We start from the raw sequence: 144,179 nt of genomic DNA, 5'->3' as shown, positions 1-144,179 counted from the left end.
AAATATGTTTTCGAGATTAATCTAAATAGCATTAATTCGAAGAGTAAACAGACCCCATTGTTGCACCCTTCCCAACAGTTTTCAGACATTCCTCTGCCGGATTGAACTACTTCGGCTCGAATATATACGGGAAAGATTTGCCACTGCGAGGGTTGAAAGAAATCCACTTCCGAACACTAATGATTTTAAATTGGAATGATATGCAACTTTTAATCCGATCGAGAAAAAAACGATAACACAGTAAAAGGTGTCGTTCTGAGTTACAGTTCAGTGGCATAAGTTGACAGCTTTGTGCATTTGACAGTCGCTTGGTGAAATTTCAATTAAATGTGGTAGCGTGCTGACAGTGGCGAGTATTTCACATTTTCGTAATTTTTATAAACTGTGTATTCTGTAGAATGGTATGGTTGTCCAATTGTTGTGTTTTTTAAAGTATTGATCAAACGGATTGAAGATTTCTAGAATGGCTTCTCACCATATTATGTCACTCGACAGCTACAGATCTATTTTTCTATATGTTTTCTAATTTGCTTATATCAAGCTCCATCGCATTCGAATGATTGTAGGTATTTACAGGATTGTGCTTGTGGCGTACACGAGAAGCGCATTCACAATCTATTATATCTCATCTACGTAATTTGAATGAGGTTGAAATTGATTGTGCGGCCCTTATTTATAGATTCTACAAAATTTGTTATGTTGCTTAAAAATCATCCAATTTTTAGCCAGTAGATATCAAAAATCAGTGGTCCAGGTGGGAGAAATGGTATCAATTTGAGCATACGACAACTTTTTGTTAATGTTCAAAGTGTCAATGTATTTCGTAATGCTCGAAATTAATTGCAATGTAGGGGATGGGGTAAAACGCACCCCCTAAGGAAATAGGATCATAACTAAGCTATAGAACATTAATTGGGAGAATTTAATTATTGATATCGCGTAGCCAACATTTTCCTCTGTAATCAAAATCAAATCGCTTTGCAAAATATTCAAAAACATGAAAATAATTCAATTTTTCAAAATCATTAAAAATCACCTTTTGAAAAATAAGTGGGGCAAAACGCACCTGTGCGGGGGCAAAATGCACCACAACAACGGGGCATAATGCACTACGACAACGGGGTAGAATGCACCGCAACAACGGGGCATAATGCTCGGCGAACAAGTAAGTGGTTTTGTTTTCTAACGAGATTTCACAAAAGTGTGCCATTAAATAGCCTTAGGTTATGCAATTGGTAGGTCTTCAGAACGATTTTTCTGTTTTCGATTAAAAACCAGCAAAATCAGAAAAGAGGGCATTTTGCCCCCGATGGAGCAGGGATATGTATTTAACAAAAAGTGAATTATTTAGTAGATTTTTCATATGCAGTGTGACAAAATAATGAACAACGGTATAAATAGAACTGGAATGCTCTAATATAATAGTAAAACAGTATTTAAAAGAGCTGAAAATCCTTGTTACACGAGCCACAATAATTACATGAGAAGAGCACGTTATTGTTTTCTGTTTATTTCTCGAGCTGCTATTTATCTACAATTATCAAACTTTGACAGTGTATGTTTACTATGGCGGTCTTCCGACTGGTGTTACCGTTTTCTAGAAACTTTCAGCTGTTTTCGATATAATCTAGAGGTGCATTTTGCCCCGGGGGTGCGTTTTACCCCATCTTCCCCTATTTATTCTGTCTGGTGTGTTTGTTCTCGTGTGTCATCGCCAATTGAATTCACTTTCACCATTCCTGCCTGTCTCTTTTGATGTATGAGGGACTACACTTTCCATTAATTCTGCAGTGTTTCACCGATGAGAATGCAACGCAATAGTTTTTCCTTGACGCAGCACAGCCCTTCATAAATGTGCGCAAAAACAACACCTTGTCCAGTCATGTGTAAAGCCAAACTGACATCCCATGCCACCCAAGTAGAAAATTAATTTAAGATTGTTATAGTTATCGATGTTACTCCCGTTGCAGTGTTGTCATTACCATCAAACCGCCATCGTCGGTCGTCGGGGGATCAGCGCCGACCCGGTGGTGTCCAATTTCATTGAGTTACGAGCCGAGGTCTGCTTGGTATAGCATGTAATTCTGTCGCCACTAGTTCACAGCTACCTAGATATATGTCGCTGCTAGTATATGTCAACCGCTAGCCTGCTAGATCCAGCAGGGCTTCCACTCTTCAGTGTTCAATGAGAGAACAGTCATTTAATGGAAGCAGTTTATTTTATTTTTTCCTGCAAATGTATAGCTCATTACCGACCGGTGTGCGCACCGGTTCTCAAATTTCTGAATATTCCCATTGAGTTTGCTGGTTGCGAAAAAAGTGACCGATGACAGTACCGCAGAGACTCTCATAGCAGGAAAAGTGCAACGCCACTCCAAACTAAATCCGTTTCGCCACACAGGCATACACAGATGAATGTTGTACCCTTTGGTGATTGGGGTGATGCTTTTTTCGGTATTTAATAGAATGATTGATTGCCAATAACGGACACCCGCACGTTTTTTATCGGCAATTGTGTTCCATGTTGCAGATGACCGTAGTAACTTATATTCTCTACTGTAAATCTGTTAAAAGGGCTGGTATGAGCAGAATGAGTCGATTAGATGGATAATGACGGAGAAATGACTTTGGTAAACAACTCAGTGACGTTGTTATATGGCATGTATAGATTCCCACGAGGATAACTATTGTTAAAAGCATTTGCAATTTTGCTTGTTTAGGAAAAAAGTTCGATAAAAAGCACCCGCTCGCACACACCGTATGGTCTGCAACGTTGCCAGATATACCGATTTATCGGTATTTATACCGATTTTTATACTTAATACCGATATACCGATAAAGCCTCTAAAAATACCGATTTTTTATCTTTTATACCGATAAATACCGATTTTAAATTTTAATGATATATGGTTAATTGGATGTTAGAGTGTATCTTTCTGAACCCCACACTACTTTTAAAGTAAACGGCAAGTTACGGCTGGTAGCCAAGAACAAAGTTTCATTAGCCTAACGATCGCCAGCATCTAGTTTAACGCGCTTAGCCGCCTCTTCGTTCACTGGGACCTCTCAGCTTTTGAGCGCCCCCGGTAAACGAAAAATCGACTAGGCGGGTTTAAATAGATGCTGGCGAGCGGTAGGCTATTGAAATTTTGTTTTAGGCTACTCGCCGTAACTAGCCGTCTCTTGTCGAATTAGTGTAGAATAACTAGTTTTTGCCTTTTTCATTTAGTTCGCTTTTTTCTTCCAATGCACCTGTAGAATAAAGTGCCATTTTCAAAAATACAAAATGCCTCGATACCGGAAGATTAAGAGCAGTGCACAAAGTGAAAACATTCAAAAGTATTTCAATCGAGCTCGTAAGTAGTATAGAGTATAGTAGTGTAAAGGCTCCAAATAATTCCAATTTGTTTTCGGCAGGTCACCCAAGTCAGGAAACATTTCAAAAATTTGAGGAGGATGGAGAAGTTGCCACTGAAACAATGGCGCCTGAAGAGAAAAACACCTTTCCTATTAAGCCATCGATTCCCTCCAATTCTAGTAAGTTGTATTGTGAACTTTTAAATAAATAGGCATAAAAATTCAAATTCGATGCATTCTCTCAGATTCAGAAAACCATATTTCATTCGCTCTTGAAGAAGAAAGTGAAACCTCTTCGCAGGACTCTTCGTCTTCATTAGGTAAATATATTCTACTATGTATTATGTTTATTTACTTATAATGGAATTGTATTTTAAAAAAACATCCTAATTATAAACTCTTCAGAACAAATAATGACCTAATGATTAAAAGTTTAGAATATTCTTATGTATATTTTAGTGAAACGATATTTTTATAACCATTTACATTCAGGTTTGAAGAAAATCGAACCTATAAAGAAAAAACTGAAAAAATCAATTCAGCGATATTCAACGGACTGGGAGAAAAAGTTGAAATGGGTTACCGAAAGCCCGAAAGGTAATCTCTATGCGTACTGCACAGTTTGCGAACAAAGCGTCAAGAGCACAGGTGGTTTGACGGATTTGGAAAGGCACGGAGGGACTACTAAACATATTTCGAATAGCAAGAATAGTAAAATTATCAGTAGCACTCATGCCATGACTAGTTTTTTGTCGCAAGAGGACGGATCCACCGAAGCGGAGCTTCGGCTTTGTGCGTGGGGAGTACAACATAACGTTCCTATGAGCACGATTGAGAGCTTTGCCAAAGTTGCCAAAGACATTTTCAAAGACTCAAAGACAGCACAGAAAGTGAAACTTGGTCGGACTAAAATCACCGCGATTCAAACTAATGTTTTCGGTAAATGCCAAACAGAAGAGCTTATTGAGTTAATGAAAGTTAACAAATGGAGTTTACTCGTCGATGAGTCGACAGACCTCACAGGTAAAAAATCTTTGGCGATGGTAATTCGGACATATAAATGGGATGGTGTATTAGTCCTTCGCGATTATTTTTACAAAATTGCCACGGTGACGGAAACGACTGCTACTGCTCTACACAAACTGATAATTTCAAAGTTTGATGAAGATGATGTGCCTTACAAAAACAATTTGATAGGACTCGGTACAGATGGTGCCAATGTTATGATGGGTCAGCATCATAGTTGGAACCTGTGTACATTTTTCGCGACATGTCAAGCCACCCGTACATTCACGCTCTGCTGAAAATGTCTCATGTCTCAAACAGGTTAGCTTCCAAGCCTCGATGGTTGGTCTCGTGACATGTCATGGAATTTAAATGCGTCATCGGTCTTGAGACTGGTCATGAGGATAATTTACCTGTCGCACGTAAGGCGATACCAATCACACAGTTTACGAACCTGTACAAAGATGAACATTTTGTTATGGTTTGCTTGTTTGACCTGTATCTTATTCTTGATCGTTTAAGTACCGTGCAGTGGCAGATAAACGGAATGGTAGAAGCTATATAAATTGAATTATTTTGAACTTTTTCAACTTTTTGATAGTAAATGGAGTTAAAAATCAATAGTTTTAGACATTTTAAACGCACACTGGGAAGTAAATGCGTCAAAATTGAAAAATTTTCAACTTTTCACAGATCAATATTTTTTTGTTATTGCGAGTTACGAGGTTTTGAAAATCAATAGTTTTAGAATTTTTGAACGCACACTGGGAGGTAAATGCGTCAAAATTGAAAAGTTTTCATCTCTTCACAGATAAATATTGTTTGTTATTGCGAGTTAAGAGGTATTGAAAATCAATAGTTTTAGAATTTTTGAACGCACACTGGGAAAGTAAATGCGTCAAAATCGAAAAATTTTCAACTTTTCACAGATAAATATTGTTTGTTATTGCGAGTTACGAGGATTTGAAAATCAATAGTTTTAGACATTTTAAACGCACACTTGAAAGTAAATGCGTCATAATGGAAAAAAATCTACTTTCACACATTTTTTTTTGTTATTGCTAGTTACGTGAAGTTGAAAAACGATAATTTTGGACTTTTTAGACACACATTAGTAAGTAAATTTTTTCAACTTTTTGCTAATTTTTTTTTGTTTTTTGAGTTACAGTAAGATTCCGTTTTGGCACGTTCCGTTGTTGGCATGCTCCCATTTTGGCACACGCCGATTTTGGTAACAAATGGGTTCCGTTTTTGTCAACATTCTTGTTGTACATAATAAATCTTTTAAAAATGTGCAATAGATATTTTTTGTATCAATTGACATTGCATTTGACTTTATTTCCAAACATGGGAGTCATATTAATCCTCAAAAGCCCAAATCATTTTTTTTAATTTTGTTAAAATTGTCTTACAGTTTCAATACTTTACTGTGATAATTTTGTGATGTTTTTCGCAATGTTGTTTTAAAAAAGCGTTATGCATTTAAAGGTTAAGGTGAAGATATGCGGAAGCCACGTTGCTAGGCACCGACTCGCTTGTTTACATTAGGAAAAACTGAAATTTGAAGTGAAAATTCAAATGCACAAATGAGAGTTTCCGAACATTTTCCTTTGGTCATCTGCACATTGGCAGAAAATTTTAAGTTTTGTTAGTAAACGATTAAAGTTTCACGAGTGTTTTTGCAGTGGTGTGTGAAAAAAGTGCATTTGAAAAAGTGCAATGAAAACGAGAAGTGTTTCGAAAAGAAACCCCAAGTGAAGAGGGGCGATATTTTCGCACAAAATAGGAGCTCCAGATGGCATTCCGTCAAAAACTCGGATTGATTGTATAGGAAAATATTCTAGCTTCCTTAAGTAGCAATTTCGTGGCACACCAGCAAGGTTAGTGTGTTGAAAAACGTATTTTTATATTTGCTCATGTCAGATACATGGTTAGGCAGGGGAGAGGGGTGTGTGTGGCGCAGCAGCTATGTTGTGGCTCGCATGTATAATGTCCTTAACTATGTTTTACACTATATGTGTCGTATTTAATGATAACAATAAGTATAGAAATGTTTTGTTTATGTATAATACAAGTGGTAGCAGTGTAACTAGTGTTAGACGGAATCAATTTTTATAGTCGAATGCAGATGAATGCGCTACACCGCATAATACAACTTCACTACAAAACTTGGCACTAAATTTGCAGTACATATCGAAAGCCCGTATTTAGGAATACAAAACTGATAGCTCCCAAATAGTTTACGATGTCTTTTTGAAAATGCATTTTCAGATATAGTGCACTTTATATTCGTAAATGTTGATTTTGCAAACCTCCCTAGGTGCCAAAATTTTCGGGTAAAAAGAAATAATAAATTAACACCAAACATGAATTCAGCGACGTAAAATTACCCCAATGTGAAGTTTTTATCAAATTCAGATCCCTTTTGAGGTTTTGACCGACTTTTTTATGGAAGGTGATCACTGTGCGAAGACTGAATTTGATAAACATATGAATAAAATTGAATTTTCTTATTTTTTCCTTTCATCTAATTCCATTTCACACATGGTTAAAAATCCTTGAAACATTTTTGAAGTCGTAAATTGAAAATCCAAACTTTAAAAATAAGGTTCAATTTTGACACGGTTCCGGTTTTGGCAACAGCAAAAAATAAAATTGTTGCCAAAAACGGAATCCTGCTGTACTAGGATATGAAAATCACTAGTTTCGTACATTTTAAACGCACATGGGGAAGTAAATGCGTCAAAATCGCAAAATTCACTTTTTACAGATGAATGTTGCTTGTTTTTCCGAGTTATTAGGACTTGAAAATCAAAAGTTTTGGACATTTGAAATGCTCAACGGGAAGTAATTTTGACAAAATGGAAATTTAAAAATGCGTTTAAAATTAGAGGTGTGCCGGGCCGCGCCGACGGTTGCAGATAAAAATAGTAAACAAGTCGTAATAACAAACAATGTTTATCTGCGAAAAGTTGAAAATTTTTCGTTTTCGATGCATTTACTTCCCAATGTGCGTTTAAAATGTCTAAAACTATTGATTTTCAACACCTCGTAACTCGCAATAACAAACAATGCTTATCTGTGAAAAGTTGAATTTTTTTCGATTTGGACGCATTTACTTCCCAGTGTGCGTTTAAAATGTCTAAAACTATTGATTTTCAAGATCTCTTAACTCGCAATAGCAAACAATGTTTATCTGTGAAAAGTTGATTTTTTTCGATTTTAACGCATTTACTTCCCAGTGTGCGTTTAAAATGTCTAAAACTATTGATTTTCAACATCTCTTAACTCGCAATAACAAACAATGTTTATCTGTGAAAAGTTGATTTTTTTTCGATTTTAACGCATTTACTTCCCAGTGTGCGTTTAAAATGTCTAAAACTATTGATTTTCAACACCTCTAAACCGCAATAACAAACAATGTTTATCTGTGAAAAGTTGAAAATTTTTCGATTTTGACGCAGTTACTTCCCAGTGTGCGTTTAAAATGTCAAAAACTATTGATTTTAAACACCTCTTAACTCGCAATAACAAGCAATGTTTATCTGTGAAAAGTTCAAATTTTTTCGATTTTGACGCATTTACTTCCCAATGTGCGTTTAAAATGTCTAAAACTATTGATTTTCAACACCTCTTAACTCGCAATAACAAACAATGTTTATTTGTGAAAAGTTCAATTTTTTTCGATTTTGACGCATTTACTTCCCAGTGTGCGTTTAAAATGTCTAAAACTATTGATTTTCAACACCTCTTAACTCGTAATAACAAACAATGTTTATCTTAACTCGTAATAACAAACAATGTTTATCTGTGAAAAGATGAATTTTTTTTCGATTTTGACGCATTTACTTCCCAGTGTGCGTTTAAAATGTCTAAAACTATTGATTTTCAACACCTCTTAACTCGCAATAACAAACAATGTTTATTTGTGAAAAGTTCAAATTTTTTCGATTTTGACGCATTTACTTCCCAGTGTACGTTTAAAATGTCTAAAACTATTGATTTTCAACACCTCTTAAGTCGCAATAACAAACAATGTTTATCTGTGAAAAGTTGATTTTTTTTCGATTTTGACGCATTTACTTCCTAATGTGCGTTTAAAATGTCTAAAACTATTGATTTTCAACACCTCTTAACTCGCAATAACATGCAATGTTTATCTGTGAAAAGTTCAATTTTTTTTCGATTTTGACGCATTTACTTCCCAGTGTGCGTTTAAAATGTCTAAAACTATTGATTTTCAACACCTCTAAACCGCAATAACAAACAATATTTATTTGTGAAATGTTGAAAGAAATACAATTATCTCATTTTCTATATTTCCGCCAAAGTACGGTATCCAATATTTTACCCTTTTTCAATACCGGTTCATTGTCGACATGTCACATAACAAGCAAACCTGTTTTTCTATTGTCGCGACCGTTCGCAAACGAACATACATGTCACAGTTCAGTAAATGTACAGCCGCTTGACAAACCAGTTTTGTTTTGAAACATGTACAAATTTTATGACATGTCACGGGGAAAATGTATCGTGTCATAGTACACGCGCTTGTGTCACATGTCGCAAGAATCCGCAACTTGTACATGTCACGAGCAAACATGCGACCAGTCACCAGATGACTGGTCATAACCATGACATTTTCCAACTATGGTCAGCATCATTCTGTTGGATCGTTATTTCGGCAAGATTGTCCAGATATATTTCTCATGAAATGTATTTGCCACTCATTTGCGCTTTGTTCGTCGTATGCATGCAAAAACATTCCAAGTGAGGTGGAGCAACTTTGCCGCGATGTTTACAATTTTTTAAAATATGGAGGGCAACGACAAGCAAGGTTCAACGATCTGCAATGTCTGCTGGAACTGCAACCGTTAAAAATGCTTCATCCTTCAGCAACACGTTGGCTCTCACTGGAGGCAGTAGTTTTACGAATGGTAAATAGGTACGATGTACTGTTAACATACTTTAATTTTATCGACGATCGGGCCGACAAATCTACCCGCGAAAAACAGGCAGCTATTCGCAAGGTGTTAGTAAACCCACTCACGAAAACATATCTTCTCTTTCTGAGTTATATTCTGCCAGCGATAAACAAATTAAACAGATTGTTTCAATCCGAAACACCCGAGCTCTGTAGGCTTCATACTGAAGTTTCCCAGCTATACCGATCCATTTTGGATAATTTTTTAAATGCTGATTACATGCTATCATGCAAAGACCCGGGAAAAGTTATATTTGAGCAACGCAACTACAAGGAATTGGATGCCTTATACATTGGCACAGCAGCAAAATCGCACCTTGAGGGAATAAAATCGAATAATCTAATCCAACGCAATGATGTAACACAGTTTTTAACTAACATAATGAACTATTATATTTCACTTGCGAATCAAATTCAGATCCGCATTCATTTTGAAGAACCGGTGCTTGTTAACATGATCATTATTGACCCCAAAAATGTAATTGAGCGAGTCCATGAATCTATTTTGCCACTAATCAACGCATTCCCAAATTTAGTGACAAGTGAAACCATCCAAGAAATGGATTCAGAATTCCGTGAAGTTCGGAATGTCGATTTTCGAAAGTATACAGAAGAGGAGCGTAGAAGTAGTAGTGCATTTTGGTCGAAGGTTCTGTCTGCTCAGCGAACGAATGGAGAATTTTCGTTCCCGCATTTGCGGAAATTTATTGCGGAGTTGTTAATACTACCTCATTCGTCGGCCAGCGTAGAACGTTTATTTTCTCAATACAATTTGAATAAAACGAAAATGAGAAATCGTCTGTCTTCTGATGCAATGCAAGGAATACTTGCAACCAAAGACTACGTCAAAACTCATATGGACGTACATGGAAAGCTAGTACTAACCGGATTTGTTAAAAAGAATTTCAATAGCCACATGTATAACGTGAAATGTAAGTAATACAATGTAATAATAAGATGTTCAAATAATTAATTAAATATCTTTCAGACTAATCGCTTGCATACAAAATATCAGAGCTTCAAATTTGCTGTAAATTTACATATTTTTAAAAATAAATATTTATCATTATCCCGTAAATATAATCTTCATATTTGCATTATACCGATAAATACCGATTTTTTATTTAAAGTTATACCGATATAATATAAAATCATCTGACAACCCTGATGGTCTGTTCGAAATACATTTCAACTAGTCCTATCTTCTGTCTACAATTGATAATCATGAAAACTTGATTTCAAGATGTTTACAACGTAAAAAATATAAAGTTAGCTCCTATCGAGTCACTGTGTGTGTGTTTTTAAAGGGCATTAAGATTTTTTCAAGAAAACCCTGAGACGGGAAAAAATGTACAAAAACCCAAATGTCTTAGGGAACGGGTTTGGGCTACCATCACCCGACCCGCTAAAAACCACCGCTCTTGCCCAGAACCTGATTTCTCCCCGGGACTACCTTACGGCATTACTTCGGGAAGGGGTTTTTTGTGCATACCACTCACTCCAATTCAACTACTTAGTAGTTAGTTTCTTCAGTAGGGTTACTCCACTCCTCGACGATTTCTGCATGGCAGTCGGAAGGCAGGCTGTGAGTCGAAACTTAGTGCTCCTCCCCTATGAAGATAATCTGGGCGGTAAACTTCAGATTGTCTAATTCACCGAGAGCTTGGGCTCCCTCAGCACCACGACTCGGCTCCCTTGGGCTAGTTAGCACCGCAACTGTCTTTTCGTACAATTCAGTGCCATTTACTTGTTGAGCTCCCGATTTGTTCGCGAACTACTCGGTCTAGTCCGCGACGGTGGACCTAGCCTACTCCGAGGGAGAATTCCATACACACACTCCGGGCAAAGGGATGACGAAGCATGTCCAAACCGATACAAGTACTTCCGGAAACATCCGTACCCGGACAAAAACTGCGTCAAATGGAACTTCATCTTTCCATGCTTCCTATGCACCCAAGCCGACACATTTGGGATGAGTCGGTGGGTCCACCTTCCTTTCTCCGCGTTGTCCCACTCCTGCTGCCATTTAGCCAACGAGTCCGCTTGGAGCAGTCTCCTTGCGTTACGTGCATTTCTCCGCTGGTATCATTCCACGTCCTCCGCCAGGGTGATGCAGATGGGGATCATCCCGGCGATAACGCATACTGCCTCCGACGCTATTGTTCTGTAGGTACTCGCGACTCGTACGGCCATCAGCTTTACACGGTTTCGCTTGGTTTTCAGCGCAGCACCCCAGGCAGGAACCCCATATCAAGGTATCGATGACGAAACAGTAGATAGCAGACGTCTCGTGCTGCTTCTCGGGCCGCCGACGTTTGGCATGATTCTCGCTATTGCGTTCTTTGCCTTCACCGACTTTTCGCAGGCGTAGTCGACCTACAACACATCCGTATATTTGCAACTTGACACCGTTCATCCAGCTGTCGATCGCATCGTCATGTCGCCCGCGAAACGCGCAATTTTCACTTTCCCGGACAGCCGCAGTGTTAAGACCCCATCATACATCCCTTTGCAAATAGTTGGACTGAGAATGGAGTCCTGAGGAACGCCCGCTGTGACTCGCTTTGAGTTCTACCCTTCGTTCGTCTCGTACAGCAGTACTCTACTCTGGAAGTAGCTTTTCAAGATCTGGCTCATTCTTCTGTGCAGCGCAGCAGTATTGGCGAGGCTGGATGGCCCGGTGACTTCCCTGACTTTAACAGTAACACCAGCTTCCGTAACATCCACTTTTCTGGGAAATTTCCGTCATCTAAACACTTCTGCAGTAGCATCCTGAACATGTCCGGATATGCCAGGATCGCAGCTTTCAGCGCCACGTTTGGTATTCCATCCGGATCGAGGGCTTTTATTTTATTTTAGTCGCATCGACGCTTCTTTGAGCTCGTCTTTAGTCGCTTGCCACTAGGCTGTCTGCTTCTTCTTCTTCTTCTTCTTCTTCTTCTTCTTCTTCTTCTTCTTCGCAATACGGTGTTGGTAGCCAGCTAGTTAGATCGTGCTTCCGGAAGAGACCCTCAACGATTATCTTTAGCTTACCCGGGGCATATTTCAGCTGGTGTCGACGGGCCATCATCTTCGTCATGACGGCTCAGTACGCATCCCCCAGGGATTGACGTCTACTCAGCACAGCTCCTTATGGCGGTCCTAGCTTCCTAAAACGTCGCTTGTGCTCCTCTCTCACTCTCCGATCATGCTCTCTGAGCCCGCCTTCTGGCTCTGAGACAAGCAGCATGTAACGTAATGAGCTATTCATTTAACCAGTAAGCTGAACGCCGTCTACTGCATTGTTCTAGTTTATGCGGCATTGTAGCGTCACAAGGCGTCACAATCCTTCTTGTTAGATCAGCCACATTAACGTACTTAATTCGGTAGTTGGTCGAAGTGACTCAACAGAGAGGTTTTTGTTAAAGACTTTCGTCTTCCATCTTAGCTTGCGGGTCATCCTCCTCCGTGCTGCAGCAGAGTTCCATATGCCGATGCGGTAGCGAATCGCCTGGTGGCCACTATGGGGATACTTCTTCCAGTCCATGTTCGCCGTCAGTCAAGGACTACAGAATGTGGCGGAATTTCTCTCGGTACCGATGTCCGTTTCGTAAAACAAAAAGCTCCCAGTTTTGTCACGATACCAAGAGCCATTTAGCTCCCCGATTCTCCGCGATTTACTCGTTGAAGTCCTCGGTGGTAGACCTAGCCTCCTCAACGAGCCGAACGGTAGGTGTCGAGGTCTGCCGCTAATTTTCACTACAAGAAAATATTTTCTCAAGATAACTTTTGCAAATAAAACTTTGACAATTCCATTTTTATATTTTGGCATATTTTTGTTGATCATATTGAATTTTTTCAAATTTCTTCAAAATATTTGGGGGGGTGGGTTGACGACGAGGGGTTCTATTCGTCGGCTTAGCCCGGTATCCCGTGTAAGTATTCGACGGTCAGACACTGTAGGGCTTTCCGGGTTCACAGGGATTTTAACACAAAAACCACGGATTCAGGGTATAAACCACGGGGTCCTGCGAACACAATGGGGGATATCAAAATGGCGGATTGGCTTTGGAGGACGGTCGAGGATTCATATTGTTTAATTTAGGGGACGGTCAATTACCTGGAAGTCTGGATTCTTCGGCTAACTATCCTCTTCCTTATTACTGCTTTTCTACGCACTTCACTCTTTTTTAATCTTCTACACAGCTTCACTTATCTTTACTTCGATTTTACTTTTACTCTTCTCGTTTGATTTGATTTGACTTTCCTCTTCGATAGTTACCGGCAATTGAACTCCGGTTTTGGCGGTTATTGACCTCATACCCTTGACCGTTGACTCTTTGGTCCGCCAATGAATTCCGCCCAACTCATGTATTATCGCCACCCCCAATGACCGCCTGTTTGCTGAATCCGGCACCTGGTGGTGGGTGACGGAAATTATGGCGAGCTTTCCTGGCTGCGTTCTGGCCTTCTGGCGGTGTTCAACTTTTAGACACTCCACAGATCCTTTCTTGACATACACAGATTTAATGAACGTAAACTAAACACGACAATCTCACAAATCTTAGACAGAAACAAATACACTGGTTACAGATGACTGCAAAGAGACTGCATTTTAATCAACTTAATGCACCGTTTTTGTGCTAGCGACACATCACACTATTTACTTCAATGCAAATAAAAACTTTGAAATATTTACCTGTCTCATTCGCGAATCGCATTCTCCCTTTGTCGCTCTCTGTTTCAGGGACTTAAAAGTACATGTGACCTTGTCTCACTTTTATATTTCGAATTGCGCGGTATTACGTATTCTGTACAAAAATCTTTTTCATGGGAATATGTGACCCAAAAAAAAAACAACTTTAAATTCCAAAACAAATTGAACGTTCCAGGTTCCTGATGAATAATTAGGGTCCACCAATAAAGTAAAAACACCAGATAATCACAACCGACGCCGCCAAGAAAAGAAGAACGAAAAGGCGAAAACAAAAAGGAATGGAAACCCTAGAAAGTCCATTGTATATTAATTAGCTATTTTTCAGATAATATGATTTTTAAAAACAATTCATAACTTTCTGATACAATGGTTCTCAAATTCGTACATTCGGTTTACTCATTTACTTTATTCAAACATGGTTTTAAATTTAATTTTAAATAGTAATTTTTTCAGTTTCTTCATTTCACGGATTTCATTCGTTTGTTTATTTGACTCATTTTGAGACATTTTAAGTATAAGATCATTGCATTTTAATTGTTTATTTCATTCAGCATTCTTTTATTTATTTTGTTCATTTGGGTTCATTTTATCTATTTTATTCGATTCATTCTTTGGATTAACTCTGATCAGTTTATTTTTTTTGTGCATTTTATTCATACCATTCATTTAACTTATTTTATTCGCTGTTTTCATTCTATGCATTCTATTCGTTTTTTCAGCTCATATATGTTATTCAGTTTCTCTATTTTATTAATCTATTTTTTTGTCTATTCATTTATGAAAATTATTTATTTGACATAATTTATCTTTTTCTATTAATTTGTATCTTTGTAACATCGCTTGATTTTTCATTTTATTAGATTAATTTTATTCTGATCATTTCTTCTTATTTTTATTCATTTTATAGATTCCATTCGTTTTGTTTATTTGATTAGTTTGTTTTATTTATTGATTTTATTCAATTCATTTATTTTAAATTTCGTTGATTTTATTCATTTCACTCATTTTATTCATGTTTTCCATTTCATTCATTTGATGTATTGTATTCAATGGAGTCATTAAATTATTTCGATCCATTTGATTACCTTAATCCATTCGATTCATTTGATTCGTTTGACTCATTTGATTCATTTTTTTAATTTTATTTATTTCATGATCATTCCATTTATTTATTTTATTCAATTTGTTAGTTTAAGCCATTTAAATTGATTCTTTCAATTTTTAAATATTGCCTAATTTTCCATTTAATGAGCTAATCTAATTTGATTTATGTATTTCATTGCTTTGATATTTATTTATTTATTAACAGATTAAGGCCGAAGTGGCCTGTGCCGTATACAAAAGATTCCTCCATTCCACTCGGTCCATGGCCGCGCGTCGCCAGCCACGCAGTCTGCGAAGGGTCCGCAAATCGTCTTCCACCTGGTCGATCCATCGTGCTCGCTGCGCGCCACGTCTTCTTGTACCGGTCGGATTGCAATTGAGAACCGTTTTCACCGGGCTATTGTCTGACATTCTGGCTACGTGCCCGGCCCACCGTAGTCGTCGGATTTTCGCGGTATGGCAGATGGGCGGCTCCCCCAACAGCTGATGCAACTCATGGTTCATTCGCCGTCTCCATGTACCGTCTTCCATCTGCACTCCACCGTAGATGGTACGCAGCACTTTCCGTTCGAAGACACCAAGTGCGCGTTGGTCCTCCACGAGCATGGTCCAGGTCTCGTGCCCGTAGAGAACTACCGGTCTAATCAGCGTCTTGTAGATGGTCAACTTCGTACGACGGCGAACTCTGTTCGACCGAAGTGTCTTGCGGAGGCCAAAGTAAGCACGATTTCCTGTTACGATGCGTCTACGAATCTCTCTGCTGGTATCATTGTCGGCGGTCACCAGTGAGCCCAAGTACACGAACTCTTCAACCACCTCGATTTCGTCGCCACCGATGCAAACTCGAAGCTGGCAGTTCTCATTTTCTTCTCGTGAACCTCTTCCTATCATGTACTTTGTCTTCGACGTGTTGATGGCAAGTCCGACGCGCTTGGCTTCTCTTTCTCTTTCTCTTCTCAAAGTTTCGTGCAATAATATCAACGTCATCGGCGAAGCCAAGTAGCTGAACGGACTTTGTGAAAATCGTACCACTCGTGTCGATCCCTGCTCTTCTTATTACACCTTCCAGCGCGATGTTGAATAACAGACACGAGAGACCATCACCTTGCCGTAACCCTCTGCGTGATTCGAAGGGACTCGAGAGCGTCCCTGAGACACGTACTACGCACATCACCCGATCCATCGTCGCCTTCACTAATCGCGTCAGTTTGTCCGGGAATCCGTACTCGTGCATAATCTGCCATAGCTGATCTCGATCGATAGTGTCGTATGCGGCTTTGAAGTCGATGAACAAATGATGTGTGGGCACATTGTACTCGCGGCATTTCTGCAGTACTTGACGAAGGGCGAACATCTGGTCCGTGGTAGATCGTTCGCTCTTGAAACCCGCCTGGTACTGCCCCACGAACTCTCTTGCAATTGGTGATAGTCGACGGCATAGTATTTGGGAGAGTACCTTGTAGGCGGCGTTCAGCAGGGTGATTGCTCGGTAATTACAGCAATCCAGCTTGTCGCCCATTTTGTAGATAGGACACACGACACCTTCAATCCACTCCTCCGGTAAAATCTCCTCCTCTCAAATCTTGGTAATCACCCAGTGCAATGCTTTAGCCAGTGGCTCGCCACCGTGTTTTAGTAGTTCGCTTGGTATTTGGTCAACCCCAGCGGCTTTATTATTTTTGAGCCGGCTAATCTCCTCCTGGATTTCTTGGAGATCCGGAGCCGGTAGTGTAATGTCTTCCGCGCGTGCTCCCAGGTGCGTTACCGTGCCATCCTCGTCGTCTGCTGCATCGCCGTTCAGGTGTTCTTCGTAGTGCTGCCGCCACCTCTGGATCACCTCACACTGGTCCGTGAGAAGATTCCCGTTTGTATCTCTGCACATGTCGGCCTGTGGTACGTGGCCCCTGCGCGAGCGGTTCAACTTCTCGTAGAATTTCCGTATGTCTTTAGCGCGGTACAGCTGCTCCATCGCTTCGCGATCTCGGTCTTCCTGCTGGCGCCTTTTGGTTGCTTTGATATATAATAATCATTTTATTCATTTTATGAATTTGAAAACCTTTATTTTTCATTTTTCGCTTTTTTTTTAATTCGTTCCTTTTATTGATTGTCTATAATTTATTCAGCTTATTCGAGGTTTCATTCGTGCAGGACTAGAAACTGTTGGGTGGCTACTACGCATGAGTTCTGTAAACTAATAAATGAGCCTAGAGTGATACGTATAAGAAATGTCTCATCTCACTGCTGGGAGGAATAAGTTGTTTTTCGAACATAGGTAGCTGTTTCGTGCGGTTCTATTGTTTATAATATAATCGCGTTTACTGATTTTACCTACTCAAATTTTTGAATAATTGGATATTCTAAGAATAAGGTTTTTTTTTCTAAAATGGTAGCGTGCGTATACTTGGATTATATATGTATTGGGAAATCAAATTATTGTTGATTCGTGGTATCAAATATTACAGCTTGCAAGTAAGATTGACAAAGAAAAAATCAACCGTTTCGTGCATGCTGCTTTGGCCGTATCAACTACTAATATATCTTGATCTTTTCCTAAGTCTAATCCTGCGATTCTCGTGGGGATGCAGCCGTGGATTTAGAATCAACGAGTGTCAGTCGTGCCAGGGTAGTCATTGAACATTTTACAAAAATATAGAAGCAGTGGAACATGTATTGTAATATCGAATTTCTTCTCCCAGGAATGAGAGTATATTTTCACTTTTTCAGAACTCCAAGATACCGCCTTGTGCCTTATCACTTAAAAGAACAGATTAAGAAAATACGAAATGCTACGACGGGCGGTTACGCTAATACTTCACACCAATAGGGTAAAGTGCTAATTTTGGCTTTATTAGGACAATTGACATCAACATGTTTCGTGTTTGAGTTCAATGAAAACTCGAACAGAGTGCTCTAATCATCACACTATCATTCGAGCCAATGAGTAAAGATGGTGGATGCTGCTCTAACCAACGGCTTCAAATGGGTAGAGTGATAATAGAAATACGACGAAAATAGGCTCATTACCCCATCTGAAACTACAACTTTTACCATATCACCTCTTGAATGAGCCATTGAATAATAGAATCCGAGAACGCACTACTAAGATATGCATTAAGCTTTTGTGCTGTAAATACAGTATGCGCCACAAAAATGCGACATATTTGCTGTATGGAAGTTTGGTCGAATTTGTATGTCGGGAAAGCTGTAGATTCCTTTTCTGCGTATGTGATGTAAAATCATAATTTATCGTTGGAATAATCTAATCAAGATATGTCCAAATAAACTTTTTATAGTATAAAATACCGTTATTTTTAATTCAGTATTGATTCTAGTTATAAACATTATTATATTTTCATAGCGCATACTCTATCATACCACCAGCTGAAAATCTGGCCGTTCATCGCACGATTTAGCCATTTAATTTCCGATCATAAATCACGGTACAACCGAAACGCCACAGCACGCAGTGACAGTCGACAACTATAGTTCCAATAACCCTTTTTTCCGGATACGCAGTCACACCCAGCATCAATTGTTACACATGACTTGCATTGCGACTCGTCATTGTTCTGGCCGAAGGTGTTTAGGGAACATTTTTATTAATTCAATTTACGGTCCTGGCTTTTTGTCACGTACCTATCCATGTGGGTACGTTGTACATTTGTCACTATTTTAATGGATTTGGGGCGTTACCGTGAAATGGACACAAATGCTACTGGGAAAGGGTCAAACATAAAAATATGCTAATTTTGACAGTTACAGTTTGTTTGCTTTTCAATGTTTGGGAGAAGGTACAATTGTACTCAAAGTCATCCCCGTCCTGTCCATCAGGTCTGTTCGACTTTGTACTGAGTAGACGCCCACTTTTCGGGGAACTACATGTTGTCCCGATGTCCTTGTGCTCTGTTCGAATTTCGAACCGGATTCAAACAGCAGTTTTCGATTCAGCTCAAGCAGAAATGTTTTATAAAAGGCTTTAGCTTAGGGACAGCTATTAATAACTAAGGGAAATATTTATGGAACTAATTCTGCACTGTAATTGAAACTGTTATTGGATTGACTGAAATAAAAATAAACAACCGAGAGTTGTATTGATAGAGGTTTAGATCGCAGGTAGAGCTGGTAGCTGGTGACACAAAAGGAAGGTTGTTTGTCCTGAAAAACGGGGGCGGAGATGTCCTTTTCTGACAAGGGAAGAAGCAGAAAACAAATAAATTTCAGGTTTTCGTTACCTGTGCTCACCGGGGTACCTCGACTTATTATGACATCGTAAAATATCGTAGATGTGATATTTGAGAAAGTGCGATTCTTTTGAACTATTTTTTATGACATTCGGCATTCATTGGTTTCGAAAATCCAGAAAATCTGTTCGATAAATAGTGTAAATGATCCATTGTTTGTTTTTCCTCCTTCGCAGTGCAAGCTATCCGTTGTTGGATTTTCCCGTATACATCGGTTGTTTCCTTTGGAAAGGAATACCTAGTTGAACAATTGAGTCGTATGCGTTCTAGGAAGTAGCAAATGGATGCGATGAGTTGAACGAAAAATGGTGTTAAAGATTTCTGTTAGATAAAACAGTGATATATTACGTCCTGGAAACGAACGGATCCTGGTAATGATGGGTGCTTATTTGAAGATTCTTTCATATTCGGTGTGATACATCAATTTGAAATCGATTCATAACCTTCTCCTCCTCCACGCGCAGAGTTGCCCCTATTTTTCAAAGAAAATCTGGCAGTTCAAATAAAAGTGTCTGACAAAAACTGTCACTCGACAACGACCTCAAGTTCATCAAAATTTGACATACATTTTGAATATTATTCGATTTTTGTTTAGGAAAATATGAGCCACATTTCCAAAATTTGTAAATTTAGTAGAATCAGAGGTTTGTCCTTTTGCTGGTGGCTTAAAAAACTAGCTGTGCCAGATAAATCTGGCATAATGGTATTCCCTCTAGAGTGTAACGTAGAATTCTGAATATCTGGAAAAATCTGGCAAAATTTAAAAGATCTGGCAAAATGTCTTGCTTGAACGAATGTCTGTTCAGTTGGGAAAAATCTGGAAAATTCCAGATAAATCTGGAACAGTGGCAACGCTGGCCACGCGTGTGGGTATCGAATATATGAATATAATGTGCTTTCAAAGCACAACATACTCCACAAATATGAATGAAAATCGGTTTCTAAACACAACATATCCAAGAACATCGCATTAGACAGCATGTTAGAGGAAAATAATGCTTAGTTTCTGGAATATTTCTCAAATCGCTTGAACGTTTCACAGCGTTATGAGCTTATTTTAACTCAATTAGGCCCTCACCAATATTTAAAAAAATATATGTTCTGGCACAATTTTATATTGGAGAAGGTGCGGTGGAAATATTTTTTTATTAAAACAACTAACGACATTCCAATGTTTTGTAAAAAATTAGTTTGACCGCCATCATTTTCCTTTGATCGTTCTCGTGAACGTTTATGCAAGGAGATTTCAAATGGTGGGATTGCGCTGGTTGATTTAGCGAAGCAATTCTTGCAAAACATTATTCAATCAATAAAAAGTTCATATAAAAGTTTAAGCAGCTTCCAAGTTCCATTAAAGCTTAAGCAGCTTCAAAGTTCGCTAAGAACTTTATGTGACCTTGGGAAAGTGTATTTTTACGTATAATATGTACTTTTGATTACCTGGCTACTTTTCGTTCCGTCGCAGCGGCACACGGATCAAGACACTTTGCTCATAAAACATGAAAACCGGTCAAACATTTTAGTTTTTGGAGTAGTGGAAAACAGTCTGGAATGGTTCCAAAGGCGCTCTACAAATGTATGGTTTTCGTTCATGTGTTATCTATGTCTGCTGGAATAATTTTATCTATTACGTATTTCATATACAGCAGCCTGGAGAACGTACATTCTGCGTGTGCTATGTGTAATTCTTTCGAGCTCTGGTGAAAACGGAGACGATGGCCGATCACTTATGCTTGGAGACTTATAGATTTGCTTGCTTGGGTCATGATGATCATTTGGCTCTGTTTAATGCAGATCTTCAAAAGACTTGTATTTTTCCGCATCTGACTGCGGAGGTGGTAGCCACATATCTTGCTGGTCAAAATAGATAGCGAACTAAAGGACACGGCATTCAAAGTGTCTACTTGGGCGACTGGAGTACTCGTACGGATAGATTTCGCTAATCGGATATCGGGATGCACCGCGGCTTGTATTATGGAAGCCAACGTTCACCAGTCGTCCCGATCCTGTGTGCGAGAGTAGATGAAGGGTCTTCCAAACTTCCTACTGCGGCAAGTATCCATACTTTCTGAATAATTTTGGCGCCGAAATATTACCCTATTCCAGTTCTTCGTTAATTGCATCATATCAGCACCAGGTGCCGTTCTTCCTGCGAACCGCAGCTGTTTACGTGAGGCATCTAGTCAAGTTGCATTGCATACATCCCACGTAATCTCGTCTCTTCGATCACCGGGACGCACACTTGCCGTCAGCCGTGAGGAAGCCCTCAGTCCCCCCACCACAGTCGAGCCCTTCCTTCCAGCGACCCGCAGCCGTTCCGGTCCTGTGGTGGAAATGGGATTTCCGCAAACCTACCTCAGGCAAGTACAATGCATCTGTGAGCTCTTCCTTGCCTCAAATTTCTTCAATTTCTAGCCTTGCTCAACGACGGGATAAGCTGCTGCTTTACTTCCAAAATGTTGGTGGTATAAATTCAATTGTTAAGCACCTTGCAGTCTCCGATAAGTATTTTAACATCATCGTCTTCGTCGAAACAGGGATGAACGATGACACGCTTTCTAGTCAGGTGTTCGATGCTGGATACGAGGTGTTTCACTGTGACTGGAGCCCTAGCAATAGGCGAAAATCTACTGGAGGTGGCGTATTAGTAGCAGTTAATACCTGCTTGAAAGCAATAATTGTCGGGAACATTTCTAGGGTTTGTCTAAAGCAGGTCTGGACGATTTTCGAGCTTGTCGACCGTAAGTTGTACTTGTGTGCGTCGTATGTTCCACCCGACCGTTCTCGTGATATCAAATATATTGAAGCACACTGCAGTCCAGTTTGTACTATCCACGGAGATGTTAACACTGCTGATGAGATCGTGGTACTAGGAGATTTTAATCTTCCAAGCACCTCATGGAAATCTTCCCGCAACTTTCTTTATCCGGATTCGGACCATTCTGTTCTCCATCCAGGCACAGTGAGGCTACTTGACAACTTTAGCTCTGCCACGTTACGACAAATCAATTCTATTGCCAATGAGAATAGCCGCTATCTCGATCTTTGTTTTGCCAGCGACCAGGTTTCCGCCACATCGATAGTGATGGCTCCCTCTTCTCTAGTAAAACCAGTGGCACATCATCCTGCCATTGATTGCCACGATTGACAGCTCTGTAGTGCATGATTTCGATATATCACCGCTTTCCGTCTCCTACAATTTCCTTAAAGCTAACCATCGCAGTTCCACCATTGATTGGGAAAATATTTTGGATGTTGAAACCGCAGTTCAAACTTTTTTCAACATTCTGGTATAGGCACGATCCATAAATGACGTAGCATTTTTTGAGTGATTTTTAATACCCCCCTCCCCATCGTAGCATTTCGTCACAAACCTCTAAATACCTCCCTGGTAATTACGTAGCTTGACGGTAATTCTCCCCCCCTTGTCACCGCATTTTTTTTTAAATATAAAAAAACGATGTTAGTTATTCCCCTTTAAAAAGCTACGTAGCATGACATGACCCCCTACCCCCTGTCGTCACACATCATCACAAAATACAAAACTCCCCCCTCCCCCATATAATGCTACGTCATTTATGGATGATCCCATACGTTATTGACAGGCACAACCCGGCCTTCCATGGCAAACAAGTACGCTGCGATGGCTGAAGTCTATCAAGAGAGCTGCCCTGCGGAGGTTTACCAAGCATCGCACAGTATCACTCAGAGACTACAGTGATAGACATTCGTTTAGTCAAGCGCCTTAAATTTAAAAAAATATTCGACAAACATATCTAACGCATGTTTTAATCGTGCTGTTTTTAGTCGTAGTGGTAGTGTACTTGAACCGCTTGCATGACAAGGAAACGAGACGCACGCACACACACAACGATCCGGTAGCGGCGGATGTAAACATTGAATCAGCGTTTTGGCCCTAGACATTCGTTTAGCCGAGGTGCGAAAAAAAATTAATTTTGTGAAGAAATCGAGCGGTTTTCAAATATATTTTGAAACGTTTCGACTGAATAACGTATAGTCGGCAAGGTTCGTCAATAATGCGGTATTTAATCATGATTGATTATTGATAAATAGAATAGTTTCAGGAATGGCGAAGGGAACCCGACTGACGGAGGAAGAATGACGTATTATTAAGTTGTTCAAAGAGGAAGGACATTAATGTCTCAATCTCAAAATTAGTCGATCTGTGAAAGTAATACGTAATTGCATCAAAAAGGATCCAAAGATGGGATTAAACATCCTACCAAAGGGCGCACCAAAGTTTCTTTGAGGCTGAAAGGCTAAATCAGGCAGAAAGCCAAGCAAAATCGACTGTCCTGCTCCCAGATAAAACAAAAGCTGGATGTTCCAGTAACTCCTCGGCATATTGCTCGGATTTTAAACGAATCGCCGGATATTTAATGGAAGAAATTGCAAGGAAAGCCCAAACTTAACCTCACCCATAAGCAAAGCAGTAGTGTTGTTTTTTTTTCTGACGAGAAATAATTTAATTTGGACGGACCGAATTGTTACAGTTGCTACTGGCACCATTTGAAGCAAACCAGCGTCGTGCGATCGAAGCGAAACTTTGCAGGTGGAAGTTTGATGGTATGGGGTGGCTTTTCCCACAGACTAACAGACCTAACACTCGAAAACAATCCTTTGCCTGCTTTAACGGTCATTTTAAATATATTTTTAATTGGAACTGGCCGCATTTGAAATTATGGCGCCACTGACATATGCGCAAGTGTACGGGAGATAGACATCTAATGAAAAACTGTTCCTGTGCCTGAGGGATAACCTTTTTGCAAATGAGTGGTTGGGACCGTGTATAAAAGGTGGAGCTAGTGTTCTAGTAAAATTCGAGGATCGATATTTTTTAAGGAATTTCGTCATAGTGTTATGTCTGTTAGTCTGTGCTTTTCCTACAATACCAAGCTTCCCATTTGTTTTATCTCCACCCGGAGGAATTCCGGAATATATCTGGGGCTATTAGAAGATGTTTTCATCGGCCATATTGAGAACGATGCGAATAAGGACATCGTTTTCCAGCAAGGTAATGCATCTATTCACGTGTCAAAGTAATCCATGGCTTGGTTTACTGAGAAAAACATCCCGTTGGACTGGCCAACTTGCAGTCGTGATTGCAATCCCATAGAAAACCTGTGGAGAATCTTGGCTAGAATGGTTTATGCGACGTCAGTTTGAGAGCATTTTCAGTCTAAAAACAGCAATTCCAGAGTGTTGAGTCAAAATCGATATGGTAAAACTGCAAAAGCTTTCGAACTCAATGCCAAACTGAATTTTTGAAGTAATCCGAAACGATGTCGGCCATACTAAATATTAGCCATCTATTGTCTTCGAAATCTCTTGGTTATTTAGTCGACTGAATGGTGAAATTTTACATTCGGCTAAACGAAAGTCTGCCCCTTTTTCATGTTTTTATAATTTTTGTTGCCTTGACGCGAAATAATGTTAAATAATTATGACAAATATGTCAAAAATTAAAAGATTTACCATATAATTCCAAAAAAAGAAATCTAAGTTGTGTTTTTTTTCGAAATAATTAGAAAAATGGGGATCGGCTAAATGAATGTCTACCACTGTATTAAGTCAGTCTGAACCGTGCGTACAAACGGCTCGTCAACACTGTTTCTATCGATATTAGCAAAATATTCAAGTAATATCAAGTCGCATTCTAAACGTTTCTGGAAATATGTAAACGAGCAGCGCAAGGAATCTGGACTGCCGTCAATGGGAGCACAGCTACCACATCACGAGACATATGTGCATCTTTTTTCGTAAAAATTCGCGAATGTGTTCATAGATGAGGCATTAACTATTGAGCAAATCGAACTCGCTGCTAGCAGAGCTCCACTTGTGGGCTAAACTCTGGGTGCTATCGATGTCAATGCAACGATGATTATCGGAGCTTCTTCTCGCCTTAAGTCATCATTCAATCCGGAACCCGACGGGTTCCTCTTCGCTATTCTGAAAAGTTACATACAAGTTTTGGTCTTTAGAGCAACTATTGCTAGAGGTATTTTTCCATCTTGCTGGAAATAAGCGAACATGTTCCCAGTCCATAAAAAGGGCAATAAGCGAGACATCAATAATTGAAATAACTTCCTAACCTAACCTGCTATCTTTCTTTTTTCCTTTTTTTCCTGTTTACTTCACATCCTTGCTCTCACTTGAGTACTATGGCTCTAAGTTTCATAACATTCCCTACCCAGTAATCTCTAGCTAATTGAATGTCGTTAAAACGTAAAAAAGAAAATGTGACTAACATAGTCGAAATAAAAAAGGAAAAAAAGAAAAAGAAACTGATGGCTAATCTGCTATGTTTAACATCCTACATAACAGAGAGTATGGAATGTCGCGCTCAAACTGACGTCGTTTACACCGATTTATCTGCCGCTTTTGATAATTATCAAATAAGATAAAACACGATATCAAAATACCAAAAATGGAAAGATTTTAAATAAATGATTTGCAGTGGTTGGGATCCTACCTCACAGACCGAGAGATAACGATTGTCATAGGAGATTGCCAGGCTATATATTCACTTCTACATCAGGAATACCTCAAAGAAGACACTTGGGACCGTTGATGTTTCCGATATACTTCAATGATGTACATTAGACTCCACGATTGTCAATCGCGGATGATCTCACGATTTTTCGCCTAATTCGTTCAATTGAAGATTGCGGATTTCTCCAATAGCAGCTTCATGTTTTTTCTGACTGGTATAACACGAACCGAATGTATGTAAACCCGAACAAGTGCTCGGTAATATCATTTTCACGGAAAAAGGATTCGATCTACTTAAACTACCGTCTACTAGAAACAGAAATCGAACGCGTTAGTCACGTGAAGGACCTGGGAGTGATTCTGGATTCTTAACTTACGTTTAATCAACACGTCTCCTATGCAGTTGGCATCATTGGGGCTTTAGTATGCCTGTTCGTGTATAAAACTAATAAAGAATAAACCTATGGCTGCGGAAATACCTTTCTCAATTTTGAGATAATACCATAGATGAGTAACATGCAAGATGAAAAATTGTATTGACATATTGTATTGAAAAATTATGTAGGCCAATGTCCCGAACAGTGGTCAGACATTGGTCAGAAATCGCACGATTATTCAGATTTTCATTACTCAGTCTCTGAGTAACTACGGTTTTTATTCGTTGAGTTATATTATACGAGCATGCAAGTGTTCATTTTTGACAAATCGCATGTACTGTTTACATCAGATATCTGCTACGCCGCCATGGTTTTTAAGCTAAGATCTAAAACGTCATGTTAAGGTAGATATACAATCAACAGAATCGATTCCATCTGACGCGACTTTGCGATGTTTTATTATCGGTGAATCATAGTGTACAAAAAATAATACTTTCCTTCAATTCATTGTCCAAAACTTTAGCTCGATGACAAACATCCAAAGATCGAGTCATGCCTTATCGTTTCTATCTAGTGCAGATCGAGGTTGCAGCAAAACGAGCAGAACAATTTGAACTGTCAGTGGGGCCCATAATTTGTGTGCCCGCTGAAATGTTTGCTCATGTCAGTTCAATACAGACGAAATAGGGGTGTCATATACGTGGTGAACTGGGACTTAGAAAACTTATTTGCGGTTTGTTTCGAGGGAATATAGTAATCCCCAAAAATTTTCTAACTACATGTAAGCACTACTAGTGAACTGTCAAGAAATAACCTAATAACAAACTGTTCGGTACAGTTTAACGAAATTTCTGTGAAAGATATAATGTTTACCGGAAAATCAATCATTTATGATGTTTATCGAAGCTTTCCGTCAATGAAATTACCAAACAGTAAAATCGAATCTAAGTGTGTAAGCACTATTTAGGTTTCTTATGTGAACGTAGCAGTAGCAGATATTTAAAGAAGGTAAATTAATTTTTTTAAATTTTTATTCGATTGAAATTATTTAACTTATTATTGCACACCAATTTTAGCCGAATATATATTGTCATTACCTCGTACGCCTGGTTTGAATCCAAGAGATGCGAAATAGGGCATCAATAAATTATTCTGCAATAATTGGCACATTAGCCTATATAGTCAGTAGTACAAGCAGTGACTCAGAAGAAAAAATCATACGTGCCCAATTGCCCGTCTTCAGCCTACACCTAAAGGTGACAAACCGTGACGTTTGACGTGTGCGTGCACTCGGGACAGTCCCACGTACCTTATTTGCACATCTAATCATCATTCTGGAGAATCACTTGAAGACGAAGGCCGCCGCTTGCGTTCGCAATTTCAAATCGATGATTTTATAACGTTCTAGTCGCTTTCACTCGTTGATGCAAATGATCTCGAGCACGTGTCGTCCACCGGTCCACCCCTTCCCTTCCATATTCTAGGTCGTCACGCTAGGCAAACGACCGCTAGCGCATCAACCAGTGCTCGAGCTCGTACATGATCTCTAGACGTCATTATTGGAAGTGTCATTTAGTCTGTAAGCAGAATACCTTGCACAATATTGAAATTTACCCTCTGCATTCGCCTGTACGCTGCCTACATCTCATTCCTCTTCCGGCAGCACGCTTCAATCACGCAACGTACCGGAGGGTGTTCAGCATGGATTGAAATAATAATAAACATTCCTTTTGTGTGCTACTGCCCCTCGTGAACTGGATGTTTAGCTTGAATCTCAAAGTTCAAATTTGTTCCGAAACGAGCCGGAACCATTAGCAGCCTTTTTGTTGCTTTGAATCAACCATGCATGCCGGAGAGGCTAGCGGGACTCAAATCGGGTCGGAATGCTGTTGTTGTTGAGTTTCGTAAGTCCGGCGACGTGCCTCTGAATGAGTATCGGGGACTTCGGAGCGAAGAGTTCAAATATTTCTTTTTAATTTGAATTTTCCGACAAATTTTACAGCTAGGAATGCGGGTGGGTAAAAGTGAGTCTGCTCTGCGAAGCGCCTAGGGGGTGCAATAAATCCCTTTAATTGCAGCTAATACAAAGTAAATAAACATACATTTCTTTCCAGGAATTCATCCCTTGACTGAATAAACGAAAGATGGGGATAGAATATGAAGAAACCTCCTTTTGCAGGTAAGTAGCAAAGTAACGCCGAAAGGTGAAACAGTATCAATGTACCTGTGTTCGATTAGTTCACCGGCAATCCCTAGTCGAACACATGATGCAACACGAGGGATACGTATTCTGTATGGATTAACTCACACGCAGGGAGATAATCCCTACCAACCGGATTAAACTAAAAATTCTTGTAGCCTGAATGGATGAACGGATGCATGATTGTATTCATTAAATTCAGATCATCTGCGTATTGATTGTGACAATGTTACTCGAGCGTTAAATTTTTCACTTGCACGTGTAGATTTCTGACAGTATCCGGTGCTAGCCAGGACGTGGGAAATCGCCTGTGGAAGTAACCTGAGATTAGCAAGTAATTTAAACTTCCTAAATCAGAATCGGAACATGCACTCATATTGCCAAGTGGACAGATTGCACGTGTGGTATTTGAATGGTTGACTGTCTAATAGAAAGATTTACATGACAGCCATTTAATAATTCAAATCAGACATGTCATATTGGGTGTGTTGTTTAGCGATGGTTTATTGAAGTTATTTGTCATTTCTCTCAACAGAATGCTCTTTGATGATGCAATGTAACTATATTTAAGTACAGATCCAGTATGTGTTATATTTCTCCTTAGTGGACAATTTTGGTAAAAACTATTCTTTCTCCATTAAGGGAAAAAATTGTTTAAAAACATCTTTGCACGTGCAAAGCACAAAACCTATAACTATATTAGTTTTCATTTGCGTTTCGATTTCATCTCATCAGAATCCGACACTAACTTAGTGACAGGACTATGCTAGCGCCTGTTTCATATTTTTATTTTGGAATTTTTGTTGCTAACGTCCTTTTATTTTTATAATCGTAAATGTCAAAAATTAAACGACGAACAATATTGTTACAAAGAGAAAGTCTACGAGGCAGCCTTTGAGCAAACGTGCCATTTTTCACACCGCTAGATTTTGCCTTAGTAAAGGAAAAGTTAGATAAAAACTATTATTTCTCCACTAAGGAGAAAATAGTTTCAAACCATCTTCGCGCGTTAAGAGCACAAAACCTGTAACTAAATTAGTTATTGAATTTGCGTCTCATCAGAATCCGTCAATAACTTAGTGACAAGACTAAGCTAGTGCCGGATTGCTTAAGTGACCATAAGCATTAAACCATTGCACAAATAAAAAGCCGATATAATGCTATTATAATTCTGTGGTTTTATTCATTATGCAACTCATCTTGAAAATTATATTCGGCATATTTCATTTCATTCGAATATATGCAATACAGCCTAGGCGGCAAAAGCAGCGCACTTACCGTGAAGGATGAGGCCAGGTGCCTCGGTTCGTAACTTACTAATCGCGATTGCGCTACTGCTGGGCAGTTGCATTTCAGATGATATGAGATTCCCTAGTCGGATTCACAAAGATAACAATTAAAAAAGATTCTAGTTTCTTAGCACGGTTGTTCTAGAAACGCCTTTGTTTGGCGCCACGTTTGTAGATTTCTCCAATAATTGCGGTACTCAGACGAAGCCTAGTACCGTGTTTTTCTCTTGTCCAACTGATCGAAATTGTCAGGGCAGGCTCAGGACCAACGAAGTCAGTCGCTTCACCTGGCCTGACCAATTCGTCAGCCCATTCATTTCCAATAATACCGGAATGTCCGGGCGCCCAGACAAGATAGATAGTGTTGACAATGCTTAGTTCTTCGATTTGGGTTCGGCACGCGATCACTATGCTAAAGGCAGCCTCACTATCGGAGCAGAAATTTATAACTTTTCCGGACAAGCTCTGTTGAAAGGCTGATTGTACACCGCACATAATCGCGAATATTTCTGCTTGGAATACAGTACAGTATCTACCTAGCGAGAGGGGTTGTTCTAATCTCATTTCACGACTGTAGACATCAGCACCTGCACGTCCCTCCATCAGAGAACCGTCAGTGTAACAGACCACTTGCGTTTGTTGTTGTCTCTCCATAGAGTCCTCCCGAGAGGGAATCTTCACATGCAATATGCTATAAGAAAAACTACATGCGAATGTAATATCGCTGGGAGCAAGAATATCTTCAGTCCATGTAACCATTTGTGACCACAGTCGTGTATAACTGATAGCGAGATCAAGAAATATACGGTCGTTAAAAGGTTATTCGCAAACAAAGAGCTATAACTTTTAAATTATTTGAGATAGAGACTTGGCGTTTTCAGCAAAGTTGTTCGTAATAGTAAGTTCTACTACTATTGTTGCACGAGTCCTCATTATATTTGCCTAAATGAAATTTTAAACTAAGTCTCACTTTTAGGATCTAATCAATGAAAATGTAGAATGAAAAAGGTGCTTTTACGTCCCTAAGTTCTCCGAAGATATCATTGACCAAAGCCACCCAAAATTAAATAGTTTTTGTGTTCATAAATAAACGTAGGTTTTTGCCAGAGACGCACTGTGAACCATTCCCTGTCCCGCAATACTCTAATCTCAAAATCCTCAACTCGTTAGAAAGGTGTTGTTATGACTTTGGTTGTCACTTATGTCTGTCAATTTTGACAAATAATATCACAAACAAATACAAGAAAAACGTGTTTTTTGGCATTTCATTATCAATACCTGGAAAACCAAACTTCATAACCTGAAACAATTTAATAGCGTTTTATCCGGATGATAACCTTTCTAGCTCTATAGCAGCGAGTCTGTGCCGCTTCAGCTACGATTTAATCGAAGATTTTAGCATAAAGTAGCCCAACCGGCATATTAGGATCGACACCAGTAAAATCCTAAATACGGCATGCTAGTCATGGCGAACGGATATGACACGGATGACGAATTAGGCGGCGTCTTTGAGCTAACAGTCGTACTGTTCTGCTCCCTGAGCAAGGAAGGGTGACATCGACTTGAAACAGCGAGAGGGAAAACGGTGCGACTACCTGCATCCGGTACGTTTGAAGCTTGCCACCAGACCCGGTGGTCGTAGATTCAGCTGTAACATTCCTGATTACCGCCGATCCGGCTCTGGGCTCAATCTCCATGAATCCAGGATGAAGGATTGTGTTCAACCCTCGAAGGAGGAAAAAAGTGCCGCCGGTAGCTGCAGCAAGTACCAACAGCGGTATGGTACAGAATGATCCACAAGGAAACCCATGAGAGATGTAATTCCTGAATCGAGTGTTCACTCCGAGATCAAGAAGCGACACTACCTAGAATGAAGTGAGCGGTCGAACTTGATGAAGATGAGAAAAACGGTCAACAAGCTCTATAAGTTCGTGAGGGACATGCACAATGCGCACACCAAGTTAAAACAGCTAGTGGCGAGCATTAAATCGGACGTAACAACTGCTAAACGTAAGCAGAAAACGGTCTTGATGAGAGCTGAATCAGCCGAAAAAGCTCTGATGGAAGCTGTTGAAGGAAGCCGCTGATCACGCAACGGCTGTAACTGAAAAGACATCGAAGAATCACTACAAAAGTCGCCAGGAGAAAAGCCAGCAGCCGAAGCACAGAAAACGTCGGTAGAAGGAAGAAAGAAGAAGGGAGACGTAAAAAAGCAATACCCTGATCAACTTAAGCTGAGCTGAAGGAGTTACAACGAGATGCACTCAGAATGGCGATATGGTCTTCGACCTGCAAAAGGATTCTTCCTTAAAAAAGTACAACCTACCGCAAGCTCGTTACAAAATTTTTAGGCAATGAAGCAAACGTGAGAGCCTTGTCGCAGGGAGCCGTAGTCGAATGCAAAGATCTACACGAGACCACAACCGAAAAATTTAGAGGTGCACTGATCGAGTAGTGCAACCGAGATATACCAGCAACGACCCAAATTAGGAAGTCGTATGGATGCACTCAAACAGCGGCGATTCGACTACCGGTGGATGTTGCCAACAAGCTGGCGGAGACAGGCAAGTTGGATGGTCAGTGTGCTCGCTGAGAGTCGCTCCGCGAGTTACCCGGCAGACGGAGAGGTTCTTCAGGTGCTTGAACTTCGGACATCCGGCGAGAAACTACAAAGGACCGCTGAAGTCTGCATCGTATAGACAATGCGGAGGAAAGGGGCACGTTGCTAGAGACTGCACGAAGCAACCAAGTTGTACGATCTGCATACCGGAGGATGGAAACGATTACACGACGGGCGGCCTAAAATGCCCTGCATATGAAAAGGCAAAGGCAGGCCAACAATGATAGAGATAACCTAGCGTAATCTCAATCATTGTGACATTATACAACAATTGTTGAACGAAGTGTGACGTTGCAATTATTGCAGAGCCCTATCGTGTTCCTCTCGATAACAGTAGTTGGGTGTAGATAGTGCAGGGGTGGCAATCCAAGCGATGGGCGGATTTCCTGTGGAAGAGGTGATGAACAGCACACACGAAGACTTCGTGATCGCCAATATCAACAGTGTATTCATATGTAGCTGTTAAGCACTTCCAAGGCTGACATCAGTCCAGTAGTACAAAGGTCGGTTGTTATAGGAAGATACAAGCTAACTAACGCAAGAGGTTGCAGCTTGTTGCAAACCCTGGCGACGCTGAATGTTAGGCAGTACAACGAAGATTCTGCTAGCCCATTTCATAAGGGCGGTCGTGAATTCATCATTGACATTAGATTCTGCAGTCGGTCGCTGACGGCTAACATAAATTGTCGAGTTAGTAAGCAATACACACATTGCGACCACCAGGCGATCCACTACACCACTGGTCGGCGGAACTGTACTATAAAGCTGAAAGTGAGCTGGCGAGCGGAAGTGGAAATTAGAAGACTTCCACTTCGCGACCAATCTGAATGTCAAAGAGCTGTCGGAAACAATATCGAGGGAATATTACGTAACAATGCAGAGGAAAATGAAACCGAGAAACTGCTGGCGTCCAGCGTATTTGTAGAACGAATGGCATAGCACCCACCGTATTGCCTGCCTTAAAGCCATAAGACGCGTTCAGAGAGCAAGATGAACTGAATAACCCTAAACTTAAAACCTCTGTAAACGAAATAGAAAAGTAGTAAGAGAGTGAGACTGAGATAGTCAGAGAAGAGCATAAGGTCGCATTCCGGGTAGTAGTGAGCAAGTTCACCTGCTGCAAGCAGCTGTGCAAGGGTTTAACGATTCCAGTTGAAAGCTACGCTGACTAAGGGTTTCTTCTCGAAGCACGTCCCAACCACATAGTACGTGGATGCAAACGGTGGAAATGTTGGTGACAATCGGTCTCCGACGACAAGCTGCTTAACCTTCCGGAGGTCGCGCAAATAGCTCACTGAACGAGCAGCCACTGGTGCCTCAAGACGACTTCGCTAGATTTTCAAAGCGGCGTGCACTCAGTACACTAACACGAGTGACTGAAGGTTAAGGTGGCCAAAGGGCTGAAAGTGAACAAAGCTCCCGGTCCGGACGATATACCCCACGTAGCACTGAAGACCGCGATCCTGACGTTTCCGGGCATGTTCATGATTGCGCTACAGAAATGCCTGGACGAAGGCTACTTCCCAGATAGATGGAAGATTAAGAAAATGGGTTGCTGCCAAAACCAGGCGAACCATCAGGAGATCCAGCATCGCGTCGACCTATGTGCCTGCTGGATACTCCTGGTCATTGCGAGCTCCGAGAAAGCATTGAAGTAAACAAGAAAGGCTAATAGCCACTGCACCGCAGGAACTATCGACATGAAGAACGTGCGTCCGCTTGGTGATTATCTCCGTGATGCTGCACAGAATGCGTCTACCTGACTATTCGTGCAAGGTTCTGAAAAGATACTTTTAGAACTGAATACTGGTCAATGAAACGAACATGGGGCAGAGTTCGACTAGGGTAACAACCGGAGTACCTCAGGACTCTACTCAGGCCAACGCGGTGGGATATAATGTACAACGAAGTGGTCACACTTAAACTGTCTAGGGGAGCTGAGATCATCGGCATTGAAGATTAGGTTGTGCTGACGAGATTCGGCGACGCGGAGATATTGGCAACAGTAACAGTAAGCGGCCCTTACACGTTCAATATTTTTGTGAATACTACAGAGTATTGACAAAAGTATTGTACGTGTAATGGAAAAAAGTTGTATTGACAATAAGCATTTCAAATGGGATTGACGTATTGATGCAATATCGTTAATACTGTGTATTGACAAAATATTGAACGTGTAAGGGCCGCTGTAGACAGCGTTGAAACCTGAATGGCTGATGTCGAGTTGCGGCCAGCAACCATAAAAAATCCTGCATGTCGTGATAAGGGTCGGTAATACAACCAATGAGTGTGCTGAAGTACCTGAACGTGGTGGTCGACGATTGATTAAATTACAACAGCCGTGTCGACTATGTACATATATGAGATGACAGCGAGGGCAACTTACATATTGGCAAGGATCATGTCGAACGTCGGATGAGCAACATGCAGCACGAGACGTCTCCTGGCGAATTTCTCAACCTCATCACTGAGTTAGGGTGTTCCAGCCTGGTCTGCTGCACTGAACTCAAAACGGAACCGGACGAGGTGACAAGCCCATTTCGCCTAATTGCTGTTCGTGTCGTAAGCGCCTACAGAACTATATCGTCGGAGGCTGTATGCATCATTGTCGGAACAATCCCCTGCGTCTGCATCACACTGGCTGAGGATGTGGAATGCTACCAGTGAAGGAATACACGAAAAGCAAGGAGAGTTGTCAGAGCAGACTCATGAGCTAAGAAGCAGCAACAGTGGGACGACGCGAAGAGAGAAAACTGGACCCACCGACTCATCCTAAACGTGGCGGCATGGGCGTATAGGAAGTGTGGAGAGTTGTACTTCCATTTGACGCAGTTTGCCTCCGAGCACGAATCCTTCCGGAAGCACCTGCATCGGATACCACAGAAAAATCACATCTACATCGGCTTGGACATGCATCGTCATCCCCTTTGCCCGGAGTGCCCCGAGAGATGCCAAAATAGGTGGTCTTCGATTGTCCTAGATTCGAAGAAGTTCGAAGCCCGGCTATCATCGACAATATCGTCGGATGTAGTGACGCGTATACTCTCCCAGGGCGAAGGGGTCAACAAAGCAGCACCGCCGCCTAGAAAGCCGCCGTGAAACAACAAATCGAACTCTCCGTTTGGAGTAGACTAGATCCACCGTTGGGGACCAGTTGAGTAGTACGTGACGTAGCACCTGGTTAAGTTCATCGTGGCGCCAGCATACCGCACGCCAAACTATACCGGAAGCGTCGAACCGATCTCGGCAACCTACCGGGTGCCTTCTATTCATCATGGAATGCAGCATTGGCAGGTATTATTCTCCTCAACTTGATCAATCTCAAGCTTGAAATCAAAAAATATATCATGTATCGCGATGAAGGAATTGAGAGACAGAAAATATCAAAATGAAATTGAGCGGAGAGAATGTGGAGTAGACTGCAATTTTAATTGATGATTTAACGTTGATAACAAATATGCCAACATTTTCCGTCAGACGTAAATTCGCCTAACATTTCTCTAACCACCAGCTAGTTTTTCAAAAGACAAACCGATGTTTGACAAGCATAGCTTCATCTTGAGCACTATTGAAAGATCCGTAAAATTGACAAGTTGGCAGAAAAATCGAATTAATCCAATTTTTTTCCCATTGATTGAAAATTTGAAAACTGAAGATGATTTAGCATACTGCCTGGTAGTGTATGCGCCAGAACTTCAGTAATTGAAAATCTGTTAACAGTTTGTAGCTCCTACTTGGCAGCAATTCGATTATATTAAATTCAATCATAGAACAGACACCAAGTGTTATTGAGAGCCCGAAAGTGATGTTCTGTTCCGATATGCAGCAAACAAGCAAGGGTCACACAGAAGAACAATCACCCCTTTTTGCTGTGATCTTCTGCCAGCACATAAAATAACTGGGCCACAACAGGGGTGGACCGACGGCTATTGTAGTTTTTTTGTTCCGCCGAGAGGTGCACACACGTATCAAACTATTATGCTTGGTAGCACTAACGATATAATAAGCGAGCCCTGAAAGAGTTAATCTGACATGGTACGATGACGGGTGTAATAAATGGGTTGAATGAGGAACAAGAAAAAAGGACTGGCGACAGCCTGATTCACGATTTATTAGATAAGTGTTTTCACGCTGGAAGCGGAAAAAATAGGCTCACGGCATGTTGCAGCACAAGTTGGAAGATCATGATGATGAGTCTGTTCGTTCGGTGGTTATTACCGAGATAATATTTAATAAATTCGACACACCCGACGCGCATTCTTTGAACTTGGTTGGGTCCGGAATGATACGGAAGGATTCATCGGTACAGAGTGGTAACAGTTGTCAGGATGACAAATTGGGGGTGGAGTTGGCGAGGTACGTTTCGAATGCCCTAGTGCAATCCTCTTCCTCCAACGCTAAGAATAAACGAAAATTAAAAATAACACCGTTACATAATAGAAAATTGTTGGACAAATGTCAAATTGGATAGGTATTCGAAGGCATTTCTTTTCTTGTCTATTCGTTTGACATTTTACTCGAGTTTTATAATTATCATAACAAAAAGCTATAAATTTTATTGACGAATCTACTTAAAACCTAACAGGTCTGCCGCCGGAATATGACTGGAGAAATAATCATGATTTTTGGTTGGTACTCTGAGATTCCGTGATTTAATAATAAAATAGTGTAAAAAATACTCACTTACTTTAAATTGAGTTGTATAAAAAAATATGACTGCGAACTGATTGCTAAAACTGAAAGTAGGATTGCCAAACTAAACTGTTAACAATATCGAAACAAAATGTTATGCGAAATGTCACATAATTTGTGCCGTAAGTCGAATAATATATACATATGTATAACACATGGTATACAGGCTGCCTCGATCTGCTATTTATACCAATTTCTAATTAGTCATGCTGGTTTTAAAAATTTGACTTCCATATTAACTGCAAGCCCTACGATAGTCGCTTGTATTATAATAATGATAAATAGCAATCGGATAATTATGGTCACCATAGATAGTGGCTCGATAGAATTAAAAGAGTTTAAATGTTGAAGTTTTTTTCCGTGTGTTAAAACATACACATATTTTCCATATAATGAACCCTCTAGGAAGCATCTAAATCACACATTTTGCACTTTTTCTCCGGCATTTAGCTTATCGCCTCCACATTCCGGTTGCCCCGGTACCGACCCCTACTCCAATACCGGAACTATTCCGGCGCATCTGTTCGAATTCGTCCTGTGTTGTCCGTTGGTAGCTTCTTTGCTTATCCTCGAAATCCCTCAGGCGCTGGTTGTAACGATCAAGTTGCTCTCGCAAAATAGCATCCTCCTGGGCAGCTCTTTTCTCATCCAGCTCCAAACAACCGATTCCATCGAGCCGTTCCATATCGAGCCAGCCACGGAACCGAACGCAAACACCGTTCATAATAAAGTGGGATTTGATGTGAACCTGTGGATTAAAAAAGAATCAGCTGTTAGTAGTGTACCTTTCTCAGACAGCAACACTTAATCTAGCCGACGTAGTCGTGCTCATTCAAATTCCCAAGAAAGGGATCAAATTCGGAAGCCCTTCACTTTAATAGCTATCTGTTTGACATTCTCGAAACATTTGTCATTCAGTCCTCGAACTAAGTTGTCGCGAGCTGCTCTTTCCCCTTTGAACGCATTGAAAAACGATCAGCCGTGTGTACTTTTGTCATAACAGCGATTTACGTACAGCAACCCAGGAATTCCACCCCGCCAACCTTCCGCAGTTGGCGTGGGTCGGCTGTCAACTACGTAACGTATGTAGATCCCTGGGACCTCCACGGAAGCTAGCATAAAGTATATTCCATCACCCTCAACACTGATCTCGTGCCGTGCACGAGTTCGTTTCTATTTTCATGTTCCGCACGCAGCGCGTCACAGCAGCCCATCGAGTGACGCGACAACAGCGGACGCTGCTGTACTGATTGTAAATTGACCCAATTAGGGTGTAGTGAGCGTTGGAAATAACTCTGTCGGTTCTCTTGGCAGAGTGGAACAGCGGACGACCTTCGTCAAACCACTCTCTTCTGTCCCGTCGAACGGAGGAATGTGACCCGCCGACTCGGTAATTTGATACTTTTCAGCATCACTTGACTTGCCTTCGCCCTCGGTTGTTTGTTATGATCTTTTAACATGATCCCATGTTAAAGTTCTCGCCGTCCTGTCGAAAAAGCGCGTCAGTTGCAAACAAAGTCTGCAGGGCTCTGCTTAGCTTGTTGTGTGCTTAGAGAGCCGAGGTCCAACATCGAAGATCAAGTGGTTCGCAGTTATACTTGAACGGATGGTTGGGCAGACCAATTAGAGGCACGCGATCGCATCGGGAGGGAAGTGCAACCTTCCTGATGCTCTTTCCAATTGTTTCCTGTAACGAACGCATTGCATTCATTCATGTCAGCTGGTCGTGCAGATATTCTCAAGTGAGCCAAGCGCATCAAACAAATTGGCGAAGGCGGGTACGTAAGACACGATGCCGCAAATGTATATAGCCGCTGTTCGGCAACCTATTCCTTAGAAGGAGAAACAGCAGGAGGAAGCTGTCACAGACGCATCATCACTTCTGCCGTTTTTCCTTCTGAGTGCAATCATACTGAATGCGAGGCGAGTTCCGAGTTCCATCTGAATGAAAAGTTTAATTGCAGTGCCAAACAAGCTTTATACTAACATGTCATTTGGTGTTATTGTTTGATGCTAAATGAGTGGAACTGAAGTGGACCCCTTTTGAATTTGCTCCCGTCTGAACGGTTCCTTTGTTCCGGGCGTAATCGTTGGCTAATGGGAACGTAAACGGTTGGGACGGGTGCATGGCTTCGTTGCCGAAGGTGGCAAGGTTGAAAACGGGTCAAATCAGCTGTAATTTTCCGTGTTGAAGTAATGATTTGTAAATAGAGTTCGGATGGTTTAAATAAAAGGTTAAAAATATGTTGAGATGCAGTTCTATTATATGAAACTGTTTGCTCAATTTTGTAAATACTGCCAGAGTTGCCAAATGGTGGCAGGCTTGTTTGAACTTGAAGAAGGTCAAATCTCAAATCATGTCCAACTGCTTATCCCTACGGTTTGCAGTGCAACTGCCAAAGTGCCAAATAATGCTTTCCATTCATTTTCAACTTCATTGGCTGTGCGAATACCTCTTCACTACACAGTTGTCAAGAAGAAACTTTTTACTACAACTTACTAAGGGGGTCCCCTACCCCACGATGCCTGAAATTGAGCTCTTTTTAGGGAATAAATTGGAAAGTATCTTCTGAATAGAATTTGAATTTTTATATTTTATTTTGAAGCTACATATTTTGATTTTTAAATTTTAATTTTGAAGGCCAGAAAAAAACATTGGCGACCTTGAAACTAGAGGTGTGCGCCGACGTAAAATGTTGTTAACGGCGGCTTTGGTGTGATTTGGGCTGGCGGCGGCGACGTATCACCGTGACGCCGTCCACAAAAATCATCGGCGGCGCAATACGGCGTGGATTTTTTTTATGATTTGAATGGGAAGTAGAAACGACTTCTTGCTCAATCATCTTACTATGTTGGCTATTGTGTCTGCGTTTTTCTAAACTAAGCCAAATATTGATGTGGTAGCGGTATCATCAGCTTTCAGTATAACATAGAAAGAAAAGTTTTGTAATTTTACGTTTTGCAAGATGCATAAAAGAGCGTCCCAATTCATATAAATTTATATTAAATTAATGTAAAAATGTGAGTTGTCCGCTTTTCCCGAGTTCATTCAGTCTGAGTTTTACACCAAAAGAATCACAATACTGTCGTGATTCGCTGGTTGGACATTTTTTAACTGGACCACTTTTCAGTTGGACCTCCGCTAGTTGGACCATTGTCCAACTAAAAAGCATCTGAGCGCCAAAATCCCATGTCAAAATTACTTACTTACTCAATCCGACAGTATTTAAAGATGTGAACAGATGCATTTACATAGAGTTACCAAATGGACAATTTAAGGACAACTCCGAAACAAATCTATTCGGAATTGGAGCCTGAATCAGTTGTCACTTGAGCCAAAATTCTGACAAAGTCGGGATTCTGGCTTATTTTCCAGCAGTTGAACTGGGACGTTGAATCTTGATCGAGACAAATTGGAATGGTGTAGTGCCAATATTGAACGAAGATAACAACTTTGGCCAAACCGCATATCGAGTTATCCAAAAAATTTTGGCTACTACTGAGTAAAAGAACTTTTGGTTGGAATGAGTCACAGAGAGTATGCATTAACAAAAACAATCGCTGGAAGTATTTGAAATGAACAATTAAAAGTGATTCTCTTGGAATAAAGTTGATCTGAATAATTTAATACAGGGTGATTCATCATGAAGTTTTTTTGATCTCGCAAAAATTAGAAAAATGGAGTAAATCGCGAAATGTTTATTTGTCAATCGAAAGAACATTTTGCCATTAATTGGGTCATTAAGCTATATATAGTTTTCCGTACCATTCGATAAATTTTACAACATTATTTGAAAAAAAAATTCGTTGTAATACTTAAAAACGATTTTTTTGTTTTTTTTTAAATAAATCGCATGTAAACTTGGCAACCATACATAGGAAAACTGCGGTTGTTTACATCTGGCCTATCAAGACAACACCCAAAATGAAAAAAACTATATGCATTGTATGGTGTTTATGTCAAATAAAAATAACCCTGTGGGAAAACCGGGAAAACATGCATTAATTGTTTCCTGCTTTGAAATTATAGTAAATTAAGAGAAACCATCAAAATAAAAGTTTGTTTACAAACCTTATTCGCCCTTTTGAAAATTTTATATGGAAATATTTCTTTGAGATAAAATGACCTGGTCTTTAGTCTACTTTCTATTCTGCCTGAGTCAAACCTACAATCGAGTGAAGTGAAGGACAACTACCAGCCTCTTCATCTAGTGTGCATCATCTCCAGAACAAAGGAAACGTAATTATTCCTGTCATTATGAGTAAAGTTGATGTAGGATCGCTACTCCGACCCTAAGTCGCGATCGTTGATTTTGAATTGTGTTCTATACGAATGATTTTTCGTGAAGCGGAATATTTGCTGAAGCTAACAATGGATCTTTTGGTAGTCGCCTATCTTCAGTATCATCATCTGCGCAATGCAGTACTGATCTCATTCAACATGTAGAAAACGCGTAGTAGTGACAGGGATTAAGATTCCATTGTATAGGAAAAATGACAACTGAGAGGTAAGGGGACATGACCACGTACCTCTCCTAAGCTAATTGCAAAATGCATATCGCAATGCGGAGAAGTAGAATCTGTTATACCTGATACTTGGAGAAACTTTTTGAAAACTCAATCGGCCCACCCCTTAGTCGATTCCTAGTCTCACCAGGAGTGCTTGCACCAAATTTGAAGTAAATCGGACATGTCTAGCTACCGGACCAACGTGCCTGAAGTTAGCATACAATTTTTCGACAATTTACATGGAGAAAACCCACTAGCTCGTATTTTCGCCGCTAGGTGGCACTGTATGCATCGTATTATCACTGCAAATAAAATAAGAAAGATAATTTAATTGTCTACACTTTGCTGAAGACTGCTAGTGAATCCGGCTTTGTTAAAAGAAGTTATTAAACTTTTAACGAAGTGATGTCACGTTTTCTCCATGTAAATTGTCGAAAAATCCCATACAAACTTCAGACACGTTGGTCCGGTAGCTAGAAATGTCCGATTTGCTTCAAATTTAGTGCAAGTCCTCCTGGTGGGACTAGGAATCGACTCAGGAATGGGCTGATAGGGGTCATTTTTTCCTGTCACTCTAATGAACAACCTTGCACAAAACAGAGGTACAGAATACCGAGGAGAATGCATCTTAGCCAATTGTCGACTCATCTACGATAAACTAATCCAAAAAGAGCTTGTGATACACAGAATATCAATATTATGGCGAAGTAATCACTATCTTTGTCGTAAGTGAGTTTGCTATAGTATCAAATGTGTGCTTCTGTTGCAGTATATCTTATACAAGCTGCATGTCGCTCCTGAAGGGTCATATCGACAAATACTTTTGATTATCCATTCTGGATTGGAGAATGATCTGCACCGTCTACCGTCTTTACGCATGAGTACACTGGGCTTGGACCAGGGGTTCCGGAATTTTGAGAGACCCGCGCTGAGAACAGATATAAATCCATACTAACACCGGTGTTCGAAAAAGGTACACTCGAATATTTGTAACACTTCACTGCGTTGCTTAAAACGGCTAAATATTGCTTAAAGTTTATCCTGGTATTGTTTATCAATATCTCAATGCCTCATATCGAAGAATCGTTAGCAGAGCAAATCGGTATCGCACAATGATTCGTATTCCATGTTATCAAACCTTCAAAGAGCATCGGACAACCAATCGGAATGATACTACGAGCAGAAAACACTTCACAGCAAGGTCAGGTTTCAAGCTCAAGCTGCAATTTATTTTGAGCAAAACCAATTATGCTTTTGGTACAACAAGTATACAAAGTTCGGAAGGAACCGAACCGTAGTGACAAAAAGAACAAGATGGCCAACAGATCTCTGTCTGGCAAGCGTTCTGCAGATGTGGCTAAATGATTCAGGTTTTTATCACGTAAAATAGTACCGTCATAAGCCCTAAAACATTAAAAACCAATTAAAATTGATATAAAATTACCAAGATGTTCAGGTCTAAGGCCACATTTAAGCCACATTATCACAATAAACCCTTGTTACCTTTCTCATACGGTAATGGTTATGCAATAGCTCCAAACATCAACATTTTAACCGAGGCCCGAAAGACCGAATCTCAGTTTGATCGGAAAATATCTATGTGATGGCTGGACCGATTTGTATAAACTTAGTCTCAAATGAAAGGTACAACCTTCCCATCGGTTGCTATAAAATTATTTGTCAATCCGAAGATTTCGGAGTTACGTGTTGAAGAATGCGGCCATACAGCAATTTTCCATATAAACTGGTACCACCATGATATCAAAACGATACAAAAATTATTAAAAATGTATGCAAAATAACTTGGATTTGGCAGCCTACAGCGGTTCTGGATTCCATATAAGCAGGAACTGAAAAATGTTCAAATGGGGGTCTACAGGAAAATTTTAAAATCGAATTTTTTTTTTTCGATACCAAATGTCTTTAAAATACATGAAACGGAGTGTGTATCTTCGTCGCGAGCGGTTTACTCTCGTAGAGCTCCCTTCGAGTCGGTTAATTTTCATCATTTTCGGCACAGATTGCTGCCTCCCGGTTATCTAAAGTGTGAATAACGTTGCAATTTAACCTTTCGGAAGTCGCGCTAGTGCACTGAGTGCACGCTGCTCTGAAAATCTAGCGAAATCATCTTAGAGCAGCTGCGGCTGCTCGTTCAGTGAGCCATTTGCGCGATTTCCGGAGGGTTAACGATTATACAAAGTGAAGTGGCTTATATAAAAAGTGGCTTTCCGGTATATTGAGTGGTAACAGTTTGTGAAAATCGAATTCCGGCAAATGAAAAAAAAATCTTTTTCTCGCATTACGGGCAGGGCAGGAAATATTCGAACCGAACCTATGTTCGAATACTTTCAAAGCGCGAAGCTTTGCGTTACTGGTTCGTATTCACAAGCTTCGCATCACAATCGCTTACCATCGTAATTGCGGACATTTGGGCGATACTTTTGCATGCTCTTCGGCGAGGACAAATGAAGCTTCTTGTTCATTTCATTGATGTTCGGAAAGATATGTAAAAGCTTTTGCGTAGTTTTCGACGAACACGAGCTAAGCTCTTGGTTCGTGTGATCGATATTTTTGAAACAGTTACACGAAGCTTCGAAGCGAAGTTCGCGAACAAAGAAAAAAGATTACCTCGAAGTATTTCAGAATCGCGAACACCGAAGGATTATATCAATTTAGCATCGCGAGGGCCATCGCTAACATGTTCGCCGCACGATATTAGTTTTCTTTATTCAAATACCTACCTACTAGTTATGCAAAAAAAGTGTATTCTAGACAGAGGCCTTGTATTAAGGATGGAATAGGTGAAAAATAATTGTGACAATGTGTAGCTTATGGATGCTGGGGTTAACTGAAAAGTGACGTAACAAGTTTATTTAAGATACCCTACTGATATATTACCAGTAGGGATAAAATCAAGATTTCGTGACAGGGCGGGGATAAATTTTCAAATGAAATAAATTAGGGCTAGAAAATGAAGTTAAACACAATGTACACAACGTATTGAGTGGCTCGTTTATCTTAGTCATGTTCCTATGTCAGTTTCTTGAGGATCCAGTTATGTCAGTTTCTTGAGGATAAAGATATCGATATCCATTCAAAGGAAAAAATCGATTATCAGTTAAATAAATAACTTCATGATGTGTATGATGAATCCTAGAAATAAATAGGGAATATCAATAAACTCGACCATTCCCGATTCATATTTGGCAGTTCTGGTCGTTTTGTAAATCTTGTTTTCGACTAACAGGAAAACCATTTTGATTCAGAAGTATGTTTTAGAAGGGCGCATGTTTTTTCGTGCACTTATTTAAAAAAACGCTTTGAATCCATCTATCAGTGTGATGAGACATTTTTATAACTGTTTTCGAATATTATATCGGTTGAGAACTTTTAGAACATGATATTTCGAGAAATTTTGAAAGTGAAATTAAATCAGTTGTAAAGTTATAGAAAATAGCCTTTTAAAATGAGCGGACAATTGAATTATTACTAATACTTTATGAATACATTATCTAAGTTCTTCATTCAATGCAATATGTACGCAAAAAATTAAAAACTGGATTTCCCTTGAGAACTGGGCCAAAAAATCGAAAAAAATGTGTTGGCGATCCGAGAACTAGAACAGAAATTGTAACCCTTGGACCTCTGAAGTGCATGCGTACAAAATGCTATAGTCTAATGTTTGTTTACATTCATTTCATTTAATAATTTTCAGTTGAGCAATTCTGTCGCAAACTGCATTGTGGAGCGAGGGTCATAACTTCCTAAATTTAACTTTTCCTATTAATTTAGTACACTCTCTTTAACATAAACTACTCTAACGAATGAACGAGTGGGAGTAGGTTCGATAAATTTTGAAAGAAGCCGTTAAATCAACCACTTAAGGGATTACACCACCGCAAAATTAAAAAAAAAATCGAAATTGATCTTGATGGATTTTATTATTCCATATCAACATTTGAATAGGGCTAATAAGATTTGTGAACAAACTTTTGTTTTGCTGATTTCTCTTAATTTGTTATCATTTCAACACAGAAAACATTTGAAATCGATTCTACCAAGGGCGAAGATGTTGATTTATATGTATTTTTCATAAAATTCAACTCTGTAGTGGAAAAATGAGCGAAATAAGTTTGTTTACAAAAGTCTCATTAGCCCTTTTGAAGAATTACTATTGTATTGATCTTAAATATGGGTCTTCAAAATAATATATCAAAATATGGAATGCGACAAAAAGCGAATAGTAATGGAAAGACAGTATTCGAAAAAGTTCGAGTTTAGAACGACTTTCATTCTACTTGGAGTTATTTATTTCGCTTCTCATTTTCCGAGATTTCCCTTACATAAAGCATTTCGGCTATAACTGATTCAAAAAAAAAAAATCGGGGGGCCCTAAAGATTTCTTTCTTTTATTTTTTATTAGTAAAAGTCAAATAAGGGAAGATTACATCATGGAGAAGATAAATCAAATTTTGTCCTTTTCAGAATTGTTTGTCGATTTCCAACAAAAAAACATCACTAGAACATTGTTTGTAAGTTCTTTGCGTTTCTCCATCAGTAATTAGTTAACAATTACAATACAAACAAGTTGGAATATCCTTCTCATTATTTATCACAAAACACATGTACAGGAGTCAGGAAATAAATTTCATAAAAGTGGAACATGTAATAAGTTTGATACTTCATTTATAAAGTGAACAGATTTTGTCGAAAATGTTTGAAAATAAATATTTTGTCTCTTGTGATTAGGTAATCAACCAATAAACTTATAAAACAATATTATAAAAATCATTTGGAAGCTTTCCTCTTGGTTTGGTACAGATGCCAAGAAATTATAATTCAATTAATGACAATAATAATGGATTCAAGTATGTAAGTATTTGTTAATAAATTCACTTGGTAAATTTAAAAATAACGCTTAACACACAAATCATCGCATATTATTGATTGAATATGACTAGCCGATTTAGGAATGTTGCGCAAGATCGTTAGAAACCGCAACAAGTTGAAAACAAAGGCCAACGGACTACGCCTAACTACCCCTCAGTGGATGCAAATAACTGAAGTTGGTCTAACTGTACTCGGACGTCAGCAGTGAGATTCCATCCGAAAATTGTTCTTTTTAGGAAGAATTTGTTTTAGATAGGGAGATTATTAAGAGAGGGGTAATGGTTTTAGCGTTAAAAAACACTATTTGCAATTTTTTTAGAAATTTGGGCGAAGCGAATTGATCAAAACTTTTGTACATTATAATGTATCATTTCATCCAAAAGAGTCATTTCACCAAAAAACATTTTTTCACGCTGAAACCCTAACCCCCTTAAGCATACTTTATACATCTTCACCTAAACTCCTTGGCAGGGAAAATATACTCCGATTGAAGAAGAAAAGACGAGTTTGCAATCAATGTAGCTAGTAAACATAAAAAAGAATTTGAATTTCACTACCACTACGCTCATTCAAACTCGTGGCTCATAAATTGGTAAGGTATGCGACGCACCTAATCCCTAAATCCTAAATTATAATCTTAAAATAATCCATTTTATTTATACTCAAAATAAGATTTACAGTTTATGATTTTAAGACAGATAGTCACGTAGCGAACATGTTCGCGGTGGCCTCATTATGCTGATGCTTGAACCGATATAAAACTTTGATGTTCGCGATTCTCAAATAAACGAGGCATTCGCTTTATATGTGTTCACCGAATATCGCTTCGAAACTCTGTGGAAATGTTCCAAAAACGCAAAAACCACGAGCCAAGAGCTTGCCTCGTGTTCGACGATGTGTGCTTCTAAGGTTAATGTGAACTTTTTCGAACATTGTAAAGAGCGAACTAGATGCGAAGCTCGCTTCGTCCGAGCAGAGATAAGTTTTACCCCTAAATGTTCGCAGCGATTGTGTCAAACTCATCGATTGCATGTGGTATGCTTGAGAAGGTGCTTTGTGAAGCTTCGAACAGCAATCAATTCATTTTTCGAAATTTTCCTGCCCTGATTACGGGCCGTCGATTCCCGATGCAAGGACAATAAAAGTGCACAGAAAACATCTAGTAACACAGTGTGCATTCTAAAAAAAGTGAAAAATGGTTTTTCAGAGAAAAAAAAATTAATCGGCAATACGGCAATAAGAAAAAATGGCAAATTCGTATAATTGGCGTTTCACCAGCGACTAGCGACTACCAGGTGTCGCCCCATAATTCTTCGCCCGAAAAATAGGTGGCAAATCAACCGGTCGGTGCTCAGCTGATTTCGTCCGCGTCCGTTGTCACCTATTTTTTATTAAGTGTTTCATCGGCGGTGCCTTGGATATTCAACTGTTTTTTTTTTAACTTTCTTATTTTATTGCAAATGAGTAGAGATTTGATTTTTTTATATTCGGGATTGCAGATATTTTGTCGCATGTAGATTTTGGCTGTTCGTTGATGTGGTGGCACTGTAAGGGAACACGTATCTGCCGGTCGGCCAACTGTTCTTTGGACTGAGCAAACTAATTTCTATTTTTGTTTAGGGTTTGTTTTACCAACGGGGGAACTGATCCACAGAGCATTCAATATGCTTAGGGAAAACACATGGCCTTATTTGAGTGGAATAATGACTTCAATCATGTATGAGAATTGGCAATTCGCGAGAGGGATCGGGGACCGGTTGGTAATTACCTTCAGTTATTTCAGCACGAAGAATAAGTGTTTTGCTGTCATATTCATATTCAGCTTTCAATTCTATCTCATGCCTCCACGCGAGTCTAGGTCTATTGACGACATTTGGTCCTTAGACCGGCGACGACAGGGTGCTATCGGCCTTCAGCCGATAGTGCCAGAACGAGAGAGTGCGAACGGATCTAGCCGAGAAGACAATAAGGTAAAAATGAATAGTTGTTCGGAAGTCGGCTGACTGGTATCGATGATCGCGGGTCAATCCGTACTGAAAATTCGCCGCGTCTGTTTTAATGAATCGAATTTCAAGTTCCGTTATTGGTAACAAGCCCGTGCATCAGGTTAACGATCCTCTGTATTTCCCTTCAATGTTCGATATAATTGTTCGTATACGTGTTTGTGCGGAAAGGAACTTATTTTTGACGGTGATCGCCTCGGGTAGTGAGAGCATAAATGTTTGAACTTTTTTGATGTTGTAGAAAGACCTTGAAAGCTCATCAAACTCGGTCAACATTTCCTTCTGGTGTATATACTTGAAGAAAGCTTTGCTCAAATTAAAGTAGCAGACCGAATGCGCTGCATGTGGAAACTCGGTTTGCGTTAATGGCTAAAATAGGCTCAACACTCTTGTTTAAAACTAATCTCATTTGTTTTAAGATATGAATAACACACACTAACTTAGATGAGCTCTTACATGCAAGCATGGGGCAATTGTTCAAGCAGAAAATATTAGCCTTAAAGAACAGCTCATGAAGAAAAGAATGATGCATTTAATTATTCATTCAACGAATATACGAATATTGCTGCTTCTATATTATCTCCCTTAATATTCAGTTCAGTGATTACATTCTTAAGATGATCAAAGATAGTTCTACGGAAACTGTCTGATACGATAATTTTTTTTCGTGTGCTGTGACGTGTTACTGAATTAAAAAAGGTATCGTCACAAACTTAATATCCGTTACCTAATGCGTATTCTATCCATAATACTGCAAATTTTCATAGCTCTAAAACTTAACTACTAAGTTGAAAAAAGACACCATGCTGCCTTTAATGATTTGATAAAAATTTTCATAAGATGTTTTTCTTGAAAGAGGGCTGTTAAAAACGTACTAGATAATAATAAGATTGCCAAAACATGATCTCGGAAGCTGTACACTACAAGACGACGAAACCTATGTAATTCCACAATGTATATAACAGTTATTCAGTTGATTATATCAACTACATATCAAACTAAACTTTTGAATGCACCCTGTATAAAAATGCTTTTATTAAATTTTTCTTGCACTCAGACGAGCTAAAAATAGAAATATGTACATCCATCTTCAGCAGCCAACAAGCAACCCTCTTCTATCCCCGAGCTGCACCCATGTTTAAGATAAACACGAATGTACTTTTATTTCAACTTTTCAAAAAAAACAAACTTGAATAAAGTTTCTAAAAACTCGAAATAGCCCCACATCACGGTACTTTTCCTTCTACCATCTACGTACACACCCGGTTGTTCGTGCCAATGCTCAAGAGGTGCCGCTTAGCAGTAGGTATAATATCGATCGATGATTCACGCAACGGAATCCCCAGCCGACGGCGGTGATCTTGGACTCGCGCAAGACAATAATGGATCCTCATTAGCATTTCAGTCGGCCTGCCGAAAGCAAAAACTTGTTTTCTTGCATTATGAAATGATTCATAAATCGCTGCTTCCAAAGCTAGCATAGTACAGTGACACTATCATCAGTATGTTAAGCGTCTTAGAAGATTCGAATGCGACATCCATTCAATCGTCGCACGTACACTTTCCTAGAACGGTCACTTCCGGTCCATCCACAAATTAGCATTTTTTTAAATTTTGAATATGACGCTTTCAAAAGCATAAAATCGATTTGCTACCCCATTCAGAGAAAAAAGCCTGCTTTAATTCCTGTAACAGGACCACCAGCACCCAATCGATGGTCATATTGTCTGGCTTCCAATGCGCAAGTCTATTTTTTATGTCCTGGACCCAACATGGCTTCCCGTCGAGTGCGCAGCTATTTATACGCATAGTCGAGATTTGTGCAAAACTCATCCCAGCAGATATAACAAACAGGAATGATGTTCATCATGTGCTTCACACAAGGGGGTGCACTTCACCCCCGACTCGAACTCGAAACTATTTCAAATTTGAAAGAATGATGTCCGTCTCCTTGCATCGATTTGTCCCTTTTGAAACACATCGGAACACCCATGGGCGATAAATCATCCGAGCCTCTCGCTGTTTGTCAGTTCTTTTTTCTATTTCAGGAATTGAAAATTTCAACAGTAACTTGAACAAACAAAAAAATCCTCCCTAGCAAATCCAATTTGTTTCGCCGTTTTCAAACTCGCCCCCAATTATACGCGCCTAATTGAGTTGTCAATCTCAACGACGTACGTCATAAAATAGGGTAAAATGGGGCATTTTTTGTTTTACTAAGTGATCGTAATCCAACATGCGATTAAGCATTGTAAAACTAATTTTAACTATTATTCAGAATTACAGTGACAATTGGTCATGTAGTCTTCCTTCTCCCTTTCTAGCCAATAACACATCACACAGTAAAAGATTCCTACCTTGCCGTGCTCCTTATCGAAATCGCACTCCTTCTCCAGTCCCAGATGAGCGGGATGGTGGTGGTGGTGATGGTGCGGGTGATGGTACAGTCCATGGTTGGGGTTAAACACTAGCTGCAGGTTGATTCCGGTGGCGGCGAAGGATATTTCGGTGTGACCCTCACAGCACCCAGCCCGGAAGCGGCCGCGCCGTTCTTCGATCGGACGATCGCGGAAACCGGTGTATCGAACCTAGAATGAATAAATAAAAGATATCTATCAAATATAAGCGCCTGGTAAAACCAGTATGTGAAACCAATTATCGTGTGTGTAAGGCGAGAATTTGTGACGCCGACGGGATTCCCAAGCTTTGCATCATACGTTGTTGAGCAGTCACTAGCTGTACCGCCGTCGTTAACCATTTAACGATCAATAGATATCGAACGTGACAATATTGACAATATTTGGTTTATTCATTGTCAACATGTAGTAGTGTGCTTCATGTTCACGCCAAATTAGCATTTATTGCAATCATTAATAACTGCAGTAGGGTGTCAGTTGTTTTGCGGGTTTATTTTGCATAAGTATTTTTTCAGAATAAAATAAGAGAAGTTCTTTATTTCCAATTCTTGATTCACATGAATTTCATTATAAGCAAGTTCTTTTACTCCCGCTAGAAAATATTCAATTCACTGGCACTGGACAGTTACGCGATAACACTTCAATTTATTATAGCTCGTATGGAAATTGAGTCATTACTGTACTCATATTGTTGTTAGTTTAACGTGCTTGCGATGATCGAATTGATATTCTGGATAATTTGGAGAGTCCGGTTCGAAGTACTAAATACATGGAAAGTTTGTTTGATTTGCAACGAACATAACTTCAAAAATTCTTTGTTGACTCTTTGGGGTGTGAAGCATGACACATTTTTTTTTTCATACGTTTATTTGACACGGCATTTGCAATAGCTTTTTACGCCAGTTTCTTTTTTTTACATAGCACGTTACAAAAATCCTTAAGACTAATTTTAACTATACTAGTACTTTGTCTAAAACTAACACTGAAATCACTTTATTGTTTGCTTTTTCCCTTACATTGTTGTATTTCATACTGATCTAGTATTTTCGGGTGTATTTATTTACTTTTTTTTCTGTTATTGTCTAAATTTAAAAACTAAATATTCTAGGACCCTTTAATTGGTGAATGATTAGCCTTGGATGAGAGTATGAGGAGATGAATTTAATTAAATTTTGACAGACGCTGTTTTTAGAAAATGATAGATAAGTTCCATGTATAGAGGATCGCGATACGCCAGGATGTCTCTAACAGGAACATGGATTGGTCTTCCTCGGACTTGTAAAGAATCTACTAATTGTGATCTGGCTTCACGATATTCAGTGCAGGACCAAACAACATGCTCAATGTCATGGTAACCTTCTCCACAAGCACAATGATTACCCTCAGCGAGCCCAATACGACGGAGATGCGCATCTAAAGTATAATGATTGGACATGAGCCTAGACATCACACGGATGAAGTCCCGACTTACATCCAATCCTTTGAACCATGCCTTCGTTGATACTTTAGGGGTAATTGAGTGTAGCCATCGTCCCATATCTCCATTGTCCCAAGATGTTTGCCAACTAGCAAGTGTCCTCTGTCGAGAAGCGCTATAAAATTCATTGTAAGCGATGGGTCTTTCATATATTTCACCATCTAGTGCACCAATCTTGGCTAAATTATCAGCTTTCTCATTGCCCGCAATAGAGCAATGGGCGGGGAGCCACACTAGGGTAAATTTAAAACATTTTCTTGTCAGGTTACTCAGAGATTCTCGTATCTTCCCCAAAAAGAACGGATCGTGATTATCAATCCTCTTTGAGCGTAGAGCTGCAATTGTGCTGAGACTATCAGTGAGGATAAAGTAATGGTTCGGGGGTAAAGTATTAATTATTTGCAAACTATAGTGAACTGCTGCTAGTTCCGCTATATAAACAGAGGCGGGTTCTGCAAGTTTGAAAGAAATTGAAAAATTATTGTTGAAAATACCGAAACCAGTGGCCTCACTGATTCGTGACCCATCAGTGTAAAACATTTTAAGGCAGTCTATGTGTTGATATTTACTTGTGAATATTTTAGGGATCTCCCGCGAGCGTAGATGACCCGGAATTCCACGAATCTCTGCTTGCATGGACGTGTCGAAGAATAAAGTGGATTCAGGAATATCTAGTATATTGACGTATGTGGGAACATACCTAGCAGGCGTTATTTCTTGTGACATGTGATTGAAATACACTGTCATGAATCTGGTTTGGGGTTGAAGCTCGACAAGTCTTTCAAAATTTTCAATTACCAGTGGGTTCATAACCTCACATCGAATAAGTAAACGAGAAGAGAGATCCCAGAATCGGTCTTTTAAAGGAAGAACTCCCGCTAGTACTTCAAGACTCATCGTATGGGTCGACTGCATGCAACCTAAGGCAATTCGTAAACAGCGATACTGTATCCTTTCCAGTTTAATAATGTGAGTGTTCGCAGCTGAACGGAAACAGATGCACCCATATTCCATTACTGAAAGTATTGTTGTTTGATACAATCTTATCATGTCACTTGGATGAGAACCCCACCATGATCCAGTTATTGTTCGCAGAAAATTTATCCTTTGTTGGCATTTCGTTATTAAATACCTAATGTGGCCTCCCCATGTGCCTTTAGAATCGAACCAAATTCCAAGGTATTTAAAAGTCAGGACTTGGGCTATCGTTCTACCAACCAACTGAAGCTGAAGCTGAGCTGGATCACGCTTCCTTGAAAAAACAACCAACTCTGTTTTCTCCGTAGAGAAATCGATGCCTAACTTCAAAGCCCAACTTGATAAATTATCCAAACTATCTTGCAGTGGTTGTTGTAAATTTAAGGCTTTTGGTCCTGTAACAGAAACCACGCCATCATCTGCAAGTTGCCTTAGAGTGCATGGGCTGACAATACAATTATCAATATCATTCACGTAAAAATTGTAGAGAAGGGGGCTTAAACAAGAACCTTGTGGGAGGCCCATGTAACTTATTCTGAATGTTGCCAAATCGCCATATGAAAAATGCATGTGCTTTTCTGACAATAAGTTGTATAAATAATTATTTAATATTGGTGAAAGACCACATTGATGTAGTTTCTCTGAGAGAACATCAATGGAAACAGAGTCGAATGCTCCTTTTATGTCTAAGAACACAGACGCCATTTGTTCTTTTTTTGCGTAAGCGAGTTGGATTTCTGACGAAAGTAGCGCCAGACAATCATTCGTTCCCTTTCCCCTCCGAAAACCAAACTGGGTATCTGATAGCAAGCCGTTCGCCTCAACCCAATTGTCGAGACGTCGTAAGATAATTTTTTCCAACAATTTCCTGATGCAGGATAACATTGCAATCGGTCGATACGAGTTATGATCGGAGGCTGGTTTTCCCGGTTTTGGAATAGCGATAACTCTCACTTGTCTCCAGTCGTGCGGGACAATGTTCTGCTCAAGAAGCTTATTGAATAAATTCAACAAGCGTCTTTTTGCTAGGTCAGGCAGATTCTTCACCAAGTTGAATTTAATTCTGTCTAGTCCCGGAGCATTATTGTTGCATGAGAGGAGTGCAATTGAGAATTCCATCATTGTCAAAGGCGAATCTATGAAATCGTTACTTGTGGGAGCATCGCGAGTGATTTTCTGCGCAGGAGCAGAATCGGGACAAATTTTCTTGGCAAAATTAAATATCCAACGATTCGAAAAATCTTCGCTTTCATTAGTCACGTTTCGATTCCTCATTCTTCTGGCTGTGTTCCAAAGAGTACTCATTGATGTTTCTCTTGACAAGCCATTAACGAAGTGTCTCCAATAACTAGATTTTTTGGCACGACGTATACTGTCAAATTTGTTTTGCAAAATGAAATAATTTTCAAAGTTCTCACGTATACCCCCTTTCTGTTTCATAATTTCTTTGTAGGCAACTTGTTTAGCTTCATATGCATCAGAGCACTCTTTGTCCCACCAAGGATTAGGGGGCCGTCTATTTATTGTCATTCCAGGATTGCATTTCGTTTGGGCTTGTTCTGCTGCTTCAATAATTAAACCCGCTAGGAATTCATATTCTTCGGTAGGGGGTAGCTCTTCTGTCGAAGCAAGAGAAGTGGAAATTAATGTTTCGTATGTTTTCCAATCAATATTTCGTGTTAAGTCATAAGGAACATTGATTGAATTCGTAAGGCCTAATTCACTGTTAATTGAAACAACGATTGGCAAATGATCGCTACCGTGAGGATCAGGTACAACCTTCCACGTGCAATCTAACCGAAGTGATGTCTATCTGACGGTAAAATATGATTGTGATTACATAAAATGTGCTTATAAAAGTCTAGCTAATACCCATCGCGCGTTGCTGCGATTTTCGACGAAATAGGAGGAAAACACAATTTGTTTCAAAGCGCCATCTGGCGGGAAAATAATCTCCAACTAATAGCACACAAACACGCCCCATCACAAATAACTACTGTGTATACATTTTTACGGAAATCGGTTAAGCCGTTTGGGAATCTATAAATCATATACATACAAACTTTGACTTTTTTATATATATATATATATATATATATATATATATATATATATATATATATATATATATATATATATATATATATATATATATATATATATATATATATATATATATATATATATATATATATATATATATATATATATATATATATATATATATATATATATATATATATATATATATATATATATATATATATATATATATATATATATATATATATATATATATATATATATATATATATATATATATATATATATATATATATATATATATATATATATATATATATAGAGTATTTACAATAGCATAAATGCATAATCATTCGAATTTGACAAGCCTTTTACGCAAAACTAGATCATAATCGGATGGACTTGCGCCTCTTCCATTTGCTTTGAGGTAGGGTAATGTGGCTATTGCGGAAGTAGAGTCTATTGTGACCTTATGTCGCATCTCTTAAATCCATTTATGATTATTTCACTATAAAAGTACTCGTTAAACGCTAGGATAGGCCTAGTGTTATAATAGGCGGTTCAGAAATACGGTGGTACATATTATCGCGATTTTTTATGAATCCAGCACACGGTAAAGAATCAGCAGTGCAGCCAAACTAAAACATAGACTTGATAATATGATGTAATGCAATTTCAGGTACCAGTAATCAATTATTTCAAGTTGTTCAGCTGAATGATTTTCGATTGCCTAAATTCAATTTTCATTTGCATATAAAATTCGACTCATGACAACGCACTGCAACGCAATGTTTGATACCAAACTAGCAGGCATTGCATTTATCACTCCGGACGCATTTACTCATATGCGTCCGGATAATATTCTACGTAGACGATAAAAACTCACAATTTCACAAGTAAAGTTTATTGGCATTCACACAACTTCTTCAAATAAATACCACGGGTTATTTATCCGGATAAAATAAACCACCGGAAACGGAATGAGTATCACGGTATCCTTTTTGCGGTCGCTGCACAGAGGAGTAACTAGAACAAATTCTTGGCCAATAACCAAAAAATTTTTTTTCGATTTTTTATTTAGTAATATTTTTTTAGATACCTAAAAGCATATTGCATATTGTGGCAAAATAAAGAGTATGCTAAAAAATGCTAAATTATTTTTGCATGGATGCAAAATGGTGATATTTTAAGGGGTTTTTAATCATTTTTTATTACATATCCAGCAAAATCGCTTTCTAATGATGATGATTGTATTAAATAAGACAAACAAACGTAATTGAACACAACTATTAGTGTGTTCAATTACGTTTGTTTGTACAAATGTAATTGAACACAACTATTAGTGTAACCTCAGCTTAAAAATAACGGAAAATAGTAGTGTTTTTGTGTATTGGACCAGCTTTAGAAACACCCTTTTTAAACATTTTATTTCAGATTTGAACGATAAAAAAGTTACACTATACGGCAAGATCCGGCAAAGTTGCTGAAACAATATTACAAAACTAGATTCCGGCTATCCGAAAAACATTCTATCTCTTCCGATCTTTTCCGATCCACAAATCCCAAGCGATTTGAAAATATTGGTATTTCCACTAATTTGAGGTACGCCAAAATGCTGTAGGGCCAAATACTATGTTTGACAAAATGTATATCTATGAATATGTGCAGAGGTATCCCTTATCTTCTACCTTTTCCACTGACAAATTGTTCATGTATCGGGAAAAACAAATGTATTCACAAAGATCACCTCGAAAATACTAGTATTCGGAAGGATCTAGAAAATTGACCTCTGCACTGGTAGGTGGATAGATGCCAAATTGTCCCAAAAACTTTGACACTTTTTTTGATTTCCACGAAATTAAAATATTACCACCTTCTCCGGTGAGAAGAAAAAATCAGATAAATTTTATTGTGAAAATTATACTCACGCTATTTGTGAGTGAGTGAGAATTGCAATGCCTGGAAACTAATTATTACCACTTGTTTTAAGTGCGCCGACAATGCAACCAAATCTACCTATCAAACATGACAGTGGCGTGCAAAGTAAACATTCTTCTTTCGAAGAACATGCAAGAAAAGTATTGATGTTGATAGAAATAATATTATGGTAAATTATTTCAATGGACTATAAAAGACTCTTTCTTTATTTTATTATATTCTGTTAAAACAATGTACAATAAATTACATGTAAGAGTATTATAAATAAAGTATTATAAGCCACGAAAAAGTAACTTTTCAATTCACTCCGTACGAATTTATTGTGTAACTCGGTTGAAGTCACTCAAAGGTTACAGCAACAACTTTGGTTGTGAGAAACAAAGAAATGGTTACTTTTTATGCAGTGGTGCGTATTCCTCTGTATGTAACTCTAATAATGCACATACTCTACTTATACCTTGCAAGCGCATTTCTGGTAGCTCTTCTTCTAACAGCTGATAAAGTTCTTTCAAGTGTGTGATATTTATGCTTGTTTTGATACGGTGAAAAAAGTAGAATGATTCGTTTCACAAATTATGGGATGGCGTCTCTGATCTGGATACCAAGTTAGAATTTTTTCGGCCCAGTGGAATATAAGACATTCTGTTTCAACCAGCTTGTTTCGATGCGGTCAAATTTGTGCCACGCCAAGGAGGCGGTAATTGGATTGTTGCAGTGGGAATAGATGTACAAAATAGAACATTTATTTTCATTTACGTTGAAAATTGGGACATTTCTGCTGAATAAGTGATAGGGTGAAGGTCCTATTTTGCCATCTTTGTTCAACGCATTGAGTCAAATGGTAGCAATAATAGGGGTACTCGATTCGTGATTTCGTTGCGCTCAAACACGATAATTTCACTGTTTTCAGCGCATTTGTGTTATTATCTTGGTTCTTAAAAACGAAACAAAGCTGTTGATGCCAATTTGTACGCATTCCATTGATAGTAGGCCGAGTAATTCATGAATTATTGAGACACCCTCCTTAGTATGCTGAAAATAGGTACTTTACCCTATATAGATGCTTGGGAAACAGTGCACTGATACTTTATTCCGAGAAAGGTTATATATAACATAACTTTACTTAGAAGTTATTCAACAAATAGTGCGAACCTCGAGACCTAGAGCCAAAATAGGCCCATTACCCTATTTTATGAAGGGAAGCAAACCCTATTTTGGGTTAATTATTCTACTAATAGTAAAAAAATAATAAGTGGTGAAGGCGGACGAGAATTTCACAATGTGTACTGTGTTTTATATGTATTATCCCAGAGAGAATAGGGAGAGAGACGAATAGTGTGAAACCAAAAATACCTTATTGAGCAGATCAATCGTGCAAAGTAAATAAACGTTGCTCATACCTGAGTTGAAGGCTAGGGGCAGATATCTCTAGGAGTGTGTAACAAATTTGCATTAAATTAGAAAAAAAATGCATTTAATTTCCATTTTTGCATCAGCTTTGCACTCCGTCGCAGAAAAGTTTGTTTAACATGCTGTCCTATGCTGATCTACTTTGCTCGACATTTTGTTGAACGTAGGGCTAGTTGTTTTGTACACGCATACGAAAAATCACCCAAAATTGAGTTCTTTTGACTCAATCTCAGGGTATCCTGATAAGGCAAAATTAGGTAAACCGTGTTGAAGGTAGTTTCCCGTTAACCACGGAAAAAATCACAACTCATTGATAGGTTTTTTATACCCAACCTTGAGTTAATATACTTAAATTAAGTTGAATTTACCTAATTTTGAGTATACCCCAAACAACTCAGAAGTACCTTATTCCACGGAAGACCTCGATTGAGTCGAATCACTCATTTTGTTTTTAACAACAGTATTGTGGTTATCACTGGAGATTAGAAAGAATAGCAAAAAAACAAGATAGCGACAAGATTGCGAAACCGCCATTTTTAAGATTTAACCTCTTCAATTCCGCAATGCTACAAAAATATAATTTGAATTGATTTTTATATGAAGTGTTCGAGCGACTATTGGTCTTGAACCAAGGAAAAACTAAGGAGGATGCAAAGGAATCGAGTTAAGAATCAAAAAGGCACACTTAACAATACATTAAATGGGTACCAAAAAATAGCAACAAATAATTTCCAATTTTCGCTGAACAGGTAGTGAAGGGGTGAATAAATCCATCAACTGTCAATTCACGACCGACAGGGCCTATATATTGCTTAATGTTTGTTCTAAACTGGACGGATGGAGCTAACAGGGTATATTTTCAATTCTTTCGCTATTTTGAATTGATTCCGTCGCATGCCAATCTTCGGCGAAAAGCACAATAATAAGTGCGAATGCGACGCACATCTTAAAAGTAAGTTAAAAGAACTTATTCTTTGGGTTGTTTTTTTCCAAATAGGGTTTTGACGTCTTACACGCAACGCAAAATAGAATCAACGCAACGCAAAATATATTATGAATTTCTAATTTACATAGAAAGAAATGCATTGAATTTGCCCCTAGGTTGGAGGAGATATAGGTTGTACATCCATTAAAAAGAAACTTAAGTTTTCGTCAGAATTTAATCAAATCGTGATTCTAAGGTGCATTCTAGAGTATATGTATTAGTGAAAAACGCTTTAAAATTATTTAATCTTTTCGATTTGAAATGCACTTTATTTGCAAAACAATTTCAACGGTTATCATACGGTTTGTTTTCAACATATAATAGGAGTCATTTAAAGTGCTGCCTGTGGAAGCGGTTGCCGAAATGCTAGTATTGAAATTATCGTAAAGGGAGTGTTGCCGTTTCGACTAGATTTTCACTATTCGTCTCTCTCTCCCTGTTCTCTCCGTATTGTCCCATTGGTACTCGAAAATATCATATTTACACCTTATATACATCCGTGTATAAATTAAAACGGCATGTGAATCCACATTGTACACCAACTATATTATGCAAAATTGTGCACAAAATCAGTATACAAGGTTGTGGTGGTGTCGAATACTACGTAGTACTACGTTCATACTATAGACTTAAAACAATTTTTTAATAGTGTGAACGTAGTATACTTCTGGTTTACTATTTTCTATATTTTTATTTAATTTTCAAAGCAGGAAAAAGCCCGCTGGAGCTGTGTTTTAATCATTCAAACTTTTTCTTCAGCAGGCATAAAACATCCTTATCTTTTGCATTAACAGATTACCAACATCCAAATAATACATTTCAGCGCTTATTTCTACAATTTATACTAACTATGCTATTGTTAAAATATTACTGACACTGATAACAAAGCTAACTAGACAGAGAATTAATAAACAATCGCTACTGTATAGTGTGGCAAAATTGGGAGTATGTCAAAAATTGTTAAAGAATTTTTGCATGGATGAAAAATGGTGATACTTTAAGGGTTTTTTTTATCATTTTCATTGTGCATCCAGCAATATCGCTTTGTAGTGTTGATGACTGTATTAAATAAGACAATATTATTACAAACGTAGTTAAACACAACCGTTTGTATAACCTCAGCCTGAATTAACTGAAAATAGTAGTGTCGCTGTGCATTGCACCAACTTTAAAAAATACGTTTTCTAGACATTGTATTCCAAACTTCAATAATAAAAAGGTTACTTTATACGGTGAGATCCGGCAAAGTTGCTGAAGCAGTATTATAAAACCAGATTACAGCTGTCCGAAAAAACATTCTAACTCTTCCGATCTTGTCCGATCCACAAATTCCAAACGATTTGAAAATATTGAAATTTTTAGTAATTTGAGGTACACCGAAATGCTGTGGGGCCAAATACTATGTTTTTCAAAATGTATCTCTTTGAAAATATGCACAGGCGTCCCTTTTTTCCCCTTTTCCACTGATCAACTATTTGTGCAAATGGAAAAACAAATGTATTCACAAAGATCTCCTCCTAGTATTCGAAAGGATATAAAAAATTGACCTCTACACTGGTAGGTGGATAGATGCCAAATCGTTCCAAAAACTATTTATTGTTTATTGTTAGTCATATTAAGGCATAATAACAGAAATAGCATCAGTAAATAATTTTGGCCAGGATTCGACCCCAGTTACTCCTCTGTGCAACGATTGATGAAACGACACATCGTTGCTGTTGTGCTATCTTATGACAAGCGCCATTTTGCACATTTCGAGAAAACGATTTTTAAAGTTTGAGATTGAATATCATGAAACTTATAAATGGTAGAAACAATTCAGAGAAGACAATTGATTCTTCTACCTATTCTGTATTAATCTCTCAAATATTACGACGATCGGTTGACTATGTTGCGAGTTGTCACTAAAAATGTAAACAAAAGTCGCACTCACACGTGTCATAGGTGTGTATTGATGACAAAATGTGTATGATGTGTCATAACCGTGCATGAAAAATTTTCCATAGAAAAACTTCACCAATTATGAACTTTTATTCATATCTTTGGTTTAATTTGGTCTATAAACAATCGGTTGGATGCATTTTGAAGGAAATGAGTCAGGGAGCCTAGAAAAAATAGTTATTTTTGGTTACAGTGTTGCCAAATATGCAATATTTCCAGTTTAAAGCTAAAACTGCGTTTTTCTCCCAATGCATGTATTTTTCTTTTGAAAATTATTATGTCATTGTGTTCCTATGGCATTTTTACACATAAAAGCAACTAAAACTTCATTATAACTTCAGTCAATCCCAAGATATAATGATTCGAGGCAAAAAACTCACAATTTCTAATAACTTTTCTCGTTATATTTCAGTAACCAAGCAAAATTTCAAAATTCTGGGAACGCCATCTTGTAGAGATTCGTTAGACGAGTAATGTGGCATATCTAACTCAGTTTACCCCAAAATGGCGTTTGTCATAAGATAGCACAACAGCGACGACATGCAGGCGAATGGCTCATTACAGCCCTAATTGGTTCTGGCACAAGGAATGTGGAAGAAAGCATGATATCAAAGGGTACGACGACGAATGTCAAAATTAAAAATCTGCGGAAGAACAGAACAATCGATACGTACGTAAATCTGCGATGAATGCTGCTTTTGAAACATGTCGACGAACAGACAGGAGATCTAGGTCGATAAGCTTAAAGCGATCCTGGTAGCTCGGGAGGTTTAACAGGTCCCTCCACAGGAGACGACGAAGGGCGAAACTGACAAATTTACGTTGGATAGATTCGATGCGTTGAATATCGTTTTGATAATAAGCTGACCAGACAATAGCTGCATTTTTGAGCGTAGAGCGAACCAAGGTACAGTACAGTACTTATAAGCACTGTATATCGATGTATGTTCTTAGCGACTTGAAAAAAAATCCCAAGAGCTTCGATGTTTTGGAAATGGTGTATCCTATGTGTTTTTTTTAATTCATTTTGGAGTCCCGCAGATCTTTGACGGACAATTCCCGTTTAAGGATGGTGTGTGAAATATTTATAGTAGAGTGTTTGCGAGAGTAAGATATAACTGAGCATTTAGATGGATTCAACTCCATCCTGTTAACCTTGCACCAATTGGTGAAGATATCCAACTGAGACTTTAAGAATTCAGTATCGGTGGGTGTTTTTTTATTATATGGAATATTTAAAGTTATCAGCAAACCATAGATTCATGTTCCTAATCGATAGGTTTACGCCATTCAGGTAGAGAAAAATATGAATGGCCAATATGACTGCCTTGTGGAACTCCAAAGCTTGCAGCAAAAGGTGTCGAGGTCGTGCAGTCACCAATTTTTACAGTCATTTCACGTCCATACAGATACGGGTGGAGCCAATTAAGGAAAGAGCTGCTAAATCCAAGCTAGTCTAGCTTGGATATTGTTATCTTGTGACTGATTTTATCGAAAACTGCGGAGAAGTTAGTGTTTATGGCATCTAGCAGAATAAAAAAAAAACTTTTTAGAATCAGCAATTCATGCCTAATTCCTAAGTGCAAATAAGACACTGTCTTTTTTACTTTCTCTTTCGATTATTACGACATCATAATAGTCAGAAATTGTTATCACTGTGATGATTATTATTATTCTTCATGTTCTCAAGCTTATTTGACTAATTAAATATTATACTACGCAACACGAATAACAAGCAATCAACAATAATATGACCGGAAACATCGTAATGCATCGAGAAAAGGCAGACATAATTATTATGACAACCGTTCTTTCGGGGACCGTATAAACCTCTGGAAGCAGGGTTATGTTAGTTGGATAGAGTTAAAAGTTACATAAAATTGGATTCTTCTTTATAAACGGAACGATCTATGAAATAAGAAGACGTGTTACCATGTGCCAAATGCTTTGAGCAGGCGACTGCCAAGAATAATAGAATTGCCATCTGTTCAATCAAATCGAAAAGGCACAGTTGATAAAATATGCAACTTAAGTCGGTATTGCCGACTAGAGGGATTTTAGTAATATATAATTGAAATGAAAATTGTACACATAATTTTATTATTCAGCGTACCTATATATTATCGCCAGTGGTGCAACTGGAGCTGTAGACCTAAATTCTCGGAATGGCTCCCTGTCAGAATCACTCCCCACACTACCTAATGCCAATTGCAGCGAACCGTGATACTAATTGTAATATTGAGTGCACAGCTCAGATATGACGCTGTCAAGATTTCGTAATCTCGCGTCAAGATGTTGGCGCTTGAGACCGTGATAGTAAATTTATAAGTACCAAAAAGTTCACTTAATCACCGTCACCGGGGCGTTTTGTGTTTGCGAGTTCACCCGCATAGGTGCGTGTGGATGATCGCGAAGGTTTTGAGCGTGTGTACGTGTATGATCGCACGGGTGTTTGTATGTCGCGCGTGTAAGTGTGTATTAAATTTCACGTTTTTAAATTCGATTGTATGGACATTTGCATGTTCGCGTGGGTTCTTGGATGTTCTTGCTGACCTCAAGTCTGATGTTTAATTTTCTGTGTACGGTTCAGATGCTAGAAGATCGTGAGTTCCCAGCAATGTCGCCCTGAAATGTGATGTCCGTGTATAGGAACGTAATTTATTAGTTTTTGTGAGTAGACCAACAAGTAGCGGGCCTAGGCAGCAAGGACCAAAGGTAGCAGCTTACGGACGTGACAAATTAATGATGGCGTGGGAACGCACGTTTGCATAATCGCACTTGAGACCACGTTTATAAACCCATAAATGTTAAAACTTAGAGACAGGGCCGTTCTTATATTTGCGAGCGTAAGTTTGCGTGAATGATCGCAATTTAATTTCGCATTAGGGTTGAATTATCGTGATGGAATTTAGCGATTGTATGTTAACAGATTTGATCGCGTGGGTTTGTGTGTCGTTTATGTGTAACGTTGTGTATATAAATTTTGTATAAAGGCGATCTAAAAGGGAATCATTTCCTCCATATCACTAGATTATCCGGTCATGGCGCCCAGAGGCTTCTAATATACATGATTTTGTTTTTTTTTCTTTGAGACAAAGGCTGAAGATGTGGACCCTGACTACTCGGATGAAATGTTGGGGCTTACGGATTAATGATCCATGGAAACGCGCGTTTGGATATTCGCATTGGACACGGCAATTATAAATTCGCAATTGATAATATATTGACTTGATACCCGTAGTTTTTTTTATTTTGATTATAGAGGTTTTAACCTTATGGCCATTCGCCTCTTTTCAGGTTAGAAAAAACTCTAACACTATGTGAAGGGGGTTGGGAGTCAAACCCAGGTAAGCTGAGTACAAGGCAATCGATTTACCAACTACGCTATTGCCGCCTCTTGATACCCGTAGTGTTTTTACCTTTCTCAATAGAATTTAGCAATTGCTCTGAAAATTAGCTTGTAAGCCCAGGCCCGGAGGACCGATTGTCTTATACCATTCGATTCAGTTCTCGAGTACAACAAATGTCTGTGTGCATGTTCATCCCTGTGTGTATGTGACCAAAAATATCACTCAATTTTCTCAGAGATGGCTGAACCGATTTTCACAAACTTAGTTTCAAATGAAAGGTACTGCGTTCCCATCAGCTGCTATTGAATTTCTGATGGATCCGACTTCCAGGTCCGAGTGATGATTACGATCACGCAACAAATCCCGATTTCAACGTATACTGCGAATTATGTAAAAAGGTGATTTTTTCAGAATATGAGCACAACAGCCAAAAGTTTAAACACTGAAAGCTCTAATATGCGCATAAAAATCCTAAAATTTCGCAACTAGACCTGTACATTACAAAAAAAAAGTTTATTAATGACGTATGTAACTTGACATATATCATAGGGTATTCAAATCCGCCAGATGCCAGATTTATCTGGCACGGAGAGTTTTTACAATTTCCATACCAGAGGGAAACCTTTAATTGTGTCAAAATATTCAATAGTACATGAATAAAAAATAGACAATCAAACTAAAGAAAATACAAGTAAGTGTGATTCGAATACTCATTCGAGAGAGGTCTTTTTAAATACATCAAGTGACAAGTGCAAAATTTGGTTTGGGGACTGCCAGATTTTCTTTAAATAATGAATGGTACCACTGACTACGTCTCACGTATATGGCACCCCTATCCCATTTGTATTGAACTGCCATAAGTTAACATGTCAGCGGGCACACAAATTATGTGCCCCACTGACAGTTCAAATTGTTCTGCCCCTTTTGCTCGAAGCTCGATTTTCACTAGTCAGATAACGTACGCCACGACTCAATTTTTAGACATTTGATTAAACGCGAAAATATTGGACAGCTAATTGAAGAAATTTGTTGTTTTGGACATGTCGGTGAATAGCAAAAACTTTATACCATGGTGTACCAACAAATTAAACGAACTCGACCATCACAAAATTGTGTCGAATGATTCTGTTTATTGTGGATCGATCCTAACGCGACTCTTTACATGTTGACTTTGAAATCATAGCGGCGTAGCAGATACCCGTTACGTCTGCTACCCGTTACGTCTGCAGTTCCTTCATACCTACTGCTTATATGAGTAATGCAATCTAATAAATAATCTAATCGATATCACGAGCATGTCCCTGTCTAGTGGCAGGTTTAAAGTTTCTAGATATCAAAAGCCTTCTAGAGAATTACTAATATGTGCTTAGACAATTACGTGTTGCAATTGTTAGTTTCTTTGCGCATTATATGTCGTTGATCTAAAGTTTAGTCATATTAACATCTTGTATCTATGGGTCCATTGATCACCTTTCCATAAGAAAATAAACACTTCAAAGGTCCTAAACAAACATAAACATTAAATACTCACTTCACCATCCCGGCTAAGCTTCTTGAACAGATCATCGCTCTCAAATTTGTTCTTCTGATCCGGAACGACACGGGGCATTTTGAAGATGAATCGCGGCTTCGGCTGCTCATATAATCCAATGGTGTCAAAGGGAATCATACCCAGGGCTGCCGGATCGTTCATCATTTTTGAAGTTTTTTCCTTAATTAGAATTCCTTCGCACAAATATACTTAGATAGTAGATAACCCAGGGAGGGTTAAAGCAACTGTTCTCAAACGCCGGTGCAATCACGCGGGTCAAGTGTCAATCACACACAAACACACCCCCGCGAGTCTAGACGATTTCTAATGTAGGTACACACCTCTGTGTTATGTCACAATTCAACTTTTCAACACGACGATATTTTTTTGCGCTCAACCATCAATCGAAATTGCGAACAATTTGAAATAAACCCGTCACTAACCAGCGCTGCACGTAGACTGATGAGAAAAATGCTGCAGCACAACTTGAATCCCTCTCCACCAATAATGGGTTATATGTCTGTAGCCGGCATATACGTATATAAGAACGGGAGGGTGAGAAACTCCACCCATGCTTGTTGGTGTTTGCGTTCAGCACGATCAAGGGAAAAGCAGCGCCCGAACGAATGCATAGGTAAACTACATAACCACGCCTTTTTCGGGTGGTAAACATATACTCTTCAACTGTGTAGGTTTGAGAAATGAAGCAACTCGACACACATGATGAAATGCAAGGACATGAGTCTAATTATGAAAAGGACTATAAAGGCGATAATACTGATGAGAGGAAAAAAAATCAGTTTTAACGCTATTTAGGTAGGTATAATTGCAAAAGGCTAAGGGCATTTTTGCATACCTGTATTGAGAACGCAATGTGGTTAGGTCTAGCTCATCTTAAGACTCTTGTTCCACTGTGTAAACGTAATCTTTGAATACAGCCTGTTTAACCCATTTATGCCCATGTTGTTTACAAACAATAACGTTTTGAAACTGCTATAACTTTTAGTTAAAGCAAGATTGGCTCAAAAAACAAGTAAGGCCAAGAACTCTGATTATTACCTTTTATTTGAGCAGTAACAGTTGTAAGTTTTGGTTCTAGAACTGAAGTTGGACTATTGTAAATGTTCTAGTACAATTGCATTGAGCATTGGAAGGTGAAAATTGAGCAGCTTCTAGCACTGCGATGGAAGAACCTATCTTTATGAAAAAAAGGTTTTTTCAGGTTTCTTGACACCACTTTTTTCAAGGAAACAAATTTTACAATCCCTTATGCACTATAAAAAAGTTGGGCATGAAAAGCTTTATGTGAAACAATACCTATTGAAAATAAATCGTTTACATTTAGTATGAATAGAAACTTCTGAAGTGCCCGCCACCCGATTTTCACAAAGTGGCAAATTTTGTAATAAGTGTTTTAATTTTATTGTTTAAGTATAATGTTTGCGAAATAGGCGAGGCTATTAATGAATGTCATATTAAAAGAAACACGGTTCTTTCATTTAGTTTAGAAGATATTTACATTTATTTCGTAATAAAAACTGTTTTGAAAATATACTAGCTACCGCATATTAAAAAGCATCAGTCTTCGTAATGTTTTATGTATTTCCAACGAGATTGGTAAATATAAAGACAAATCGAGCTAGATCAGAAATTCAGAAAGAAATTAAAGTGGTTAGTGGTTATTACCTGATTAACAGTAAATAACCCTTCGATTCTGAGAATAAGTTAAAAAATGAGACCACAGATTACAGATGCTCATTTATTCATTTTTTGCCATTTTTTCCACTCTTAACCCTTAAAGGTGCAAACCAATCTTTTTTTTCTTCAAATTTCTCGAAAATTGTCTCACTGCTTTAATACGTTACTATGATAATTTTGAGATGGATTTCGCGATGTTGTTTTAAAACAGCATTGCGCATTTGAGGGTTAAACCAAATTTTCGGATTAATAGTCGTTTTCACAAATTTGCATCACCAACTTATAGGGTCTAGAGTATTTTTCTCAAAATCGAGCTAATATTTTGTCTAAAAGGAAATCGCCGTATTTATTTCAAAAAACTCTTCGCCAATCCGACACTTTTCACTATATCTCAATAAAATATAATAAGAAGAGTTGCCAGACTCATAACAAGTAGATTTCATAAGATTGGAACACTTCTCACTTCATATTCCTGCGTTATGAATGAAACGAAAAGGTTGCAATATAGTTGCCAAAGCCTTAGAAAGGGTTAAGGTTGCACAGAGAATGCGCAAAATTCGCAAACGAAAAAAGCAGTTTTTTCCACACCGTATGTCAGATCTTTATAAAAATCAATCAGCGTGTGTAGAATGTTGTTACAGTACTGCTGATTGATTTTTATGAAGATCTGACATACGGTATGGAAAAAACTGCTTTTTTCGTTTGCGATTTTTGCGCATTCTCTGTGCAACCTTAAATACACTCAGGTTTTTTTACACGGGGAATATGCACCGTGTAAAAAACACGTTAATTGCAAAATCCGTGTTAATTCTAATTCCTGAGTCCTTTTGGAAAAGTGAAAACGTCGGATCTTGAGGTTTTCTTTTGGCCCGCACTTCAACAAAATGGTTGTTTCCGTACAGTATTAACGAGTAGACGCCAAATGTCGATGCCTGGGACATCCGGCTAACGAAAATTTCATAAACCCATTAATATGGGCATTTTTGCAACAGGCTTGACGAATAGACGCCAAATATCGATATCTAAGGCCATTTGAAATACCAAGATGGTATCTTCCGGCCTAACGGAATTTTCTATAACCCAATCTGTATGCATATTTTCAAAGCGTGCCTAATAAACGCATGATAGAGATCAATGTTTAAGGCCATTTTTAGATACAAAAGGGTGACTATCGGCTTAGCGATCTTCTGTATAACTCAGACAAATCTAGAGCTGTTTTTTATTACATCATAGAAACGCTAAACGGAGAAAATCCCGTGGAAAAATTTCCTTGCAACTTTTAAAATTATTTAACAATTAAAGAACATAGAAGGATATTAATTCTACCATCATCTCTGTATTTACTTATTGCAGGATCGTATAAGCATGTTACATGTTTTTCGCGAGGATGATACGGAGACAATTGATAACTATTATATGATTACATTTTGCCGATCACTTTTGCTATTATGCTCTTTTACATATGTAGTCTTGGTAACACCCTTTGTAGATGGCACATTTTACTATGACGTTTTGACAGGCTGGCTTGCAGATGTGATATATTTCATGTGCTGTATTGTAACCGAGAGTGTAGATATGAGGTTTGGCATTGGAAAAAGATGCTAACTACAGTCGACTTGGCAAAACATTATATCTACATAATGTTAGCAAAACTTTGGTGCATTATGTGTGACATTTCGACTTGAGATTAAATTAACACGTAAAAAATTATTATATTTTTCTATTATTTGTAGATGATAAAGAGTCAATGCTTAGCTCGTTTTTGGGCATAATAAACTCAGTTTAGTTACATTTTGAAAAAAATGTATTATTATTTAATATGCAGTTACTAGAGATCTGACCCAAGATGGTTCTGATTATTTAGATAGTCCAGGTGTTTGCGTTATTTGGTATAAATATCGAGAGAAAAACAAAAAGATACATGTTTTTGTAAAAAAATGTTTTGTGAAAAATGTGCTCAGTTGGTTCGTCTGCCAGAGCTCATCGAGAAGATTTTCATGCGAGGCTCAAAATCGAATCAAAAAGCTGACAAAATCAGGGGGAAATGATAAAATCAGGTCTTCGCTCTATTATTAAGATGAATGAGATGTCCACTAAACTAGAAGTGATCATCTTGGATTAAGACTTGACATCCGATATCCATTCATTAGCGTTATTCCAAAAATTATCACATTGTTTTGATAATTGAAAATTTTACTAAACTGAAGTGGCGTGGATGTTTCCGGCTGTGGTCCACTAGGAAGTTGATAGCAGTCTATTATCTTTCTCCGGACAAAACTAACCTAGAGGCCATGTGGCGTCCGGCAGGTTGAAGTATCTCAACCAAGAATTGATCCTCTGGGTTCCTGTTCCCATGTCGGAAGAGGCGACAGAAAACAGGAGGCCTCAAGTCAAGGTGTTTCTCCGTGTCGAGGACTGAATGGATGGCAGAACGAAAATATGCCAATCGTGCACGGAGTGTCGTGGGTCTTATCCTTGCTGTGTTACGTGAATCCCTGACACAGTTGACGTTTGTTTCTTCGCGAAATCGTGGGATTCAAATGATGGTCATGTCCCTAATAGCCATTTCGGGGTTAGCTATAGTCGGCGATTATAAGCCAACGTGTTTGGTATCTTCTAGTTGTTGTACAACAAGTGCTGACAATGAAATGTGTAGTGCTGTATGGTTAGAGTAGCACATATTAATCTTCAGCATAATCGTACAGCAACTATGAATCTATACCGCCTTGTGCAGGACGGAAAAGCTTCCATAACTTTGGTTCAAGAACCGTATTAATATTTTTCGTACATTATTTGATGCTATCATAACTATTTATCTATATTACGTGCTATTATCATGGGTAATGAAAAATTCAAATTTGGATTTCTAACAAATATACGAATTCTAAAATCAATAAAATTTAAATTGGTAACTAGAGTAATCTAGAGTCTAAATATTTTAAATAAAACTGTAGGGGAGAGTGGATACGCTTGATCCCACTGTTGTTTTTTTCTCATAACTTTTCAATGAAATAAAATTTTTAATTGCATAATTCGCCATCTTGTAGTCAATTAGAATTGTAAGAGCTTTGAATAAAGTGTAAATCCGAATACAGTAAGATTCCGTTTTAGTCACGTTCCGTTTTTGGCATGCTCCAATTTTGGCACACTCCGATTTTGGCAACAAATGCGTTCCGTTTTTTGCAACATTCTACATAATAAGTCTTTAAAAAATGTGTAGTAGATATTTTTTTCGTATCAATTGACATCACATTTGAATTTATTTCCGAACATGGGAGTACACTGCATAATAAGACCAGTTCTGGAGAAAATTTTCAATAGAACCTTAGTAACATTGCGAGCCTCTCTCTTTTTCGATTATTACGACGTTACTACAAAAGTAAATTTTCAATACATATCGAAAGCCCGTATTTAGGAATACAATACTGATAGCTTCCAAATAGTTTGCTTTAGCTTAGTGATGTCTTTGGCAAATTTGTTAGATTTTTTGGCGATTTTTCAAATTAATGGAATTAAGGTGCTGCTTGTGGTTTAGGGTTAGGGTAGTATCGACTGTTTATATGTGTGAAGTTTACTTGCGCAATGCCATACAATATAGTAACACAAATAGATTGAAGCAAGTTTGCTGAATAAACAAGGCTATTTATAATGGTTAATTTGTTATGCTTTATTTTAAGATTTGAGGTAGGGTGGCTTTTGAAAAATTGTACATTAATTTCCAGAAAGAAGAGATAATAGCCCAGTAGCAAAATCAACACTACCATCCAGTGAATGTAAAACAGATGATCAATTCTGGAAAAAAAAACTGTGTTCAAACCTATGTTATTAAAATGAATATATCGTTTTTGTTTAGGATTCCGATTAGGGTCGAACTGATTTCATTGGTAAGGTTACTCGCTGGACTCATATTTGCCATTCAATTTAGTCGATACAAGGCTTTCTTCTCAGTCACTCTTTCTGAAGAACAAATAATAAATCGTGCATTAAATTAAAGTAATTTGTTCAAAGTGGCTGTACTTTTTTTCGAAACAGTTCGGAAAGATCGCTTGTAGTTCATGACTCTTGAAAATTAGTGTACTTTTCGAAATTAAATGTTTTGCCCCTTTCTGCCCCGAGGTATGAATAAAGGTGATTTTTCATATGTCTGAAGGAGACGCATGGTAATGTTTGATTACCTAGGGTTTGCAATATAATTTATAAATGTCTCTTAGCATTATCAACAATTGAAAAAATGTGTATTCTGCTAAAAATTCTCTAAACCATTTTTTTTTAAATGAATTTTCAGACATAGTGCAATTTATATTCGTAAATGTTGAATTTTCAAACCACCCTAGGTGCCAAAATTTTGAGGTAAAAAAAATTAACACCAAATATGTATTCAGCGAGGTAAAATTACCCCAATTTGCAGTTTTCATCAAATTTGGACCCCTTTTGAGGTTTTGTCAGACATTTGTATGGAATTTGATAAAAACATGAATAAAATTGAATTTTCTTATTGTTTTCTTTCATTTCATTCCATTTCACACATGATTACAAATCCTTGAAACATTTTTGATGTCGTAAATTGAAAATCCTAACTTTAAAAATAAGGTTCCATTTTTGGCACGGTTCCAGTTATGGCAACTGAAAAAAATAAAATTGTTGCCAAAAACGGAATCCTACTGTACTATGTACTGTCAGCAATATGAACAGTTTTGAAAATCATGTCAAACGAGGTTTTTGTAACAAACATGTGATAACTTTATCCCCGCCTACTAGGATTAAAGAAAAAAAGAACACTATGACCTATTGACACGAAAGTTCAGCTAACCACCTATCCTAACAAATTAATTATTAAGACTACCTTTTTAGATGCACGACACACTTTAACTACAGTAGAAAGTCTAGACAAGTATTTGCGGTAAATCAGTACTGTTTAACTGGCTTTTTCAACCTTCAATAACTTATACCACCATATATTGACGAAAAAAGACTATATTTTCATATAAAGTTATGTGTTCCCTTTCTTTCTCGCACATGCTTAGAATAAGAATTTTCAAAAAAATCTATTGGTTTTCAAAGTTAAATAACTTTATAGGGGAACCTCCAATCAATATGCAGTCTTCAACAAAGCTGTTCGTTATGAAATAAGCTTTGAGGTATGCAGAGTTACTGTGGATTTTTTTTATTGGATTTTAAGTTTTTATCTCCGTGTTTCCATATATATTACTATAGAAACTTGAAACCTTTTGTGGGTGAACTATTTAGCAAATGATCTGTGCATCCAATTACCATTTGAATTAGCAGTGTTCCGAAAAAAATCTAAATTATTGCCGGTCTAATATCCAGTGTTACATGGATCAAAGATACCTGTTGAATGAGGTGAACAAAATTTAATTTTTTTGTATGCGTTGTGAAACTTTTTATTCAATAAAACTAGGCAAAAGCCATTAAAAAAGTAATCGTACTTGAAATATTCATAAATAATTCGTTAGACGATCTCATACAACCGTTCAAAAAATTTCTGAAAGGATCTTCAAGATGGATTTAAACACATATTTTTCTAAAATATTATACAACTTTTCCAAACCAAATGTAATACATCAGATTTGTTTTTTAAACATCCAAAACGACCAAATAGTTCATTTTCTTTTTATACTGTGATAACTTTATGCGTATAGATTAGGAAATAAGGATCAAGTGTCCTCACGCTCCCCTATAAATTTATTAAAATCCATCAGTAAACTATTCAGACATAAATACAAAACTTCTACAATGGGTCGTGCATAAATGACGTAGAATTTTAGGGGTAGGGAAGCTATACCAAATTTGCGACGAAGTGTGACGAGGGGGAGGGTAGGGTTAAAAGTTGTACGGCGTAGCATTAAGTTCAAATTTGTTGTCGAGCATCGAAACCCATTGATCAGAGAAAACAATTCAATGTTTCTTCATTCCCAAGAGAAATAAATTTTAATTCACATCAGCTACTTTCCAGGTAGTACGTTTATTTATTCGCTAAATTGTAAGCTCGCTAAAAAACGAAAAGACTTTGTATTGCGAATTTAACTTGTTACACTTGTTACACCCATGATCGCAAATTTGTCCCGTTTCTATGCGATTTCCTATCTTTATGGGACAGGTTTGCGATCATGGGCAGTACATTAGTTAGCTAATCTTGCTAATGCTCTTCTGATTCAGCCAAACAAAATTTAGTAATATACATGAACGTATGCTTTATAGCAGCGGTTCTCAACTTTTTTCGTACCACCGACCCCTTAGAAATCGCTCTGGGTTGCTGCGGACCCCCACGGATAAACATCGATTTTGTATGCTGTCAATACGTTTTTTTCAGTTTGGAAACAAGAATTGAAATTTCCATCTGCGCTCGGAAAATATATTTTTCTCCGCGGACTCCCAGAAACGACTTCCAGGTTGAGAATCGATATGGAATGGGTTTATTTTGTACGCATTTTGCTGTTATAATGATAAAATCCGCAAACGGTTTTTAGGGACATATCTTTAAAAGAATTGTATTTTTTTTTTCATTCACCGGTCGCTTTGCAGCCCAAGTAGCATTTCTAGTTTTTTTTATATTATTTTCTATTTGATTATATTGTTTTGTTTCCATTACATTTCTAATTTAGTATATTGGGTGTTCAGCCACAAGTGGTGACTTTTCATCCCTATTGTTTACATGATTCAGTTAATTATTATTAAATTATAATATGCTTTCGCAGTTAAGTATTTTTTTTCAGTAGGATGTTATAAACCTACTTGTCTTCTGAATAAGGAGCTAAACAAATCTTATAAACTAACTTATAAACTATAAAGAGAGCTAATCGTTGCAATTGAAGATTGCAACGATTTTTGTCGGAAGTTGCTTATAATACTGTTCGTCATAATTTCTAATGTTTCTCTGTTTGCAATTCTGTGCAACTCATTTGTGCTAAACCAGGGAGGACGCTTCAAAATCATTTTCAGAATTTTATTCTGAATCCTTTGAAGCGTTTTCTTCCTAGTAGCACAACTTGCCCAGATTGGCACTGCATATAGCATTGCCGGTCTAAATATTTGTTTATAAATTAATAGTTTGTTCTTTAGGCAGAGCCTAGAATTCCTATTTATAAGAGGGTATAAACATTTTATATATTTGTTGCATTTTGTTTGGATTCCTTCAATGTTATCCTTAAAAGTGAGTTTGCATTTCTAGTTTTATAGCACACTGCAAGTGCATTCTAAGTTTTAAGAAGGGCTTCAAGAGTGCCATAAAACCACGGTTATTACTAGGGAGAGGAGGGAAATTGGGAATTACATTATTTACAAGGGGGTGGTTAGAATGTTGTGACCAAATGCTACGAGGGGCAGGGAGGGGTCGAAAATCGCCGAAAAAAATGCTACGTCATTTGTGTACGGCCCCCAATATAAAATTACATTTTCAGTCGCATCGCTTCCTTGAAGTGAATCCTGACTAAATACCGACCCACCACCCAATCCGTTATACTTATGGAAGTGTCACTGAGTCGGGGCCCTCCGTTAAGTAAGCACCACATTAACACTTCCTTTACAATCCCAAGTTACGGTTTAAAATGGTCGTAGTCTGCAATGGTGGCACTTAGGCCAAGATCACGCTTGGACTGGGACAATTGTAATTCCCGAACATTGTTCCTCAAGAGTCATCACTCTACAATCTACGAAGCATACCGTGCTTACGCAACGCAAAGCAATGTCTTGTTTTTGTTGCATACATGTTAGCTATAACTATAGCCGTGCCACACCTGAGAAGTGGTATCGGGAACATCTGTCATTCTGAGCTAAGAATATGAGGCCACCACCCGATCCCGATCGTAATCCATTGGATTATTCATGTTGGCGTATCATAAAAGCTTGTTTTCAAAAAAGAATACGTGGGAGACTGACTTAGTATATCAAATTAAGTTAAAATATTTTTGAAATGTTCTTTTAATGTTTTATGCCATGTAATTTTGAAAAATTTCAATGTGAGATCATTGTAATCATGTGCGCAATGCGTACGAAATGATGATGGTTTTATGCGCATTCGAGGTCTGCTTCCGAGTGAATCTTAAGATGGGCTTTTCCAACACAACCACAATAACATTGCATGTAGACTAATACGGGTCAGGTGAAAAGTGAGAGAATAAATGAACACCACTCAAGTGCAGCAAGCCTCAGAAAAACATTGACCCGTACCTGGAGAGATATGGACTCGCACTACATTATTAGAATCTATCGTGCATTCCGGAAGCGTAATAGGACTTTAAGGTTGGGCAGAGAATGGGCAAAAACCGAAAACAAAAAAAGCAGTTTTCTTCCACACCGTGTGTTAGATCTTCATAAAAATCAATCAGCAGTGCTGTAACAACATTCTACATAAGCTGATTGATTTTCTTGAAGATCTAACACACGGTGTGGAAAACAACTGTTTTTTCGTTTTCGATTTTTGCCCATTCACTGTTCAACCTTAAGCAACATATGATTTTTTTTTTAATTTTTGCATTGCTCCAAACAATATCACGCATACGGTAAGTGTCTAAATAGCTTACGGAATCAATTTCCAGAAACCAGAGCGACCAAATTGTAAAAAACAACAAGTCAAACTGATATTATAAAAAACCGTACCTGTGATTTAAGCCCGAGATAGAATCGTCCAAAAACTGAATGGGTCATATCTGCTAATGCACAAAGTGTAACATTTTGTCAATCCATTAGAAAAGTTGAAGACAGCACAAAACATATTATACAGCACGAATTGAAACGTTTCCAGAAAATAATGTAACCATCGTAAAACTATGGGACTATGTGTTCTTTTGTAGGCCCCTCAAGTTTACATGAAAACAGTTACTTCGACAAACGTAAACAACTGCTGTCTTACAAAGCATGTATAGAAGCCGCCGCGCATTAGCCTGAGTTTGGAGCAGTTCCGAAGTTGAAAACTAATTCCCTAAATTGCTCGCACAGCAGAAGAAAGAAGACAAAGCAAGAGGATCATGTCAAATGTTAAACATGATCATTGGAAACAGATGATGATTTATGTTCACTCAGGCGGATAGAAGGTGCATCTATGCAAAGCAAATGTGAAGTTTGTTGTGAAACGATTAAACTTTTTATAGCATTCTTGTCTCTGTTACGTCTACCATAGGATGATTGTTTATGATGTTTAAATATTCCCCATTAATTCTTCTCGCCTGACTCTAAATCTGTTTTTTTTCTGCTTCTTGTGTTCATTATGTGACTGCGAGAGTGCACCAGCAGCGGTGTCGGTACGATTCAACATCTGCGCCACGCCGTTGGTGGCCATTTCGCGCGCGGTACCCTTTTCCAATAACTTTTTAATCAACAAAATCATAGCTCACGACGGGAAAACACTACCGTTTACTTTGTTCCAAATGTCAAACGGTGCAGAATCCTGCTGGTAGGTTTTCCCGTCGATCAGCAGGAATTTCCCTCTGGCACAAAATTTCATGTGTACGGTACAAGCATTCACGTTTATTGAAGAACAGCTTCAGGTCCATAATTATAACTGTAACGTTTTTGGGTCCGTCATGCTACAGGTATTCACACATTTGCTGAGGCGCATCGAAGCAGAGAAATTGAGGTTACGCCCTTGTTGGGGTGAGAAAAATGCAATTTACCCGTCACGCTGCGCCGAGGCAAGCCCAAACTAGGTCTCTCGGTACTGCTTGGATGAACCAATAAACTGGTCATATCCTTAGCGAGGAGGTTGAACCAAACTGACCAGAGGGCCCAACAGATAACCACTGGGTGAACGTACGGTAGGGCTAATTGTGTTCACAACACGTTTACGTCCAATCGAGGAACCGAGCAGCGGTCATTTAACAAGGAATCGATAGTGCAAAGTATTTACGTTCTAGTTTGAAATGATGAACATTTCAGTACTTATCACAAGATATTGTTTTATGTACACTTAAAACCTACAACCCAAATTTTTATTTCTACAAAAATTCTTTAGCGAAAAACAATCGGTACGCATTCATTTTTCGGCTGAATGATATTTTTCTCCAAGTTAATATTTTTTTAACTATTTAAGTTTTTAAAATTAAGCATTTTTCAATCACTGATAACTTGGAAATTATTCGATGCATGGAACAAATATTATATAAAAAAAGTTGCATTTTCGCAGGAGCTCAGTGGAACATTTTTTGCAATATTTTTATTATTCTTTAACTTGTATTTTATTCTATTGTTAGAAACAAATTAATTTTACTTTAAGCGTCGACCGTTTATGTTAAAACCCCTTTCAATAAATCCAACCAATAAATGTTTTATACTTGAACCAAAAGGTATTTAACGAGATATTTCAGTTATAACATGCCTATCACAAGGCGTTTTAATATAAAGTAAATGGAGATCGACTCAAGCGGCTCCGATGGTTGAGTGGTAAGCGTGACCGCAACTCATTCCAGTTGGTCTGGGTTCAATCCTAACCGAGGTCGTTAAGATTTTTCTGAAGTTATTGGTCCCCGGTCCATGGGTTGATGGATCGATATCTAGTCCAGATAGTGGAGCCACCTCTCTGGCGTTGGTAATGAAGAAGTAGAATCCAACTTCTATACTAACAAATATCCCTCTTCCCGGGATACTTGTTGTGGAGTGCGCAGTAGTATATACGGCCTCTAACAAAAGCAAGTATCGGACTAACATTCCTTCCCTTTCTTTCTGCGATCTACGTTCGGACCTGGCAGGCGACATTATATTTTACCCCTTTTTCCACTTTAACCTTTCACTAAAAATAGTGATAACAAATTTTTTTTAGATGTTACAGGTCATTCCTCTAATGAAAAAGGTTTTGTTTCGAGAGATCAAAAGATGAAGTCTTTATATTGAACGCAGTTTCGAAAAATCATGTTTTTAGACGAACGTGTTTAAAGTTTTGAGAACACTTTCGTTGAATAATTCGAGGTAGGATATCATTATTTTGTAACAATTACGTGGAATTATGAGTTTTGGACATAGCTGGTTACGAATCTGAAGTCCGTTTTTCGAAATACAAAACGGCGAACCCCCGCTAAAAAAAGCCAAAATCGAGAGAATTTGAAATGGGCTGCTTTAGACCCAACAGCAACTCCCAGCGCTTTCATAGTCTTCAGCAATGACGAGCTTCCTTCATTGAACATGTCTGTCGCTATACAAGTGACACTTTCTATAGTTTGAGAAGCAGAATGCAAATGTTATAGAACCAGTCTCCACACACACCCATTGAGACGTTCATTGGAATTCTGGGTATTTCCTCCAGTACACCGCTGCAGCCCGCAAATCATCTGCGGAAAAAGCCTCCTACAACAGGTTTGATGGCAACGATCTTTTGAAGAGTATGGTCATGTTCGAATGAAGCCAGCTCGCCTTTCGCCTCCACCGCACCTGTTGACACCTTCTGGACACTTCATACGCCTCGGATCCTTATCAGTTGAACACTTGTGGAAAACAAGTTGCTCATATAGCATCCTTCATGTTCGCAGCAGAGTCGGGGTGGCTTTTGATCGCCAGTCCATAGTGTGTTGTTAAATCCACGAGAACGTCCCATGGCGACCAGGACGCCCGTTTAAAACAATATAGACAGTTATACCTTTCAAAAATGCAAAGAAAAAAATATCAAATTATTGTATGAGAACTTCCCCTTAAATTACATTGCCTTACAAAATTAGCAGAAAGCTAAACTGTACTTCTAGTAATTATATTAAATCACTCCCCCCTCTCCCAAAGTCTTAGCACAAAATTTATCCACTATGTATGTTGAACTGTATTCCTAGCTTACGACAATCCAAAATAGATTATTACACATCGGAAAAGAACTGTTGTGATGTTTAAGGTTATTTAAATTGTTCTAGAAATAGAATCATCTAGGTACGGTATAAATTAACACTCGAACACATACGAGATTCCAGCCGAACTGACGATAAAATTGTAGCTTTAACTAAATTCTCCCTATGAGGACTCTATCACAGAGATTTAGAAATCGTTACTTCCAACATACAAAAAAATAAACAGGCGAGACACCTCCCGCTGAGAAGGTCAAAAATTGCTTGCACACAAAAGACCCAGAGGAGGACCCGCCGCTGGGAATGAACAGTAGTAGCGTATGTATCTGCATTCTAGAGCTACGCGTGTAATGATGGATCAATTTATTTATTGAGTATTGAAGGGAACGTAATTTTTCCTGTCACAAATGAATTGAATGAATCCTATCGACATCGGTCCAACTGAAGTCTGGTCTTTTTGCGAATAACTTTTCGATGAGGGGTGAGCAGTGTGCTTCCCATTCTATTTACATTTTCGAAAATTGTAGACACTTATAAGGGGTCACTAACTCGAGCAAATCTACCCAAATATGTGTAAACATGGCCCTGAAAGTGGGTAATTTCAAATTTATGTTTGCACATGGAATTTAAAACTTATCAGATGTTTAGTTTTATAATACTACGCCTTAGACACAGGATAAAACTTTTAAATTGTACCTATAGTACCTTGAATAGAAAGTTTATTCGCTAAATTAACTACTTCATGCTCGAGTAGATTTTGTTTAGTTTTAAAAGCAAAACAGGACTTATTCCGCATTGAATAAGAAATACACTTCACAAAACTACAGCAAACCCAGCTTGAATCCATTTTCCCCTTTCCGATAATTTCTATCAATTCAATGTTAATCTAATTTTCTTAAAAATGTACAGTTTTCGCTTCAAAGCCTTTCAGATTCGATTAGAGGGGCCTCTGGCAGCGTTGGAATTAACAGCTTCATGCTGTGTTTGTTTTGTTACTTTCGATTACAATTGAGAGCGAAGGAGTTACAGCGTGAATTTTTTCTCTCTCTCCCGAATCGAATAATACAATTGTACATATAATAATTCACCCCTTCTAACGAAGGCCACCCGCTGGTAATATCGAGTGCGCTTGCGAGTTGTGCCGTTCCGCCAGCAGATGTCTCCCTACTATGGCAATTCCAACTGTCATTCTCTGGCCTTTTTTTACTTCCATTTTTCAATTCGACCCCATTCCCTTCATCTTCTAAAAGTTGCGATAGTTCTTGTTAGGAGGTGTCGGATTTTATTTTCTCCAAATATTTTGATGTAATCGGATCTATGATTGCTACTGAATGGATTTTTTTCGTTGCCTATGGCGGTGCTAACTGAAATTGGGTTTTGATTTTCATATAAAAAATATGGCTTTGGGCTATCCGAAGAGTCATGTGACAATAATCTGTTTAGCTCTTTGTGTGTAGTATCTATTATTATTCATATCATCAGTTATTTCTGTAATAATTGAGAATTTCGGAGAAAAAATCATAAAAAATTTAGAAACAAACGTCTTTAAAGTTATCTAGCATATTAGGACTAATGATAAAATATAATTAATTGTCATGAAGACTCAACTTAAATCAGATAAGAACTGTGTAATTCAAATCTTCTAGGATGGCTGACATACTCAGTTTCTCTTATTGAGTCTTTCGTGTAAAAACTGGGATTAAACCTCAAAGTACTTCTTCAACTGTTAATAACATGTCGGCTAGTTTCTTCTGTTCAAATAATCCAAAATACACATTGCTACTGGAACAATACATTTCCTCCGTTTAAAAATCATTCATGCTCTGTAAGCCATAACTAAAGATTCACCTTTTCTCATATTCCACCCATTCACATGCGTTAATTGAATTCCATACATCCCATACTGAATTATACGCTACACTTGCACAATATACAGGTGGAACATATCCTAAAAAAATCTACCTAACTATATTTGCATAAATTCGTCCCAATCCATCAGCCTGTTGCACTTCTAGAAAACTCAGGTAGTGCCTATCGCTCGCTTCATCTCAAATTCGACATTGTGCTTTTGTTGGCTCATACAGGAGTAAAGTCCGTCTGTAAAACATCAAACTTAACACGGACGGATCTGTTTCATCTTCGCCGACTAGACACGACGATGATCCCTGTTGCAGTACGGTTGCTATTTTCGGTGCCCGGTGCTACAGAGTGCTAGCAATAATCCGATTTAACATTTTACCCCGGTGTTGTTTTGCTTCGAACAAGTAGGTCATGGATTTGACAGATCAATCAGTATCGGACACTGCGTTGCTACAATGATGTGCGCAAGCAGGATTAGTTTGTGTTTTCGTCACGCTATTTCGGTAATGTATTCATCCGTTTATTCGGTAATTTTCGGCGTTCTCTTTTGGGGCATATAGTTTGTTCGGTGCCGCATCGAATGACCATAATAGCTAGACAGCGTGGAAACTAGCTGTGGCCTAGAGGTCTAAGAGCCCAAACAGAATATCCCGTCACTGGCCGAGCGTCAAAGCCTGGCTTGAATAATCTTTGTAACCATCTAACCGGCGCTAGCTTAGTCCTGTCACTAAGTTAGTGTCGGATTCTGATGAGACAAAGTGGAAACGCAAATTCCAGATTAATTTAGTTATTGGTTTTGTGGTCTTCACGCACAAAGATAGTTTTAAGCAAGTTTTAAACTCTCAGAATCTGGTGAGAACAGTCACGTAGAGTGAGATTTGTCGTTTCGCACAACATACCGCGCAGAATAAGAGTGCATTCAGAATTCAAAAAAATTTCTTCGAAAGTCTATTAAACATTTTTGAAGCTGTCTTTTGGCACAGTTCTAGACAACTTGCCCAGATTGTTTACGATAATCTGTCCGAGAGATTGGGATTCCACTGCCCATTTTTTGATAATGCTGTGGCTCCCGAATTTTCTCCGATCAAGGCTTCGTGGTTGTCGCAAACATGCCCCTAACACTTTTATTATATCGGCAAAGCTTGCTCCTTTTGTTTTGACGCCATTTTGATGACTACATAGTAACGCATATCGCACGAATTTACGTTGGCTTTCTTCAATCCTATGGCTCCACGTAGCTTCATAAGGATATCAAACGACGTTTGCAAATTCCAACTGTGGGCACTCCAGTGAGCAACAAAGAGCCTTGAAACACAGAGCATCCCCAAATCTGTTGAAAATTTTAAAAATAAATCCCAGAAATCGATTAGCTTTGTCGATGAGACATGAGTGCTCATTAGCCTTTCATCTAGAATGACTCCTAGATAATTCACGTGGTCAACGCATTGTAGCTGAGTTCCTGCGATGTTATAGTTGAAGGTAAGCATACTTCTCGTGCGATAATAGCTGACGAGAAAACATTTTGCAACACTAAGGACTATCATGTTTCATACAAACTAGTTATAAAAGGTATAAAATGCTGTAACTCACGGCAATCGGCTTCGTTCCGAAAAATAAGAAAAAAAAATTAGATCGTTGGCGAAAACAGTTTTCCTCCACGTCTTAGAAAGAAAACCACATCGTTCACAAACAGTGAAAAAAGCAGCGGACCTAGCGTACTATCTTGAGGAACTCCAGAGGTGCTGAAAAAGAATTCTGTAACAATATCGCCCATTTGAACAACGACTTCACGGTGTACAAGGCAGGAACGAGGCCAATGCCAGAATCTTGTAGAACACCGTAGTTTAGCAAGCTTTGTTATCAGTATCTTATGATTAACTCTATTAAAAGTCGCCGCAATATTTTTCACTAAATTTATCAGCTCTTCTGTTTTTTTTCGGTACATGAACATTATCCAGTAATATACTGACTGCTTTTTCGGCAAAATTGTACCAACGTTACCGAACCTCGTCAAAAACTTACAAAACAGGTACAGCAAATCATCTGTCAAGTCGCCATGCTGACTGACCAGTGTTTTTTAACGTTTGGATAGAACGGATTGCGGAGAGTTCGGTACCAAATTGTTTTACTGAATTGATTACCGAACGGTTTACTGTTCAAAACCCCAGCAAAATTTTACTGTACCCAGTAATTTAAATTAAGTGTGTCTGAACATTTGTTCCGTTAAAAATGACGTGAAGCTGACGGGACTCGACTCGGCCGAACTGTTGAGATGTACTGAAGTAATGTCAACAAGCAGACAACAACGCATCGTTGATGATTGATTCAAACACTTTGGATTCGACTCCTAGTGTTGCATTTGTCAACTTTCTTGTATTTCTTTCTAATCTCTTGTATTTCATTTCTAATCTCCAGAAAACGTTTGCTACTGTAGCGACAGATTACAAATATATGCAAGTGGGGTTTTTCCAGAAAGTCCGAACATATTTTCGATACAGCTGAAGGATAGCAGATATAACCATTTGTCCAGAGCAGAGTTAAAAATAATCGAAGCTCTTTTTTGACGGCTTAAAATGAACCTGATGTGACTCGCGGTGAATAGAAATATCATTCAAATATCCGTATTATTCATTCAGTTGAATATCGTACAATATATTTAATTCACTAATTACTATCTAGGAAAATGTTTTCAAATGCCGGTAAAGCATATGAAACAACAATCATCATCGCTTATATTGTGCCAGGGCCTACTTTGATACGGTCGCTTCGTGTAACAATCGGAGACGAATGAAAATCTGCATGGATGAATGGGCGGTTTGTTCGTTTGACGTTTTCAGCTGCGTCACTGAATATTAGGTTCTTTACTGACACACTAGGATAGGATCCGCCAGCTCTGTCTTCTGTTTTTGAACCAATTCTGAACCAGCTCGTGATTGGACGAAAGTGACATAGGCAAACCTTCGGCTTGGAAACTAAAAGTACAAAAGGGCTGCTTGGAAGTGTTGTCATATTGTGATATCAAACATAAAACGACGATTGTTTACCGTGTTGATTTTTTTGTTTTCTCGAGATACCGCTTTCTTTCTATAACATCCGTCTGTAATTATGAAGTGCAGGCATTATTTGGCAGACGAAATCAAACATATTATCCAGAACTGAAATTCCCGAGAGATCCGGTAGCGCGGTTATCGTGGATTCTGTTCTGTGTGCGGAGTAATGCGGAAATGCCTCTTTTCGAAATCAACAGGCTGTGTAGCGTAAGTATGAAAATATTTTGAACATCATGTAAAAATTGTCTTTGTTCCAGTACCGAGTAAATTGGAAGTACTGAGCAAACAGGGAGAAAGTTATCCCGGAAGTCGCTTCTTGTTCTTCCTTTGGTATTATCGATACAGTTGAATTTTACAGTTTTCAACTGAATCGATCATCGGTGTAAATAGGAGAGTGTATTTTCTACTGCTGTTTTCTCCGAAACAATCACATGTAAAAACCTATACATTCCTCCAAAACAAAAATTAAACCTTGCAGAAAAGTAGTTTTAGAATATTTAAAATAAATCCGAACAGAGAAAATTATTCTTGTGACAGAGGTTGCTTGACTCAGAAAGCAACTTACAAAAATGAAGAGGCGTGAAGATATTTTTCGTAATGTCCAACAACGAATATATATTATTTTGTTTTGCTGTATTCCGATGAAAAAAAACGTTATGATCGTTTAAATGCGGATATAAAGACTAAATCTTTGATTTTTCCATGAAATTGGTACATAATATAGAATATTTTAATCAGAACAAATATACGACCGAAACAAAACAAATATTTTGGCAACATTGGTCGAGTGGGGGTATGTCGTTTTCAACAGGGATTAGTAAAATATAAGAAGAAGCCAGCTGGCGGATCCTATCCTAGCTGACACAGTTAACCTCACTTTTCTTGACAGTTCGCTTGTACTGTTTACATGGACTTAGAAAAATTTGTGGACGACTAGATTCGCTCGAAGCAAATCGTAAAGAATTTTTCTAAGTCCATGTAAACAGTACAAGCGGAGTGTCAAAAATGAACACTCAGTTCATTTGTGACGTCAGCGTAAAGTATTCAATTGAAAATGAATGCGGCTGAATATGATCAATTTTCATTCAATGAATTTGAATATGTTTAACTCTGGTTCAGGGACAGTAAATATATCCAGATCTACAACACAAGCTGGAACGACACGAGAAGCATTTTCGAGTTCGATTGCGGTTGGCGAGTCAGTCGAAAAAACACTCGAGCAGAATCTAACAAACAGTGCACAGTCCGCCACAGTTGTCACAGCAACTTCGCCGTCACATCCTTGATAGAAGATCAGTTTCTTTTCGCTTCGTGTTGACAAATGACCAAAAGCGGCGTAGTTTGCTCTAATGGATACGGTTTACATAGCGTTTGTAAAGAAGCTTGATGTAACAACGATTCTCATAGTAATTTCTGTTTTGCGCGGATCATTTTCACGTTTGCGCTTAGGAGTGTTTGAAACTGTATTATGTGCTGCAATACGTTTTCAAGATGTGTTTACGTCGTCGGGCACTATATTGTCGCAATAACGCGAAGCTATTCTACGGAAATTATCATTCGAAAATAAGTCAGCACAGACGTTGTTCATCCAGAATAGATTCCGTGTGTGGGCGCTTCCAGGACGTCATGAATATCAAAATCCATCTTGACACATTATATGAAACGAATTTCCGCAGTACCCACGACATGTGATTGGTTTAGAAACATTAACCACTTTCGAGTAGTTGATACAAGCCATGCTTTTGAGTATAGAAATAACGTCTAGCGGGTATGCAATATGTGCAGGAAAATAACTCTAACGGGTATGATAACGTGCGGCAATAGAAGCGAATTTGCACGCGACTAACTCAGCTATCCATCAGAAGAGGTCGCTCGCTATTGACGAACAAATTGAGCGTGGCGTATAGGGACGTTGCGACACTAGTACGGAACCGATGCTTCTGTTTCCGATACTTTTTTGTATCGATACTTCAAGCACGATACTTTACCGATATCGATACAATGTTCCTGACATCGAAAAGAACCGAAGCAACCAGTAGGTTGAAGAATTTGATTCGGAATACTGAACGATTTTGGAATGATTTCCGAGTCAAATGCAATTACCGATTCAGACTGTTGCATTTGAGTTGGTCAAAAAATTGGAGCACCGATCGCTTTTGATGAAGAAATCCAGTAGATGATGAATGATCAATTGCCAGTAGATGATGAATGTACACATTGCCATTATTAGTTAATCCATGAGACTTTCTGATCAGCCAATTATTGTTTATCTCTTCAGACGTTAGTCGAATGGGCGCAACGTCCGACAGAATCGTTGACTCGATCCAACATCAAACGAATTGGACCAAAGTGTGTTTTTCGGACGGATTTTTCTGTTCGCAGGAGCAGAGAAAAACTCTGCTCTGCACCTGCTGAATATACTGTAACAATGTGGAATCGAATGGCGATTTCTTCAAGTATCGACACTACGACTACGACGATATCTGCCTTCGATACCAATATCGATTCTAAGTATTGATGTAATGTAATATTGCAATGTCCCTAGACGTAGTGTGCAGTGATACCGATAACACAAACAAAACTATCACTTTCACAAATCAACACAACCAGATATAATCCTACCTGAAGTCACGAAACTTCAATGTACCCGTACAACCGATTAAGAGGAAAACCAGATGAACCAAAAATAAAAGCAAAAACTATTGTAAAACACTGAAAATTTGCAAAAAAAATCAGTGATGCCAGTGTCAAGCAATAGCACGCCAGAATAGCCGATTAGTATAGTAGCAATTAACCCATTATGACCCAACTTATTTTTATTTATTTATTAATTTATTTATTTATAAAGGTTTTAACCGCAAGGGTCATTTGCCTTTTTTATAGATAATGTACATTTTAAATTATAACAGTTGAAAAAATGCGGAAAAATTATTGCGATCTTCTATCTTGGGGGCACTGCTTGCTGTTGCGGGTGATCTTCCTTGGTGGAGAAGTGTTATTGACGTTATTCCCTTTACCGTTTGCTGCTTGTTGGTTGTTCTGTCTGCCCTCTTCATCGCTCTCGTATACGTCCATATCGCTATCACTGGAATAGTTGTTTTCGTTTTCACTGATGGTTGTTATTTGATGCTTCTTCGATTTCTGGGTGACCTTGGTGTATCCGCCGTCGTTTTTGGTTATCCCTTCGCTGGATGCACTAGATGTTGGCTTAGATTTATCGATGATTATCGTTTGACCGGCTATCTGTGGTTTAGCATTGGAGGGCTGTTTGTCAGTGTGTGCTGTAGTGAATTCATTATCCATAGCAGGTTTTGCGAATGGTTTACCGTAGTGCGCCGTCTAATTGCAGAACTGGCACGTGGGCGTCTGCCCAGGATATGTGCATAGGGTTTTTTGAATGTAGGTGATCCCTTGAGCAGATTTGCATTCGAAGGTCAAGTAAGAAGGAATAGGTTGGTGCAAGTTAACCAAACATCGAATCCAGCCATCAAACGTAAGCGTGGAACCGCCTTGCCAGCAATAAAACCAAGTACGCTGGGTCAGCACACACGCGCACCGACCAACACCCGTGGGAAGACGTCACCAGCCGAAGAACACTGTCGTCAGGCGTATGCAGCTTAGGTTAGCATTCTGTTAGAAGCATAGGTGCATAATTTAATTGGAAATAAATTCATTCTAGTGTCGTACTTCGTAGTGAAAGGTTTAGTCTTTTTAAAAACTCTTATGTTCCCCATATATTGCTAACTTGCAGCTGCATTCTAACCACACGAACCCCGTTGAGAATGCCGGGGGAAAAGTTTCTCCAATTGTCATTCGTGACGGATTCCACTTCGCCGTATTTGGACATGAATTGTTTAATGTACTCGGAGCTGGTGCGCGGTGCCAGATCATATAAGCGTACATCTGTAAAAATTTTATCGATATAAACGGGGATCTTGGTTTTAATGTTGTCGTATTCAATTTCGTGTTGCATGTCATTCATCATACTAAAGAAGTCTTCTCTGGCTAGGGTCTTGAACGTTATTAGTGTTACGTTTTTTGTGTGATGTAGCTGGAGGTGTGTAACTGACGTAAAATCAAGACACATGTTCACCTTTATCAACTGTTCCAGCTCACGCACTGTAGGTCTTCTTCGAGTTTGCGTAAAATCGATCACGACAGTATTTTCCCTCAGTTGGCACACTTTGCTTTTTTGTTCGCTCATTGTGCTCACCGTGGGACAACGAGGCTTTTTCTATTACTGGCGTATAGAAGTAGCGAAGCGACGCGGGTAAAGTTCATTCGTTTGCTTTACTGTAAACAAGCGGTGTGTATTTTGCTTCTGTTCTGTGCGAGATCAGACGTTAGACTGAACTTATTTTTAAAGCGCATCAAAAATTGAGTTTTCCGTTCGGAAAAAAATATGTGATCATTTCAGTAAAATTATTTTTGTACACAACTAGTAAAAATTTCAGACTGACCGATTGATTAGTTCCTGAGATATCGGGATCGAAGCAAATACAACTCCGAGATGTTTGAGTTTTACTGTAGGTGCATCGAGTCAGTAGTTCAGCGTCTCAAACACTACGCACCGCCTACGAGTGGTCAATGGGTAGCGGTCTATGAAAAGCTTTAACTCAAGTTGTAGTATTCCGATCTTAAGGAGGGGGGGGGGGGGGGGGTAAGGGTTTCAGCGTGAAAAAAAATACTTTTTTGCGAATTTTTTTACAACTTTGCGTGAAGCGAATCGATCAAAACTTATGTACATTATAGTATATCATTTCAATAATATGTTGTAATTTTTCTATGCAAAAATATCGGCAAAGGACTCGGTGACGAAGCTTTTTGTAGAACGTCTCTAAAAAAGCTTCGTCACCGAAATTGTCAGCTCTGAAATAGGCTTTGTTTAGAAAACGAACCAAAACGCCTGGCACTATGCAAAAAAAAATTTTTGTGCGAGCGGGCACAAAACCTAACTTAAAATTAGTTTTAAGCGTTTCGCTACTTGAGTATAATATATCGAATGATCTCGAGAACATACAATTTGAACTGGTGTCTCCTGATAAAAAGCACCACAAACATTATGGCTGAAACCATTTCCAACAACTTCTTTTGGAGCTCCAGGATCATAATGGAGATAGTAGATTTCTGTGAAAATATGGGGTAGCTTACATCATGTTGACTAATCTTGATGGATGGCCATTAATTTTTTAAATCAGTAAACAACATCGACGATCAAGCTGTTTAACATATCGGTAAACATTAAAAAATATACGAAGCATGATAGAGTAAATAACAAAGAAAAAATCTTGACAATGCAAAACGGCAGGCAGGGTATAAACAATACCGCAAACAAAGAAGTCTCATGACATGCTGCGAGTAGTGCCACACGTGCATATGTAGATAGGTTATGCATCGTCTTTCTTTTAGGACGACCGCCCGTCATTGACGCAAAATAGGTACACGTACCTAATGAGGCAAGGATCACTCGTCGCCGTACACCCGCTTGTCGTCATCACCCAGCTCTCAATGACGGACACGTGTGCACTTTTTTATAAGCTTTTTATCGCTATTTGGTTATCGCTTTTTAAGGTTACCAAACTATTGGTTGACATGTAGTCGTTTTATCATTTAATTAATTTAACCGTCATAAAACTGTATGATATTTTAATTATAATTTTGATGGTTCATTAAAAAAATTTCAACTCAATTAGAACATTGTTAGAAATATTACAAAAACTATTCCGACTACCGTTTGACAAAATGAAGTAGTGAATAAATAATGTATTTGTCTGCTTAAATAGATTCATCGTTCAATAGTTAGGACTGAAACTCTTTATCAGTGCTCTTCGAGCTTAATGCTTAAGTAATTTCTAGAAGGCGGATAGCATAAGCAAGTCTTATTCGATAATACTATAAATGATAAATATCTGAAACTGCTCACAAATTGTAAAGTTTTACAACCTATGATACAATACAATATCTACAATAGCTAAGAATAAATTGTATTGCTACTATTTCTATCGAACCTTTTATGGCTATATGTATCCGCATTCTATCTTCAAACGAATGAGGGTGGTTTGTTTGGAAAAGCCAATTCCATGGGTCCAACCGTTACGGTTCAATAAAGTAGAGGGCAACTGCAATTTGGAATATCGGGTAAGAAGAACATACAAATTGCACCGAAGCAATGAGGATGGATGGACGGGTAGAAAATTGTACGCTAATTGGTAGCATATTAGGAGTCTTTTTACTAAAATGTATGTCTACCCAGCTCCTCATCTGACATTTGTTTTCAAAATTCTGTTAACACATGTTAGCCTTTGTTCTTCCCGCTGAGTTGGCAGCGAGCTGCAGTCAGTGGGAGTCCCGTAGGCCAAGAAAAACCGGCAGACCTCCTGCGTGACCGGAAACGAACGATTTATGTTTGGTATGGTTTCTCAAAGGTAGACGGCGTTTGACGAGGGAGGAACTATTTAACACGCGGCGGCGCACTGGAACACTCTAATCAAAAATCAATTTTCCGAGGGGGATTGCGGTCCTTACAGCCAGGACGATGAGAGAGAACCATAGGAACTACATGAGAAAATTGACTACACATAATTCCCTATATCAACAATCCGTGATTATCTGCGCTGTAGACAATCAATTCGACGGACAGTCGTTACAGCGATCATAATCGCAGCTGGTACCGTATGAAAGATCACAACTTCAAAGAGGAACAGACCGGCCGGCGCTCGGTTAGACAAGTTTCCGTTGTCTTCTGTGCACCGGCTGTAGAATTTTTGGAATCGGGATGAAGAAACAAATTCAATATAAATGAAGGTATCATGGTGCGCTTTTATCATATCACGTGAGCATCATCTGGTGCACCCAAAGGGAATCTTTCAGATATGTCATTTTTCCAGATTTTTGTCGATAAGTACGGGGGTCACATTATACACTAGTTCTAAAATCGTTTTGTACGTTGAGGATTGGCTGTGAACTCCATCGAAATAGAAGATCATAATTTTAAAAGCGAGATTGTAAGTGAGGGATGTGCCTAATCGAAATTCACAAAAATCGAAAACATAGCACATTTTAAAATGACTATGTTGGGTCATCAACATTGTAATTATCGTTCTATAAAATGCACCTTTTGGAGATATAAAAAAAAGTTTAAATTTGGTTTTGACCTTTTGTCAAAGATTTATGTACGATACCTCATGAGCTAAAATATAGAACATAACCCGAACTTAAATAATAAAGCTGGCCATGGTCGCCATAGTTTGAACTCATTCGACGGCGATTAAAATTTTAATAAAAACTCATTAAAATCAAATAAATTACCAAAAGCGCGCATTGTCAGATTCACCCCTTCTTCAAAGCGAAAACGAACCGTAGCGAAAGCCGGTTGTTCCGAACGAACAAAAAAATTTTACTCCAAAATGAAGCGATAAACAGAATTGTGAATGTGAATGAACACCCTCTTCAGTCCACTTGTTCCCTCTAGGTACTAACGAGAAGAGCTAGCAGATAGGGGTGGAAAACATGTGTTCGAAATTTCAAGCCACTTTAATTCCGAATAGTCATTTTTTGTCTAAATGAAAAATGAAAGATGAAAAACATTCTTTAATAATATTCAAAGCGGAACTCCTATATTGGTACCGGTACGCCGACAACTTTCATCAGGTTCAATTAGTTATGCATATTTGGAGTTAACGAGAACGGACTCGCATTTGCCCACGTGGTTGTAACATTTGGTACACTTGTTTGAGGTTGCGCACTTGTTTCTCTCACTGTTCGTGAAAGAAACAACATCTGATGCAAATAGCGGATGTATCGTGCAAGAAAAACCCGGTCCGGAACCAATGATCCGGGCGTGAGAAATTGACCTGTTGTTTAGAATAAGTAATACTTTTGTCAAACAACTTAGTGCGACGTAGCCCTAAAGGGATTGCATGCCTTGCCGGCTACAACGTTTTTGCATTAGCGCTTATTTGATTTTTAATAGAATGCCCAAACGAACTGGGGTACGTCAATGTGTTTAGAACAACGTGACATTAATTTTTAATGGCATAACTGTCAAACTAGGGCTACAGTTTTTTTACATCAAAGCTAATTCAACATCCTGTAGAAGACATTAGTAGCACGTACAGTAATGGGCTCAAGGTTGAGCTCATATACTTTGCAATTTCTTAACAGTTCGACTCCCGGTTATTACAAGTTGATTTGTTATTACAAGAAGCATTCTTTAAAAGCAATTATTAACTCGTGCCACTGGTTGTATTTAACTATGTTCATCAATTTGACAAAGGGCATGATAAAAATTGCAATTGGAACCGTTTCATTCAAAGTTGAATACTTTCAAGCAATTTAAATAAAAATTTGGTTGTTTTTATTTTCATGTGATAAATTGGTAAACACAGTTTTTTATAGTTTCGGGCGCTGTGTATTAGTGATAAAAAAAACACGAAACATTATAGTGCCGGCTCTACTGAAAATGTTCATACCGAAAGACAGTGTGGTCCATCGATCATATAAGGTCATGATTTTATTTTGTTGACTCAATTGATAGTAGGGTAGACGAGCCCTTATTCATCTCATTAGTCAGAATGTCACACTATTTTGATTGTAACTCGGCTTCCAGTGATTGGATTGCGCTTGAATAGGAATCAGCATTCTTGCTTCGTTCCTAAGAGGCAGTAATATAAAACATAGACGAGTACAACGCACAGTGGTCCAGAATGCGAATTTAGCAGGAACTTCAACTTTTAGCTAAAATTAAATGACTTAGCCTTACAACATGTTTGGCAAAGTTGTTGTACTTTGCAAGGCCCTTCTGTTTGTTTAAATCGATGCTAGGGTGGTTCTAAATTTAGTAATATTTAAAATAGAACTTTTTACCGGTTAGAGATACTTGACTACTGTCTTCGATGAAGATGTAGAGCAACAAATTTTAGACAAATTTGCTGAAGACATGCAAGCTCTAGCTTTTATACTTTCTATTGCACGAGAAATTCAAATGTAAGCTTTAGGGTGTTCCTTAAAAAAACGGTTTTATTTCTATAACTTTTGAAGTTTTTTATTTGACGCTAAAGTACCCTTTGGACAACTTGAAGATTATTTTAGTGCGCAGAATTTGCTTTAAAACACCAACTACTAAACTTTTTTCGTTTTAAAGTTATAAGAACTTTTATATAAAACATAACTTTTTCAAATATAATTATCTTCGATTCGGGCACTGAATATTAAATACCGTTGCTTTCATATAAAATAGCATGCTTTGTAGTATAGATCACCAACAAATGGCAAATACGATATTTTTTTATATCTTGCAATATTTACTCAAAAAATAGCTTATTTTTAATAAAAAAGTATAAATAACTTTCTAATGAGTGAAGCTAGAGGTTCAATATATTAAGACAAATTGTTCTTTTTCAAAATATTTGAAAGTATTTCTAAAGTGATCTTAATGAAAAATCAAAACTGCAAAAGATATACAAAGAAAACCATTTTTTAAGAAGCACCCTGAATTTTTTTGGTAAATTTCTTGTAAAATGAAAAGTACACGACATAGAGTTTCAGTGTCTTCGACAGATTTTTTAAAAATTTCATTTTCTTCAATTTTCTAGAAGACAGCAAAACTCTATCTCGAACCATTAAAATTATTTTCTGATTTTAAAAAAATTTGAGCCACCCTATCCACTATTTAAAATAATAGAAAAGCATTGCAAAGTGCAATATTTTATCATGAAAACGAAACTACTATATTGTTCACCGTAAAAGTAATTTAAACATATTACAAAGAGTCAATTTATGAAAAACCAACTTTTTAATATAACTTCAGATGTTTTTCAGAGTTTTTGAGGACGAACATTTTCTTCTAATACATCAAAACTCTAGCTTTGATTGTTCAGAAGATATAAGCACTTAATAAATCAAAAATAGATTTTCTTAAAACAATTTTGTGAAATTTAAAAAAATATCGTGTTCACCATTTTTGATCAATTATTACTCTAATCAAGCCGTGTACGCACAACACATATATTAGCTATGTATTGGTGACATGTTGTACTATGTTTGTACTATTACTGACATGATAACATACATTCTTTCATTCAGTTTACATTTTCTACCGACGATGAAGGAATTCCGTGCCGTGGTGATAAAAAAATTTTTGGCTGGTGAGCGCCCGGGCGCTATTTTCAAAAGTTTAAAGAGTGTTGGAGTAAAGCGCGATTATGTTTACCGGACCATCCAAAGGTACCGTGACACTTGCTCATTGGATGACAGAAAAAGATCCGGCCGCCCTCATTCGGTAAGGACTGGACAAGTGGTTAAAGTCGTGAAGGAACGGATTAGGCGAAAATCTCAGCGCTCTGTTCGTAAAATGGCTGCTGATCTGAATATGTCGAAATCATCGATGCACAATATTTTAAAACTCGACCTGGGACTGCAAGCTTTCAAGAAACGTAAAGTACACGGAGTTTCGGAAGCTTCCAAGGAAAAAAGACTTGAAAGAGCAAGTGCTATCCTATCACGGCACGCTGGGGAAGAATTTATATTTTCTGATGAAAAATTATTTGTCCTGCAGCAATCTCACAATGTCCAAAATGACCGATTGTGGGCTGTCACTTCCAGGAATGTGTCAGATAGTGACAGGAACATTCCTCGATTCCAAAGCGCCGGTGCAGTGATGGTTTGGGGAGCAATTTGCAAGCGTGGCAAATTTCCGCTTGTTTTCATCGACAGAGGCGTTAAAATTAACGCTGTGTATTATAAAACTGAAGTTTTAGAGAAAGTGGTAAAGCCAAATGTGCAAACAATGTTTGGAAATGACCATTATGTGTTTCAGCAGGACGGAGCGCTTTCCCACACAGCGAATGTCGTTCAGAGCTGGTGTCGGAACAATTTGAACGACTTTTTGGCGAAGGACGAATGGCCTCCCAGCTCTCCGGATCTTAATCCCTTGGCCTATTTTGTGTGGTCATACATGTTGTCGAAGATCAACGAATACAGAGTGTCCAATATAACCCAATTCAAAACCGTAATTCAACGGATTTGGGACGAAATGCCGATGGAAGCCGTGCGTGCCGCTTGTGATGGTTTTGAGAAACGTCTGAAGCTGGTGAAGAAATTAAAAGGCGGTGTCATTCCAAAACATATGCTGTAAATGATCAGTATTATATAGCATCACAGTATAAAAAATTTCAATAAAATTTGACTTACCAATACAGAATAATTTGGGTTTCATTTTGTATGAGAATTTATTGGACACGGTGTATAGTTCAAAAAGAATTATCTTTTGTTTGCCCCAAATAAGTGATATTGTTATTCCAAAAAACCTCATTTTTGGCAAAAAAGAGCTCATAACAATTCAACGGAAGTAGTTAGATATATTGTGTCATGAAACAAATTATTCGCCTTGAAACAATCTTAAAGTTATCTGAAGACTACTTTAGTTTTAAATGAATACAGCAACGGTTATTTGAATAAAACTGTATTTCTAAGAAACACCCTAAGTTCCGACTTTAAATTTGTTGTAAAATAAAAAGTATGACAGATAGAGCTTACATGTCTTCGGCAAACTTTTCCAAAATTTGTCTCTCTACAACATCGCTGAAGGTCGTTTGGCTCTAGCTAGCATGATTAAAAAGTTAATTTTTTGATCTTGGTAAAATTAGAACAGTTAGGGTTGATTTACCAAAAAGAGGGGGCTCATAAACTACGAAAACTGACTTAATATGGCTAAGTTGTTTAGTTTTAGTAAAATCTCAAAATTCCTGCTAAATTTGCATTCTGGACCAACGTACCCTTATTTATTTGGGGGTGGGCGTAGCGTATTGGTAAATCGATTGCCTTGTACGCAGCGTACCTGGTTTCGGGTCCCGACCCCGCACATAGGGTTAGAAATTATTTCTAAGCGATTTTTCTAACCCGAAGAGGCGAATGATTTTAAGGTTAAAACCTCTATAATCGAAATAAAAAAGACCCTTATTTATTCTACCGTTTGACCTAATGAGTTGAAAAGAGATAGTAGACACTGCTCTAACTAATGTATAACAAACGTCCTGTGCTGATCCACCTTGTTTGGCGTGTTGTTGAATGTGGACGATCGGATTCCCAACGTCGGATTTCCAACATCATAATCCAACCTGGAGCTCCACACTCGATAAAGATTCGGAACATTAAGAGCTATACGGCCTTTATAGATAGATAAGCTGAATTTTAAATTCCTGGGATAAAATGTAATTGAGTTATTGCTAATGAAGAATTTACCAAAAGCTACCCTAGTTACTATGTGTTGAGATGAAAATCAAAATACAATAAAACAAGGTCATTAGAAGAATTACTGCCCTGCTTACTCCGGGCAAAGAACGCCCTACAATTTACTCTATACTCGAAACGAATTATTAGTCGAAGCTGTTAAAAGTTATGTACAAACATAAGTCTTGTTCTGAAGATTTATGATGGAACAATTTCACGGGCATATACCATTGCTTCATGCATTAAATCGTCTATGAAATTCTCCGTTGAGATCACTTGAAGTTGAGCATCAATAGAAGTATACGTCAACAAGAAAGACCCATTATATAAATAGTCTCGAATAGAAAATATTTTGAATAGATGCCTCTAAATTCGATCCATTAACGTAATTTTCAAAACGTTTTCTTGACTCGAATCGAGTGTAATGGCAATATCAAGCTTCAAAGGAACACAACAGACATGTCATTTTTTGCTTCCTTTGTCCGCGTAGGTAGGGGTACCATCGAAAATGTGATACATCACCAAGGACCGCGTGCACACTTCGGCAGACAGTTGTTTGCCCAATTTCGAAAAACATCTTGATCGAGCCTTCACTCTTCAGAAGCCAGTTGGACTCTTGTACCGGTAGATTTAGCTACCTTGTATCAAATTTATTACCGGTCCATACAAAGGATCAGCGTGAAACGAGCGTTGAGGGCTCCGTAAATTAAAGTTCGTCGACAATGAGATTTGTTTTCATTTGACGGGTCGTCTCTCTCTTGGAAAGTGAACAATAACAACCATCGAAGAAGAAGCAGCAGCTCTGCAGAAGACGGCAAACGATGGTACGCCGCGTGAAAGGTAGACTCTCTGAGAAAAAGGACAGTCGGATTAGGAATTATTTTACTACTATGTTGCTGTTTTATATTGTTGCACCCTCGTCGACTTCGCCTTCGCTTTGCAGTTCAATAAACACATTTTTTTCTCCGCCTTTGGCGGAACATTTCAAGGGGGTTATAAAATTAAGGAATAAATATAGTACTCAAATAACCGATCCCAGGGCCGACAAAGACAGGAACGGAAAATCGGCTGCGTAATCTGTCGGAATTATAAAACAACAGAAGGTAGTGCCTATAGACACTCATAGTAATAGACCAGTGAAAGTACTATTATTGATCCAAACTGTCAAAATCCGGAGCCAAACGAGCATGACGTCATAGAATGCAAACATGCAGAACAAGTATTGCGATTTTATTTATAGAATGTATTTTGTGATTAACATTAGGCTTCACTTTTCATATCCGTATTAGTATTTTAATATTGTTATTTATGTTCCTAACCCCAACTGCTGTTAAAATGTATGAACTGACAGCGGTTGGGGGTTATAACCTGACTCAGTTTCGGGTTCAAGCAAAAACGCCATTAGAAAGATACTTATTGTGTTCTACCTAATTACATTAAAAGCTTTTTACTTATGTTCTTTTTCATCAACTTTGTGTTTTTGCAGAAATTGGATATTTCTATTGCTTTTTTTTATTTCTTGTTGCTCAGTATCAAACGTATAACTTCCCTTTTGATTCATATATTGAATCTCTTGAAAAATTAATTTGAAAAAAAAAACAGATGATCGAATACAGTCGAGCACGTTCGAGCTTGCACATTTTTGGGTGATGCTAGTTTAACATGCTTGTTTTTCTAGTTGCCAGTTTTGCGGTTTTTGCATCCGCGAGTCTATTACTATGAGTGTTTATAGTAGTGCCTACCATGTCATTTCTCGTATTTAGTGTATTGAGTAGCTAATCCCACCCAAAATAAGGCTGATTTCGGATGTGTACACAAAGAGAAACCGCAGTGATTTTTTATTTGTTTTATATTTTTTAAATGAGTTTTAGTGTGTACAATAGGAAATATTATCTTTGCTTCAATTTCACTTTATATAAAGTAACAGTTATTTTGAAACATGGTTCGTATGTATCCCTTTCGCTGCCGATTTTAGATATTCACTTGTTTGCAACTTTCACCATTTTAGTACTTTTAGTCGACCCCAAAGTTGCGATTAGTTTGTAGTTTCTTTTTCTCTCTTTCTCGCGATCCACAACGCATCTCCACACATTCATTCTCGCTTATCTCACTAGACTTTCGCTTGTCTTTCATTAGTTGCTTTTTTATTTTGGCTAACCTATCGTTGTTATATGGTTTTTTGTTGTCGATTAAATTTTCTTCTCAAGGCACTTTTGTCTGATACTTTAGGTTATGCTGCAGTATTATATTATAATGATGTTAGTTTTTGTTATGAATTACTTTGGAGTGAGGATCACTGCTTCGCTTACGCGGTGTTGTAGTATCTTAATCATGCATGAGTGATTGGATGATTTTAATTTGATGTGTAGGTGCATATATGTACAGGTTTTTCTCGAAGGGCAGTAACGCTGTGGAAGTCTAAAACTACTATTTTGTAAGATGTACAATGTACATGTCTGTTGATTATCAAGAGCCAATATTGTCAGTTTGAGAAATAATAAAATCCGTATATTGCACATAGTTGAACTGTATAATTTACTCATACATGACACAGGGTAGCGATATGTATTTGTAATCTCCAATCTGCATTTAGTTGGTAAAATTAAATATTTATCAAACGACTGAATGCTTACGCTGCCTTGGATAAACAAGTGAATGCAACTAATTTTTTACTTTCAAATATATTCAAGGTTGTCAATATTTCAGAGCTCAGCTCAATACACAATATACCAAAAGTCCGGTTTTTTCATCGATCGCACCTAACAGTTAACAGTTAGATGCCTTACCACTATGTTGTTTGAGTAAATCATAAGCCACTTCTTTATGCATAAAAACTGAAACCTGATTCCACTTAACTACTGTCATGTAAAATTATTCTTCATTGGATGGCGGAATGGACTAAGGATCAACAAAGCTTAATAACTATATACGGTACCGGTAGAGAACGTAAACATCTTGTGTTGCGTTTTCACATTATTCCTATTGTAAAACGGGCATTTGTCTATGCGTCTTACAGATCTGCATGTACTTCTGGTTAATTCGAACTAATAGGTTTTGTACGACTTGTGGTTAGTATGGAGGAGATGTATGTTGTTTTTAGGATTTTTACACATTGTCGGACACTGGTAACTAATTAATGATTTCGCTGTTTGATTTGACCACATACGGATAAACGATAAATGGACCCTGGCAGTTAAAAAATTAGAATACTTAAATATTTGAATAAATTGCATGAAATTAGATTTAATGGTGAAAACTTTGGTAGCATTTGAAAGAACAATCCATGACATTTACGTTTTGAAGTAGTCGCGCTCAACATTTCAATAAGATAATCTGATTACTTTATTGAAATAAGCATAGCAGAGAAACGACCACCTTCAATACTTTCACGAGATAAATTTTAGATGATTTTAAACCACCGCCAATACTCCAAGTTGTTGAATACGTCAGCCGGGGATGCGGAGAACGATGCCAAATCGAGTCATCACGAGGATACATTTGGATCGGTTATATTTGCTCCAAAATCTTATATTGATTTTCCTCGAGGTAACACAAAATCCCTGGTCTTCAGTGGAACCACAGACCTACACTCGAAGTCGCCAAAATTTTGCAAAAGTCTAACGGCCTTTCCAAAAGTTTATCAAGCTGAATCATTTCCGATTCGATTTTGAATTGCGCGCATCTACTGACACATGGGGTTGACTGTTTTAAAGACCTCATGCTCAGCCAGTGAAGATACTAGAGTGCAAACGTTTGCATTCAGCATCAGTCACAGCTGATAGACAGAGAACACATGTCAGCTCAGACTTCTATCGGGCAACCTTCACCGGATCCGTCCTACACAACTACCTCCTCTTTGACAAGGTTCGTCTACCTGTCCGTATTTGTGTTTCGCGGGTTATGAACTGCCCAAATTGCAAGCAAATTTCGGTGTGGAAAATGCGGTGGGAATCATGTGGATAATTCCTGTGGAAGGGAAGTTGAAAAGTGTCTCTATTGTGGGGGAAACTCTCTCCGGACATGTCCCGCGTACAAACAGCGCGAGGAGAATCTCAAGCGTTCCCTTCAGGGACGCTCTAAGCGATCGTTTGCAGAAATGCTAAAGACAGAACCGGTCTCTATATCTATATTAACTTATCTACTGATTAAGGCGACTGTGATGAACCCCAGGTGGGCACATCTTCTGTTGTGCTTAGAAGCAATAGGACTAAAAGGAACATTTCTTCTCATAAGTTTCGTTGCAAAAGCCAGAAGGTGTCTCTTCAAGGTCCCCCAAAAATAACTACTCGCGGAAATACTGGTGAAAACCCGAAGCAAATCGCTTGCGGTCTCAGAAACCTGAGCTCAGAAAAAGAGTTCCCAGCACTTCCTGGAACATCAAAAACCCCAACTGTTCCCATATGTCAGTCAGCGCTGGCCTAATAATTTTCTCCGAGATTGTGTACCATATTTATACAGCTTTAGGTAATTCTAACCCTCTCAAAAGCATCTTGATAAGCTTTCTCCCAGCAATAAAAAACATTTTTGATGCAGTTCACTGCAAAATGGCCCCTTCTTTCAGCGATTGTATCCTTCGATGGCTAAATCATCGAACGAGGTCACGGATCTGATCACTATTCTACAGAGGAATTGCAGAAGCATTCTCTCGAAAATCGATTCTTTAGAAAATGTAATAAATAATTTGCAATACGATGCACTGGCATGCATCCCTTCGACACCAGGTATTTAATTTGTCGCCTGGCAAACCAGAATTAAAGTCATTGCTTCCACATACATTCCTACTAGAGCCTCAGCCACGAACGGCTTTGCGATATTGCACAACTCGTCCACGCACCGAGGTTAGCTTTAGGGGATTTTAACTCTCACGGTACGGCATGAGGTTTCTTTCATGATGACAATCGATATACCTCACTCTATGCGCTTTGCGAGAACTTCAATGTGACCATTTTGAACACGGGTAAAATGACACGGATTCCTGCCCCTCCAGAGCGTCCGAGCGCGATAGACTTGTCCCTCTAATCGACATCGCTGCGGTTAGATTGCATGTGGAAGGTAGTCCCTGATCCCCAATTATTATTGCCAACGGTTCAGGGCCACCAAATACAATCAACGTTTCGTATGACCTCACATGAAATATTGATTGGAAGAGCTACTCGTCTGCGATATCCGTCAAAATCGAGTCCACGCAGTCCTCCGGAAAACGAGTACAGGATCCTGGCTGGCTTAATTTTCGATACAACAATTAAGGGTCAAGCTAAACGCGTACCAGACGCGAACTCTAGCCGGCGACCTCTCAACCCACGGTGGGACGAAAAGTATTCAGACGTGTACGCGGAGAAGTCCGCCGCGTATAGGAACTTCCGAGACGACAGGCTGCTGTTGAGTACGCGATGGTAGAAATGCGAATGAATTTGACGCAAAATTTAGTGCAGGTTCAAGATATTCTGGCCTCATATTGCGCATTTTTGCGCCGAAGTTATTATATCTATGCTTTTGAAAATACCCATATGGAGACGCCCTGTAGCTCATAAATCTCCTTACAGATTGGTTGCCTACAATATCATATTACTGTACACCAACGACCAACACCTTCAAATGGGTTTATATAGAAGTGGTCGAAAAAAAGAAATATGGAATTTCAAAACTTATAGCAGAAATGAATTCAGCGACCCAAAATTAATTAAAACCCTAATTTTTAGCCACATGGACCAATTTTCATAATTTTATCGCAACTTTGTATGAACAGGTGCCACTGTGCGGCACACAAGATCTACAACGCTGTGTCCCCCCACGACAACGCGAGAGAAACACCGTTTCCAATGGTGGAGTTCTCAATTCTCTTCTTGTAACAATAAAGCCCCGAATTCAACTTGTTGTAGAATCTGCCAGACACTGCGAAAAAGCGGTTGTTGAATTTATTTAAGAAGTTTCTTGAGGGTAACATCGTCCCTCATGACTGGAGGCAGGTGAAGGTCATCGCTATCCAAAAATCAGGTCTCCGACCACAACTCGTATCGACCGATTGAAAATTATCTTGTTTCGTCTCGATAATTGCACTGTCATGTACACAATTTGGTTTCGCAAAGGCAAAGGGACGAATAATTGTCTTGCGTTGCTCTCAACAGAAATTCAAATGGCCTATGCAGGCAGAGAGCAGATGGCATCAGTTTTCTTGGATATTAAGGGGGCTTTTGATTCAGTTTTTATCAACAATCTTTCTGAGAAGCTGCACCAGCATGGTCTTTCACCTATTTTAAACAACTTGCTAAACTTGTTGTCTGAAAAACACATGCATTTTTAGCATGGTGATCTATCGACATCACGGATGATCTACGTGGGTCTTCTCCAGGGCTCATGCCCCCCTTCTCTACAATTGTTATGTGAATGTGAATGTCTGGTCGATCCCTGAACGTTAAAGCAGCTTGCAAATGATGGTGTGGCCTCTATAACAAGTCTCAAAGCTGTCAAACTGGAGCGAATCTAGTATTGTTGTTTGCGTTTTGCTTTGGGTTGCATGCGCTCGACCTATGCGATAAGTATGGAAGAGCTGGCGGGCGTTCTTCCGCTGAAAAATCGATTTTCGTCCCTCTCATATCGATTGGCCATACGATGCGATATCTTGAACCCATTAGTAATTGCAAATTTCGAGAGGCTTGTCAAGCCCAACTCCTGGAGCCGATTTATGGCATTGTAGATTGATTACATGGCAACTGTATTCTTCGACACATCCATGAAAAATGAAATTCGTGGAATCCCGCTTCACATATGTCCGCAAGTGATCCCAAGCACCTTTCATAGCAAATTTCGAGAAGTCGACTACAACAAGTTGTTTTACACTGACGATTGTCCATTGGCTTCGGTATATTCAATAAAAACCTTACCGCCTCATTCAAACTCAATGATCCTGCTTCAGTTTACATTGTAAGATCATAATAGATTACCTTAGTTTGGGTCCCCTCGCATTATGAACACACGGTCTCTTTAGCTAAGGCGGGTGCTTTTGAAGGTGACATCCACGAGAGGCCAAACTGCTTTAATGATTTTTTTCAATATCTCTCAGGAAAGGACCGTTGAAAGTTGGCAGACATCGTGGAGTAATGGAGAGTTAAGACGGCGACCACATTTTATCATCCCGAGCGTATCAATGAAACCTTGGTTTAGAGGAATGGATGTGGGTCGGGATTTCATTCGTGTGATGTCTCGGCTCATGTCCATTCATTACACGTTAGACGCTCATCTTCAACTTTTTGGCTCGCGAATCTGTGCTTGTGGCGACGGTTATCACGATATCGAACATATTATCTGGGCATGTGCGGAATATGTTTGTGCTAGATCTCAACTTCGGGCCCGAGGAAGTACACCCAATGTCCCGGTTAAAGATGGACTAGTAAGTCGCGACCTCCTCTTTACGTCCCTCGTTCACACCTTCCTAAAAACCAACAATATACAGATTCAACTGCCTCGTTTATTTTCATAAAATTCTCAGAAGTGCCCTCTTCCACCTATATCGTACACCAACGATGGTTTGACAAGCTGACACGAAACATCTCTGTCGTAAGAGTCAACAAATACGGGACCTACAGCACAAACATCACATGCACAATTCGGTGCGTTACCGATCCACATCAGAGCCGTACTACGAAATCGTAGGCTTATTTTGAATTGTTCGATGAAATATACGAAAGTCTTTCTAATATTGACGAGCATATTTCGCACAACCGGTTAATATCGGTTTCCGTTGAAAAGTCAAGTGTTGAGTTACTATAACTATTAATATAGTAGCAAATTTTCTCTCCTGTCACAATCAGGTTTTATACGTGGAATTCCCTATTAACGCGGTTTTTCGTGAATTTTTCAATAAATACGGTTCCTGTGAGAACAAAATTTGACTTAGAAAAAATTTGGAATCAACGAAACTAAATTTTTGACGCCAATATGAAATCCAAGATGGCGGCTTCCGGTTTAACGAAATTCGCTATAAACCAATCAATATGGGTATTTTCGGAATGGTTTTGACGATTAGGTATCAAAGATCGATATTTAACGCAGTTTTAAAATCCATGATGGCGAATTCCGGTATGGCTGAATTCACTAAAACTAAATCAATATGAGTAAAAAAAATACGTTAAACATCGACCTCTAGCACCTACAAAACCATTCCGAAAATATTTATATTGATTGGGTTACAAAATTTCGTTATATCGGAAGTCGCCATATTGAATTTCAAAAAGCCGAAAAACGTCGACCTACAACACCTACTTTTCAAAACAATTACTAAAATGTATTGATTGGTTTATAGCGGTTCATTTGTTAAACTGGAAGTCAACATCTTGGATCTCAAAATGAACATCGACCCCTTCTTCGAGTACACACCAGACGCATGGGTGCGCGATGTCTGATTTCCCACGGTTCCCTTCTTGATCTCGGCATCGGATATCGGAACATGGTTCCGAAGGACATCCGCTACACGTAGCGCAACAAATTTCAAGAGTACCGACGTGGAATCAGAGCAGGCAACTTGGGCTGAGCACAATTCCCTTACTACGGTGGAGAGACAAGTGATCTCCAAGAAGCTGCCTACTTTCTGCCTAAATAACTAGAATTAATCTAGATTAGTTATATTGTTATGAGAGCATCATAAAAAACAGTTTGTTCAGCAAAGTTGTTCGTTTTGATATTTTTATATGCTCTGAAGGCATTATACTCCAAACTGTAGGTAGATGGCGCTGTATAGCAATATATGAAAAATACTCTTAAAATGGATTTTTAATTAACAAGTTTTTTTCGTTTTCTTCTTTGAAGTTGTTTGTTTTTATATGTTAGGCATATTCTGCAAAGATACCTATACTTCATAACCTATGTAGATGGCGCTTTTTGTAAAAAGAAAGCCAACGTCGACTGCGAAAGTCTCTTGTGCTCTGCGTATACATAATGGAGGTTTGGTGTCTTTGACAAAACATCTTAGATAAAATTGAGCTATATTTTGACCACTTTATCTCTGATCTAGATAAGTTTAAACTAATCCAGATCAGTTCTATCTTTTGGCAGAAGCTTCTTAGTTTAAAAAAAAAACTTTCTTCTGTAAATTTTAATATTTCATGAAAATACTTGTAACAATGAATTTTTACAATGTTTTACTGCCTTAATAATCAAATTTTCGGAAATATAAATAATAGTGAAATATGTTAAATAAAGTAGAATAATGGTAAAATTGTACCAGGGACGAGCATAGCGTAGTTGGTAAATCGATTGCTTTCTACGCAGCTCACCTGGGTTCGATTCCCAACCCCGCACATAGGGTTAGAGATGTTTCCAAGGAGATTTCTCTAACCAGAAAAGAGGCGAATGACTCTAAGGTTACCCCCTATATTAAAAAAAAGTTGTAACTAGTAACAAAGATAAAATTTAATGATATATGTTAACATATCATTAAATTGTATAATTCAAACTAGACATTTCATGTGAAAGAACACAAATTTCATTTATTTCAACTTTCAATATGCAAAAAAGTCTCGGATTGCTCCTTTTCTCTTTTCACGATTAAAAAAATCATAATCAAAGTTGTATCTTAATATTTTGTATTTCACTCGCCAGTAACTGACACCATCTTGGGACCAGTTGACCTGCGTTAAGCCAAAGCGAACTGAGCGCCATATTTTTTTCCTGATGTTTTTAATGAAAAAAATATTTTTTCGATTATTTACCATTATCATAGAAAGTCTAAGGGTACTTATTTGGCTATAGGTACTATCGATTACTATTTGAGTTCTCATAAATAAATTGATGTAGGTGTTTATAGTGCTACATTAGCTGCGATAGCGATTTTTAGGAAGGTACCTCCAAATGGCGCTTGGTCCTCTTTGGCTTAACACAGGCCAGTTAGACTTGAAATTCAAACTAATATCAAATTGACACAAGTTGGACACAGAATCCAAGCAGTTCACACAACATATAAGTATACCTAGAGCAACTGGCTGGTCCCGAATAATGTCTCGGTTAGCCATGCTCAGATGCTCTGGTTTGCGGACGAGAAAGCCTTAGTGTCTAACTGGCGCCCATTTGGTGTTAGTTTGAATGTATTGTCTAAATGACCCCAATTTGGTGTCAGTTACTGACGACTGAAACACGAAAAATTCAAAACCAACCTTTCTAAGTTGGATTTAATATTGTTTATGTAGAAAGATTTGATGATGATATATTATTTCCCATAGATGTATGCTTGTAAATACTGTGATATTTTATGTTTAGGAACATTCTGTATAAAAAAAACGAAATCTACACAGGTTGTATAATAAATATGCCTCTCAACAATATGTCAAACATATCAAAATAAACAAGTTGTTGGAGAAAGTTTTTTGCTAGAACGTGAGCTAGATCAGTTTTATCTTATTAAAAACGAAAGTTAGTAGAATAAGCCCAATCCCACTCAGAAATCTTTGCCAGACACCAAACCTCCAGAATGCATACCTGCGCGCTCATCGTATCCGACATATCTGTTTTGCAAGCATGATGAGTAAAACATTCATAAATTGTACAACTCCGGAAATAAAGAAATCAAAGTTTTACATGAAAAGGTAACAACATTCGCACAAATTCTCTGGATAAACAAAAATACAAAATCTTCCGCTCCGTCGGAAAATGAGTTGATAAGTTTATCTTTCATCCCGTTTAAGCTCGCTGTTTTGCTAACGCTCATAATACACAGTAGAAAAGAAAGGATATATATCTTTATTTCCTATTTTCTTACTAAATGAAGAGATATTTTGAGAGTTTTGCTCATTCCCACGAAGACAAGTTTAAAATTTTGTCCAAAAAAAACAAATAGTGTTTCTGTTTTTGAAGCTGGTGTCAAGCCGGCGCTAGCTTGGTCCTGGCACTAAATTAGTGTCGGATTCTGATGATATGAAGTCAAAACACAAATTCCATAACTAATTTAAGTTTTAGATAACAAATACGAACACAAACCGTAGATCGTTTCATGCTCTCAGTTCAACTCAAACTATTCCAGCATGTCCATAATTCTTACCCATCAAAATTTCGCGAGGCGCGCTACGTGCGCCTATCTGTAATTGCATTGATCATTTTCAGAGACGAAAATTTTACACATTTGTGAAAAATGTTCTCAAATTTTCAGGGTCGATATTAAAATTAGAGATCATAGTCCTCGAAACAGCGTCATCACTAACTAGCTTTGAAACAAAAATTTCAAGAATAATGTAATGTTAGTTCGATGGATACTACTTTTGATGATTGTGGAAGGTCGTAATACTGGACAAGATCAAATATTTCAACGGGATACTGCTGGTTTGATAATTTGAAAGATCAGTTCTGCTATTCATACTTGTGTTAATGGTGGTGACTTTAATGATGTTATAAATGCAATTTTTAATTTGTTAACACAATTTACAGCTACGACATGAAGCAACAAAGACGAACATCAACAGAGGCGGAACCAATACGGAAGGAAGATGATGATGGTTAATCACATTTTTAAGTTTCGCCTTTTAAGCACTAAGAAAAATCACCATTTCCTGTTATTTGTTTGTTTAGTATCCAATGCCATTTGCTATCATATTTGGAATTGAGCTCTAGAATTATTCGGCTTAAATTTGTTAGTCATTATTTTTTCATACCTTGCAGCTGCTTACAGTACCATAAATTTTGCGTGCTCTACACGATTCTTGCCAATACATTTTTAGCTGTGTCGTAGGTGATGCAAATTTACTATACTAATTTTTATTTTCATTAGGGTATTTTTGTCGTTTTATCATCTGTTAAAAAGCTCAGTCTTATTATTAATTTGCATCGAAGTAAACGTGTATTTTCGCATCAATGCGTTAGGTTTAAAATAAAATTATTACGTCTGCTATTTCTAAGATAAAAACAAAAGGTTTAAAAAATTTCAATTATACAATTTCGCTCGCTCTGTGGTTCAATAAATTAGTGACGTTAGCAGTTAATTTTATTTAGTGATGCCGCTGACCGTTAGGTGTACAGCGTATATTCTCAATGTCCTTTGCTCAACTGTGAACGTTGAGTTTAAAACTCTTTGACAAGACGAACACGATAGGACTAACAATCAAATTTGAATAAATTAAAATTACAAAAAAACCATCGCTCACCTCACAGATCTACCATCATGTTTCGCAGCTGCTGCAGTTTCGTTCCGAAGTTGGGATTCTCTGGCAGGGTTCGGATTCTCAGCAGCCACGTTTTGCACTCCATACATTTTCTAACGCGTTCCTCTCTGCTAACGTCCACTCCGATAGTGCAGGCGCCATACGGACTGGTGTTTTCGTGAATCACCGTCAAAAACGTGTCCAGAATAAAGTGCAACGCATCGCAGGCTCGGGCACAATGGCTGAAAATAAAAACGGAACGAGAATCAGTTTGCAAATTCAATTCCAAAATGGCTGCTCCGTTGAAGAAATGCTAATAAAGTACTCTCGAACCAACCCCCCGGGACCCGAGCACCGGCGCTAATAACAGCTTTTTGTGCAACCCCTCCCTGCCTTGCAGCACTATATATTGTAATAGATACGTTCTCTTCAGTCGAATAGCTACATTTGGGAAAAAAAATAAATAATCTCTCATCGCCTCTTTAGGAAATCCTATATAGCACACTTTTTCAGTTCCCACTTCAACGATTTGTGAATGAAACGATCCTCTCGTCTCGAGAGGGACACCCTTCGAGGGACGACTGTTAATCATTCATAACAATGTAAACAAGCAGCTTTCGCACCCGGCCTGAACCTCTCGATTTTGACTGACACTTATCATCAGCGTGAATAAGGAAATTGAAAAACGGGGATCAAGCAGAAGAAAAAAATATATACAAACTAGATCATAATCGCATCAACGGTGCCTCAGTCACTGCGTGCTCTGAAGAAACGTATCGAATGTCAAAATTGTTCAAGTCTATTCTGAAGATCAAAGCAGAAGCATTGCGAATTTCGGATCAATGGAAATGAAAAAGATGTTATTTGTGTGGGAAATTAATTCGTGAATCGATAGTAACGTATGTCTAACAAGTTAAACTGATTGCATAACATTACCCCAAACCCAAAAAAATACCCGTTGGTTTTCTTCGTAAATTAAATAACATATATCTAATCTATTCTGTGAATATGTGTATTTTAAAATGCAATGAGATGTTGTAGCGGAACTTGACCTTCTGTTTCAATATTAGAACTTTTCAGTCGATTGTTGTTATACAAAACAATTACAGGGCTAGTGCTACGTACTGAACCATTTCTGTCTGGGGCTCGAACAATCGACGACCAGTGCCTTACACTCTGACCACCAGACTAGGACTTTGGTGCCGTGTCTCAGCATTTTTCGAAAACGTTTTATTTTTATTTGCCGACAAATATTTCACAGAAAATCAAATTTCATTTAGCTGAGATATTAGTTTCTAAATTTACCGATCACAAGGCAACGAAATTTGCCGTTGAACTGAGTGTGAATTCTAATTATCAGACCATTAAGGCTAAACGGTTGCAAATTGTCGAGAATATTGAAGTTTTATTCTTCAGTTGCATATCTTGATTCCGAGCAAAAGTAGCATTTAGTATGAAAAATTTGATTGATTTATATGTATAAAAAATAATTTAACTGAAACCACCTTACGAAAAATGCTTAGATCATCACTTTTTGCGCTTTTTTTTGATAAATATCAAATTCTTTTCATGCGAACCTATTTATTTTTAATTGCATTTTATGACTATTATGAAAATAGACTATATCCACCACCCCATTAAATTAAAAATTTAACAAATCCAATTGAACCTTTGAAAATAAGCGACAAAAAATAAGATCAGTGGTATGGTAAAAATTATTTAATTCAATAAAAAAACTTTTCTGAAGTTTCTATAATAGAGTAGAATGGGGTCAAAAATGAGGGTACAATAGGTATAGGGCAACATCTTTGCTATGTTATTGCAGAGATCGCTCGTGTTGCATGCACGGTAGAGAACATCGCTGACGACTGTCATTTCGGCTGTTGGATAAACTTATTACTTACGGCGTCCTTTATGTTTTCGCGAGTTGTTCTGCAAAAGCGCATTGTCTTTCGTCCTCAGTACAGTACATTTAAATAATGTAAAAAAAATAAAGTGAATTTTTTCTTACGCGAAAATTAATGTTGAACACGAGTTTTGTTGGTTCTTCGATATTTTTATTTTTGAAAAAATACGGACATCAACTTGAAACATACGTTGGGTGCTCGGAAAAAGAAAGTTCTCATCATGAATGAAAGCGCGTCAGAAATTTCGCGTGAGTTAATAATATATTAATTTATGGTGTTGTTGAAGATAATCGAAAAAGATAAGGAAAAGGAATCCAAGAAAAATGCTCCGAAACGCAAACGTGATCGTTGCACAGCTAAGCAACCATGTGAGTCGGAATGCTCAACTTCAATTCCACACTCTGGTGACGACGAGGACATGTTTTTTTAAATATTTCCTTCCGCGGTTTCATGATTCTTCACATCATTTGCCACTTCATTATCTTACTTGAATGACGTGAATGGATGTATTATATATATTACCATCGAAACAAATTATCTTCGCCTTATTAGATTTAGCTTGAATAATATTTAGCCAGGTATAAAATCATTATTGCCAAAATCAGTGCAAAAATACCATCGCACAAGCTAGCCAAAATAAATGACCTACTTGAACCCACTCCACTCTAGCCTTATATATACAACATAAAACTTCATATTGGAGGTAAAATTTCCTTAAATTATTATGGATCTTTGACTCACCCAAATATAAATATTTTCAGTATTATTTTATTCTACTTTGCAATATGCAATAAATCTCATTGTATTTTGCTTTCGCGTTGTCGAGAAAAAAGTTTTGAAATTGAGTCAGAAACCATGACAAAAAAAAATCGTATGCCCCCTTAAGGTTTAACTTAACCCATTCATGCCCATGTTGTTTGTGGACAACATGGAGCAGTGCTGCCAGGGACAGTTCACGCTCATGCCGGAAAATGATTTTTTTCATATATCTTCGTTGCGTTGCAATATAATTAAAAACTGATGAAACTTATCAATTTAGGCTGCCTTTTGCTACGGTTTCCACGAAAGCGAACTATTGTAAATATTCTAGGCGAATTGTATTGAGCATTGGAAGGTAAAAGTTGAGCAGCTTCTAACACTGCGAGGGAAGTACCTACCTTTGGGAAAAAAGGCTTTTCGTGTTTCTTGAACTCACTGTTTTCAAGAAAAAAAAACTGTTTTGAAACCCTACCTGCACTAGAAAAAAGTTTGGCATGAAAGGATTAATACTATGTTTACACTACATAGTTAAAATACGCTGTAATAATTAAACATCATCAAGATAAAGTTAGAACACGTTTTAACTCGTAGTGTAAACAACTGAATTGAAGTCATCGTCGAGTGCCGGACCCGACGGAATGCCATCTATAGTGCTGAAGAAATGCATAAGCAGTCTCCTCGTACCATTATCAATACGGCAGCCCTAAGTTTGCGCCGCTAAAACAACAAAAATGATCCATAAAAAATTGAAAAACGATCCATAAAAAAGTTGTCCATGTTCCATAAAACAAAACTGAAAATCCTTAAAACAGTGTAAATGATCCATAAAAAGCTGTAATAAACTTTATTATTAGTTCGAATAGCAAAAATTTCGCATGAATTCATTAAATTTAATTTTTCTGGTGCATAAGCACATATTAATGGATCGTTTTACATTTTCTTTTCCTATGGATCGTTTTGTAAATATCCATGGACCATAATTTAACGTTCGATATATGAATCATTTCTAATGTTCATTTTTACATCTTCTATGGACCAAGAAAAATTATTTAGCAAACATTTTCATCAAATTTATGGAACTTTTTCTGACATTTTATTGCTCCATTTTGTAATACCGTGGAACATTTTTGTCGATATTATGGAACATATCGACGTGTTTTAATATACATTTTTTTTTTTTTTTAATTTTTTTTTATTCATTTCGTTTATTTGATAGGCACAAATGCGTTAGCTTGGCGGTGCCAAATGCTTATGTTTTTACATTTTGGATATCTTAAAACTAGGAGGTTACAATGTTGAAATATTTTTTTTACAAAGGAAAAAAAAAGTTTACAGCTATCTTAAGACTAGAAATAAGATTCAATATACAAGAGAGGGCCAAAAGATTTTTTTTATGAAAAAATTTAAAACAAGGGATTCACTTTGATATACAAGAGGGGGAGTAATAGTTAATATACATTGTTAATATTCTATGGATCAATGTCAGTTAATTTATGGAACATTTTCAATATTTTTATGGGTCACTGGTTGATTTTAATTGCTCTTTTATTACTATTTTAGTGCTCTTTTGCGACCATTTTATGGTTCAATTTTACATAATCTATAGATCAAATCACCCTTTTTTATGGATCATTCACACTGTTTTATGGATTTTCAGTTTTGTTTTATGGAACATGGACAACTTTTTTATGGATCGTTTTACAATTCTTTATGGATTATTTTAAATATTTTATATGCCAAAGTACATTTTCCCATTATCAATACTATTCAATACCTCTGTGCATACGGGAATTTTCCCTGATTCAGGATACATTCATACATTTTCCCGTGTTTAAAAACTATCGGGGATAGCTGCCTTATGTGCAGTATCCAATTTGCAATTATTGGGCTCAAATTCATCGCTCACAACTGCTCTAGATACATATCTGAAACCCAGCATGGTTTTATGCCCAAACGATCATGAACTTCAACAAACCTTGTTTGCTACACATCTTTCATCATCAAGTCCTTACGCAAGCTCGACTTCAGGTTGACAGCATATATACCGATTTCTTCGCTGCTTTCGATACGATCAATGACCAGATAACCGTTTCCAAGTTCGATAGGCTTGGGTTCAATGGTTCTCTTCTGGCTTGGATCCAGTCATATCTGACTGGTTGTGACATGACTGTGAAAATTGGAGGCTACACAACCATGCCATTCGAAGGTCCCTCAGGGAAGTCATCCTGGACCCTTCATATTTTTACTCTATCTAAACGATTTAAACTTTACAATGGATTGCTTTGAATTGCCATTCGCCGAAGACTTCAAATTATTTCATCTAATCAAGGATCCTGAAAACACCGGTTTTTTGCAAACACAGTTGTATATTTTTCAAATTGATGCAACGTCAATAGGATGTTACTATTTCCCCGCGGTGGGGAGACTTGACCGTAAAAACTCAGTATTAGTTATAGTGAATCGTTTATATGTATCATTTGGATGATTGTAATCTGTTGATGCAAAATATGAGGAGGATTTATGCCGGAGCGAGATTGAAAGGATTTCAGCTCCAGCGGGCTTTTCCCTGCTCCCAAATAAAATAAAGAAATAAATAACTAAGTAGTACAATACAGCGCAAATTCGTTAGTTGGGTGTTCGCTGGTTGGGGCATGCCCCAACAAAAAAACACTCTTATGTTAAAACTGAAAGTCAAAAACTGATTGACGTTTGAATGTCATTGATTTCCAGGGGTCATTGGTTGATTTCTGTGGCGATCTAGGAAACAAGCATACTTTGAAATTCAATGGAATTTTATTTTTTGAATTCATACTCCGGAATGTTTTAGTGGAATAAATGTGTTAAATATTTCGCTTCTTCCATTCAGCATCAATTAATTTGTGTCGCAGAGAGGTTCGTTTACTAACTTTTGAAGGTCATATCTGATATATTCAATCACATTATCCAATGATTTTTCGCTAGAGGCAACGTAGTATGTTTGTGCTTTATCGGCTTTTTCCGACGGTGTATCCATTTCCTGTTTTATGTGAAGGAATTTATCAAAAAATAATTGATGGCAAAAAGAACACTAATGACATACTTTGTCACAAAAAAAAAACAACTTTAAACAGGAAGGAAACGGCCAACTTTTGTGTACCGTAAAATATTTCTGTTTGTTTTCTATTGAAAGAAAACAAAAAATCAGCTTTTCCCTTGGGTAATTTTTGTCAGCTGTCAGTTGCCCCAATTAACGGATACGATTCGCTAGTTGGGGCGCAGTCGTGACCCAACTAACGAAATTGCGCTGTAGAAGATTGGGTATTGTCCAATGCGCACTTAAGAGATGCACACTAGTTCTATGTAAAGACAACGTGATCGATTTTTCAAGCCGTGTGCTTAACAATGACAGCAAACAATATCTTGATAAAAGAGCCACAGATTTAACTCAAAAAGGCTTACCAAAAGTCAAGAGGTCTTTATTTTTCATACACAACCCATCATACAAAATTTCTATAAAAGTCGTTGCTAAACAACTTTCAGCCACACGAAGCAAAAGCATACCTCTACCCATTCTGTGCACATAATTGCTGAAGTTCAGTTGCGTTTTAAGACACACTGGGAAAAAGCCTACCGATTTTAAAATCAATTTATCTATTTTCCTCTAATATGCTTTTAAATTTTTCACTCATCACGAGAAATCTTACCTAAATAGCATGTAATACGATATAAGTCACATTATCATCAAACTTTGTGACAGTTAAAATGTTAAGAAAATAACGACAGGTTTTTTTTCATATATGTGTGATTTTTACACAAACATAAGAAATACCCATAGTGTACACTCAGGTTTTTTTACGCGGGGGATACAGGCCGCGTAAATGAAAACCGCCTCAATTTCAAAATCCGCGTAAATGAAAACCGCGTAAATTTCAAAATCCGTGTAAATGACGACCACTTATATTTAAGAATCCGCGTTAAAGGGAACCTCATTGATGGATACCGCGTAAATTCCAAAATCCGCGTAAATGAATACCACGTAAATTTCAAAAACCGCGTAAATTTCAAAAACCTGCCTAAATGAAAACCGCGTAAATTTCAAAATCCGCGTAAAAAAATACCGCGCAAAAAACCGCGTAAAAAAACTTGAATGTATTTAGATCATAAAGCATTCAGTGCAAAACATTAAAACATACGCTTTCGTTTCTTTCCTCGTTGTAGTAGGTGATGTAACGACAAAAACGAGAAAAGATCAAACTCTGTCTATAATGAAGCAACACACCATTTTTTAGAGTCGTTATAAATTAGGTTGGCAGCACAAAATTTGGGTTTAACATGAAACAACAGACTCCCCCAGACGTGCTGACTACCGCTAGTAATGGATATACACTCGGGTTTTTACGCGGTTTTTTGCGCAGTATTTTTTATGCGGTTTTATTTTACACGGATTTTTGAATTTACGCGGTATCCATTAACGAAATTTCCTTCAACGCGGATTCTTAAATTTGCGCGGTCTTCATATATGCGGTTTATGAAATTTACACGGTTTTCATTTACGCGAATTGTGAAATTTACGCGGTTTTCATTTGCGCGAATTTTGAAATTTACGCGGTTTTCATTTACGCGGCCTGTATCCCCCGCGTAAAAAAACCTAAGTGTAATAATAATCCTACTGGTATGTCACAAATCCGATATTACAAAGGTGAAAATTTACAGTATTTCCGTGTATATATGCTTCTATCTGTTGGTGTAGTGTGAATTAACTCGTTGCATCAAATGAATGCTTAGTAGATTTGATATGAATACACTATGGGACGACTGTTTTGTACCACTTATATGCTTTGCCATGCTACTTTCCCCTTCGCTATATAGCGCGTAAATCACAAACTCCGCCCTAAATGAATGCGCTATGTATACGTCTATATGTACATCAATTACGAATAAGAGGGGAAGTATGCGTAAGTATGAGTTGGAAACGAAAACAAATAACTACATACTGCAGACCTGTTATTAAAAATATGTTCCAAACCAAAGTGAGTGTTTAAGCGTAAATTTAGATACGGGAAAACGATTGCTTGATTTTTTCTCGTGGAAAATGGTGGGTTGGGTGATCTGTGAGTTATAGTTATAGGTAAAGGAAAACGATATCGACCAGTTTCAACTGTCTAGTATCGAGTATCGAGATATCAAGCAGTTTTATCTGTCTAAATCTGTCCATACGCTATATGTACATTGTACAGCGTGCGCCACAAAACATGCAAAAATCTTTTTAAAATAAACAGATATGATTTTATCAGGAATCTTGATAAAAACAATACAAATTCCTTCCTTGACTTATTTATTCGAAATGATGACCATGGTTATCAATTGCATTACCAGCCGAGGACGAAATTCTTGCGCATATTCTTAAAATATACGACTCCGACATCGAAGCCTATGCATTTATAATATAATATTGCACAAGGGTAAAAGTTTTCATAGGCCTTCGCGTGGACAAACGCCCATATGAAATAATCGAGAAGAATCTCTGAGTCCATTTTTCTTGGACGCCTTCGCGATAATTCAATAATTCGAACGCTCAAGTCATTTAGTCTTCATTCGGTCTGTTACCATGTGTTGCTTTAGTTTTGCTTTCAAGTCATATTGGATCAACCGGCACATGTTAGTTGCCGTGATACAGTAATGTTTCGATTATATCACTATGCATTTATATCAATACTCGTTTATATCACCCTAGATTATATCACGCTTTTTGAAAAACACACAAGGCACACTACGTTTTGATCCAAATAAACCCATGTTATGTTAAAAGTGCCAGGATTTTTTTACAATTGATTTACTTATTTACATGTACGGTAATGAGCCTATTAGTGGGTTTTGGACTATTTCGTTAAAGCTTTATATGTGATGAGGTCGGTCAAAAAGTTGAACTTTTTATACTTTTATCTTAAAGTATAGATTCTTAAGATCTTAAATTTTTATAGAGGTCTAAGCAGCAGAAGCAAAGTTATAGCGCTATTCATCTTGTTCCTTTACGGGGGGGCGTAGGGCGCGGCGCGAAATTTTTAACGTGAATAATCTCGAAATCATGTTTTACCAAAAACGACGTTACAATGAGTAGGATTGCCGAAATATCTTTCGGCCGATTCCAATATTTGTTTTAAATTCTTCGTAACTTGTTATATTCTTAAGGCGGCGTCTGGTGTATCAGGTAAAACAATCGCCTTCTTTTTTATTCGCTCAATTGTTAGTTATCCGTAGGAAAATCTAACAAAATAATGAAAAAAACAAAATTGTGATAATTACAGTCGTTGAGAAGAAGAACAGCAATGATCGAATAGAAAAACTAATCCCATACTGTTTTGAGCGACAATTATTTTCACTACGCTGCTTTCTTACATGATTGGGTTATGAAAAAATCCAAGTTGAAAAAGATATACTTAGCCCGCTGATCCAAACAAGCACTATAACTTACTTGGGGAAACGGAAGATCTTATTGTGATGTAGTGAACCCACCATCAGTACAAGGGCTACGCCATTGACTGCAGTTGCTTTTAACAACATACGACTTTAAATTTATTTATGAAAGTTCAAAAGGGGTTAGATCCATAAGCAGATGTTAGCAAAGAACCTATCAGCTCAGCAGGAAATAATGAATGTGCTGGCGATTCCAAAAGTCTCTGGAAATCTTTAAAACCTCTTATCAAACCTGGAGATGGGAAAAGTTCAAAGGTTATTTTTGATGGTTCAAACGAGATGTACTCTGACGAAATTACGGCAGAAAAACTTAATAAGTTTTTTTTTATCAAAAGCGTTGAAAAGATTTACGGAGCGAAGAGGAAAGTAACCGAAAATCAGTTTTGCGTTTTCAAGTCTATTAACCTTATGTGTCCGACGCGGTACTCGGGTACCTTTTTAGGTTTCAACTACTGAAATTAGCATGTTTTAATCATAGCTGGAAATTGAAACTTTGTGACATCTTAGAACTTCACTAAAGCTTTTGGGTTAATAATATTGTTGATATTGTAAGGGGCGGAGTGAGGAGGGGCTCCTGATTTTTTTACTACGTAACAGGCCGACGTGGATACCCGAGTACCCACAAAACTGAAATACCAATAACTAAGGTAATTTTCAACCGATTTTGATACGTTTTGGTGTTTTGGATTTGGGAACTCATCCACATTTATCCTTGGGAAAAATGAATCGTGTTACATCATTCGGTTCCCGGGAATCCGGATTTCCGGAAGCATATTCCAGTGCTGGGATACTATTTGTGAAATTCAATGGAATACTAGCAATATGGGAATCATAAATCTTGGAATTGCATCAGTAGGCTATATCTCGTGGTTTTAGAACCGTTTGATGATTTGACCCCGGAACGGACATTCCGGAGCAGGTTCCCGTGGGGCCGTCAGCGGCCATTCCATTCCAATTCCATTTTTCAAACTGCCATACACACTAAGTCAGCCAAAAGTTGTTCAGTAATTTCTTTTGACGAAATGCACAGTAAAGTGATATTTTTACGGAGCTGTCAGCAAATTGTTTTAAAAATTGCGGTAAAGTTTTCATTTTTAAGCAGTTTTCAGTAAATTTTCGAATAATTTGCTGAAACTCGCAATATTTTTCACTGAATTTATCAGTACTTCTGGTTTTTTCGGTACATAAACATTCTCCAGTTAAAAACTGACTGATTGTTCGGCAAAATTGTACCAACATTACCGAACCTCGTCAAAAACTTACAAAACGGGTACAGCAAATCACTTGTCAATCGCCATTTTCAGAGGAAACTGCTGACTGACCAGTATTTTTTGACGTTTGGATAGAACGGATTGCGGAGAGTTCGGTAACCGAATTGTTTTACTGAATTGATTACCGAACGGTTTGCTGTTCAAAACCCCAGTTTTACTGTACCCAGTAATTCAAATTAAGTGTGTAGGGTCCCGTAACAACAAATAACAGACTTCCGAGACAAATTGAAGAGTTTTGATTTCCTATTGCTAAGAATTAAAATTTACAAATCATACCCTAGTACTGGAACATTACTCCGGAAAATCCGAATTCCCAAGAACCAAATCCATTCATCCGGTTCAATTCTACAGAATCAAAAAGTGGACGAGTTCCTGAATCCAAAATATCTAAAAATGTCCAAATCGGTTAAAGGAAACCATAGTTATGAGTATTTCAATTTATGGGTACCCGGGTACCCTCATTGGCCTGCTAAAGGTGTTTTTTTGTTGAACACATAACTGTTAATATGCTCAAACTTAAGGAAATTGTCTCGGACCTTAAAAATTGTTCCTAAGCGGGTGCTGGTGGATGCGTTTGACATAATTGCTGATAAACTATTAACAGTTGTGAATGAGTCGCTCTGGCTAGATGTTTTTCCGGAAGCGTGGAAGACGGTCGTAATCCCAGTTCCAAAAGTTCCTAATGCATCACGAGCAGAGGATCACAGGCCGATAAATGTGCTACCGATCTACGAGAAAGTTTTAGAGACGGTCGTAAAAGAACAATTGATGGGTTATGTAGATAGTGCTGGTATACCGTTGTGTGAACAATCAAGATTCCGTAAAAATTAATCGTGTGAAACACCGCTTAATTTTTTATTGTTGAAATGGAACCAGGCCATTGAGAATGGAAAAGTTGTCTTTGAAGTTTTTGTTGGCTTGAAACGAGCATTTGAAACAATTGATCGTCGAAAACTGTGAATTTATAGGTGCTAAACCGTTCACTTAATCACTGGGGTGTTATCCTGTTTGCGAAATCGTGGGTGTAGATGTGTGTAGATGATCGCAAAGGACTCGAGCGTTTGTATGTTGACGTTTTTGTCGTGTCTGTTAGTGTGTATGTAACCTTGCGTGTATACATCATTTTTATAAGCGTGTGGCCATTCGCATTGTCGCGTGTTCTTAAATGATCGCGCAGACCGTGAATACACTTAATTTTTAGTGTATGGCTTAGATGCTAAAAGAAAGTGAGTTCTCCCACTTCACTAGAGTTCCCGATCATGTCGCCATGGAACGTGTTGTCTAGATTTTTTTCTATTAGTTCAACTGAAGACATGAGTTTGGTCCGCTAGGATCGACGGTGGAGACTTCCGGGCGTGACCGATTCATGATTGCGCGAGCGGTGGGTTGATACTTGAGACCGCGTTTGTGAATTCATGTGTTAAAACGTTCACTTAATTACCGGGGTGTTGAATGTTGGCGAGATTACGGGCGTTCGCTTTTGGTGACCAGGAGTATGAAAAAACACAAAACATAAACAAACTCTTGGTCTCGATGCACCACTATCGAGGCGTAATGCAATAACTATCTTAAAGCAGTTGTCTGTCGCGGGTTCTTTGAAACCGATGCACAAATATACTTGATAATGTTTGCAATACCGTCAAACCCGTCAACCTAAGGGAGGGATCTTAAAATCGAAATAACATTTTTATACAAAAATATCTGGTAATAGACAAGCTACTGTTTCCGGTAAAGTTGAAATCACATTCTTGACTGCTTATTTTTAGTGTTGGTTTGGAATTTGAATAAAATAGCTATCTGTATAAGCGGAAATGCACAATACAATGGTAGACATTTGTTTAGCCGACCTCCATTTTTTCTAATTATTTCGAAAAAAAACACAACTTAGTTTGCTTTTTTTTTTGGAATTGCATGGTAGATCTTTTTATTTTCGACATATTTGTCATATTTATTTAACATTAATTCGCGTTAATGCAAAAAAATTATAAAAATATGAAAAAGGGGAATACATTCGACCAATTTCACCATTCAGTCGACTAAATAACCAAGAGATTTCGAAAACAACCGATGGCTAATATTTAGTATAACCGCCATCGTTTCGGATTACTTCAAACATTCGGTTTGGTATTGAGTCCGAAAGCTTTTGCAGTGTTGCCATATCGATTTTGACCCAACACTCTCGAATTGCTGTTTTTAGACTGGAAATGCTGTAAAATTGACGTCCGTTCGCATAAACCATTCTAGCCAAGATTCCCCAGAGGTATGCGATTGTAATCAGGACCGCAAGCTGGCCAGTCCAGCAACGGGATGTTTTCTCGGTAAACCAAGCCATGGACTACTTTGACAGGTGAATAGATGCATTATCTTGCTGGAAAACGATGTCCTCATTCGCATCGTTCTCAATATGGCCGATGAAAGCATCTTCCAATAGCTTCAGATATATTTCGGAATTCCTCCGAGTGGAGATAAAACAAATGGGAAGCTTGGCATTCCCCGACTATGTACGGGGAACGTGCCTTTTGAGCCAATATATTCTGATTCCTGATTCTATCTTCCACTCCATGTATTTTCGGATGAACTTGAGCCAATTTTGCTTAAGCATGTTCTCCCAAATAAGACTCCAATAGATTCACAGCAGATACGGAAAAGTTGAACTGCGTTTTTAGTTTAGAGCGAAGTTTACGATGGGGAATGGTATCAAAAGCTTTCGAAAAATCAAGCAATAGCAATATTGCGATACCTTTTTTGTCAATCATGGCCGCTAAGTCGTCATGCACACGGAGTGCCGCAGATTGGATGCTCTGACCTTTCCGGAAACCTGCTTGGTATTCTGTTAGCAGGTTATTCTCAGTGATGAAGGACGACATTTGTTGCTTAAGTACCTTCTCGAATGCCATCGGCAGGGCGCATAGAATACTGATCAGTCTGAGGTTTGACAACGCGTTTAGATGCGGTTTCTTACGTAATGGCAAAACCTTGGCATGTTTCCAGTACGCAGGAAATATTGAGGTTTCGATGTTCATGTTGAACATGTGAGTAATTTGCTGCACAACCAATGGAAGAATGATTTTTATAAAATTGATTGACAGTCCATCGAGCCCAATCGCGTTTGATTTGATATCGCATATAGCGTTGACTACTTCCCAACGCTGCACAGCTCGAAATGAGAAAATGTATGGTGAGTTTGGAGATGTTCTTCGTGGACTGCTGTACTGCTTATCGCTGATGTAGCTCGAAAGGAACATGCGATTTACTTCATCTGGGTGGAATCCCCAAGCGGTTTGCGAGTCGCCTTTACCAACTCCGATCGAATAGGGGCGTTTCCAAAGGACTTTAGGTGGGATTCGGCTATTCAGGAAATGCTTCATATAGTGTGCTTTAGCGTTTGATATCACGGTATTAGTTCTATTTTGTAGAACATTATACCGCTGGCGTGCTTGGTCCTTGAAATCTCTTGGTACGGTGTGTGCGTGTGGCTCGTTTCCTTGTCATGCAAGCGATTCAAGTACACTACCACTACAACTAAAAATAGCCCGATGAAAAACATGCTTTAGATATTTTTTTCGATTTTTTTTAAATTTAAGGCGCTCGACTAAACGAATGTTTATCACTGTAGTAGCTTTACCTGCTTTAATTTCCATACAAATATAAAACGCGTTGCGCAAAGCCGGCAAACAATCAATTGCCCCCAAGATTTGCAGTCAATTTGTATCTCAAAAAGTGATATGTTCGCTAATTAGCATTTATAGGTTTTCCAAACAACCACGAAGCATTCTAAAATGCCCATCTTGTCCCTTGACTTGGTTATCTTGCCCACCCTACCCTAAAACGTAATACATACAAAATTGAAATTAGTTTCCACTATGATAACCTTGACACAACGTGGGCTACGTTCATACTAAATACAAATGATATGTATTTGATTTATACCGTTGTGATTTCATTAAAGATAGTAGAAAAGCCTTTTATGTGAAACAACTGTTAAATAATGTTCAAACAAATATTTGTATTTGGTTCAAGTGTCGTCGATATATTCACACGCTATTTCCTCCGTTGGCGTTTACGTTGGATATAATGTTTCGAAAAAAGTCTTGCATTGACTTCCTCAAAACCGTATTTTGAAGCACCGGGCGTATTTAAAATTAGATTTGAATTCATGTTTTAGCACACAACGTACACCAGATATGTTACGAACGCTTAATATGGGTGGATGAGAATCATTCGTTTAATGCCACATCTGAAAACATCAATCTATTCAATTTGAAGTTTCCACTGAACTTCCAAAATCGAAACATGCTTTAAAATAAGCGCGGGATTGCACCATCCCTCGTTATACTTCACTTTAGTTGACAATATTCAATGTACCAGCTGCAAAATAATAGGTTGAAAAAATACCCCCTTTTATATTATACGGAAGCATAAATCTACACGGTAATGCAAAACAGTTTCGATTGCAATTCTAACGCAAACTCAAAACCGTTGACAAGATAATTAGCTTAAGATGAGTTTGAGTACAGTCCGTTTCGTTCTCTCGTACATGATTAATTCACAAATATATGAAAGGTACTCACAATCTGTATTCGCTCCGCAGTAGATCGTAGAGCTTTGGCAATAACATAACACACATGTCTAACGTAATTTGTGAACTGCAAGAAAAAAGAACGTTTCGTTTATATTTGTCCTTAACAAACTCAACCACTACCAGACTTACGATTTTTCTAACATCGCCCCAAGAAAATCGACCAACACGTGCGGATCATTCATCCTGATGGCTACCTTAAGCGCTCCGCTAACCTCCCCTTGCTCCGTGTATTTTCGTATGCTCCCCAGTAGTGCAGCTCGATTACAGAGAGCATGGAAGACACTATCGTGTTCATTCATAAGCGACTGTATTTCGTATTCCTCATTTGAACTCATCCCGCCAACAGCACTGCCACTACCAAAGGGTTTACCATCGTGCGAAAATCGAATGAGTGGAGGATGGTGTTGATGAGCAACGGTTGGAATCGATGACATAAGCGGTACCGAAGGCGGAGGCATCATTAATGAGTCCCTTTCCAAACTGCTACAACCACCATTATCGGCAATGCCCATGTGGGCTAAACTGTGACCACTAACAGTGCCTAGCATCGTGTTACCATTACTTTGATGTATGATTCCTGCGCGGCTCATCGTAGCACTGCTATCGACGTTATTATTCCGTTGACGCATATCTAGAGATGTTTTCGATCGAACTGGTTTGGTTACAATATCCACCTTGATGTGAGCATTGTGTGCAACGCTGTGCCGGTTGGTGCCGTTCTTCATGTTGTTGATTTGTGCAGCACTCTCGCTCTTGCGTATTTTACTACTCAAAGCAGTGTTGTTCCTGATAGGAGAACTACCGCGACTAATAGGTTTCTTGAAGGTGACCTGCAAATCGTAACATGTGAGTGTTATTTTAGGAAGTGACTTTAACCATCTTACCTGTTCTTCCTGTGACAGTTTATGCAGCTCGAGCGTACTTCTGGAGTTTGCCAACCGCCTGGTTAAGTTGCTGTTGGTCGCATTTCTGGCGAAGGCAATATTTGGTTGAGAAGGACGTCTTTGCTGTATGTTGTTGTTGGTCGTTTCGTTTTTTTGCCTTACAACGGAAGTTTTTGATAGAGAAGTAGTGCTAGTGGCACTGGTCGTACTAATGCTAGTGAGTTTTGGAGCATAATCTGGTGGTTGAGCATTTTTCACAGGAAAATCTTCTTTCTCAGCGTCGGAAGAGTTGTTCTTACAAGGATAGTAGTCCAGATCGCTTGAGTATCCTGTGGACGTGGTGATATTGTACATTTTCATCTCTTCCTGGACCAGATAATTGTTGGTAGATAAAGAACCAGACGGTTGAGCTACGGTCGGTACCGCTGATACGACGGGTGTTGGTGTAAAGGATTCATAACTTCCAGTACCGTTACCGTTTCGGTGACTAAAATCGAAACCTTTCTGCACGGATACAACCGCGGCCTCTTCTTCGTCAATCATTTCAATGCTAAGATTTGGAGACATGCCTCCATTTGTGCCGTCTTCAATTGCATCTCCAGAAATAGACCGCTCACCAACTGACAACCGCACTTTACCACTGCCACGACTAAAACTTTTCCTAGAGCTTTGCTGGTGATTAAATGGCTGATTTTGAGGATTAAAGAATGGTTTCACTTGAGTTAGATTTAACGCATGTATTGAAACATTTCTATTCTCGTATGTGCCACAAATTAGTTTTTTGCCAGCCGTTATCATATCTCCCAGCAAAGTCCATGTTGAGTCAAAATGGTCATACTCCTGATCTGGCTCCCATCCAACCACGGAAACCCCGGCAGCGGTACCCACGAACAAACATGATCCACCTTCATCAAACGCAATACACTTCACTGTATGGCCCTTCGAGTGCGTCTTATCGGCCCTCGAAATCAACTGCTTCTTCTCCAAATCGTACAAATCGACACTTCCATCGTTCCTCCCGGCAGCCATCAGCAGATCAGACGGATGATACTGAACACAGATCGCCGGCGATTCTCGTTCGGTAAATTCCATAAACTGTTGACTCTTCCGTATATCCCATATTATCACGCTACCCTCAGTGCCAGCTGAAGCGATCCATAGGCCGTCCGGGGAAAACTTAACCGAATTGACGTGCGAAATGTGTCCCCTGTACCTCTTGATGCACACACTCTGTCGTACATCCCATAGCCGTATCGAGGTATCGTGACTGCCAGAAACCACGTAATCACTGTACGGATGGTAGTCCAACGTACGGACGGTTTTCATGTGCCCAAAAAACGTAGCATACTCAGAACCCGAGTGCAGGTCCCAACGTTTAATCACACCTGTGTCATCCGCCGAATAGACCTGATCGTCGGAATAGGCAAACTTGACACAATCAACCGGTGCGTTGTGACCGGCGAGGGACTGTGAAAAGAAAAGAAATAATAATTAGAGAATATCGATGTGATGTGTGATGTGATGTGATATGAGCCACCGAAAATAAAAGTCACAAGGATAGAACATGCTTCGCACAAACCGTTTCAAACATATTAGAATATAAAAATCGGAAATAAACATTAAGCATAAAAATCGGGAAGAAATCCTTCAGCATAAGAATCGTTCAAAAAGTTCTCACCCGTAAAACTCAGCAAGGATGAACCACCAGTATAAAAATCGTTTGAAAATAAATAAATCGCTCGTAGGAGCATCCGCATATCTTGATGTTTAAATTGTTTAGATTAAAAGTCGGCTAACAATTAAACAAATTGTTTAAGATTAAAAGTCGGCTAACAAAATCTATTTTGTAAGAATCGGATATATTTTTACCAGTTTTTTACTGAAGGTTCTTTTATCCGGCTCTTACAAAGGAAAGCCCCAGTCCGATTTTTATGCTCGAAATTCATATCCGGTTTTTATATTCTAATATATTAATTTGAAACGGGTTTTACGAAGCATGTTCCGTCCTTGCAACTTTTATTTTCGGTCGCTCATATGTGATGTGATATGAAGCTACACTACACTCGAAATGATCAAAAGGGGTTGGATGGACCCGTAAGCTGCATCACCTGTGACGTTTGAAAATATCACCTTTCATCAATAATATTCAGCTAAAGAAACAAAAAATGGCTGAGGCTGATGATGCTGATGATTGGTATAGTGAGCAAATACAAATAATATACACGAAACAAATAATAGGTAATAATTGGAGTATCACGTCCTTGGATCACAGGATCTACTATACCTTGATGAGAAACGATGATGAGTTCATGTGCCTTCTTGTAATTATTATTGTCTATATACAATAACTGTATAAATGCCAGCTTGATCTTGTAGGCCTATGTATTTTTCTTTTAGCTCTTCTGGTCGCGTTGGACCCATACATATGTGGTTATAATGGAGTTCCGGATCTTGCACAAACTTGATAGGAAGATAATTGGCCTATACTTTGATGGGTTGGACGTGTCGCAATCTCTGGGGAGGTTGTGGTACCACGGGTAATGAAATCCAAACAGCCATCGTGAAGTGCACCACGGTCAGCTTATTGTACTAAAGTTTTGGACATCATCTGATCCAGGTGTCTTCCCATTTCTAAGGTATCACGTAGCCTCGCATACATCGTTGATTTCGATGGTCAAGCATGGGAAAAATCGCATCACGAGCCGTTCGTTCGCCATTTATAAGAAAGATTTCTTCATCTATGAAGTGTTTGCTTAGAAAATGAATCGTAGCATTCTGGTTCCGAAAACACATGCGAGCCAAAACAGACAACAAATGAAGAAGTAAATCAGATGCATTTTGTTCTACCCTTCCCAACATAGACGACTTGGCTGCTCTCGAACGGTTCGCGGTTTGCAGTGGGTTTTCATTCCAATTTCGATGTATCAAAGAAGAATACAACTAAAATCGTAAAGAAAAATTCATTGAATCATATGACTATAGAACGGTTCCCGGAAAGCACTTCACTTGGCATGTTTTTCCAAAACCTTCGTGAGCTTAGTAAAACCTTGTGATGAACGTACGCGAGTGAAGTTTCTACGTTGTTCTTAGCAGTACCAGCTTTATCGTTCGTTCGCATATCTATAGTGGCCCATTGTGAAGCTTCTTCAATGTCTTTCGAATGGTATGTCAGTCATGGTTATCAGTGAGTTTAGGTTTGGGCCACTCCATGATCAACAGTTAGCAACTGCCATGCGATTGAACTAATTTCCACATGCTGGTCGATGGTGATAGCTGACTTTACGTCAATGTCTTCGCCTGTTTATTTCTCCTCGCACCTTAGCCACGGTTGCCCTTTGCAATGTTGTACGGGAGTCTCCCAAAAACTGATCCAAAAGCTAGTTACATCGCCGATATCCGGTAGGCCATCAATAAATTCGCGCTTTCGTTGCAGATTTGTACATAGAACGCTCGCACGTTATCACTAAACACCCGCTTTCGCTATCGTCGTTTTACAGAGTCGGTGTAACGCGTTCGATTTTTCGATAAGACACTCAATTACTGTTCTAGTGTATCGAGTCTCTCTATCGGCTGGTGAACTCCCAGCTTGCAAAGATCATTAGAGAAATGATAGCCATAGAGTCTCCGTTACGATGAAGAAACTCGCCTTTCCCAGTCATCTTGGGGCGGGTCGCCTTTGAACGTATGTCGGTATTTTAAAATTCTAATGGTCATCACTGCAACCATTAGTTGCTGATCTCCATACCACGTAATATCTGCTGATCAACGGAAGGGTGTTTTGGCAATGATGGGACTTCATAGGACATGGTAAATCTTCACGCTCACGAGTGACGCGCTCAACCTTACTCATCTTTGTCTCGACACATAATTTGGGGCAGTTCATATATCGATTTGAGAGGCGCTGAATTGATGGAATACTTAGGCAGCACAAATCTGCATATACTCAATGTAGCAACTCCTCCAACTTTCATAGTCTGGCATGGAAGAAGTGTTAGATGTAACCCTCTACTCCGACAGTATACACATGAGTTCGAATACTGGCTAGTACCAATAAGCTCGACCGGTTGTAATCGTCACATATCGTAATCCAAAATTTACGAACTGGGACCTCTACGAAGAGAGCCTCGTAACTAGGTATTATGGCTATTTTCCAACGATTGAATCTCCAAGTGACTTGGAGTAGGTCATAAAACAGGATAAAGCAGACTTACTCATAGTGGCACTATGCCAAGAGACTTCTCCGCTTCGAGTTATGAGTGCAACTAGGGTCCGGAATACATAACTAGATAGACACAAAAAGTTATGTAGGAGAGCTTGAAATTGTAAACGAAGAGATGGGTCGGGGCTTACAGAAATACTCATCGATCCTCTGAGAGAAATGGTTAGACAAGCCGATATAAATAATCTCAAGTCTCCACAAAGTTAGCAGATTAAATAGGAAGACCTTCAGTATCATCGTCTTCGCAGTGCAGTGTTAATATCATTCAATAAGTTAGCCTAAGCCGATCGTTTCGTTTTGCAGAACAACTAACGTAAAATACGTGGATGAAATTGATAACGTTGGATTTAAGGTTTCCGTGTATATTGAGAATGACTATATAGATGTAAAGCTTCATGACCTATCAATCCCTACCCCTCATGAGTAGAATCCGTTACATCTGATGCTTGGAGAAAATTCTTCCCGGGTACTCCTAACGGCGTTTTTGTAACGAGGATGCGGGTTGAAAGGTACAGGCCTCCTACTTGACAATAAAACTCAAAACTCACAAATTAAACAAACTACTAGTATTGTAATCAGACAGCTCATCATGGACAACTTTGCGCGGAAAATGTAGAGCCAACTCCTCTACGGCAAACCAACCCAAAAAAAGTCTTCAATGCTAATGCCTGAACCACAAGCTTTGGCCAACTGTAAACAACATCGGCAAGGAAGGTAATAACAATGACGACAGATATGGTCAACAATAAGTACAAGAAGCAGGGAAGAACATCTGATCGCGGATACCACGCCAGCTTCAACCCGGAAGTGAAAAACAAGAGAGAATTCAATGACCTCCCTGACGCAGTATGCCAAAAGACAAATACTTCGCTCCCGCGAAAAAAGGTCTCCACTCGCAATAAAAAGTGGCGCGCACGAGATCCAATATTTTTGCAATATTTGCTTGTAATTTTATTTTTACAAATTGTGAACATATAAAAGATCCACGGCTCCGTCGTGTCAAATAAACGAATTAGAAAAATCGCATTTTCCATCGCATCTGACTATCACAGCAAGCGCTCCCAGCAACCATCGAAATGTGGAGCGGCCGGTGGATTGACGTCCATTTTGTGATAGGACTGACGAATTCGATCATGGGCTTCTCTTCGTCGACCTGCCCCAGTTTATCGTGCAGTTCTGTATTCTGTTATAAATACGTGTATATATTATCATTCGGCATCGAATTTGTGTGCAATAGTTATAGGGTTCTATACTGCCGCTGTATGCGTAATTGTCCCATGAATATAGGAAATTCCATAGAACATGGGACAGTTACGCGTCTAACGGCAGTATAACATTCTCTTGAATGTCACTCCCCCGAAAGTCATTTATCCGAATGTCGTTCACCATAAATTCGAATGTCATTAACCTGAATGGACCATTTACCCAAATGCCATAAACCCGAGTAGACCAATGGCCCAAATGTCATTAACCCGAATACCCCATTCACTCAAACATAACATAAAATCAAATGCTTGTAAGACTATTTACTATTGTTACAATTCTATCAAAAGGATTCCCCAATGTCCCGTCGCAGAGTCTGGGTATTGGGCACATCATCATTATCGTCTGCTGTGATTTCCCGATTGCTGTCGGCTGAGCGCAAAAGACCACACCACCGGCTTCGGCGTCTTTGGAACAACACTTGTTCGCGGTATCGACATCAATAGCAGTTTGCCAGAAACATAAGGAATGATTCCTTCTTTCAAACATGAGCAGGTCTTTGAATTTGTATACCAAAAAGTCCTCGTAAGTGAACTGATGATTCACTCGCTTACCCGGTTTACTCAAATTTAGCGATTGATATCTTCCTTGAAACATGAGCCGTTTTCCTGAATCTGCATACCAAATAAGTTTACAAGCAAACTGTTGATCTGCTAGTTTGCACCGCTTACTTGAACTTAAGGGTTAATTTCTCTTTCAAACATAAGCGGTCCTTCGAATCTATATGCCAAATTGCCCTTGGCTTTGTTGCATTGTTGGCTTTGATCAAGGATCCGATGTGGCGCCAAACCGCTGAGGATCCGCCGGACGAGGTGCCCGCAGACCCACCGTCGGAAGTGGCGGCCACTCGCAAGCAAACCTGTGATCCCCGCATTTGCTCGGATTACTCTAATATAGAGGCAAGGAACTAGTTGAAGTCCGACGGAACGGAGCGATATTGAACAGCACCAAACTTAATGTCACAATGCGCCTCAACGCCCAATATAACAGACAGTTTTAGACCCAATCCTTCGCACACTCCATCTTTCCTTCCTGTTTGAACCTGAAGTAGGCCACAGCAACCATCACGTTCTCACTGACATCGCAGAAAATGTGCAACTCCACATTATTTGTTCATTCGGCAGATGTTACGATTCTATAGCAACGAGGAATTCCGTGAATTTGAATTGGTGAACATTCACATCGATCCACGTCAGCCACTTTTCGGTAAGTTTTTCATTGATCTTATCATTCAAGCTACATCCGAGCAGCCAGATTTTCTGCAACAGGATCTTCAAATAGATAACGAAATTAACGATGAATTCCATAAGATCATGTATCGCATGTATCAACGTTCTCAGGAATTCTTATTTTGTGGGCATCCTGATGCCCGAAAGTGACTTCGGCGATAATTTGAACGCGGACGTGTCTATTGTGGTGCCTCCCACATTACCCTTTTCGTTGCTAGCTCAGTACAGAAGTTGATGTTCTTTTCCATGGCATTGATCTCATACACATTATCGATAACTGAAGGGGAATTCGATAGCCAATTTCGTATCTTGAAGCTCCCTGAGGATGGATAGCACTTACCAACATGTCATCGACGTAGTGTTCATATTTTATGAAGCTCGTAAATTCTGCAATGTCATAACTGCAAACGTATACACTTCGTGTTCATCTTCCAAGTTACCATTGTTCCACGGAATCATCTAGTTTCGTCGATCTAGCTTCTTCATCTCTACCTGGAAGAACATTTTCCGAATATACTCCACCACGGTGACGCGAAATTTGTACAAAACTGGAAACAGTGACACAAGTTGATAGAGCCCGTTAGGAGAAACGAGTTCAGTAAAACTTCGTTGACCTTTTTAGCCGCGTCGAATACGATTCCTAACCGATTCGATACTCTAAGGTAAGTAAATTTTAACGGGCTCGATATAGAATATAAGGCCAGTGTTGATTGATCGGTTAATTTACTTGCGGTTCTGGTGAAATTGGAATTTAAATTTTCATTCAAAGAAACTATGTCAGATGAGTTATAAAACAAAGCCGACGCTCCACCAGTCACGAAACATTCTGCTTAACCCTTTACTGTACAAGACAATCGTGGGACTAGTTTTACGAGTTTATTAGGAATTATTAAGAATCCTTCCTGGCTGGGTAACATACACACGTCGAACATACGGCGAATTATTTATAAGATCACCGCCATACGCTCTGAACCTTACGATCAGATATGTTCCAAATAATGACGATTAGTAGTGTGAAGACTACTCTATAGTCAATTAATTGTAATTTTAGTCGCTACACTTACCATAAAACAATCCTTGCTGCCAAACGTCCACAAGTTGACATTTCGATCCTGTCCTCCAGTGACCAGGACCCGCCCGGTTTCTCCAATGTCCAAACATGTAACCTTACTATTGTGCGCCTGGATATCATCTGAAATAGGAAGATTTATGTAGATTGTAACTTTTAACGCTTATTGGCGTAAAAACCAGTAATTTATTAACGTGGGCCGCATAAAAATGGTTAACAAGTATATTATGAGTTTGTATATCTACTGAAAATCAAATAGGACCTGGTCGATTTCGTCAATCGCATGCTTTATTCTGAACAGTGCTAAGCGGTAGATCATTTTAAATCAATTAATTTATATTAATTTTAAATACATAAAACTAGCTTTAGGTATATTGATTGTCTTATTCCACCCAGAGCAAAAGTATAATAATTATTCGAAAAAAACGAAAGATAATAATCCAAATCAGACGCTTGAAAAATGAAGATACCTTCCTTCGATTACACAAAGAATTCTAAAAAAGATCTGTCTAATTTCACTGCATACCTATGAAGCCAAAAACTCTGCAATTGTTTCAAGTTAGGGTTTCGGTTGAAATTACCCGTTTTTGTTCTCAGGGAAGTATATTGCCTGTAATCCCATTTTTGTCCAATGTTCTAAGGGACTCGTTATATACATGAGATTGACTCGCGATTATAGGCAGTATTATACTATAATAATCGTATCCTTGCGAGGCATCGCGCTTCACTGAAGGTTTGTTCAAGAACACAAAATGTGTTTCCATTTTTTGAGCTAGTGTCAATCCGGCGATGGCCTATTTCTAGCACCAAGTGTCGACGAAGTCGAAACGCAAATTCCCAAAAAAAAATTTTCAGGAAATTTTCTGTTTCATATCGACCAAGATCAATTTCAAGGTAAGATATCGGTTAATTATTGAAAAAATAAGAGGATCTGGTTAAAATACACCATACTGTGAAGATCCGTTTTCATCACTTAAAATCCATATGAAGAAGAAAGGCTAATATAATCACTCGCACACATACCTTCTATGTGTCAACTGTATAAACTCACACATAAGTTATATTTGCGTATTGTTATAGAATCGGGTTTTATGGACCTTATAGTTATGAAATGTGAATGTAAGATTAATATTTCACATTAGGTTTATATGCCAGCAAATAGTGTCTATATGCCTCCGCTAATTGCAAAAATCTATGTGTAAAATCAATAGGTACAACGTTTACATTTTTTTGAGTGATCAGCCCGTTGGTTTATTCTAGGTAAGAAATTGAGGACATTGACCTTTATTTTTGGATATTTTGCATTTTATATTGAATTTTGTTCTCTGATCCTAAAAATAGCATGCATTTCAGGGAAAATTTTACCTAGACAACACAAATACAATTTCAAAATTTTAAGCACTGTGAAATAACAAAAACCTAAAATAAAAGTTTTCACAGGTAATCGATTTAATTATCTTTCAATCAGTTAGAACAAATATTCCAACATTAATCTAGAAAATGAATGTCTAATAAGAAATCCAACAAGCTAATAATCAAAATAATAGTTCTTGCGTTTGCAGCAGTAGCGAACAATAAACAACCCCAAACTTCGCTATGTCGCATTTTACAGACGCCGATGATGATGAAAACAAAAAAAACAGCAGATCGCTCAAAAGAACGAACGAATCACTGCATCAGACAAATAAAAGACAGCAGGTGGGATGTGGCAGGGGACGGAAGCTTGAAAGGCCGTTGTGCGTAGCAGAGAAAACCTTGATCTCAGCTGTGTTCAGAATAACCTTTTTCGGGACCACTGCAGCTTATCGAATCAACAAGTTACGGCAAGATACACTAGCACGAAAGCAGTTTCCGCGAGGTCCCCACGAAAATCCTCAACTCGTGATGAGGGAAAAGTTTTCAACTCTTTTCTTGCTCGCTATCTATAGGCACTTGCGTTTCCACAGCACCAGTACACAACAGTACTTACAAATTTTCGTTGGTGTCTTTCTGGCTGCTAAGGCCATAATCCACTTCACAGACGGGTCGCAAAATTAAGGCAATTTTAGTGTTAATATCTTTACGATCAGTACGCTACCGAATGCACTTTTCGCTTCTTCATCCGTATAACCGAAAGTAATCGGATCCGAAAGGACTTTTACGGCAAAAATATCACAATTGAATCCCGAATTATATTATCCACTTGCAATCTCGCTACTTTTTTTCCTTTTTCTTTCTGAACTTCGAATGACAGATACGCAACAGGGGATTTGGCGCATATGGTCGAAACATCGCATGTCGATATACATATTTGTCGACATTGATGCAAATACATCTTTAACGGCCAATTTTTTCACTTGGATGCTAAGACAAGACGTGCCAATTGGCTTCTTATTTTTCCTTCGACATTCTTCTTATCGCACATTTTCACCCTGCCGAAATCTTCCGAACAGTGTTGCTATTTTTATTAATAAAAATGGCACCGTTTTTCCATGCCATGGGTGTTTAGTAAGGTTTGATGAAACAATTTTCTGAAAAAAATTAGATTATGATGTGGTTTCTGTCTTATTTTTGTTAAAGGTAATCAACCACATATACATGATAAATACTTATTTCACTTTACCAAACAATTTCTTTTCAATTTAATCAGTTTTACTTTTTTTAATGATAATAATTTTATTTGTCAAAAGTAACGACAATCTTTTCCTATAAATATAGCAACACTGCCAATCATCATTTAACTATCCCTTCAGTAACATTGCGTGCGGTGCAAAAAGTCAGAAACAACCAATCAGGAGCTGGACCATTCTGACGTAAAATTGGAACAAAAATGCCCCGTCCCCCCTATTGTCACGTTTTGTCTTAACTTGGAAGAAACCCGCACGCCACTGAAAAACTACCTAAAATTAAGTACTTTTGACTCAATTTCGTGGTACAGTCGTGATTCGCTGGTTGGGTCACAACCTTGTCCAACTAACGAATTTGATTCGCTAGTTGGACCGACTGACAAACTCTCCAAAGGAGATGTTGGCGGTGTAAATGAATCTGTTCGCATCTCTAAATATTGTCAGATTGATTGTCAAGGTGAATTTGACATGAGATTTTGGCGTTCAGATGCTTTTTAGTTGGACAATGGTCCAACTAGCGGAGGTCCAACTAAAAAGCAGTCCAGTTAAAAAGTGTCCAACCAGCGAATCACGACTGTATCGTGCAGGAAGATAAAATTAGGTAAACCGTATTGAAGGTAGTTTCCATTTAACTACGGCAAAAATCATAACTCAACCTTGAGTTTAATTTACTTAAATTTAAGTTGAATTTACCTAATTTTGAGTATACCCCAAACAACTCAAAAGTACCTTACTGCACGGAAGACCTCGACTGAGTCGAATCTCTCTTTTTGTTTTTGACAACACTAATAAGTGCGAAAGCGACGCGCAACTCAAAAGTACCTAAATTTACGTTAAAAGAACTTATTCTGTAGGTTGTTTTATCTTTGCGTGCGGTTGTCGTCTAATTGGCCACCAGCAACCCGAAAACTGCTTTTCAGCGAAAACCGGTCTTCATCCAGTGAAGAAATTGGTCGTAATACAGTTACTATATTGGGTTCTTGTCGACCGGTCTCACGAACACTAATGTAGTTTCTTGGTTGAAAACAATCCCATTTGCTTTTGCTGTCTTTGTTTATTATTTTCCACCAGCTAGTGATGTAGTATTTGTGTCATGTGATGTGTACGTATATGAGCCGTAGAAAAGTCTATTCAGAGTTGTTCTTTTCGTTTCTCTATACTTGATAACACAAGGAAAGAGTAAAATAATTATGACCATAATGTTATGTGACGTCATGCTCGATTGGCTCCGGCATCTGACATATTCAATTGGCTCCGCTCAGTGTCTCCGCCTAACTATGAATATAGTGACTATAATCTTTAAGCGGATTGAAACAGCCTTGTCAATATATTAATATTGTAAATATCTCTGTCTCGTGTAGGGTCCGCTTTAGAATGCCAGTTTCGGCAAAAATCATTTACAATGAAAAACTGTTCATTACACAGAAAAAAAATGTTGGTAAAAATAAGATTTTTCACTCTTAGCAAAAAACAACCGACGCATACTCTTAGTTTAAAAATAAAACTTATTTTGATTACTATTCTTCATTAGCTTAAAAGGAAAATATTTATCTGTTACGTTTTCTATCCAGATTTCAATCTCTGAATTTTATTTTAGTATGAACTGAAACCGGAAGAACAATTTCGTGTGGCCAATTTATTCACTTGGATGAAAACCGGTTTTCAGCTAATTGGTTACCAGCAACCTGAAAACAGCGAAAACCGCTTTTCGGCCAGTGAAGAAATTGACCATATGTGATGTAACAAGAAATTTTATTTCTATATGTTTTTCAGAGATAGAAAACATATTTTCTTCATCAAAATCAGTTTTAATTAGAAGAAGTAACATTTTTACTCATATGACGTCATCTTGCAATGCTCAATTGCACTCTCGTGCCATCTGACGACGGACGGCATCCAGCGTTGGATCGCAAATACGCATCTTGTAGTTGTGTCAGTTTTCTTGTTATACAAATCGATCGTGAACCGACAAATGGGCCTATATAACAAATGTACACAAACGGAGATTTGATTAATATCTTAAAGGGGAGTAAAAATACCTCATAATAAATATAAAAACTCATTTATAAATGTTTTACACTTCATGAAAATTAATAAAAAACAAAAAGGCGGATCCGACTTGCAACTGTAAACAAACCGCCAGGCGGGTTACGCCTCTAGATTTCTAAGGTAGTGTATACGGGCGAAATTGACAGCATCTTTGTTTACAAGGCCCGTAAACAGAATCGCCCTAAACAAAAACCAAATGCTTGTTACGCCTCGGGAGAATAACAAATTTTCCCCTCCAGCGAGCACGGCGAAAACCACATTTGATTTTTGTTTTCTGGCGACACTGCAGGGCGAGATTGAGAATCGTCAAAACAAGAGGGCGACTCGAAAATGGCCTAATCAACATTTCATAACAACACTCGGCGAAATAATTTATTTTCAATTTTATCAACGAAATCGTTATTATATAAAACATTTTAGTTATGCTTCCGAAAACTAGTATTGTTTTAATGTGTTGCAATACATTTGAAAGCGCAGTATGCAATCACTATTAAAATACGATTTAATTTGCTGAAGCGAATTTTCAAAGCTATTTTTCTCGATTCAATATCATTGCGACTTCGGCCCTTTGGTCGATTCATGATCGAAATGTGCGCACCTTTATTATATGCAATTTTCTCCAAAACATCGCATGAAACGTCAGTTTTATTTACTTTTATTTATTTTCATTCCTTCAAGGCGGGTTCGAATTTATTTTAGTCAGCAAAAATAGTAAAAATTTGTAATTTGTGAGCAGAACGAAAACTTGTCAGTTACAGAAGCTTTGTATCAAGTTAAGGAAAATCAGTTACAACTACTTTAGATTTAGGTTTCGATTAACCAAACATGTTTACATCAGGCCGCCTAACTTCTATAAAGTTCGGCTCGGTTATGTTGAACATCTCTCGTTTTGTTCAACAAAAAGCACATCTAAGCCAACCGACATACGACACAAATTATCTTCTGAACCCGACCAAATTATCAGAAATTCTCAACAACATTAATCACCGGAAGGGCATCGGCAATATCCAGTTAGTCCACGAAATAAATGACAAAATTAAAGGAACACCGGCTGAGGATAAATTGGAACGAAGTCGATTGAATGCCGAACTACAGGCGGAGCTGGCAAAAATTCCCAACAGGACACATCCGGATGTTTTGAAATACGGCACTGAACCGAAAATTGTGGAATATTACAACATAAAGCCAACATTTGTTGCTGAGAAAATCTACGAATTTTCAGAAATTGCAAAAAAGATGAATCTTTTCCGGGCGGAGAAGCTAGGAAATTTTACAGGCCACAAATCGTACTACTTGACTGGTGACTTGGCCGAGTTGGTAAGTTAAACCGCACTAAAAATTGCATATACCTCTACCAATTTCACTTTTAATATTGTCAGGAACAAGCTCTCATTCAATACACTGTAGCGAAACTGTTGAAGAACGGGTTCAAACTTATTACTGTTCCAGATATTCTACCGGCTCGCATAATCCAGAGTTGCGGTATGAACACTCACGGTGATCGAAATCAGGTGTATAAATTAAGCAACTCACACGACAGTCTGTGCCTATCGGGAACGTCCGAGATGGCCCTAGCCGGTTATTTTGCCGGTACGGAGACAAAAGAAGCATCTCTTCCGATCAAGCTGACCGCAGTAAGCCGCTGTTTCCGAGCGGAAACATCAGGACTGCAAGAGGAGAAAGGTATATATCGTGTACATCAGTTCACCAAGGTGGAAATGTTCTCGGTCTGTCGACCAGATCAATCGGACGCGATGCTTGAAGAATTTAAGAACATTGAAATTGATTTATTCAATCAACTTGGGCTGCACTTTCAGCTGCTCGATATGCCAGCATGTGAGCTGGGGGCTCCGGCGTATCGCAAATACGACATAGAGGCGTGGATGCCCGGGCGAGCGATGTACGGAGAAATATCGAGTTGTAGCAATTGCACCGATTATCAGTCAAGAAGATTAGGTAAATGTTTGTAGCTGTTGTAAATGTACGATGATCTTTTCAAATGGCCTATAAGATCCGTTGAGGTACTTGGTCGTTACTTGAAAGCCAAGTCATAATGCAGGGGAAAGGGCAAATCAGAATGCCCCGTCACTGGGGAAGCATCATCGTATGTATTGATAAGTCTGCCAAACCACGAACTGCATTCTGTAGCGAGAACGAGTGATATTGCTACAATTTCGAAACTTTTCAAATTGAGTGACACAACATCAGTGACTGAGCATTCTGTTTCAACCTTAAGGTTGATAATAGACAATACAAAATTATTATGGGCCTTTTGAAAAATTCACGCACATGCCAAGAATCGACATAATTTGAGTAACCGTCTTCGATAGGTATCCTTTACCGAGCTTCGAATGATGACCACCTTCACTATACGCACACCGTTAACGGTACTGCTTGTGCTATTCCGCGGATGTTGATCGCCTTGCTGGAAAACTTCCAGAATCCAGACAAAACTATAACGATTCCAGATCCCCTGCAGCGGTTTATGCGCGGCCAAAAGAGGATCAACAGGAAAAAACTTCTACCTGAGCTGAGACTAACCAAGCGTTTAACCCAGGAGGATATATGCTGAGTAAAGGCATTGTATTTAGTGTAATTAAGTTTTGTCGAATAATTTAAAGGTTAAGTTCCTAATAAATCATACTGAAAACTTAAAAGAGCGGGGACTACGCAACAGTAACAAATATGAACATACATCATTCCAAATAAATATTTACTTTTTTGCGTATTTACAGTTAGTCCGCGTAGCACCAGGAAAAGTAATTTTGATCCAACGAAAAAACAGCACTTAGTAATACCAGCCAATAAACATATTTTAATTTTAATGATAAGCACCCCGACACTAGTCAGCCTTAACGACCGGCACAGGTATAAGAGAGGTCGTACAGCAGTAGTTACCAGATGAAATAAACATTTTGACTTGCAATTAATCGAACAAACGAGTAGAGACAAACAGAATCAGGATTGGGGATGATGGACAAGCCTTGGATCCACCCATGCTAGACGAAGTGCGAAAGACTATTCAAGAGATGACAAATGGTAAGAGGTCAGTCTATCTTCCAGTGCACTAAACAGTGTTGTATCGTTGCTCCCGGCTGCGTAGTGAAATGAGTCTGCCAAAGAAAACAAAAGTGCACGTGCAACACAATTTCGATCGACTTCAAGAAAACTCGTGTTGGACCCACAGGTTAGGAGGTGGAACATCTAGTTAAAGTTAAAGTGGAGTTTAATCTAGCAACACCACGTCAAAAACTGTTTTGATTACGCTAAGAAGTTTAGCGCAGGCAGCAAACTTTGTTACAAAGAACAACGTTGAACACGAGGTCGAATTTAACCCATTCATGCCCTTGTTGTTTGTGGACAACATCGTTTTAAAATAGCTATAACTTTTGATTGAGGCAAGATTTGCTCACAAAAACAAGTAAGGCTAATAAATATAACTATTGCCTTTCATTTGAGCATTATCAGTTACAAAGATCAGCTCTAGAATTGAAGTTATTGCTATTAGTCTGATTGGATTCCGATGGAGCAGTGCTGCCAGTGACAGTCATCGTTGACGATGGAAAATGAATTTTTCATATATCTTCGTTATGTAGCAATAGAATTGATAACTGATAAATCTTATCAATTTTGACTAATTTTGGCTACGTTTTCCACGCAAGTGGACTATTGTACATATTCTAGGTGAATTGTATTGAGCATCGGAAGGTAAAAATTGAGCAGCTTCTATCACTGCGAGGGAAGCACCTATCTTCATGAAAAAAGGCTTTTCGTGTTTCTTGACCCCACTTTTTTCAGGAAAAATAGCTTTGTTCTACATACACTAGAAAAAAGTTGGGCATGAAAAGGGTAATAGCATCACAACAATGGAATCTATTACGAAAGACACTTGGAAAAAGTTTATCACCGGTATTCCTAACGCCGTTCGTATTGTGAGAATGCGAGTGACTAAACAGATACCTTCTTACATGACTATCGAATGCAAATAACCGAAAGACGGCGTTACGTATATGCATAGAACGATGATCACATATCCCGGGCAGACCCCTATACTCCAATTCTGTAACCAGACAGCTCACTACCGAAAAACATGCACCCAAGCCACTAGTAAAAACTTATCTACTACAGCCAACTCTAACAAGCAGTCACCGATACTTACAGATAAACCAAAAACAACGACCCATTTAATCAATAGTGAAGAGACAACGACCACAACAACCGCTCCCAAACCAAAAAAAAGCATCACCCATATAGAAGCTAATACCAATGAAGACGGATTTACAACAGCGACCCGTAAGAAACAAAGAAACAAATAAGAATCTCAGAACGTGAACGACATGAAAGCAGTACCGATGATGAAGTCGATGTGAACGATAACGCGAGAGAAGGCAGACTGAATGATCCCCAAGCTTCGACGGACCATACAACTAATGCTCCAGGAAAAGGATCTCAACACACAACAACTAACTGCGTCAACAAGATCTGGCAGATAGACATTCTTAGGATTTTTAAATTTTTATGTATTGTAAAAACTTTAAAGATCCACGGTTTTTGTTGATAATACCGTAAGAAAACTCCAAGTATTTCTGTAGGTAGGTTTGAGATAACTTTATTTGATTCTTGTTCGTCAAGTTATATAATGCTAACATAGTTCGATATCGATTGATATTTCATGCACTGTTTATCACAGTCCCTTATTGACTGCCATACCCTGTCATACCCTCTGCCTATAGTAAACAACACATCCATGCGCGGCGTCCATATGCAAAAGCTCAAGTTACCCACTTGAAGCTTTTGTCACATGACGTTCTGTCAGATGACATCTCAGAGCTTTTTATAGCACGTTCCGTATGACAGTTCTTACTGTCAACTGCCGTCCCGTGAATGGCAAATTGTTTATATACAAAGAATATTTCGTACGTATATCACTGCGAAATATTCTTTTTCAACACTTCCCCACAATTTGCACATTCAATACACCGAATAACTTTCTGTGTATATTTTTAGGTAACCCCTTAGTGAAGGCATCTGCAGGTTGATCGACGCTTGGGATGAACTGTAGTTTTACTCTACCATTTTTGATGATATCCCGGATGAAAAGGTATTTGATATCCAAGTGTTTCATCCGTTGATGTGATCTTGGCTCCTGTGCTATGTTGATACATGGGATGCTATCTTCCATTATGATGAATGGTGTTATGTTTACATCCAATTCATTGAGAAGTTGTGTTAACCACACTCCTTCTTTCGTAGCAGCGCAAAGTGCTATCAGTTCTGCTTCACTTGTTGATAAGCTTACAGTCGGTTGTCGTTTCGTTGACCACGAAATAAGATTACCATATAGTAGAAATGCGTATCCTGAAATTGATTTCCTATCATCAGGATCATTTGCAAAATCTGCATCGGCAAATCCTACTAAAGCTGGATATTCGCTATTTGATGAATAAATTATTTTTGTGTTGCTCGTTCCCCTCAAATATCGCAATATTCGTTTTAATCCTGACCAGTGCCAATCGGTGGCGCAGTTAGCATATTTGCTTAGGGTGTTTACCGCAGAGCAAATATCAGGTCTAGAAGTTAGTGAAAGATATTGTAGGCATCCCAGCAGTTCTCTGTATGGCTCTTCAGTGATTTTTGCCTCAGATTTTGACCATTTCGTGTTGATATCCAATGGTGTCCCCACTGGTTTACAATCAGCCATCCCAAATCTACTAAGAAGTTTCTCCACGTATATTGTTTGAGAAATTTCAATAGTCTGGCTTTCCAAATCACGATTTATCTCCATTCCCAGGAAGTGCTTAATCTCTAACATGTCTTTCATTTGGAATAACCTTCCAAGTTTCTTTTTAATCCACGTAATTGCTTCGATGTTTTTGGCAAGTAGTAAAATGTCGTCTACATATAGTATTACTATGATGCCTCTAGATTTTGACTTATAGATGCAGTTGTCATTTTTGAGAGGGACAAAACCTAATGTTTTCATTGCATCATCAAAATGTTTATTCCAAGATCTGCTTGCCTGTTTCAATCCATACAAACATTTGTGTAGACGAACAGTTTGTCTTTGCCCATTTACGTTTGGTGGAAGTTTCATGTATATTTCTTCTTCTAACTTCCCATGTAGAAATGCAGTTTTGACATCCATTTGATGTACTAACAATTTACGCTCGTTAGCAAGGGCTAGTGCTAACCGAACACTCTCTAGTTTGGCGACTGGTGCAAATGTTTCACAGTAATCGAATCCAGGACGCTGTGAACACCCTTTTGCCACTAATCGTGCTTTATATCTTCCATCTTCTTTCATTGAGAAAACCCATTTTGAGTTAATTGGTTTAACTCCTTTTGGCAAACAGTTAACCACTGTCCAAGTGCCATTTTGATGTAATGCATCAAACTCTTCTTGAATAGCATGCTTCCATTCTTGCCAATCAGAAACTTTCCTCAATTCCTCAACAGTTTGCGGAATCTCTTCGTTGAAAATCATTGCTGTTTTTGCTGTATAATCGGAATACCAACCCGGTATCTTTCTCTCCCTCTTGCTTCGACGCAATGATTGACCATCATCGACGTCCTCTCTTTCGTCTGTTGGATTTTCATTTGTACTTTCAT

General features: G+C 38.4%; 3 protein-coding genes across 3 annotated transcripts; 1 reads left to right on the top strand and 2 right to left on the bottom strand.

Annotated features, from left to right (window-relative positions):
* Window positions 1–36,908: 36,908 nt before the first annotated feature.
* Window positions 36,909–67,021, bottom strand: LOC131679222 (protein big brother). Its single transcript, XM_058959889.1, has 3 exons — window positions 66,551–67,021; window positions 50,838–51,068; window positions 36,909–37,826 (listed from the first exon to the last, which is right to left on the bottom strand). The coding sequence occupies exons 1-3, from the start codon at window positions 66,713–66,715 to the stop codon at window positions 37,530–37,532; spliced, it is 693 nt and encodes a 230-aa protein (XP_058815872.1). The 5' UTR covers window positions 66,716–67,021; the 3' UTR covers window positions 36,909–37,529.
* Window positions 67,022–99,020: 31,999 nt separating this feature from the next.
* Window positions 99,021–135,120, bottom strand: LOC131679214 (katanin p80 WD40 repeat-containing subunit B1). Its single transcript, XM_058959878.1, has 6 exons — window positions 134,885–135,120; window positions 132,911–133,038; window positions 125,136–126,602; window positions 124,381–125,081; window positions 124,241–124,315; window positions 99,021–109,521 (listed from the first exon to the last, which is right to left on the bottom strand). Exons 1-6 carry the CDS (start codon window positions 134,919–134,921, stop codon window positions 109,284–109,286), a joined length of 2,646 nt encoding a protein of 881 aa, XP_058815861.1. The 5' UTR covers window positions 134,922–135,120; the 3' UTR covers window positions 99,021–109,283.
* Window positions 135,121–138,244: 3,124 nt separating this feature from the next.
* On the top strand, window positions 138,245–142,416 carry LOC131679204 (serine--tRNA ligase, mitochondrial). Its single transcript, XM_058959866.1, has 3 exons — window positions 138,245–138,887; window positions 138,950–139,526; window positions 139,901–142,416. Exons 1-3 carry the CDS (start codon window positions 138,396–138,398, stop codon window positions 140,140–140,142), a joined length of 1,311 nt encoding a protein of 436 aa, XP_058815849.1. The 5' UTR covers window positions 138,245–138,395; the 3' UTR covers window positions 140,143–142,416.
* Window positions 142,417–144,179: the final 1,763 nt, after the last annotated feature.

Source organism: Topomyia yanbarensis, chromosome 1 (genome assembly GCF_030247195.1).
Source record: "Topomyia yanbarensis strain Yona2022 chromosome 1, ASM3024719v1, whole genome shotgun sequence".
NCBI classification, from domain to species: Eukaryota; Metazoa; Arthropoda; class Insecta; order Diptera; family Culicidae; genus Topomyia; species Topomyia yanbarensis.
Note: the sequence above shows the minus strand (reverse complement) of the source record. Positions and strands in the feature narration are given on the sequence as shown.

Bases quoted from the DNA above. Each gene is read 5' to 3' on its own strand.
- LOC131679214 (XM_058959878.1), bottom strand. From the start codon at position 134,921: ATGGCCTTAGCAGCCAGAAAGACACCAACGAAAATTT. The intron at 124,316-124,380 runs GTAAGTCTGGTA...TTTTTCTTGCAG, and splicing joins GGGGCGATGTTAGAAAAATC to TTCACAAATTACGTTAGACA. The intron at 109,522-124,240 runs GTGAGTACCTTT...TTTTATTTTCAG, and splicing joins CTGCGGAGCGAATACAGATT to CCATTGTGCCCGAGCCTGCG.
- LOC131679204 (XM_058959866.1), top strand. From the start codon at position 138,396: ATGTTTACATCAGGCCGCCTAACTTCTATAAAGTTCGGCTCGGTTATG. The intron at 138,888-138,949 runs GTAAGTTAAACC...TAATATTGTCAG, and splicing joins CTGGTGACTTGGCCGAGTTG to GAACAAGCTCTCATTCAATA. The intron at 139,527-139,900 runs GTAAATGTTTGT...CGTCTTCGATAG, and splicing joins TTATCAGTCAAGAAGATTAG to GTATCCTTTACCGAGCTTCG.
- LOC131679222 (XM_058959889.1), bottom strand. From the start codon at position 66,715: ATGATGAACGATCCGGCAGCCCTGGGTATGATTCCCTTTGACACCATT. The intron at 51,069-66,550 runs GTGAGTATTTAA...TATTCATTCTAG, and splicing joins AGCTTAGCCGGGATGGTGAA to GTTCGATACACCGGTTTCCG. The intron at 37,827-50,837 runs GTAGGAATCTTT...TTTAATCCACAG, and splicing joins TCGATAAGGAGCACGGCAAG to GTTCACATCAAATCCCACTT.